Below are 117,500 nucleotides of genomic sequence, written 5' to 3'. Positions count from 1 at the left end.
TGCCACCACCAAAAAAAAAAAAAGCAGCTATAAGTATTGTTGTACAAGCAGGTCCTTTTCAATCCCTTAGTCCCCTTTTTTCAATGCTTGCTTTTTCTAGAAAACTTCCAGGGAATTAAAACCTACTGTCTTCTATCAAAGCCACTTTAAGGGAGCTTTAATCCCCCAGTCTTCTCCTTCCTCATTTCTGTCTGCATCCCAGCAACAAGCCCTAGTTAGTTGGCTAATATTTTAGAATTTAAATTTAAGACTCCATAAATCCCATTTACTTTCTCTGGATTACCAGGATTTGGGAAAAGTGCCTGGGGCACAGAGTGGATGTGAGAACATGATGCCATCTTGTGGCCAATGGTGGGAATAGCCCCATGGTAATCCCTTTTAATGTCCAAACCTCAATGGCCAATGAAGAGCTGAAGATGACCCAGGTCTGCAGCCTGGGAGGCTGGGAGGATTATGGTGCTTTTTGCAATAATGGGAAATCTGGGAACAGAAGAAATTTTATTTTGGGGGGAAGAGGAGCTCTGTTTTGGAGGTGATCTTGAACTGCCTTTTGGAAATATCCAATTTGAAATGTGATTCCAGCCTGGAGCTCAGGAGAGAAGCTAGGGCTGGATGTAAAGATCTGGAAATCATATTTATAGAGATGATCGTTGAACCCATGGGATCTGATGAGATCACCAAATGAGAGAGTTTCCTCATACAGCTCTAGCTAGCTTTAAGAACCCATTGTTCCGTTTTTATTTGAGCATTTATTCAGAAAATAGGGGTAGTTGTATAAATTTGATTTATTGTTTTGTTCATGGTCTAGGCTTAAACAGAAAAGCGTGTGTATACATTCTCCCTGCCAGCCATTTCCCACCACTGCCCCCGCCTTCATCTAAGTTGTTAAATTTTTACTAGAACACCCACATATTGCTCTAGAAACTTTGCTTGAATTCAACAGAAGAAGACCCAGAGAATGAAGTCATCACCAGGCTATGGCACCCCTACCCTTCTTCTCCTCTTCTTGCCCCAGGAGATTGAGAGTGAACTGGGCCATGCTCCCTTCCCTCTGTCTACCTCAAATTCCTTACACTTTGTGTTCTTTTCTTTTTTGCTGCAACCACAATTCTGCCTTCTATCATATGTAAAGTAGGGATAAAAACCAGCAACTGTCTCAAAGTGTTATGATGAAGATGAAATAAAATTATTTAAGAGCACTTGCAAACTTTTAAGTGCTACTCATTATCGTCATCATCATCATCATCATTATTATATTGACCTGACTTTTTGTTTCTTAGGAGACAAGTCAAGCATTTTTTATGATCCTCTTTCTGTGTTTAGGATAGAGGGGCACATGTGACTTAAAGAAAGAGGCTGACAAACCTGGAGTTAATCCCGAACCAACTGTCAACTGGTCCTCTTGCCTGCTAATTCAAGATTTTTTTTTTAACTCTTACCTTCAGTCTTAGAATCAAAACTGTATATTGGTTCTAAGGCAGAAGAGTAGTAAGGGCTAGTATAAGGAATTAAATTAAGGGTTTGACTAAATATGTGAGAATTCTTAAATTATATGTTGGTCACTAATATTTACTAGGTAATGGGGGGTTAAGTGACTTGGCCAGGGTCACCCAGCTAGGAAGTGTCTGAGGCCACATTTGAACCGAGGGCCTCCCATCTCTGGGCCCGACTCTCAATTCACTGAGCCACCATGTTGTAACTCTCATGTCCCTTTCCTATCTCTGCCCAGATCCTAAAATGACTTCCAATTGAGGATCCCAGACTTTTTCCTGCCCTGTTGTCCTACTATCAAGTTTAAATGTAGTCACCCTAAAGGCTATGTGAGTCACAGGCCTCATGATGATAACTGGAATGACTCTCATAATACATCATATCCTAGGAAGATTCCTTAGGGCAGTGACCAAAGAAATCTTCACAGGAAAAATGCCTGAAGATCCCAATAGGTGCCTGAGAACTGGGACTGTGGGTCCTCCATGGCTGTGGCCTTGAAGACCAGATTACTGGAGGATCTTAGAAAGCAAAAGAAGAGCCACATGTGTGTCTCCTACTTATTGCACAAAAGTGTGTAAAAATATGCTTAATCACAGACTTCTTTTTATCACGTGTTGTGGTAGGGGTTTGCAAATCTAAGTGGTTTATAAAGCAGCAGCTTTGGGGAAGTGGAATTGTCAAGAGAAGAAGTGGTCAAACTGACCCAGTGAATGCATCAATGAGAAGGGAGTGCTGAGTGATGACTCTGGGGGCAGTTGGCAGCTGGCTAGTCTGCCACAAATTTCCCTCCCTTTTGGGTTTTCAAGTGCCTTCTTCCCCGGGTTTATGCTACAGTAACCCACACCTTCAAATCTGTTGTCAGAGTTAGGAGGTCTGTGGGTACAGACAAAATAACATTCATAATAATAGCTAACAATTTATATAGCCCTTTAGTGCTTACAAAAGACTTTACAGATATGTTCTCATTTAATCTTTACAACAACCCTGAGAAGTTGCTACCCTTATTATACTCATTTTAAAGTTGGGAAACTGAGGCAGGTCAAGTGACTTGCCTGAGATCACACAGCTGGAAAGTAATTAAGGGCAAATTTTAACTTGGGTCTCCCTGACTTCTGGTCCAGCGCTCTATCCACTATGACACCTAGTTGCCTCTGTTCCATAGGTCTAGTTACATAGTTACTTAGATTCTGCTCTTCCCCATGTAAGATAAGCTCTATCCTGATACAATGCCTAGAATGCTCTCTCTCCTCTGACTCTTGGAAGCCCCTACCTCAGCGTCAAGAGCCTCTCCTTTATCCCCTTTTTACTCATTCCCCCAATCATGGGTGCCTGCCTGAACATTACTTTGCTTTTATTTTGTATATGTGTATACATATACATAGTATAGGGTCATATGTATACATGTACATATAGGCGTGTATATACACACACACACACATTTTAATTATCTGAAAGTACTTTATAACCCCACTTCCTCCTCCTCCCTGCCCCCAGAAGAATGTAAGCTTCTTGAGGCCAGGGAACTCCCTCATCTTTTGTTTGCATCCCCACATGATGCCTGGCAGAGAACAAGTGCTAAATAAAGCTGTTTTCTCACCTTCCTTTGATTTGGAGAATAGGAAATGGGAACTTTTCCATAGAACATAGACAGGCTTGCAGCCTTGCAGGCTGAGTGATTATTAGAACTGTCATTAGAACAGATTTTAGGAGGTCTCTAGGATGGATGATTATTAGGAACAAGTAAGTCTGACAAAACCAGGTAGGTTTTTCTTGGCTCCTTTCCTTCTCTGTGTAGTTCAACAGCTTTTTTAGTCCATTTGAGACCTCTGTTTTCCCTGCTTTGAGCCATAACCAACAAGTAACTGTCCTCTGGATTCACAGACTCTTTTTGTGCCCCCATCCATACCTTATGCCCTATCATAGTAGCAGTCTGGTTTGGTTTTTTCCCCTCTATCTCCCACGATTCCTGCCTTCTGCTACCACAGTTCCCTGTATTATCCTCCGGATCCAAGGCATGAGATTGGGGGAAAATTTCATCCAGTGCCAGTACCAACAGCTCCTGGCACTTCCTGCTGCCTCTCCTATGACCTCAGAGTTCTGTCTTTAGATTCCTTTGCTTCCCTCTTGCTGATTTTTTTTATCAGTTCTTGGAACAAACTGTACCCTCGATTTGCTCTAGAGACCAAGAGATAAGGCAACCTGGCATATCAGGGCTGTGTAGGTGGTAGAATTCTTGTATAGGAGTGAATGAAGCGACTTGTCTCCTTGATTCCTATTTCCATCTTTCTTCAGTGATATGTCTAGATATCTAGAGCTGTGCACTGACAAAATCATGGAGGGAGTTTGTCCTTAACAACCTAGAATCACTACCTCTCTTTCTTTTGACCCCCACACTGTCTAAGGTTTTCTTATTTGACTTGCTCTGTTTGTCTGAACTTTGAAACATGCAATGGACATGTCTTCTCCAACATGATCTTCTTCTGTCTTAGAATCAATACTGTATATTTGTTACAAGGTAGATGAGTAGTAAGGGCTAGGCAATGGGAGTTAAGTGATTTGCCCAGGGTCACACAGCTGGGAAGTGTTTGAGGCTAGATTTGAACTCAGGATTTTCCATCTCTAGACCTGACTCAGTGACCACTGAGCCACCCAGCTGCCCCCCAAACCAATCTTCTGTGTGACTTCTACCTTCATTGGACCTCAAGTCAGGAAAGATTCAGGTGTGAATCTTGCCTCTGACACTTGCCAGTTGTGTGGCCATGAACCAATTCCTTTAATTTCTCTTAACTTGAATTTCCCTATATGTAAAATGGGGAGAACAGTCCCTGTATGCCTTAAAGGGTGGTTGTGAAGATGAACTGCAATTGCTATACATGAAAAGTGACTTGTAAAAGTCAGCTATTATTATTGTCCATTCATTCGTACAACAAATCTCTACTAAGTGCCTAGTACACCCTAGGGATTATGCTAAGTGTTGTAGATACAAAGAGATATTACACAGATCTTCTTAAGGAATTTATACTCTAGTATGGGAAGAAAAAAGACCAAAATAACTGCAAATAACAGGAAGAAAGAGATAAGTATAAAAGGAAAGTGACCCTATTGCTTAACAAAGTACTTAGCACTTAATAAAGACTTTAATAAATGTTCTTTCATTCATTTTTGGTAAAAAAAAAAATTCCAGGTAGGAGAGAGCACATTTATTTAGGCAATGGAGTGGTTAGAGGGTGGGGAAATGGGAAATTCTAGGTATGTTGTATAGTCTCCTCAAAGACAGGAAGGAAAGGAGATAGAGTGATGAGTGTGGATAATGAGTAGTAGACCAGTGTAGTTGGAGTAGGGATATGTGGGATAACATAAACCACATCTGTGATAGGGGCAGCTACATGGATCAGTGGATAGAGGACCCTGCCTGGAGTTAGGAAGACCTGAGTTCAACTTTGGCTTCAGACACTAGCTCTGTGACCCTGGAAAAGTCATGTAACCCTCTTTGCCTCAGTTTCCTCGTCTTTAAAAAGAATTGGAGAAGGAAATGGCACACCACTCCAGTATCTTCCCCCAGAAAACTTCAGCGAGAGCATTAGTCTGTTATGATCTTTGGGGTCATGAAGAGTTAGACTCAAAGTCTAAGACAGAAAAAAGTCTAAGAGGGAGCCATTGAACATTTTGGAGCAGGACAGTGTGACATTTATATGTCAGTAAAAGATTCCTTTGACAATTGTGTGGAGGATAGATTTGTCAGGAGACAGAGGAGAAACAAAGTCAGTTAAGAGGTTTTTGTAATAATTTAGGTTAGAGGTGATGAGAGCCTGGTTTTGATATGAGTAGACAGCTGTTATAGAAGTGGAATCAACAAGTCTTGGCAATTAATTATACAGGGGGCACCAGGAGAGAATAAGGAGTCAAGATGACCCTGAGACTAAGAGACTATCTGACTGAAAATCAAGTCACATCAAATTAACAGATGCTATTATATGCCAGACACTGGGTTAAGATAAAACAGTCTTTGCCCTCAAAATGGTGGGCACAATAATTCTAATGGAGACAATAAGCAAGATACAGATAGAATAGATAAGTCACTTGGAGAGAAAAGGCACTAGTAGCTGAGGGAACCAGGGAAAATTTCCTGGAGTAGGTAGCATTTGGGCTGAATCCTAATGAAACTTAAAGGAATGTCAAACTTGGGGTGAAGAAGCTGAGCATCCCAGGCACGAAGACATAAAGCGCAAAGATGAAAGGTTATTTGTAAGGAACTGGATGTAGACCAATGTTGCTGCAATGTAGGGTGTTTCAAGGAGAAGAGATATTTAAAAGGTTGGAAGAGACCAGTTTATGATGCCAAACAAAGGTGTTTATATTAGATCTTGAAGATAATAAGCAGTCTTTGGAGCTTCCTGAAGAGTGGGGTGACATGTTCAAGACCTACACTTTATTTTATTTATTTTTAAGCCCTTACCTTCCACTTTAGAATTAAGGAAAGATATAGTGAGGGCTCTGAACTTGTATACTGGATGGGTAATGGGAAAGGAGACATACCTGACAGGTGTTGTGAAAGTAGAGACAAGAAGATTTGGTAGTGGGTTAGATATATGGGATGGATTCAAATGAGGGATTTGAGAATGACACCAAAGCTGACTCAGCAGATGGCTGATTAGTGCTTGTGGCAATAATGAGGTTGTACATGTCTTGTAGATATCTTGAGGGGAAAGATAATGAAACCTGCTTTGGATATGTTGAGTTTGATATGTCTCAGTTCAAGGCATCCAAAAGGCAGTTGATGATTTGAGAGCTCAAGCAAGAGAATAAGTATAGGTGTGTAGTTGGGAAGGATGACCTAATTCATATCTTGGGGGACACCTATAATTATTGGACATGATATGAATGAAGAACTGAGAAAGGAGACTGAGCAAGAGTAGTAGGGCAAATGGAAATGGAACCAAGAAAGAGTAGATCCATGAAAACCTTGTGAGGAGAATATATTCAGGAGAAGTGATCAATGGTTGCCAAATGCTGCAGGGAAGTCAAGAAGATGGAGATGTAAAAATTAAAATTAAACTCAAGCAATAAAAATGTTATATTTTAGGACATTTATTAATGATCATTAGAAGTAAAGGAATAAAAAGGTAACAAAATAAAAAAAAAAACACATGCCCATGGCTATTCAGCCTGTTCAAAATCTCCGCTTACCACCATAGTCGCCAACAGGAAGGAAAGAGGCTGGGACCAGCCACCCCACTGCCTAATATCCCCTGTCTACAGGAAGTATGTAATGACAGGAAATCAGTAGGCTCCTGGGAAATGTAGTTTTTAGGTAACAGATTTCCAATTAGACAGAGAATTGAGAAAAAAAACAGTTTGTGTTAAGATATAATTGGTAACTTTGGGGAGGGTAGTTTCAGGTGAATGATGACATCATAAGCCAGATGGCAGAAGGTTTAAAATAGGGTGAGATGACAGGAAATGGAGACATCTAAAATAGATATTTTTCTCAGGTAGTTGAGCCATGAAAGGGAGGAAAGATATAGGATTATTACTAATGGGGATGGCAAGATTGAGAGATTTTTTTTTAATGATAAAGGAATGGATATGTTTGGAAACATTAAGGAAGAAGTCAATAAACAGGGAGAGACTGAAGATAAGAGAGTGGGGAGCAATATGGCAATATGCTGGAGAATTCAAGAGAGAATGAGTTCAAGGGTATATGTCAAGTGATTGGCTTTGGCAAGGAGAAGAGGGCTTTCTGATAAATCCTATAATCACTTTGGAGGAAGAGATAGATGGTAAAGATGCATGAAAATAGGAGATGAGGAGGAAGGGACAAAGGGGGAATTCTTGGTGAATGACCTAAGGCATGGTCCTCAGCTGGGAAGGTAAGGGGAAAGGGGACTATGGAAATTTTGAAAAGAGAATTGGTTTTCCATGGGGTTGAAATAGAAAAAAGGAGCAGAATATACCCAGTAAAGGAGGGATGGTTTGGCGATGAGATGAATAGAGGGGAGTGGAAGTCATAGTGGGGACAAAGAATTAGATTAAGGATCATAAGACATGGGGAAATATGAAAAGATAAAATATTAACATGAAGATTTCAGAGGTCATGAAAAAGGAAATGGAATTATTTGTGGGTAATGACAGTATCAAAAGATATGGCCATCTCTGTAGGTAGAATGGAGGAGTAGGTCATGGGAATTGAGTTGATTGAAGAACTGAGAGGCTAGGGCATTTGAGGAAATCTCTATTATAAATGAGATGAAGAGAAAACAAAGATGACAAGCTGTAGGTGCTGAACCCATTGAGGAAAGAAGAATTAGAATGTCTTGAGAGCCCATAAACCATCCACCAGGCTGTGGACCAGGTGATAACTTTGGATAGTGTGAACTTAAACGAAAGAGAGGTTGTTTAGTACAAGGAGGTGGTAGAGGGTGAATCTGAAAGTGGAAATGGGGAGGATTCCATCTTCCCTGCCATGACCTATGAGATAGGGGATTATGAGTTAAAAGAGTAGCCAGTTCTGGAAAAGGACATGAAGTAGTATCTCACTGGGAAGGAGCCAGGTCTCAGTGAAGGTCAGAAGATAAAAACAATGAGAAAGGAAGAGCATGAAGTTTATTATTGAGCAACAAACAAAAGGATATCATAGTACTGATGGGCAGATCTGGATTAAGCAGGGATCAGGTGGAGGTATGGGAGCATAGTCAGAAGGCTGGGGTGCCTTTCTTGCCATGAAGAAGGCCTTGGAGGCCTGGAGGGAAATTAGAATTTATCCCAAAGGGTACTGGGGCTCTCTAGATGGTCCTGGGCAAAATTCCATTGAAGCAGGAGGCATACAGATAACCTCTGCATGTTGTGCTGGATTTCAGAGCACATAAAGAAATGAGGGGTTGGGAGTTCTTCCTCCTTGCATTTGGCTGGTCCTGAAGAGAAGGACCTGACAGGAAGTTTACAGTCATTAGAAGGATTATAGTTCCCTTGAAATAGGGAAGTTAGAAAAGGGGTGGATTGGGGGAGGTAGAAAAAATGAGTTCTGTTTGACAAATGTTGGATTTATGATGCCTATGGGGTATCTAATTGGCAGTTGTTGATACAGGACTGAAGTTCAGAAGAGAGCTGGATATATCTGTCTATATCTAGAAATAGATAGATAGATAGATAGATAGATAGATAGATAAACAGGCAGACAGACAGATAGGTAGATAGACAGAAAGACAGATAGACAGATACACAGATATAGACAGAAAGATAGATAGATAGATGATAGCTCTGAGACTCCTCAACATAGTGATAATAGGATCTGATAAGATCATCAACAGAGAGCATATAGAGGGAGAAGAGAAGTGGGCTAAAAGAGCCCCAGGGGATATTCATCCATAGTGGGTGAGGAACATGGCTGATGATCCAGTAAGAAACAGTTGCTTAGGTAGAGAAAAAAAATTCCTAAGAAAAACCAGGGAGGATCAAGTATCTAGAAAAAGGTGGTCAACAGTGTTGAATCTGCAAAGAGGTCCAGAGGATGCGTAATGAAACTTTACTGGTAACCTTGTCACTTGTAAGAATTACTGGCAGCCTTTAGCAATTCAGTTAAGTCATGAGGACAAAAGTCAAGTTGAAAGAGGGTGAAAAGAGAGGAAGTAGATATAATATGTAAAAGCATCTTTTTCTAGGAGTTTGTCTATGTCATATATGGGGCAATAGCTTAAGAGGATGGCAAGGTCAATACATTTTCTGATGGCACAAAACTGAGAGGGCCTATATGACACCTGGTGATGGAAATAGTCTAGAATGACAGGCTAGAATAGATTAGTCTAGAAAGATGAAATGCAACAGAAATAAAGTCTTGCACATGGGTTCAAGAAGTCAACTTTGCCAGCCTGAAGGAGGCATGGTTAGACAGTAGTTTGTCAGAACAGGATCTTGGGGTTTTAGTGGCTTGTAAGCTCAATTCATTAGTGGCCAAAATAATTGATGCAATCATCGGCTTCAATAAGAGTTGTAGTTTCTAGAAATGTGATAGCTCCTTTGTGATCTGCTCTGGTCAGAGCACATCAAAAGTACCCTATAGTCAGTTTTCTATATCAGGGTGTATTTGATAAACTTGAGTGTCCAGATGATCACAACCAAAAGAGTAAAAGGTGTCAAGCCTTGTTTGAGAACTGGTTGAAGAAATTGAGGATGCTTAGGCTGGAACAGGGGGGAGCTAGGTGGTGCCCTATTGCATAGAGTTCTGGGCCTGATCTCAGGAAGACTCATCTTCCTGTATTCAAATTTGGTCTCAGACACTTACTATCCATGTGACCCTGGGCAAGTAATTTCACTCTGTTTGCCTCAGTTTCTTCATTTATAAAATGAGTTGGAGAAGGAAATGGCAAACTGAAATGATTGAACAAGAGCAACAAGGACAACAAAAAGGTTGGAGTAGAAAAGACAAAATGGAAATGGGAGCTGAAAGGGATTGGACTTGTTTTTGTTTGGCCTTAAGGCATAGAACCAAGAGCAGTGGTTGGAATTTGTGAAGAGACAATTTTATTTTAGGTGTCAAGAAAAAATTTCTAATGGCTCAAGATGCTCAAAAGTAAAATGGATAGCTTCAGGAAGTAGTAAAGTCCCCCCTCATTGAAGGTCTTTGAGAAGAAGCTGGCTATTTACTTCTCAGGCAGCTATCATGGGGAATTCTTTGAGGTACAGGCCAGAACAGATGACTGCTAAAGCCTCTTTCAGTTCTCACATTCTGAATTTATGTGACCCTGAATTCAAGTCCCATGCCAGTAACTGGCCCCTGCTCGTCTCCTCCTTGATAGCCTACTGGCATCTGAAACTCAACTTCTTCAAAATAGAACTTATTATCTTCCAGTCTAAACCCACACTTCCTTCAAATGTTCCTATTTTTATAAAGGCACACTGCCACCATCCCTGCCAGTCTAGTTCCAGTCTCTGATGAAAATTTTGCCCTTCTCACCAAAGGCAACCCCTCTACTTGTGTCCTTGATCCCATCCCCTCCAATTATCTTGCCCCTATAGTCATCCCCCCTCTCTCTAAATTTCATTCTATCCTAATCTTTTGGGTCCTACGAACATGACCAAGTCTTCCCCACTTGTGTTTCTCCTTCTATTGATTTCCTAGACTAGAATTTGAAAACTGGAAAGGACCTCAACAACCATTTAAACTCTAGATGAAGTCAAACCCAGTAAGTGGTTGCCTAACCTCTGTTTGAAGGCTTCTGAGGAGGGCAAACCCATCATCTCTCAAATAAGACCATTCTACTTAGGGATAGTTCTAATTATTGGGAAGTTTTCCTGACATTAAACCTAAAGTTACCTCTTTACAACTTCTGGGACCAAATAGAACCATTCTAATCCCTTCTCCACAGGATAGCCTTTCAAATTCTTGAGCTTGGCTATCATGTCTCCCTGAATCCTCTTTTCTCTAGTCTAGTCTAGATAGGCTTCATTCTTTTCATCAATACTCGTATGTCATGAACTTGTTCTTTATCATTCTGGTTGCCCTCCTGTACCAAGGTACCCACAATATTGACTGAACTGAAAGCAATTTTCCAGATGAGGTTTCCTGGGTACAGCAGAATTAACACTTCCCCATTCCTGGAAGTTATAACCCTCCCTTCCCCCACCACCCTAAATCCAATCTGTGAAGATGTGCCTGGCAGATAAGAACAGTTTGTTCCAATGATCATGAAGGAGGCTGAAGCAGGAGCTGTGGAGTGCTTAGAGCTTGGTCAGACGTTGAAGATGCCACAGTCATCTATTGCAATCCAGGCCACTGCCAGCGGGCTTGACTTTTGTCTTGCCACTGGATTTCATTGACTTTGGAAGAGAGTAAGGTTGATGACTTTGAGCAGCTCTGCTTCACTTAAATCAAATTCATGCTTCCCATGATGTCATCGATCCTCTTCAAAAAGGACAGTGTTGAGTCCTCCAATATTGTTCAAGATTGAATGAACTTTCTGACTGCCACATCAGGCAGCTGATTCATTTAATTAAAAAAACAAACCCTTCTGTCTAAGACAGAAAAGCAGTAAAGGCTAGGCAACTGAGGTTAAATGACTTGCCCAGGTTCACATAGCTACAAGTGTTTGAGGTCACATTTGAACCCAGGATCTCCTGACTCCAGGCTGCAAAAATTGATCTTGCAATTCCTGAAAACTTCCAGTCTTTTCAGAATTGTACCTCCACTATCTTATATATGTAGAATTGGTTTTTTATCCTTAAGTGCAAAGTTTTTATGATGATCAAAAGGGATAGAATTTGTAAAGTGCTTAGCAAAGTGCCTGATGCATAGTGGGAATTTTAATGCCTTTTTCCTCCCTTTCTGTTTTGTCTTATCATTGTTCTTGCCTTGCTAAACCCTAATCTGAGGTTATCCTCATGATCTTCCTTCTACTCCTTGTGTGTTACTGGAGGAAATTGTGCAACTCTTCTCATTGAAGCCATTCTAAATTTAAGTTGTTTAATCTCAATTGAGTTATTAACTGCTGTGTGATAATTACTCTTTCTTCCCTGACTATTATATTCCCTATGATGGCTATTCTAAATTTTCTTCTTTCCACCCGGCTCCTACATGATCACCCTCTCTCTACAAAGAACCTCATCTCTTTCTTCATAAATTAGAGGGGAGACAACTAGATGGCTCCATGGTTGGAGAGCCAAGTGCAGAGATGGGAGGTCCTGGCTTCAAATTGGCCTCAGACACTTCTAGCTTTCTGACCCTGGGCAAGTCACTTAAGTCCCACTGCCTAGCCCTTACTGCTCTTTTGTCTTGGAACCAGAATCAATGTACACTGTATTGGTTCTAAGATGGAAGGTATAGCCCTTCTATATCATGTCCATTTACCCTCTCCCACTTTGCTCTGATCTTAGAGGTTCTTATTAAAAAATTCTTGCTAAGAAACAACCCCACTACTTGTGGTCTTTTACCAATTCTCTTCTGATTTATCTGAGGACCTTTTCCCTCACTTTTTAACCATTGTCATTTTCATTTCTATATCTTTTTATCCAAAAACTCCTTCCCTAATGCCTTCTTTTTTTTCCCATTTGAATTAGTTTATTTAGTCAATTTAGAACATTATTCCTTGGTTACAATAATCACATTATTTCCCTCCCTCCCCTCCCCCATCATTCTCGCAACTTCATTGGGTATTACTTGTGTCCTTGATCAGAACCTATTTCCATGTTGATGTTTGCACTAGGATGTTCATTTAGAGTCTTCATCCCCAACCATATCCCTTCAATTCATGTATTCAAGCAGTTGTTTTTCTTCAGTGTTTTTACTCCCACAGTGTTTCTTCTGGATGTGGCCTAATGCCTTCTAATATGCCTAGGTCTTCCCACTCACTAAAAAACCTTCACTCAACTTTACCATCCATCTCCTTTAGTTATCCTTCTCACATACAAACTCCCAGAAAGTGATAGAATTGTTGCCTCCATTCACTCAGCTCCAAGACTCTTCTCAAGGCTTTGAATCTCAGCATTTAATTGGAATTATTGTCTCCAACAGTAACCAAAAACCCTTTATAAGTTTTTCCTTTTACTTGCTCTTTCTGCAGTTTTTAACTTTTAATAACTGTCCATCTTTCCTTGGCTTCTGTGAAGCTGGACTCTCTTGGTTCTCATCCTATGGATCTGCCTGCTCCTTCTCATTTTCATTTACTAGACCATCATTTCATCCCGACCAGTAAATATGGCTGTTACCCAAGGCTGTGCCCTGGACCTCTTCCCTCTTTTTAGACATTCATCAACTATCCTTTTAATAATAAGTCATAAGATTTTTTCTGGAATTAGATTGAAGCTTGCTGACCTCTAATTTATAGCCTCTATTCTCTGTTCCTTTTTAAACATTGGGTGGGTGTTTGTCTTCCATTTTCTATAGTCTACAGGCTTTTTTTTTTTTAATTTTTAAACTCCTATCTTTAAAACTTAGAACTGATACTAAGATTGGTTTCCAAGGCAGAAGAGAAGTGTGAGGCAATTGGGGTTAAGTGACTTGCCCAGAATCACACAGCTAGGAAGTGTCTGAGGTCAGATTTGAACTCGGGACTTACCATCTCTTGTCTCGGCTCTCACTCTACACATAGCTGCTCAAGTCTTTTAAAGAGCATTGATAGTAGCTCTGATTCTTAAATGGTTGTATAACCAGGAATTTTGAACCAAAAGGAATTCTAGAGATTATTTGGTCCAATGACCTCAATTGAAGGACATTTATTTATAGATGAGGAATTTGTAGATTTAGGAATTTGTAGAAGGGATATGCTGGTAAATGTTTAAAAACCAATTCTCAGGGAAAAAAACCATTCTCATGGCATATTCTTTAAATATGCATTATTAATATTTCCACCATCACTTTTTAAAGTCTAGAAATTAACAAAATAATAAATCAAGTCCTGATTTGAAGAATTTGCTGATTTTCAGTATAAATTTCAGCTCACAGCATAATTTAACAATGGGTGCTTTTGCGGTTCAAACTGGCTCCAGAAAAACCCTTGGCCAAGGTCACACAGAAACAGGAGAGCTGGGATTTTAGCCAAGGTGCTATGTGTTTTCCTTCCTTCCTCTTCCCCTACAACCAACATTCTATGGTTTAGCCTCATATCGTCACTTGCTTGGGCACCAACAATAGTTTTCTGTGGCTTTTTTTCCTGCCTATACTTTCTTCCTCTGCCAAACTATCTTTTTATGCATTGCTCTAGTCCTTGTCTTAGGCACAGATCTGACTGTCACTCTTTTTCTTATGCACAGATCTGTCACTCTTTTTCTTTCACTGGTTCCCAATTGCTCACCAAATGAGATTGACATTCCTTTAGGCTGGAATTCAAGATCAATTGATTAATTAATCATCTAATAGATTTACATTATGCGCCTGCTATATGTCAAGGACTACACTAGGTCCTGGAGATACAAAGACAACTGTGTCTGTTTTAATTGGTCTTTTCCTTGAGATGTATCTTCCTTATGAGGCAACATAAACATGTATAAGCATATACAAAATAAGTATGTAGAAAATATATACAAATTAAGTAGAAGGTAACTTAAGTGAAGAGGCCCTAACAGTTGGAGGGGATGGGAGGGTTCTAGGGAGCTGAGCTTGGGAAGTGGGAGGGGGATAGAGCTTCTAAGAGGTAGCAATGAGTAGGGAATACATTCCAGGAATGAGGGACAGCCTGAAAAAAGCCATGGAGATGGGAGATGGAGAATCAAATGGAAGGAAAAACAAGACATTAGTTTGATGTGAAGGCAATTCATGTATAATAAGACTAGAAGGGCAGGTTGGAGATAGGTTGTGAAGGGCTTTAAATGCCAAACAGAGAAAGGGGTTTGTATCTGATCTGAAAGTTAATACAAACCCATTGGAGTTTATTGAACAGGGAATGACTTGATTTGACCTGTGCTATGACAGATATGTGAAGAATAGGTTGGAGGGGACAGCTGAGTGGCTCAATAGATTGAGAGCCAGGCCTAGAGATGGGAGATTCTAAATTCAGATGTGACCTCAGACACTTCCCAGCTGTGTGACCCTGGGCAAGTCACTTGACCCCCATTGCCTAGCCCTTACCACTCTTCTGCTTTAGAACAATACACAGTACTGATTCTAAAACAGAAGGTAAGGATCTAAAAAACAAATAATGGATTGGAGAGGGAAACTGATCAAGGAGATGATTAAAATCATCTTGCAAGAGATGATGAAAATCTAGATTAGAGACATGGCCATGTGAGTGGAGAGGAGGAGGCGAGGTGAGAAATGTAAGGGAGTTAAAAATCAATAAGCTTAGTAACTGATTGGCTATGTGGGTTAAGTGGAGAATGAAGAATTATGTATGAGTCCAAGGCTGTGAAGTGACTGGAGGAATGGTGGTATCCTTGACCCAGGGTAGTTAGCCACAGATGTTAGGAAAAGGGAGATTATGAGTTCTGTTTTGACCATGTTCAGTTTGAGATAATGCCTTTTGGGATATCTAGTTTGAGACAACCAATATAACCAGATGGTGATTTCCCTCAGCACCTGGACCTTCTTATCCTTGAAATTTACTCTTCCATGACAGTTCCCCAACATTGCCACCCAAGCTCCCATTGGTGTGTTCCTCTATTTTAGGCATGGATCTAGGGTGCCCATGCTTCAGATGTTTTGGACTTTGCCAAGATATCCTTGCACAGAATACCCTTTTTCTTCTCCTCCTCCTTTCTACCCTGCTTTTCAGTTCTCTTTTATAAGTTACTTCTCTGTCAGCATGTAAGTTCTTTGAAGACTCAGGCATTTAGGATGTATTGTAAACTCTCTCAACCAACCCTTGCATTCCCTCCAGGACTTGGCACCAGATTCTGCCCATGCACACGTGCCCCTTGTTCCCCAAATCTAGTCTCAGGAGTAGCTCCACCCTTCTCTGAAATCCCTGGTAGGGCCTCAGATAAACAATAATCTCTATATCAACCTCAGCTTTTTTCCTTTCCCTGAGTCTTCTCTCTTCCCTTTTAGTCTTCAGACAGATCTTTCTTGGCCCAAGACTTCCTCTTAACTGTCTCACTTCCTGAAACTCCCCCAGAGTGGAGCTTATCTTGATAGAGCTTAGAGAGGACACTGAGGATAGCAGTAAACAGGCAGCTTGATTCTGTCAGTTTGGGGACTCAACAGTAGTAATTCTTGGGAGCCACTCTTTGAAGACACCAGTCCACAAAGAACCTTCTACCAAGATTTTCAGGACCTAAGTGGTGATGCAAGCCCTAGGAAGGGTTATGTGTCTTTGCTCTTCAGTGGATACTACATGAGGGTCAAGGTATCTCCAAGAGTGCTCTCTACCAGCAAGAAAAAGAAATGGGTGAATCATGAGTTCTTACAATTGCTAATTTTGGGCTTCTGGCGAGGTCCTTTATAGAACTGATATCTTAGTGCCAGTCTCATTGCTTTCAACCGGTTCCTTGTCTGCACCCAATTGGGGGAAAAATGCCTGAAAACGGCACAATGGTTCTGAAGCCTGAGAGCATAGTATATATCATGGTAGAGGTTGTTATCGGACTTTGCTCCATCGTAGGCAATGTGCTGGTCATCTGGGTGGTAAAACTAAATCCAAGCCTGCAGAATACCACCTTCTATTTCATTGTCTCTCTGGCTGTGGCTGACATTGCTGTGGGTGTGCTGGTCATGCCTCTTGCCATTGTGGTTAGCTTGGGCCTCACCATTCACTTCTACAACTGCCTTTTTATGACCTGTTTGCTGTTGGTCTTTACCCATGCCTCTATCATGTCCTTGCTGGCCATTGCTGTGGACCGCTACCTGAGGGTCAAACTCACAATCAGGTATCGTACTCTTTGCTGGACTGTGGAGTTAGGGGAGAGAGTGGGGATTTAGGGGAGTGAGGTTGCTATGGGGAGTGAGGGTGACATCTGTAAAGCTCCACTATGGGACTAAGTAGGAAGAACAGTGGGAAATGGATTGATTTTTGAGTCAGAAGGTATCAATCCTGCCTTGGAAATGGACTGATTACCTGTTTGACTTTGGCAAAGCCAACCTCTCTAGCCCAAAGATTCCTTATCTATACAATGAGAGAGTTGGATTAGATGGCTTCTTGAGTCTTCTGTTGCTCTAAGTCTAGGCATCCCAGTATATGGGAAAAGAGCTGCCAAGTGACCCGACAGCTGGCAGGAGGGTAGAGAGAACTAGAAGCTCCCCCCACCCACCCACATTCCTAGTTCTGCTGCCCAAAGCAAAGGTGGGAAAAACTAAAGAAATGCAGGGCTCAGGGTCAGGAGTTCCCTATATTTAAGTGGGAGTGAATCCTTCGGGATACGTAGAAAATTGTCTATTTTGCTTTGAAAATTTGCCTCTGCTTTGCTCTCTTTGAAAGCTTTGAAACTTTGTCCCCCAAACAAGATTCCTTTTAAGTGGTATAAAAAACAGGATTCCAATTAGAAAAAGTCAAACTTCCTCAAGAGGTCTTTTTTCCCCCCCCAGTTTTTAGTCTATTTTTTTTGGAAGTGATCCAAATTCTTTTCTACCCCCTTCCTCCTCAGGCAGCAAACACTCTGATATAAATTATTCCAATGTTGTTGGGCAATGCATATTTCCTTTTTTCTCATTTTATGAAAGAATAGATATGTTGCACATGTAAGAAAAAACTCAAGAAGGAAATAAGGCAAAAAATGGTATGGCTCAATTTGCCTTCATTCATACTTTGACAGTTCCTTCTAGGACTGTGGATAGCAATTTTCATCATAAGAAGTTACTATGCTTTTTGAGAGAGTTGAGGCCAGACAAGGGATGGCACTTTCCTAAGGTTACAAAGGTTATTAACTGTCAGAGTCAACTTCAAATCCAAGCCTTCTGGCTACAAAACCAATGTTCTTTTCACAAAACCTGCTATATAAGTGTTCTTGTAAAGTCATGGGATGGTTTCTGCTCCATTCCAAATATGACTCTAACCTTAAGGAAATATTTCCAAAGAAGATTTGGATAATTTTATTCAAACCTCTCTTCCTCCTGCTCTCATATCCCAACAGAATTATCTGCCTGCTCTTGGGAAAAGGCCGAGGATAGAATATTTGCTCCCCTTTTCCCCCATCTTACCTTATTCCCTCTTGTAATGATTAAAAATTCTGAGAGTTTGGGTTCCAGGTAGGAAAATCAATTTATTGATCAGGTTAGCAATAACTAATAAATTAAGTGATCAAAGGCAAATTCATTCATTCAGCATCTTGAGTCATTAAATATAATTTTGGAAGCTCATTATTTAGCCTTCTCCAAAACATCTCTAATTGGTGGATACATAATAAGGAGGTGGTCTAATAATTTCTAATCCCTCACTGACCCTTCATGAAGATGGGGAAAATCACATGCCAGACCAGAAAATGCCAATATCTCTACTGATCTAGCTAAAAAATAAGGTTATAGCTAGTTTGGATTGACTTTTCCCCATTTGTCCCAATGGGGGACTTAAGGATGTTGATATGTTGCACCCCCTCCCATTTTTTTCTACAGGAGAAGAGGAGGTTTATATTCTCAACCTTAACTATCCCAATTTTAGAAGATCTTTGGGGTAGGGAATGTGAGAACATTCCTAGGATTGTCAGGACAAATGAATATGGAAAAAGGCTTGAAAAATATATTACTGGGCCCTATTAGAAATCAAATAATACAGCCAGGGCATTATTTAGAAATAAAAATAATACGGCATTAGGAATAAATCTTCTCATTCTTCTTTCCATTCTCTAGGAAGTTCTGCTTTAAAATTATAATTTCTGGGGGCAGTTGGGTGGCTCAGTGGATTGAGAGCTAAGCCTAGAGACAGAAGGTCCTAGGTTCAAATCTGGCCTCAGATACTTCCTAGTTGTGTGACCCTGGGCAAGTCACTTAACCCCCATTGCCTAGCCCTTACCACTCTTCTGCCTTGGAACCAATACACAATATTGATTCTAAGACAGAAAGCAAGGGTTTTAATACAAAAATAAATTAAAATGATCCGTTCTTTCACCTCCCAACAGATACAAGAGAGTGACCACTCAGAGAAGAATATGGATGGCCCTGGGGTTCTGCTGGTTGGTGTCAATTCTGGTGGGGCTGGTCCCCATGTTTGGTTGGAATCAGAGACTGAACCCAGAGTGTTCTGGGAATTCCAGCTTCCTCCCATGTCTCTTCCGTTCAGTCATGAGAATGGACTACATGGTTTATTTCAGCTTTTTCACATGGATCCTCATCCCTTTGGTCATCATGTGCGCCATCTATGTTGACATTTTCTATGTTATCCGGAACAAACTCAGACAGAACTTCTCTGGCTCAAGAGAGACAGGTGCATTCTATGGGAGAGAATTCAAGACAGCCAAGTCCCTCTTTCTCATCCTCTTCTTGTTTGCCATATCCTGGCTGCCTTTATCCATCATGAACTGTGTTTCTTATTTCTTCCCTAATGCTGAGGTACCTCCAACTTTGCTTAGCTTGGGCATCCTGCTATCCCATGCCAACTCAATGATGAATCCCATTGTGTATGCTTGCAAAATTAAAAAGTTCAAGGAAACCTATCTCCTGATCCTCAAATCCTATATCCTACACATACCTTCTTAACTCCTCAAGCCCTGAGCAGACTTCCGAATAGAAATCCTGAGGATACCAATCTAGACCTCATCACTTCCTTTGCTGGAGATTGAAGGGGTCCTTTGGCCCATCACCTCATTAACTGGATCTATACCTCTTCCTCTGTCTCTGCTCTGTAGAGGACTGGACTCCAGAGGGCAGCTATTGGAAAACCCCAGCTACCCATACTCTGCTTTCCTGTGAGCTTATGGGGAAGTCTGAGCAACGGGTGCTAAAGATTGCTCCATTTCTTTATCTGTAAAATAGGAACTACAAGACACAGAAGGTGGTAAACATGTTGGACAATGGTTGAGTTCTGTACTATTGTTTCCACCCTCCTGACAACAACAATTCTACTATTAATACCAACTGGGAAGGATGGGTGGGAAGTGGACTGAACATAATGATGGTTTGAACAATTGAGTTAATCGTGGGTGTATTTGGTCAAATAAAAGGTGATGCCTTAACAAACGGCAAAGCTACTTGCCTAGGAAAGAAGATGCTTGAGACACAGCAGCATAGCTGCTTGCAGCTAGCATGTGGCCAAGGTTCTACAGTGGAACCCTATGGATCTGACAAAAGAAAAGAAAAAGAAAAAGGGGAGGGGGAGAGAGAGAGAGACATGCAGAGAGACAGATGAGAGAGAGAGAGAGAGAGAGAGAGAGAGAAAGAGAGAGAGAGAGAGAGATCAGAGGTGGAGGAGAACAAAGATAGAGACAGACAAGAGAATAACAGAGAGCCAGGGAGAGAGACAGAGAGAGTCAAAGACAGAATCAGAGGTAGGGGAGGACAGAGACAGAGAAGAAAGTCAGAGAGGGGGGAGACAGGCAGACAGAGGAGAGAGACAGAGATAGAGACAGGGGAGAGAGAGAGTGAGAGACAGAGACAGATACAGATAGAAGAGAGGTAGAGAAGAGAGAGACAAAGAGGAGAGAAGAGACCCAGGAGAGAGAAAGAGAGAGGCATAGACAGACAGACAAGAGAGAGGAGAGAGACACAGAGAAGAGAAAGTCAGAGACAGGGAAAGAGAGGAAAAAAAAAAGAGAGAGAGAGAGTGAGAGAGAGAGAGAGAGAGAGAGAGAGAGAGAGAGAGAGAGAGAGAGAGAGAGAGAGAGAGAGGAAAGAGAGGAGAAAAGAGAGACAGAAACAGAGCCAGAGAGAGAGAGGGTTGTGGGGAAAACTTTTTGTCCTCCTCCCCATAACATCTAGATCCTTGTTCTTGGGCTAAAAGGAACACATTGCAATCCCATAAACCATTGATGAAACTTCTTTACTACAGGGTCCTGAGCCTTCCCCTCCTCAATTCCTCTCCTCCTTGGTTTCACTTCTCATGGAAGGAGCATAGACATGTCCCTACTACCCCATACCCCAGGTTCAACAGCAGTAAGTGCAATTAAGATTATTTTTTAAATCTTTACCTTCTGTCTTAGAATTGACAGTATCAACAGTAAGACAGAAGAGGAGTAAAGGCTAGGCAATTGAGATTAAGTGATTTCCCAAGGTTACACATCTAGGAACTATCTGAGGTCAAATTTGAACCCAAGTTCTCCTGACTCCAGGACACAATGTATTCATTGTGCTACTACCTAGCTGCCCCAAGTGCAATTAATGTTTAAGAAGAAGCATCCTCTCTTAAGGGGTGTGGTAGGGAGGGAGAATTAAGACAGATAGGATGTTACAAAGCTGTGACCTTTGCAATATAATGGAAAGTCCTAGACTTGAAGTCAGAAAATCTAAGGCTGATGACTCTGCTCTTTGGTACTTGCATGAATCCAGGCAAGCTATTTCTAGCCTTGAAATGCTAAAGGACCCTTTTATGGCTTCAGTCTCCCCAACTATAAAATGAGGTTGGACTCGGTGACTTTGCTTCTATTGCCCTGCTGGCACCTCAGCTGTAGTTTTTATTTCTACATACCTTCAGTCCTGAAATTCAAGATGGCAGCTTTCCACTGGAGACTGCTGATATCACAGGATTTACAGTTAGAAAAGACCTCAGAGATGATCTAATTCAAATTCCTCATTTTACCAATAAAGAAACTGAGGTCCTGGGAGGTGGGTGAATTGTCCAAGGCTACATGAATAATATGCAACACCATTGGGAGTTGAACCCAGTTCCTCTGACTCCACAGTCAGTGCTTCCCCTCCCATACCATGCATAGATTTTAACTTTCATATGAAAATTTTTACTTTATTGAAACGAGATCAAATATCTCTGAATTAAAAGTAACAGAAAGAAGACTATTCTTTAGAAACCAATACAATAAGTGTGAAAAGTGTACAAGGAAAAAAAAAGGAGGGGGGAAGCTAAGTGACTCAGTGGATAGAGAGCCAAACCTGAAGATGGGGAATCCTGGGTTCAAATTTGATCTCAGATACCTTCTAGCTGTGTGACCCTGGGAAAGTAATTTATTTATTTTCATTTTTTAATTAATTAACTAATTTAGAGTATTTTCCCATGGTTACATGATTCATGTTCTTTCCCTCCCCTCCTTTCTCCCCCTCCTCCTGGAGCAAATGAGTGATTCCACTGGGCTTGTTCAAAACCTATTTCCAAATCATTAATATTTGTAATAATGATCATTTAGAGTCAGCATTCCCAATCATATCATCATCAAACCATGTGATCAATCATATGTTTTTCTTCTCTGCTTCTACTCCCATATTTCTTTCTCTGAATGTGGATAGTGTTCTTTCTCATAAGTCCTTCAGAACTGTCCTGGATCATTGCATTGCTGCTAGTAGAGAAGTCCATTACATTCAATTGTACCACAGTGTATCAGTCTCTATGTACAGTGTTCTCCTGGTTCTGCTCCTCTCACTCTGCATCAATTCCTGGAGGTCATTCCAGTCCCCATGGAATTCCTCCACTTTATTATTCCTTTTAGCACAATAGTATTCCATCACCAACATATACCACAATTTGTTCAGCCATTCCCCAATTGAAGGGCATCCCCTCATTTTCCATTTTTTTTTGCCACCACAATGAGTGCGGCTATAAATATTTTTGTACAAGTATTTTTCCCTATGATCTCTTTGGGGTATAAACCCAGCAGTACTATGGCTCGATCAAAAGGCAGACAGTCTTTTAGTGCCCTTTGGGCATAATTCCAAATTGCCTTCCAGAATGGATCAGTTCACAACTCCACCAGCAATGAATTAATGTCCCTACTTTGCCACATCCCCTCCAGCATTCATTTGCTTTCCTCTGCTGTCATATTAGCCAATCTGCTAGGTGTGAGATGATACCTCAGAGTTGTTTTGATTTGCAACTCTCTGATTACTAGAGATTTAGAACACTTCTTCATGTGCTATTAATAGTTTTGATTTCTTTATCTGAAAACTGCCTATTCATGTCCCTTTAGGCAAGTCATTTAACCCCAATTCCCTAGCCCTTACTGCTCTTATGTCTTGGAACCAATGCTTAATATTGATTCTAAGACAGAAAATAAGGGTTCTTGTTTTTTTAAATGTGCAAGGCACTTTGAAAACAAAGATTAAAAAAAGATTTTACATTCTACTTTAAAGGCAAAGAAACCCGAAAACAGACCTAGCCTACTAATATTTAACCATAAGTTTATTTTAATTTTGATCTTATTCCCAACCAATTATTAGAATTTTAACTCACCCTGTAGTCTCATTTTGCATTACAATGCTCTGAGCTGCTTATCTGATAGCTTCCTGCTCCACTTTCTTTCTGGCTCAACAAAGAGAAATTATTTACCTCCTATGAGCTTTGTTGTTATTGTTCTGGCATTTCATTCATTTCCAACCCTATGACCTCATTTGGGATTTTTTTTTTTTTGAAGGATGAGGAAACTTGAGGGTTTAAAGACTTGCCCTGGGTCAGTAAATATCTGAGGAAAGATTTGAACTCAGATTTTCCTGACTAGACTCAGTGCTCTATTCACTGTGCTACCTAGCTGCCCATCCTATCAACTTTTTATCCTTTTTATCCTTTCAGTCAAAACTGTCTATTCCTTCCTCTCCAATTCCCCAAGGAAGGTGTAAAACTGTCTGGGAAGCATTAAAGAAACAAACTCCAAACCTAAGTCCTTCTTCAACATGGAATAGTGGAATGGATCCTGGAATAGAGAGTCAAAAGAGCTGGATTTGAATCCTAGTTTGATTACTAATTCTACTTCCCTTTTCTTAAATTCTGTTTCCTCAGCTGTAGATTATTGAGGGGGTTGAACTAGGTGTCTAGGTCCCTTCTAGCACTAAATTTTAAAGAGAAGAAAGGATTTTCTACCCTCAAATGTTCTTTAATCTGCCCATGCCCACAGTGGCGAGTTATTTAATACCCTCCTGGTAACTCATGCCAGCAACCCTTGAAGCAAGGCTTGCTCAGAAAATGGTTTCATTTCCAGAATATAGAAGAGGATGAATTAATTTTCAGAATGTAAGCTATTCCATTGGTCAAGGGTCTGGTTCTTTGAGTTTAGAGACAGTGTGCAGTGTGATCTGGGTGGACTGCTTTTTGTTATTGCTCAGTTGTTTCAATTATATCCAACTCTTCTTGATCCCATTTAGGGTTTTCTTGGCAATCATACTTGGAGTGGTTTGCCATTTCCTTCTCCAGAAATTTTACAGATGAGAAAACTGAGGAAAGCAGGGTTAAGAAATTTGTCCAGAGTCACACAGGGAATAATTATCTAAAGACAAATTGGTACTCACAAAGAGGAGTCTTCCTGACTCTAGACCTGGTGCTCTATTCCTAATATGTTTAGAGCTGAAAAGAGAAGCAAAGTTGTCTTAGAAGTCAAAGCAAAGAGGGAGAATGATCATTAAATTAGGAAGATCAATGGGAGATGAATTAGAGAAAGGGAGCCTGGAGGCAACTAGGTGGTTACTTCCCAGCTGTGACCCTGGGCAAATCACTTAACCCCAGTTGCCTAGTCCTTTCCACTCTCCTGCCTTGGAACCAATATTTAGTATTAATCTTAAACCAGAAGGTAAGAATTTTTTAAAAAGTTATTATAATAGTCTAGGCAAGAGGTGATGAGGGAATGGACATGAGAAACATGGAGGTAAAACTTGACCAGTAAGAAGTGGTCAACATGGAGGTGTAGATAGGGGACTAAAGGGGTTCAAATCCTGCCTCAGCTACTCATTAGTTATAAGATAACTGGGTAAGTCATCTTTACCTCTCAGAGTCTCAGTTTCCTTCTCTGTCAAATGAATGAACTCAATTTTCTTTAAGGTCCCTTCCAGCTCCGAATCTATGATTCCATGACTGTATTTTGGAACCAGTCAAAAAGCATTTGTTGGGGTGGTTGCTGGGTTGCTGGGTGGCTCAGTGGATTGAGAGCCAGATCTAGTGACAGGAGGTTCTGGGTTCAAATCTGCCCTCAGACACTTCCTAGCTGTGTGACCCTGGGAAAGTCACTTGACCCCCATTGCCTAGCCCTTACCACTCTTCTGCCATGTACCCAATACACAGTATTGATTCTAATGTGGAAGGTAAACAAAAAAGAAAACATTTGTTAACTGCCTGCTAAATACCAAGCACTGTGCTAAGCACTGAAGATACAAAACCAAAAAACAACATACCTCCCTCCCCCCCAGCTCCTGAAACAAACAAAAAATACCTAGTCCCTGCCCTCAAGGAGCTCACAGTCTAGTGGGGGAGAAAACATGCAAGCAACTATATCCAAATAAAAAATATAAATATATAAAAAGTAAATAATTATAATATAAATATGTAAATAATTATACATTATATAAATATATATATATAAAGATTAATAGATAGATGGTAGATAGATGGTAAATTAGGGATAATCAACAGAAGGAAGGCAAGGGGAATTGGGAAAAGCTTCCATAGAGAGTGTGACTTTAGCTGGGACTTAAGAAAACCAAGAAGGGCAGGAGGTAGAGGGGGGAAAGCATTCCACGTGGTGAAGACAGCCAGGGGAAATGCCTGGAGTTGGAAGATGGAGTGTTTTATTTCCATTATAGCCTCTAGGTGGATGGGTCCTGCCCATTAGAACAGAGGAAAGGAAGATTTATATATCAAAGGAACTTTTTCAGTTTTTTCCCCTTTAAATAATATTTTATTTGATCATTTCCAAGCATTATTCATTAGAGACAAAGATCATTTTCTTTTCCTCCCCCCCCATAGCCGACACGTGATTCCACTGGGTATCACATGTGTTCTTGATCTGAACCCATTGATTTAGCTCTTTATAAATTTGGGTAATTAAACCTTTGTCAGAGGTTTCTATGAAGATTTTTTCCCAATTTGTTGTTTTCCTTCTGATTTTAGTTACATTGGTTTTGTTTGTACAAAAGCTTTTTAATTTGATGTAGTCGAAATTATTTTACATTTTGTGATTCTTTCTATGCCTTGCTTGGTTTTAAAGCCTTTCCCCTCCCAAAGGTCTGACATGTATACTATTCTGTGTTTACCCAATTTACTTATGGTTTCCTTCTTTATGTTTAAGTCATTCACCCATTTTGAATTTATCTTGGTGTAGGGTGTGAGGTGTTGATCAATTCCTAATCTCTCCCACACTGTTTTCCAATTTTCCCAGCAGTTTTTATCGAATAGTGGATTTTTGTTCCAAAAGCTGGGATCTTTGGGTTTATCATATACTGTCTTGCTGAGGTCGCTTTCCCCCAGTCTATTCCACTGATCCTCCTTTCTGTCTCTTAGCCAGTACCAAATTGTTTTGATGACTGCTGCTTTGTAATATAGTTTGAGGTCTGGGACTACAAGGCCCCCATCATTTGTGTTTTTTTCATTATTTCTCTGGATATCCTTGATCCTTTGTTATTCCAAATGAACTTTGTTATGGTTTTTTCTAAGTTAGTAAAGAAATTTTTTGGGAGTTCAATGGGTATGGCATTAAATAGATAGATAAGTTTGGGTAGGATTGCTCTTTTTATTATAACTTTTTCAGTTTTAAGAGATACTTCAGACAAAAAAAAAAAACCCAAACCCTGACATTTTAACATTTCTAGAAGTTTGGCATGATGGTTGATAATTGCTATTTTCTGCTTCAAAGAATTAGTCATAGACAGAAAAAAGGTGACAAAAGAACTTACTCAGCCTGTAATTTTGCTAAGTATTTAAAGGAATTTTCAGAGGATTTAGAAGCAGTAGGAAGTGTGGAGATCCTCTGGTTAATCTCACCCTTTTACTGGGCAAATGAGGAAGCTCCAGCTCAGGTTATGAGGTTTGCCAAGGGTCACATAGTAAGTAACCTAGTTGTGATTCCAAACCAGGTCTTCTGACTCCACACATCCACCACTCTTTTCCTGAAATCATTCTACATCTTAAATTGATGCAAGGCAGGGATGGAAAATGTTTCCTTTCCCTTACTTTCCTGGGCTCTCTCCTTCTTCAAATTATCTTGTATTTATTTAACTGTTTACATGATATATCCTCAGAGGAATGTAAGCTTCTTGAGCTTGGGAAATTGAATCAACAATCTAATAGATATACAATAGTTAAATAAATATGCATGATTTAAGAAAAGTAACAGACTGCTTAGGGAGCTAGCCTTGGTACCAGGATGAACACCCTAGCTTTGTGACCTGGGGCAAATGGTTTAACTCTTCAGAGATTTAAGCAATTCTGTAAGCCTATCATGTGCAGGGAAGATGCTGACTGAATTCAGAGAGGGAGTTTCCTCACTGGGAAGTTTCCTATAGCAGTGAGATTACAAGTCAGGGATCTTATTCCTATTCTGTAAGGAAAAGGAAAACCCAAGCCAGAGTGGTCTGGGAAGATCAGAGGAGAGAGAGGTCACTTTCAGCTGTGAAGGATGGAGGGTGGAGGTAATGGAGTGAAGATCAGGGATCCAAGAAGAAGGTGGTACCTGGGGTGGGTCTTGAAGGAGAAGAATGAGTTCACGAGGTTGAGATGATGAAAAAGTATGTTCCAAATATTAAGGGCAGCTTGCCTAAATGTACAGAATCAGAAAAAGATCAGTGAATAGCTATGAGTCCAGTTTGGCTAGACTATAAAATATATAAAAGGGAGTAATCTAGACTAAAGGTAGATTGGAGTCCTCAAGAATGGCAAGGGCCTTAAAAGGCTCATCAAGAAGTTTCCTTTCTAACTTTTAGGCAATAGGAAAGTTCTTGAGCAGATGAAAAACATGGCTGGAACTGTGAATTAGGAAGATTCTCTTGGCAGCTGAATATGGGATTGTTGGGAGGTTAAGTGAGTCTGGAGACCAGGAGACCAATTAGGTGTTTATAGTCTTGGTTGAGAGGTTAAAAAAACAGCTTTAAAATAGCAGGGCCATGGGCAAACTGTCCAAGATACTCTCTCTGGTTTTGAGATGCTATCTTCCAAGATTTCATGGAAGAAAGAGACAGAACTTCACCTCAGATGTGTCTGTGTTCCCTTAAACAGATTCAGACGTCTGCAGAGGCCTGGAAGTCCCCAGAGACTGCTCTTCTATCTTTCTTTTCAGAGATTTGCTTCTTGGGCAATGCATCTCTTCTTAATGCTTCTGGGTGCTCTTTTTACAGGTAAGAGGTTGAAAGGACATTCCCAACACTGAAGCTGATAGCCAAGGGTTCAGAGACTGACAATTATGTCTGCAGATTATACCATCATGGGCTGGAAATCAAATCTGTTCACAATACTCCTTTTAAGAAAGAAACAAAAAACTTTGTCTTCCATCTACTATGTATTGGTTCTAAGACAGAAGAATGGTAAGGGCTAGACAGTGGCGGTTAAGTGTCGTGTCCAGGGTCTTACAGCTAGGTAGGATCTGAGGGCAGATTTGAATCCAGGACCTCCTGGCTCTCAATTCACTGAGCAATTTAGTTGTCACTCCTTACCCCATATTACTCTTCACTACTAGTTTTGACAAGAGGTTGAGTAAGGGAAGGAATTTGAGACCATTGGGCAAAATGTGGGTTGGAAGTCTCTCTTTTCCTGCTGTCTACACTTCCCCTGACTAATATAAGCATAGACATGAACAAAAAGTCAATGATTCTCAGTAGTGGAAACAGCATTGGACTTGGAGTCTAGAGACCTGGGTTCTAATTTTGACATTGAATCTTTCCAGATGTGTGTCCTTGGACTAGTCACACACTCTCAGAACCTCATCTTTAAAATGAAAAGATTGAATTAGATGATTTCTAATGCCTCTTTCAGTTCAAAATCCTCTAAATTCTAAACTCTGGTTGGGTGAGAAACAATGCCATTTTGCATGGCTCTTTCACTAGTTGATTATGCTGTAGAATAGAAACTCAAACTAGGGAAACAACTCAATGAAGGCTTCCCTATACATACTATTTTGAGCTTTTTGTAGTGACAGGGAAAAAAATCCCCAACCCTTCTCACTTCCCTTTTCTATGGCAGTATATGAAAGAAGCTTTATTTTTAAAATCCTTACCTTCTGTCCAAATATCAATTATAAGACAGAAGACCAGTAAGAGTTATGCAACTGGATTTAGGTGTCTTGCCCAGGATCATATAGCTAGGAACTGTCTGAAGCTGGCACTCTATCTACTGTGCTGCCTAGCTTCTCTAAGAAGCAATATTTTTTATATCTGTGAAATTAGAAACTTGGAAGATGGCAAGTACACGATGGATAGCAAATGCTTTTAATGACTCCCTATTAAGACATAATGTGGGAAGCAGCTAAGTGGCTCAGTAGAGAGAGAACCAAGCCTGGAGAAGAGTCCTAGATTCAGTTCTGGCCTTAAATACTTCTTATTGTGTGACCTTAGGCAAGTCACTTAAGTCCAGTTACCTAGCCCTTGCCACTCTTTTGCTTTGGAACCAGTGCTTAATATTGATTATAAGATAGAAGTTAAGGGTTAAAAAAAGAGCATAATATGAGTCCTTCCAAATTCATGGTGTGGAGAACCATATTCTAGATCCATGATGGCGAACCTATGGCACAGTTGCCAAAGATGGCACACAGAGCACTCTCTGTGGGCATGTGTTCACTTCCCCCCACCCCACAAGGCAGAGGGCCTTGGGCAGAACTGCCCCTTTCCCCCTCTCCAACATGCCTGATGACATTTTTTCATATCCCTTGCCCCTCTGTCTAATAGCCTAATGAGAGGGTAAGGTAGGCAGCTCACAGGTGGCAGAGCTAGAGGGGAATGGAGTGCTTGGGCCACTCTCTACACTTGCTGAGGACATTCCTCACTTTACCCACCCCTTTGATGATATTTTTTCACATCCCATGCCTCTCCAACCAGCAGCCCAATGAGAGTGCTTTCTCCCTCCCCTGTGTGGGGTAAGAGGGGGAGGGGGAGCATACGCAGCATGTACAATGGAGGGGAACTACACAGTCCCTGGAGGGGGGGGTGCATTGCACTTGGTCTGGGGAGTGGGGTATGAAAAGGCCTGGCACTCTGTCCCTAAAAGGTTTGCCATTACTGTTCTGGGTTACATTGATTCAAAGTCTGGAAAAGGGTTTTGCTTGAGACAGTTTCATAATAAAGGCAGAGATATAGTTGGGAAAGAAGACAATACCTTTGCCCCATGAGCTTACCTTTTCTTCTTTGTATGGAAGACCAAAAGAACCTTTAAATTGAGAAAATTTGGGGACCACAGATCCTGAGAATCCTTGGCAGGTTGCTGGCAAATTAAACTGATGGCACATAGGTGCACAGACATTAAGGAAAGAACAATAATGAATTTCTAATCATAAGTCAGAATGAGACATCTGACAGAGAACAAATACAGCTGGACAAACTGAGTCCCTATAGAAAATGGGCTTGGCTATAAGGTTAGAATAAAAAATCCTTGACAAAAGCAGCAAGATTTACTCCCTGGGAGGGCAGACTCTATTACTATGCTTGAATGGGTGACAGTTTGTTTTTTACCCTACAGATGCTATAGTCATGGATAGGAAATTCAAGGAAGCCTTTGTACAGGATACGGCTTCTGCCACCTGCAGCTATGACCCCTACTACAAAGACTATCCCAAGTATTGGTGCAAAGGCTATTATCGTAACTTCTGCAATGTCATTGCTGCCACACCTAACAGCACCAACCGAGTGTCCCTGAAGGACACAGGAATGCAATTCATCATTACTCTGACATGCCTTACCAAGGAGGATACAGGATGGTACTGGTGTGGCATACAGAGGGACCATGCCAGTGACTACATGGATTACACAGAATTGATTGTGTTTGATGGTGTGAAAGACACAACAGGTAGCCCTGGGCTGGAGATGAGGAAGAGTCAGGGGGAAAACCCATCACTGGAATGGAAAATGTACATTAGGGCCAGTAGTTGGTTGCACCACCTTTCAATTTCACTCATTCAATAAACAAGTGCTCTGCCATGCTCTGGGGATACAGAAAGAGGCAAAAGACAGTCCCTGCTCTCAAGGAGCCTCCAATCTAATGAGGGAGGCAACATGCAAACAAATACAAAGATAAGTAGGAAATAATGAAAAGAAAGAAAGCGCTGGACTTGAAGAGGTCTTGCTGTAGAAGGTGGGGTTTTAGTTGAGAACTTAAAGCTGGGGAGGCCCATAGTTGGAATGGAAAAGAGAGAGTATTCCAGGCATGGGAGAGAGGCAAAAAGAAGAACTGTAGCCAAGAGTGTCTTATTTATGGAATCTCTAGGAGACCAGTGCCAGGAAGATTAACTTTAAAACTGTAGCTTTGTGTAGAGAACCTTGAACCTCTTTCAGGGACCACTTACATTTGGGACAGCTCTTCTTGATGAGGCAGATTTCAAATCTGGCCTCAGACACTTGCTAGTGTGACCCTGGGCAAGTCACTAAACCTCAATTACCTAACCCTTCTTTCTCTTCTACTTTGGAACTGAGTGTATTGATTCTAAGATGGAAGGTAAAGGTTTAAAAAGAAAAACTACATGTTGGAGAGTAAAGTATAAGAAGACTTGAAAGGCAAGAAGGGGCTAGTTTGTGGAGGACTACAAATGCCAAACAGAGCATTATGTATTTGATCCTGAAGGCACTAGGGAACTACTGGAGTTTATTGAGTAGAGCGGTGACATGATCAGACCTGTGCTTTAGAAAAATCACTAATGTCTGAATGGATGGATTGAATGAGGGAGAATGAACCTTGAGGCAGGCAGACCCACCAGCCAGCTATTAGAGTAATCCAGGCATAAAGTCCTAGACCAGGAGGATGGCAGTGTCAGAGGAGAAAGGGAGACTTGTTTAAGAGAAAGGCCTTTGCAACTTCTTGAATATGGAGTATGGTGGGGTGAGAGGTAGTGAGGAATCCAGGAGGATTCCTATATTATGAGCCTGAGGGACTGGGAGCATAGTGTTGCTTTCAACAGTAATAGGGAAGGGTGGGGAGAGGATTTAGGAGAAAAGATTGTGGGTTTTGTTTTGGACACATTGGGTTTAAGATGTCTACTGGACATCCAGCTTGAGATGTATGAAAGGCAATTGGAGAAGTGAGATTGTGGGTTAGCAGGATGGGTAGATCTGAAAATCATCTAAGGACAGATGCTAATTAAATCCATGGGAGCTGATGAGATCACAAAGTGAAGTAATATAAAAGAAGAAGAGGACCCAGGACAGAATCCTGAGGGACACCTGGTGTTGGAGAGTATTATCTCCAGCAAAGGAAACAGAAGGCATGGTCAGGTAGGTAGGAGGAGATCCAGGAGAAAGTGGTGTCCTAAGATCTTAAGGGAAGAATATCAAAAAGAAGAGACTGACCAACAGTGTCAGAGGCTGCAGAGTCCAAGGAGAATGAGGATTGAGAAGAAGTCACTAAAGTTGGCCACTAAGAGATCATGAATAACTTTGGAGCAGTGGCTTCAGCAGAATGACAATGTTGGAAGCTAGGTTTCGAGGGGTTAAGAAGACAAGTGAGAGGAGAGAAAGTGAAGGCACCTATTTGAGACAATTTTTCTTTTCAAGGAAGCTATAGATGAGGATAGTTAGCAGGGATGGAAGGATCAAGTGAAGGGGTTTTTTCAATATGGGGGAGTCATGGGCATATTTGTAGGCAACAGGGAAGGAGCCAGTAGACAAGGAGATAGAAAATAAGTAAGAGTGGGAATGATCTTTACAAAGGGGTGGGGTTGGTAATCTGTTGGAGGAGACAGAATGGAATGGAATTACTTCAACAAGTAGAAAGGTTAACCTTACTAAGGAGTAGGGCCACTTCATCATGAGACAGGAGGAAGTGAAGAGAGAGTAGCAGAAGGCACTTGAGTGATAGATAGGAGATGAAGAAGGGAGATGAGGGAGTTTATGGGCAAATAGCTTCAATGTATCTGTATAAAGCAAGATTCTTAGCTGAGTAAAGGGAAGGAGAGCCATGGCAGGTTTGAGGAGGGATGAAAAGATTTGCAAGAGCTGTTGTGGAGAGTGGGATAGTGAGTTGAGAAAAAGGAGGCATGTTAGGATTGCCTGGCAGCAGTGAAGTCCCAGTTGAAGATGTGGAACCTAAATTTGTAGTAGACCTAGTCAGAATGGTGGAGTGATTTTCTCCACTTTTGTTCAGTAGCATGTATGAAGGAGCAAAGACCATAAACAGAAGGAGTGATCCAAGGCTGAGGCTTAGCTGGGCATAATTGGCTATCTGATGAAGAGGCAAGGGATTCAGGAGAGGAGGACAGAGTTGAATTGGTTCATCACTGAGTCAAGATGGGGAAAAGAGGATAGAGTGGCTGTTTCAGGGGAGATGGCCTGGGAGAGAACTAAAGGAATCAATCTCCAACCAAAGGACTGGAGATCATGGTGAGGAGGAAGAGTAGGGTTATGTAAGGGAAGACAGACAGAGGTGAAAACCAATAGATTCTACTCAGACTCAGACAATAGATTCTACTCAGGATTTCAGAATTCTTGAAGATGGAGGAGGTAAATTTGTTGTTGATAGCAAAATCAAGGGTATAACCATTTGTCTTTGTGTGTGGCTGAGGTGGGACAGAGAACTAGCTCACGGTGAGTGCATTGAAGAACTGAGTGGTTAGGGTATTTGAGGGAGAATTAATGTATGTGTTATAGTTCCCTAGAAGGAGGGAAGAAGTTAGGGAGGAGGGAAAAAATTGTAAGCCAGGCATTGAACTCATTGAGAAAGGAAGGGGAGTGACCTGGGAGACTGTAGACAACCACCAGGATTTTGATTGGGTGGTCGATAAGTATAACATGTACTACAGAGGAAGAGAAGTTATTGCCTTCAAAGGCAGCCTTGTCCTTCCCTCAGAGCTGGCAGCCTAACATTTGGCCAAGATTAGAGACCCTTGGAGGACAGCATTTGGCTCCTATGATTTGTGATTGTTTTTTTCTTCCCACTGCCCTGAGTCCAATGCCAATGCACCCAGGGTATTAGTTTGTGTATTAGCTAGCCTCAAGGTAAAAGGAGGGCCCTGGAGGGGAAGCAATACACACTAACATAAAATTTGCTTCAATGCAGGCTCACAGGGGAAGGAGAACAGAACCTGTAAGGAGAGTGGTATTGGCTATAGTGAAAACTACAACAGGTGAGTCAAGACTTTAGGGGAAAATTGAGTATAAAAAGATAAGATTTCCTTCAAGTTTAAGGTCATGAGCTCAGAAGATGGAAGAGACCTTAAAGCTAGATTGTTTAATCCAGGGTTCTTTAACCTGGAGTCTCAAAGGAATGGTGGCTAGATTTAAGGGGGTCTGTGAACTTGTACAGAAAAACTTTATATCCTTGTTTCAGTATAATTGTTTTCTTTTGTCATCTTATGTATTTCATATATTTTTAAAAAATTATTCTGAGCAAAGGTCTGTAGATTTCATCAGTGTCAGAGAGGTGGGGGTCTGTGGCACACAAAAAATGGTTAAGAAATCTTGAACTAATGCAAGGAGCTGCCCCCACCCTAGTTCCATTCTCTTTTCCCTGCTGGTTCCCCTGCTAGATAATAGCCTCAGAGAAGAAAGATGATTTGGTCACAGTCACACCAGTAGTAGTAGAACTTGGATCTGAACCAAACAGTGTGACATCAGATCCAATACATTTCTCTTAACACTACTTCCTCCTCCTTTTTTTTTTAAACCCTTACCTTCTGTTTTAGACTCAACACTGTGTATTGGTTCCAAGGCAGAAGAGAGGTAAGGGCTGGGCAATGGGGGTTGTGACTTGCCCAGGGTCACATAGTGTCTGAGGACAAATTTGAACCCAGGACCTCCTGTCTCCAGGCTTGGCTCTCTAACCACTGTGTCCTCTAGCTGCCTTTTTTTTTTTTTAAATCTGAGTGTTGATCACACCAGATTTTTTTTTTTAAGTACTCTACTCTCCAATCAGAGCTATGGCAGTACCAGCATAAATGACATTTTACATACAGCCGGAATTCTATGTACTTAATCATACCAATTTTTGCTTTCTTTTACATTTGAACTAGCACCAGGGCATACTGCTTAATCTCCAGTTTCCTGGAGTCCTCCACTCTAGAGGGAGAGCCAGGGGGCATCTGGGCACAGCTGGCACTGCCTTGTTGCTTTGGGACATGATTGATTTCCCCTGCCTAAACTGTAAATGCCTCAAGGATGGCCACTGAGTTTTCTCTTCTCCCAGCATCTCGTCAGCCTCTAATATGGTCCTCTGCACATAGGGGTAACTGGCGAGTCAGGATGGGGTTTTTTCCTTCCTTGAAGTCCTCATGATTTATGGGCAAGTGGCTTGGGCCTGGGGGAGGAGGGACAGGGTGAAAGTGAAGGTGGGGATGCCATGAAAAAGGGAAGCAGGGAATAAACGTAAGAGTGCATTGCCAAGAACATCTGAATGAGGCTTTTTCCTCCCCTTTAGAAGAACGTGTCATCAGCCCATGCTCCCTTTGAGGCTGTCTATCCTGTCCATCTGCATGCTGGTCATGGGGATCGGGGTCATCACTGTTGCAGTTATTTTGCTCAGGAGGAAGCGAAGTCAAAAGCATGTCCGGAGTAAGTGATGAAGAGTGGGGGCAGGAGGAAGAGAAAGCAGCAGAAATGGCCAGGGCAATCCCATTGAGGGCTCCCCCACGAAAGGTTTGGCTCTCGGACAGCTGGAAGGAAACCTTCCCTTTAGCATCCTGGTTCTTTCTGTAGACCTGAAACCAGCCCATGAGCTGAGGGAAATATGTCAAGTCCTGGGTATTTAGACGGCATAATAGCACATTAAAGTTGGCAGCTGGGTGGGGAAGTAGGCAGCGTGCTGGGCTTGGAGTCAAGAAAACTCATCTTCTGGAGTTCATATCCATCCTCAGGCACTTACTAGTTGTGTGACCCTGGGCAAGTCTCTTAACCTCTGTTTGCCTCAGTTGCCTCATCTGTAAAATAAGTAGGAAAAGGAAATGGCAAACCACTCAAAAGTATCATTGCCAAAAAAAACCTCAAATGGGGTCACAGAGGGACAGACACAAACGAGAACAACAACAAAAGCTTTTAAAGGGTTGAATTGATTTGATCATCACAAATTGACCAGGGGCCAGAAGAGCTGGGGGGAAGAGTTTCTACCTTTCTCTGGACAGAGCTGGCGTCCAGGCCCTGCCTAAGGGAGATGGGGCTAGTTATTCCTGGGGACATGGCAGGAGGGAAGATGGTCAGGATCCTTTTACACCTCTGGCAAACCAGATTGAAGTTGGGATGTTCTAAGGCTCCCCCTGCCCTTCTGTTCCCACAGATAAGATCCTAATTCGCCTGGGGGATCACAACTTCCGATCTTCTCCTATGATACCCACGCCCCTGGTAAGCTGCCAAGTTGGTCCCTTTTCCTAAGCCCTGGCCTGACCGTGGCTCTTTGCCTGGGCCTCAGTGGAGATTAGGCTGCCAGCAGCAAGGGGGCTTCTGCAGTGCCTGGGGGGGGGGTTTCCTTCTGGTTTCAGTTATTTACATTTTCATCTGCTTCAGAGCTATTTCTGGGCCTCCAGTTAGTACCGAATTCCTAGTGTGCAGCCCTGACGGGCACTTCATAGATTTCTCTCTTTTTTTCCCTATGAAATAGCAGAGACATAGAGGGAAGATGCAGGGATGGGGCTGGGGGGTGGGGGGGGCACCAAGAAGCAAGCAGTCACACAGGAATCCCCTGGAGGAAGGGCTGCTTGGTTGTTGAGCCATTCTTGTGGGCTCCCAGGGCCATGTTTTTCCTAATACTCCTGGTATTTACAGAGCAGAGGAACGACTTTAGACACAAGTGCTATTACTGCTTGGTAACTGGTGGCTGGTGGCTGACCCCAATATCCCAGAAATAGCTTGGCCTGGATGAAGAGGCTAGAGAGGTTTTTTCCAGTAATGAATGAGCCACCTAATCAGAAATCTGTATTTAGGCAGCCTACACGAATGTAATTTTAGAATTAATTCAATTCAGCTTCAAGGATAAATACTTTTTGGGGCAGCTGGATGGCTCAGTGGATTGAGAGCCTGGTCCAGAGACGGGAGCTCCTGGGTTCCTAGCTGTGTGACCCTGGGCAAGTCACTTAACCTCCATTGCTTAGCCTTTACTGCTCTTCTGTCTTGGAATCAATTGTTTGCTTGTTTATTTGCTTTTAACTTGGAATAAATTGATTCCAAAACGTAATGTAACAAACAATAAAAGATAAATGTTGATTATTGATTTAAATGTATAAGCATGACACTCCAAGTTATACATGACCATCCATCCTAGATGAGTTGTGAGGCCCTGATGGCCTGCTAAATCCTCTGGGTGAGCTTATTGGGTAAATAAAAAAGTCCTTGGTGACTTGCATGTGGGAAACCTAGTGTGTAGAAGCTGAGGATGTGAACAGAGGAGAGAGGCCAAGTAGACATCAGAAAAGGAAAAACAAACAAACAAAAACCTTCTAAGGTTTTAATTGCAGCCAAATGATAATAACCAACATTTACGTGGGGCTTTCAGATTTGCACAAGGGCTTTTGGTGACCGTTACTTCACTTGAGGGCCCACTGTGACCCTTGGGGGGGGGTTATCCCTATTTTGCAGATGAGGGAAATGGAGGTCAGAAGAGATGAAGTGATTTGGCTCTGGTCACTGAAGTAGGATGTGCGGAGGCATGATTTGGGGTTTGCTTCCCTCAACTCCAAGCCCAATACTCTCTCCACTATATTATTCTTCTGTAGCTCAGCCCTGACTACGGGCAGTATTGTAATTCATGCTTTCAAGTTGTTCTATACTTTGGGTTCAGAACCCCAAAACTAGATGGCTTAGTGGAAAGAGTGCCTTGAGTCAAATCTGTTCTCAGACACTTTCTAGCTGTGTGAACCTGGGCAAGTCACTTATCCCCAATTGCCTAACTCTTCTGCTTTGGAACCAAAACTTCATATAGGTGCTAAAACAGAAGGTAAGGGTTAAAAAAAACCCAAAGAACCCAACCTTCCAAAGCTATTGGTCAAACGAAGGGCCCCCCCTTTTTTTTCTCCTTATTCTGGAGAGGATACAAAGACATCACCTTTCTCTGTTTGGGTCAAAACTCCTGGTGATTGCTTAAGAGCATCAGTATAGTTTTGCAGAAACTTAAAATTGGTTTTTCCAGTGGCTAAGAGCTCTGAGTCCTAGCTGGCTCCATCGCTGATTTCTGTGGGATCTGGACAAGGTACAATCTCTCTGAGTCTGCTTGGAAAATGATGGCATCCATTCTAGTGTTCTCTGTTTTCTTTCCAGACTTGCTACCAGTATCTCCTAGGATCCTGGTCTTTCCTTTTGCCTGGGTTTCATTTTAAACATGTAGCAAAGATGAATGGCATAAATACCTAACAGGTGCATAACCCTGGGTTAGGTACTGAGTTTTAGATCAGACAGGATCTTTTCTTTCATGTAGCTTAAGTTATGGGGGAGTTGAGGGAGAATCAGGTGATATACTGAAGAGTCATGATAACAGCTGTGACTTGTTTCCCCAAATTCTGGCTATAAAACTCCTGAAGTTTTCTGGATGAATTCAGTTGAGAGCTTAGCAAAAGCAATGAACAATGATTAAGCTTTCATTTGAATCGATGGGGTTGGAAAAGGGGATTTTGACTAAAGCCCTGGGACATAGCTTTGTAAAGTCATTTCCCTTAGAAGGTATGTGTAAAGGGTTTGTAGCTCTTTCTTCCTCAACTCAACTATGTCTTTCTTTCCACCAAAAAGTAGATGACACTGTGAAGCCCTTCTTGGGCCAACCGATGATGCAAGAAAAGGCTCATAGGAACAGACATGCCTGAAGATTTCTCAAAATAATAAAATCAGAAATAAAATAATGCCATAGCAGAGACAAATGAAAACTGACTCAGTTCTCAGCCTTCCTAACAAACTCTTTAATTCATTTTGCAGATGATGGTTACGGGTAGGCAAAACATCCTTAAGCAGAACTAGCCAACGATGTCTCTACTTTGTTGCTTTCTATTAGTAGAAATGGTCTAGATGGGTGAAATCGGTTTATTGGACCCAGAAAATTGTCCCCATTTTCTGGTAGCCTTTAATCCCTAGATACGCATGATCTCCAGGGATCTCAGTAGGTCACAGGTATGAGGTCACAGAACCCTAAAATCTTAGAGGTGACTAGGAGTCAGCCCTATCTGAAGTTTAGGGGATGGCGTGGGTCAATTGTTCTCACACTTTTTTTGATGGGCAAACTACCTTAGCTGGGCACAAAGGCTACCAGCTTTCACCAGGATTAAATGGCATTGTGTTTGATGAGTGATATCTGTAAGGGAGATCTTGAGCAAATGATAAATTTATTCTAGAAACAGAAATATAAATCTGATCAGATTACACACATTAACACCAGGGGACACCAGCCTGCAGATGATCTGGAGAATTTGGCAATCGTAGTCCTCAAACCATCAGGCTAAACAATCTGTCAAAGTGCTCATAACCCTCAGATTCTCTTTGGCTCTCTTAGAGCCAAATAACAAAAAGTTAAGGGAAGCTGGACAAAGCCCTCATGCATCTGGGCTCAGCTTTGTGTTTACCTTCCATCTTAAAATGGATACTGTGGATTAGTTCTCAGGCAGAAGAGCAGTTAGGACTAGGTAATAGGGGTTAAGTGACTTGCCCAGGGTCATGTAGCTAGGAAGAACCTGACATTTGAACCTAGGGCTCTCAAGAATTATTTTTACTGAGTTTTTGAGCTAGAAACTTTCCACTCAGAGGGGTCAATTGGTCCCAAAACCATAGAAAAAAGAAAAATGGCTTTGATGACCTCATTTGGGCTTGCTGATTACATTACACAAGTGGAACCTCCAGCCCTCTTCAAGGAGTCATCTTTCAATTTAGAATTTTATTTATTATCAAAATATTTCTCTAATTAATCTAAATAATTATTTAGAATTTTAGAAATGGAGAATCACAGAATGGTCCTATTCTTTCGTATCTCTTTGTAAGGCATGTTCCCTCAACAGAGGAGGATGAGGAAGAGGACCCCTCCCAGCAGTCTGGGAAAGTCCCCAGCTTCCTTGTTTAGATGTCTAGCCCCAAAGAAAGTCTTATTCTCCACTGCCATCATGGGGCCAGTTGGATTAGCTTGTGTTTCACTTTCCTGCCTACCATTGACCACTTCCCCAACTTGGTTTCTCTCATGGTGGCCTCTTCTCTGCCTAAGAGTAAGGGCCTCATAGCTTTTTTTTTTTAATCCTTGCCTTCATTCTTACAGTTTACACTAAATATCAATTCTAAATCAGAAGAGCAGTAAGGGCTGGGCAACTGGGGTTAAGTGACTTGCCCAGGGTCATGCAGCTACAGAGTGTTTCAGGCCAAATTTGAATCCAGGATCTTGAATCTCCAAGCCTGACTCTCATTCCACTGACTTTCATGCCAATTCTTTCTCTTTTCTCCCCAGACTCCTACTCTCTTAGAAATGGCACATATCTGATTTCTGACTTCTATCTGTATTTTCTCTGCCTTTGTGATATCTGTCTCCTTTTCTCATGAGCTCTGGAGAAAGTTTTCAGTACTCAGGCAGGAGCTATCAAGAAAAATGCAAAGTTATATAAGGTTTCTTTATTGGGAATTCTCCAAAGTCATTTAATACCATTAATTGAGTAGTAACTGGCTCTCGGAGCTTTCTGTGCTATATACAACTAAAGTAGTCTACAAAAGGCATAGTTCCAACCTTTCATGATCTTAGACTAAGAGTCGAAGCCAATCCCTTCCGTGGCTAGAGAATATCATCCAATAACTTTGAAAATTACCAGATTAAATACTTAGGCATGTCACACCCATACAGTGATTGCTATGATACAGCTATGAAGGGGACCAAGGTCTGTAAGGGAGGAAATAACCCAGGGCTGGGAGCATCAGATCTAGGATGTCCCCCCACTTCCATCGGTGGCAAGGTTGGCATTGGTTTGTACTTTGATTTGTGCATAAACAATGCAGTCCAATTCTGCAGATTGATGTTGGGAAAAGTAGACTCCATTTTCTTCTGAGCCTTGGCAAGATGTGTTACCGGAGATAAAGACCTCCTCAGCATTGGAGCAACTCTGAACAGGAAGACATGGAACAGGAGAAATGAGTGAGATTAAGAATTTGGGGCAAGGCAGCTAGGTGGCTCAGTAGCTAAAGATCCAGGCTTAGAGATGAGAAGGCTTGGGTTCAAATCAGACCATAGACACTTCCTAGTTGTGTGAACCTGGACAAGTTACTTAACCCCCATTGCCTAACCCTTACCACTCTTCTGATTTGGGATGGATACATTGCCTAGCCCTTATTGCTCTTCTGCCTTTGAACCAAAACTTAATTTTGATAAGACAAAGTAAGGGTTTAAAAAAAAGTTTGGGACAGTTAAAAGCCAAACCTGCCCAAAGAAATAGGACCTTTGGTCACCAGGAACCAGACATCTGGAATGTTGGGACCAAAGAAGGCCACTCCAAGACATCAGAAAGAGCCCTCCAGGTCTTCCCCTTTACTTTCCACAAAGCCTAAGCTTGAGCTGTTTCTGCTGCTGGTGCTGAAAAGTCCAGAGGGAAGTTCCAGTGCTCAACTGGCCTTAAATATACCCATGCCAGGCAGTAAAAGAAGACATTTTGACTCAATGTCCTCCAAAAGTAGGATGCTCTTACCTTGTGAGGAGGGTCCAAGGGTTGGGAAATCTCCTGGGAGAGGCTGCTTGGATCTGTCAGATGATTAAAAAAGAGGGGTCAGACCTCACAAACTGGGCTTGGAGAAAGAAGAAACTAGCTTCCCTCCAGTGCACATTTGAGGGCTATGGTTGAGAGGTTGGGAATAAGAATCCTGGGATGGGAGGAGAGACAAAATAGTGTTTTTTTTCCCTGCAATCCACTTACACAAAAGAAAGTGCTGACTATATGCTAGGCACTATGATAAAATAATGGAGGCAAAAACAGTCTCTGTCCTCAAAAAGTTCCCTTTCTAATGGAGACTACATGCAAGCAACTCTATATACAGATAAATGCTGGGTAAATAGGAGGTACTCTCACAAAGGGGCAAAACTAGCAGTCAGGGCACAAATAAAAGTCTCTTGCAGAAGGTAAGATTTGAGTTGAATCTGGAAGGAAGCCATGGAAGCTAAAAGATAAGTGCAAGGTTGTGGAGCATCTCAGGCATGACTGACAACCAGAGACAAGGTACAGAGATGGGAGATGGAACGTTGTGTGCAAAGAATAATAGCATAAAGGCCAGTGTCATTGGATCAGAAAAGAAGACTGGAAAAGTAGGAAGCCAGATTGTGGAGGGATTTCAAAACCACACAGAGGAATTTGTTTGATCCTGGAAGTAATAGGGAGCTGTTGGGGTGGAGCCAGAGGGAGAGAGGGAGAGGGAGAGAGGAAGAGAGATGGAGGGAGAGACTATGAAGATCACTTTAAAACTGTTGCTTTGAATAAAGTTTGCATATAAAAATCCTTATGTAGTCATTTGAGATGTTCCCAGTTTGAAATTACTTGCTATCATTTGCAAATAATGGAGAGAGCTGGAGCTAGTGTTGCTTTTGTGAGACTTTTTTGGGGTGTGAAATAGATAAATTGCATTGTTACATAAAAAAAAAACTGTTGCTTTGAAAGGAGGATTCTTGAACCTCTTCTGGGGACCACTTACATTTGGGACAGCTCTTCTTGATGAGGCAGATGATTAGAGTGACCAGAAGCGTCAGAAGAACCCCAGCAACAAATGCCAGGGCTAAGTAGAGGAATTGTCTGTTTTGGCAAAGGGGGAAGAAATGAGTCCTTTGAAATCCACCCACATACAAACTCCAAGCCAGAATGTAGCCTTGTTTAACTAGCAAAACTGGCACAGAATATAAACGCTATTCATTGAATTCTTGGCTTGTCACCTTAATTTTCTCAATTCTACCCATCACCCTAACCCATCAAGTTCAAGTCAACCAGCATTATTAAGTACATTCCATTTACCACCGGTGTACTACTAAGCACTGGGGATACAGACACAATTAAGAGGAAGATGGTCCCTGTCCTCAAGGTGCTTGCAGTCTAAAGGGGGAAGGTCTAGAGAATGAAGTTCATGTAACTTGAAAGGTGTCCAATGTCCCTGTTCCTTCCTGAGCCACTACTAGCTCCCAACACAAAATTGAACACATACTTGACCCCAAGTCAAGAGGATCGAAGACCTACTTACTTATTCAGAAAAATACTTGGGCAATTTGTACTATGAATCTTTGGGGCTTCTGTTGATGGGATGTCTGGTTTCTCTACAAAGGAATACAAATATATGTCAGGGAACTTCTCATCCAGTGTGGTGCCCTGTTCTATCTAAGAAACTGACTGCAGGTGAAGACAATGACACTGAGGATTTAATCAGTAGGGATCAGAGATTCTCAAATTATAGGCCGGCAATTAAAAAAAAAAGGAAGCCCTTGGATTCCAGTTCTTCCCCTCAAAATAATTACATGGCAGGCCATCTAAACTCTTTCAGTCTCAATTTCCTTGTCTGTGAAATGGGAATAACATCTAGCTTACAGAGCTATTATGATGAAATGAGAAGTGGGTGAAGAGTTTGCCTCAAGGTGCTACTAAATATTTGACTAATTGTTTTGAAATGTACATTTATTGTGCTAAGCACTAAGGAGCTTACCTTCTACTTTCATACAAAATTACACAAATACATAAATAGCAGCTACTTCAGGTTTTGACTCATATTGCCCTTGGCTGACACGGGAAAAGGAGAAATAATGTCTGTGTATGTATACATATATACACGTGTGTATATATGTACATAGATGTGTGTTTGAGTATGTATATGCATAAAATAGACATTTATACACCTACAAACACATATCCACCAAAGACTATTATAAATCCTTAACTGCACCAATATATAACTCCTGCCTCTGAACTACTAGGCCAGCAATTCTGGTCCTAAATGGACAAAATAATGTAACATGGAGAATAACAAGACCCTTGTGATTGTATATTCCGAAGGGTTATTGCGTGCATCCTTGGTCCTATCCTCTCCTATCTCCAAGGGTTGGTTCCTTCCATCTCCTCTTCCCCAACTCTTTATAATTGTCAATCTATATTTTTTATCTTCTTCCTTCTTCCCTATTGTCTACAAACATGCCTATATCTCTCCAATCCTTAAAAAAAATTCATCCGGTCCTTTGCTCAAGCTGTCATCCTCTTTCTCTGCCAAAATCCTAGAAAAAAACATCTATCCTTGTTGCTACCAAAGTCACCTTCCACTCATTTCTCAGCTGTGATTCTAGCTTCCAAGGCTGCCAGGTGCTAAATCTAGTGACCTCTTCTCAATTCCCATCCCTCTTAATCTCCCTTCTGCTTTGGAAACTATTGAGCTGGGTTTCATTGTGCTGCCTTCTCATTCTTATCTCATTTTTGAGTTCTCTTTTCCTGAGTCATTGAGGCCTCATCCCTTAAACTGTAGGGACCAAAAAAGACCCCATTATCTCTTACTCCCATTTGTCATTCCAACTTCCCTGTTCAGGAATACACCATTGTTTCAATCATCCACGGCTGAGCTTAGTGTCATTCTTAACTGCTCTCACTCATCTTGTCCACTCCTCTGTAGTGCCTTCACAATGTCTTTTTTTTTGTGCTTCCATTCCTTTTCTGCTCTCATTGACTCCACCCTACCCATTTCCTCTCTTTCATAATAGTTCGAAAAACTGCCCATTTGTTCACCCTGCCTTAAGTCTCCAATCCACTGTCCATGCAGTCATCAAAGCGATTTTCCTGATCTGTACCTTTCCAATAAATTCAATAAATGTCATAAATTCCAATAAATACTTCTGACCTCCAGAATAAAATACAAAGTGTCCCAGCAGTCTTACAACTATTAAAGCTTAAAAGTGCACCAAGAGTTCTGAGGCACCCTGTATGCATTTAAAGCTTTTCATCACCTAGTCCCCTTCATGCCTTTGTATCTTAAATATGCTTACCTGTATATATGCTTTCTCTTCTGTTAGAATGTAAACTCTTTGAAGAGAAGGGCTGTTGTTGCTTTTGTATTTGTACCTCTACTGCGTAAAAGTAATTGGATGAGTGTACAGCTAGGTGACTCAGTGGATCGAGAGCCCAGTCCAGAGACAGGAGGTCCTGGTTTCAAATCTGGTCTCAGACGATTCTTAGTTGTGTGAACCTGAGCAAGTCACTTAACCCCCATTGCCAAGACTTTACCATTCGTCTGCCTTGGAACCAATACCCAGTATTCATTCTTAGATGGAAGGTAAGGGTTTAAAAAAAAGGTGATTGGGAACTGTGTTCTGGAGCACAGCAAGCATTTAATAAATAATGGATGGATGGATGGATGGATGGATGGATGGATGGATGGATGGATGGAAGGAAGGGCTCTGTCCTGTTCCCTCTTATCTATAAGCTAGCTCTCTTATGACTTCATCAACACTCGGTTATCTCCATGAAGATGACTCCTAAATCTATCCATCTTCCCTCATTTTATCTCTTAAGAATCTGGCATGCTGGACCTTTCTTCTTGACTTCCATAAGCATCTCAAATTCTCTGTCAAAAACGACTCTCTCCAAACTTCCCCATTTCCATCATGGAATCACTGTCCTTTCAATCGCTCAATTTTCTGATCTTAGAATCATCCTCAACTCTTCCCTCTTCCCCACCCTTCTAGATCTGCTTACCAAAGCCATCAAATTCTACTTCCACAGCTCTTTCCCATCTGCCCCTTTCTTTTGGTTCATAAGCCATCATGAGCACAGGCACTCATCCCTTGCCTGGACTATAGCCTCCCAAATGATCTTGTCTCCAGCCTCATTCTTTTCCAACCCATCTTCCACACAAGTGCCAAAATATATCTGAAAGAAAACATCTGATTGCCCTGCTCCCTGCTCAAGATGCTTCCCTGCATCCTGAGATAAAACAACTCATCTGTCATTCAGAGAGCTTCACAATCTAAATTGCACAAGATAACCCTTCTTGTACACTGCCTTCTACCTAAATAGAACCTACTTATCCATATGTTTGCAAAACACTGCTGTGAACCCTCCATTGGTCTCCACCCCAAGTAAATGATCTTATCTCAAAAACAAAACAAAACAAAAACCAACTGCCTAGAATGCTTTTCCTTCTCTACCTCCAGTCCCTTTTCTGATCTTCATGTTTATTAGTGCTCTCTCCCTCCCTCTTTTCCTCTCTCTGTCTCTTTTTCTTCTTTCTCTGTCTCTCTTCTTTATCTGTCTGTCTCTTCTTTCCCTGACTCTGTCTCTGTCTCCTCTCAGTCTCTGTCTGTCTCTGTCTCTCTCCCCTTGAATCTCTCTATCTCCATATCTCTTCACCCCTCTACCTCAATAATTACTTTATATTTACTCAGTGTATGTTCTGTATAGATTTCTCTAAGTACTTATTGTTTCTCCTCAGTAGACAATCATAGACTATTTCATTTTTATCTTTGTAGTATAATGTTTGTTCCAGAGGAGGTGCTCAAAAATGCTTGTTAAGTTGAATTGAATGTAGTCAGCTCTCAATTATCTGCAGTAACAGACTGGAATATGATTGGATAATCCAGAAAGAACACACACCATCAGTGAAATGCATTTTTTTTGGTTGTGGAAGACAATAGAGAAGCATTCCTTTAAAAAAATGTAATTTAATTTTCTCTCCAATTAGATGTAAAAACAGCTTCCAACATTTTGAAAAGAATTTGAAGTCTTGAATTCTCTTCCTTCTCTCCCTACCCCAACCCCCATATTGCCAGGCTGAGATGGGGAGCAATCTGACATAGTTTTATATTTGCTTTCATGTAAAACATTTTTCCATCTTAATCCTTTTATGGAAGTAAATTAAAACAAAAAAACTTAAGAAAGTGAAAAAAGTTTGCTTTAGTCTGGGTTCTAAGCTTTAGGTTCTTTGTGCAGCTGCCTTCAGAGCTAGCTCTGGGGATCTATCTGCTTTCAGTTCCTCCAAGATGGTATGATGGAAGGTGAGGTGTGTTTAATACTATCCTGGCCTGTGATCTGGTCTGTGAACAACCCACAAACACTCTTTTTCACTTTGGTTTATTTTCAAATATTTTTCCATGGTTACACAATTCATTTTTCTCTCCCTCCCCTCTTTGTTCTCCGCTCCCAAAGCTGACAAGCAATTCCACTGGGTTATAGATGTGTTATCATTTGATACCTATTTCCATATTATTCATTTTTGTAATAGACTAATCTTTTAAAAACCAAACTCCCATGCAGACTCTTAAGCGATCACCCTGGTGCAAATATCAATAATATGGAAATAGGTCTTGATCAATGACACATGTAAAACCCAGCTACAGGAGGGGTGGGAGGAGGGGAGGGAATCATGTAACCTTGGGAAAATATTCTAAGTAAATTAATTAAATAACATTTTTCAAATCACCAAAAAACAAAACAAAAACAAAAACAACCCCCATCTTTTCCACCTTGGAACTGTGACCAGGGTCCCTTGCTCACCTGTGGCCACAAGCACTGGTGGGCCTTAGTGTTCCTCTTTATCTTGAGATCCCAGCTCAGGACTGGAACCTGGATCTACACAGGGGCAATGTGACAAGGACTTCTGCACCCAGAGCCAGCAAAGGGACCCCTGTGATCTATTTCTGTGCAGTTGTTCAACACCCCCCCCCCACCCCCCATCATCTGTGATTGAGAACTTCAAAAGGCTTTGATTCTCATTCAGCCATCCCCAGGGACTGTTGCTGAGATGGGGCCGGCCGTGGTGTGCTACTTTGCTCTCTGCTTCTAATCTGCTACAATAGATCTTTCATGCTAGCCTTCTAAGTTGTTTTGGGCTAAAAAATGACTTCACTCCATCTTTTTGTGAGTTATGATGCTCCAGAATTCATTTTGAGGCATTATATCATAGATGTTTGGAGAGTAATTTATCAGAGAGCTGGTGAATCTGTATACCTTCTCCGCCATTTTGTCTCTGTACCCCACCATGTATATTCTTAATAAAGTTTTACTTAGGCTAATCATAAATATAATAGAATATAATGAAGAAGAAGAAAAAGAAGAAGAAGAAGAAGAAGAGAGGAGGAGGAGGAGGAGAAGAAAAAGGAGGAGAAGGAGAAGAAAAGAATAGAGGAGGAGGAGGAGACAAAAAGTGACTTTCCTAAATCTAGTAACAAAACCAGGACTGAGTTCAGATGTGAAAATCATGGGGATGGGGGGTAGCCAGGTGACTCAGTGGATTGAGAGTGGATTGAGGCGACAGGAGTTCCTGGGTTCAAATCTGGTCTCGGACACTTCCTAGCTGTGTGACCCTGGGCAAGTCATTTAACCCCTATTGCCTAGCCCTTAACCACTCTTCTGCCTTGAAACCAATAAACAATATTGATTCTAAGACAAAGTAAGGATTTTTAAAAAAATCATGGGAGATTAGAGATGGAAGCTAAAAATAAACAAACCTAGGTGGTCCAACACCTTCCTTTTATAGACAAGGAAATTGATGAGGTTGTGGGCTCACAAGATCATAGATTTGAATATGGAAGGGGCCTCAGAGGCCATCTAGTCCAACCCACTTGTTTTTATAGTCATGGAAACTGAGGAAACTCATGGAGACTCGGGAAACAAGAGACAGATGTGAAGTGATATGATGGAGTTTACACAACCAGTAAGTGATGGAGCCAAGATTCACACTGAGGTTGTCTGAGAAATAGAATAGTCTCTAAGCACCAAGGCTGGAGTTCTTGTCACCACATCCCACTTCAACTTCTAGCTTGTCTGAAGTTTCTACTAGACTAGGGAGTCCTTAAATTCTCACGGTCCACACAGAAATACTCAGGATAATGTATTTACATACATAAAAATACAGAGAATTGTAAAAGAAACCTTTTGAAATATAGTTAGCAAGATATTTTAAAAAACTAGACAGATTGCTTATTCCCATCATTTTCTATAACTTTTGTCCTTAACCTACTGAGAAATGAGGTCACAGGACACATCCTTTCCCAAAGATAAAGTTCCTGTTTAATAGACAAGGGAAGTCCCACACCATGAGAACTACTTGACAATAAGGGAAGAAAGAGCAGAGTGAAAGAGGGAAGATGCCAATCCTGAAAATATTCTAGTAAGGATTCACTAGAAAATCTGTGATGACTTTAGTCCCCAGAAATATACCAGATTCAAGGGCCAAAGACGACCATCCTTCCCATTTCCCTATTTTCCACCAAAATGAAACCCTATTTTCACATCTGCAGGAATGTGATGATTCATGGTTTCCCATTTTGTTCCATGAGCACCGTTTCCAGTGACCATAGCAATATAAGGCTCAGGCTAAGGGCTGGCAGAAGAGGGTAACTGGGCTTCACATCTGGATCTTACCAGTGCTCATCAGTTTCTGATTATCTGATCCCATTCTTTGTTCCTCTGAGGCAAAAAAGAAAAGGACAAGTTAGAAATGGGGCAAGTAGAGATTGTCTAAGTGTAAGAATCATAGAATCCAGGGGCAACTAGGTGACTCGTTGGATTGAGAGACAGGCCCAGAGATGGGAGGTCCTAGGTTCAAATATGATCCCAAACACTTCCTAAATTGTGTGACCCTGGGAAAGTCACTTAACCCCTATTACCTAGCTTTTATCACTCTTCTGTCTTGGAACCAATACACAGGACTGATTCTTAGATGGAAGATAAAGATTTTAAAAAATCATAGAATCAAATCTTTGAGAGTGAAAAGAAACCTTAAAGAACACAGAACCCAACTCCCTCCTTTTGCAGATGAGATATTGAAGAGCAGTGACTTATCCAAGATCATATAGCTGTTAAATGGATTTGCAACTTCAATATTATCCCAGAATACTTTCTCTTACTCACCCCACATATCCAAATCATTGCCAAATCTTGTCATTCCCCTCCACATTATAATGTATATATCTCCACCTCTCTCCACTTAGGTCTTTATCACCACTCACATAGACTTGTTTCTGTAGCCACTAATGGATTCCTTTCTCCATTCCAAATCTGTCCTCAACATAGCTACCAGTGATTTTCCCAAAGTACTGGTGTGATCATTTCACTACCTCCCCCAATTCCCTACTCAATAAATTTCAATGGCTCCCTATTACCTCTAGGATTAAAGATAAATTCCACTGTTTGGTATTTAAGACTTACAACCTGGCCCCTTCTTACTTTTCCAGATATTTAACACTTTATTCCCTACTGTGAACTCTGTGGCCCAGCCATACTGGATCATTGCTGTTTCCCCCAAACCACACTAAATCTCTGCAAAGGTGATCACCTTTCTTCCTTCCCTACAACTTTGAGAATCCTTGGCTTTCCTTCAAGACTCAGTCCAAGGGTTACCCTCTGTGGTGGACTTGCCAGCTGCAAGTGCCTCCCTGCTTGTGCCTTTCATTTACTCAATATCTTTTAGGTACAGATTTATGTGTCATCTCTCCTTTCAGAAGGCAAGCTCTGTAAAGGCAGGAGACGGGTTTTCCTATTGCTTTGTGTTCCTAGCACTTAGCCGAGTGTCTGGCACCTAGCAGGTGATTAATACATGCTTGTTGATTCATTGATTGGTTTAACATTATCCCTGGGAGATAATATTAAAGCCACTGAAGTAAATCATTCTCCAAACTCATAAAAAGGAAAAGCCATACGGAGCCCCAGGGAGCTTGTTTCTAATTTATGTACACACAGAGAAAAGGAGGAAACGATTAAAAATTAATCTAACAGCCCAAACATTTGGCAAAACCAAAGCTTGGATGAAGTGGACATAGATCTTAAAACAATTTTTGTTTGACTATTCTTGGAGTACTTCAGCCATACAAATTTCACCCTTAGGAAACCATTTAAAGATCACCTCTTCCTCAAAACCAAACCAAACCAAACCAAAAAGCACACATAATAAACAGGCAAGGCTTTACTACTTAAATGAACAAAGAATTACCTAGCCAATGGATGGATGGCTTCTTTTGGAGGACGATTTCTTTTAGACTAACAAAGAAGGTGAAAAAAGCATTTACCTTAGAAGCAAAACTCCAGTAAGATGATTGAGAGTCAGAATGCCTGTGGTGCGTGCTTCCTTTTTAGGCACTAGGCTCATTTGTTTAGCAGTGATGAAATACAGCCTCCTCTTCCCCCCAACTGCAAAGTCCTCACATATGTTCACTGTCACACTTCCTCTTAAACAAGTAACTGGGAGGGTGCTGTCAGAAAGCTTTGTTTCGTAAGCAGAGCTGGTCACTATACCATTTTGGTCCTTCAATGTCCAAATAGTCACAGGAATGGAAAAGAAGAATAGAAAAGGACCATTTTATTTTTGGGTCAAATATTCCTGGAATGACTAAGCATTGAGAAGACCACTGGAGTTTGGGGTCAAATGACTCTGGTTTTGATCCTATCTCCACCATTAATTCTTAGTATGACTTTGGGGAAATTGCTTCTTCTCTTAATGCCTTGAACTAGACAGTTTCTCTCTTTTTTTTTTAAACCCTTACTTTCTGTCTTAATATCAATTCTAAGACAGAAGAGCAATAAGAGCTAAGCAATCAGGTTTAAGTAACTTGCCCAGGAAATATCTGAGGTCAGATTTGAACCCAGGTCCTCCCGAATCCAAGCCTGGCTCTCTATCTACTGTGTCATCTAGCTGCCCCATATGAAGCAATTTCTAATGTGCCTTCTCCACCTCTAAGTCCACAAACTGAGGCCCCTGCTTTGTTTTCAGCATCTAACCAAGGGATACAGAAACAAGGCATAACCTCTGCTCTGAGGGTACTTAAGAGCTAATTCCATTTCATTCAACAAAGCATTCATTAAATACTTGTGCACAGGCACTGGTGATTCACAGACAAGGGTAAACCTAGTCCTTCAAGTCCACCAAAAGGAAGGAAAACACCATAGCCACAGATGAGTTAGTACAAAAGACACAAAAAGCAGAAAAATGTAAGGTTTCTGAGAATGGGAACTGTTTTTATTTTTGTCCCTATCCTTATGCTCTTTCCTAGTACCAAACACACATGTGCGCGCACATACATACACGGGCAGAATTAGAGGATCTCTACACAGTCTCTGGCACATAGTAATGGATTATCAAATTATTTGTTGATAGATGAAAACGTGAGGGTATGAGAAGTGTGAGCATGTAGAGATAGCCTCCTCAAGGGCATGGAGGAAGCAAGCAGGCTAGCTTTATTTTAAGCATTTTAAATTTTAAATTGACATTTTTATGTTCACTTTCCAATATATCCTGTTCCCCATTCTTTGGCAACAAGTCATCTCTTTTAATAAAGAATAAAAGCAAATAATAGAATTAAAAGCATTTAATCTGACAGTGTCAATGTCCTACATCAAGAGTCCCCCATTTATGTAAAGAAGAGAGGAAGGTATTTCTCATCTCTTTTTCCAGGCCATCCTTAGTCATTATAATGACAACATTCAAGGGTTTTGTTTATCATTCTTTCCATTTACAATGTTGTAGTCATGTCTATTATTTCCCTAGTTTTAATTATTTAATTCTGTATCAGTCCATATAACTCTCCCCATTCTTCTCTGAATTCCTCACCCTCATCATTCTTTATGATACAGTAATAATCCTTTGCATTTGTGTATAATTTGTTTATCCATTCTCTATATACTTTGTTTCCAGCTCTTTGCTATTGTAAAGATTAAAATTTAGGGGAGACTGAGGCAGGTAGAAATTAGTTTCTCTCTGCCAGGAGTATTATATTTTTTAGAGGTTTATTAGAGATTAAGGATTAAAGAAAATACAGGATAAGAAACACATACCTAGGCCAGAGGCCTAGACATGGAAGAGACACCTCTGCTCCAAAACGGAAGTCCAAAAAAGAGAGACAAAAGCCTTTGCAATCAGGTTAAATCCCTTCTCAATCTTGCCCCACCTCAGAATTTCCGTGAGATTACAAAGCATTTTGGGGAAGTGGAGCAAGGAATTGTGGGGATTGAAGTCCAGAGTTCAAGTCCATTTTTACACTATCATAAAATGTACTATTATGAATATGGGATATGGGACCTTCTTGTCTTTGCTGTCCCTCGGTTGAAGAATGCAGACGTTTTAGTCACTTTTTAGCATAATTTCAAATTGCTTTCCAGAACATGGTATATGTGAGGGAGAGAAATGTGGAATCAGTCTGGAAAGGCAGATGGGAATCAAATTATGAAGACCTGTTGTGGTGGGAGTAATGCCCTAAGCATTGTCTTTCCCCCAACCCACCCATCAAATATAAACTAGTTTTTCCTGAAAACAAATTTGCTCTTAAATTTAAAAAAAGTAATTTGCTCAATTTAAAGATTGGGCAACCAAACAAGATGGTGGACTAAACATTTTCTCCAAACTTCATTGTTTCCAAAACCCTCCAAAAAAGACTTATGCACATTTTTTTTAAACCCTTACTTCTTGGAGTCAGTACTATGTATTGGCTCCAAGGCAGAAGAGTGGTAAGGGCTAGGCAATAGGGGTCAAGTGACTTGCCCAGGATCACACAGCTGGGAAGTGTCTGAGGTCAGATTTGAACCTAGGACCTCCCGTCTCTAGGCCTGACTCTCAATCCACTGAGCTACCCAGCTGTCCCCACTTATGCACATTTTAAAAAATATTTAAATGTTTAAATATTTTTTCCATGGTTACATGATTTATGCTATCTCCTATCCCTCTTCCCTCCCCGCTCCCAGAGCTAACAAGTGATTTCACTGGATTATACATGTGTTACCACTTGATACCTATTTCCATATTATTAATTTTTCTAAGAATAATCTTTTAAAACCAAAACTCCAAATCCTACATCCATATAAAAAGTGATAAATCATATGTTTTCTTCTGCATTTCTACTCCCACAGTTCTTTCTCTCGATGTGGAGAGCGTTCTTTCTCATAAGTCCCTCAGGAGTGTCCTGCATCATCACATTGCTATTAGTAGCAAAGTCAATTATATTTGACTGTCCACAATGTTTCCATTTCTATGTAAAATGTTCTCCTAGTTCTGCTCATTCCGCTCTGCATCAGTTCATTGAGGTTCTTCCAGTTCATATAGAAATCCTCCATTTTATCATTCAGCATATTAGTATTCATCACCATCATATACCACAATTTGTTCAGCCTTTCCCCAATCAAAGGACGCCCCCTCATTTTCCAATTTTTTTGCCACCACAAAGAGCACTACTGTAAATATTTTTGTACAACCCTTTTTTATTGTCTCTTTGGGCTAGCGACCTAGTAGTGGTATAGCTGGATTAAAGGGCATGAATTTATGCACATTCAGAACACAGCTGAAACTACAAGAAAAGAAAACAAGAAACACAACTAGGTAGTAGCCTTATGAATTAACTTAGAAGAAAGCTAAGCTCACTTAGTTATCTGTCTTCTACCTGTTCAGATGGGGTCCTCAAACTGACCTACAGGCTTGTGTTTTGGGACCCACCCAGGGATGCTCTTCTCATTAAGGAGATTCTGCCAGAACATCCCAGCCCCAGTCCATCCCCATTGAGCTACAACTAGCAAAGGCTTTACTCTACCTTGCCACTAAAAGAGGATAGGGAATGGAGGTAGATGGGTATATACGACTTCCTTTTGCCTAGGTTGCTCCTAGATTAGGGATCTTCAAAACTCTACACATTGCCTGTTTGGAGTTCCATCCAGAATACCCAATGCTACAAAAAGTAGCAGAAACTTAATTCAGCCAAATAAGGAAAGGAACAAGAACCAGGAATGGGACTGGGAAGGGGGCCCACTGTGAGCTCTACATCAGGCCTGAAAGAAAGGGTACTGAAATCTAATTAGAGGTAAATCTAACATCCCAGAAGATGCTTAGGGCAGGTGCCCAAAATCCCCAAAATGAGAGCAGCCAAGGCCTGGAGATATACCTACTATCAATCAATAAATCAATTAATCAGACATTAAATGCCTGCTGGGTGCCAGGCATTGTGTTGAGTGTTGGGGATACTTTGAGGCAAAGGACAGTCTCTGCCCTTAAGAAACTTACAATAAATGTATACAAAGAAAGCTCTATACCGGATAAGTAGGAAAACACAGAAGGAAGGCACTGGAATTAACAGGGGCTGGGACTTAAAGGTAGCCAGAGTAGTCAGCAGACAGAGTGGAGGAGACGAGGAAGAATATTCCCAACATAAGGGACAGCCGGAGATAATGACCAGAGCAGAGAGAGTTGGGATGTCTTCTTCGTGGGATATCCAAGAGGCCAGTGTCAACTGCATCAACATATCCGGGAGGAAGGTATCAGAGGAAAGGTAGAAGGGGGCAGGTTATGAAGGACTAAATGCCAAACAACATTTTCTATTTTGTTGTAGAGGCAATAGGAAGCCACTGGAGTTTACTGACTAAGGGAGAGTGATATGGTGGTTCATGCACTTTAGGAAAATCATTTTAGTGAACAGAGTATAGATTAGAGTGGGAAGAGACTTGAGTAGAGAGACTTGGGTAGAGCCACCAGCAGGCTATTGCAGTAATCAAGAGGAGAAGTGATGAGGACTTGCACTATATAGGGGGGCAATGTTAGAGGAGAGATGTTGAAAAAATGAAATTGAGAAGTTGCGGCAATAGCTTGGATATGATAGTGTGGGTTTAGAGAGAGTGAGGAATCCAGTCTGCCTCCAAATTGTGAGACTGGGGGATGACAGGACAGTGGTGGGAGAAGATAGTGGGGGAAGGAATTCTTCTTTGGACTTGTATTTAAGATGTCTTCTTAACAGTTTGAGATGTCTGAAAGCAAATGAAGAGGTAAGATTGTAGGTCAGCGGAGAGATAGGTAAAGGAAAAGTAGATTTAAGAATTATCTGCATAGAGACGGTAATTAAATGCAATAAATGGGAAGGAGGCAGAAAGAAAAGGATAGCCATCACTGGGAGGAATTCTTTCTTACATCAAGTCTAGGTTTGCCTCTGCATTTTCCAACCAGTCATTTGTTCCTGGTTTTGCTCTCAGAGCTAAATAGCAAGTTTAATTCCCCTTCTAGCTAGGTAGGTAGCACAATAGAGAGCAGGACCTGGAGTCATGCAGACCTGGGTTCAAATTCAACCTTCCATACTAGCTGTGTAATATCAGGGAAGTCACTTAACCTCTGTTTGCCTCAACTTCCTTACCTTTAAAATGGATGGATAGTCCTGAAACACTATGGACTAAACCCCATAACCTTCTCCACCTCCCCATAGAAGAATCAATGTATTTTATGAAATTAAATTGTAAAAAAGAGGAGGTGGAATTTAGAGGGTAATGTGTGAAGTACTGTAATCAGTTTTATGGGTGAACCAAAAGAGGAAGATAAACAAACCCTCCAGTAACTGGACAAGAAGAGAGGCTAAAGACGGATGGAAGGAGTAGCAAAAGAAAGAGATTGGAACAGGGCATGAAGGTGGGGAGATTTCAAATCAGGTGGGAGAGCAGTTTCTATTCCAGAGCTTTCCCATTGGGAAAGAGGTACATGTCTGTAATGGAAGACAGCTACCTTACAATGGCGCTAGTCTGGGGGTAATTGATGTAAAAGGAGACTTCGTCCTTGGAGAGAGTGTGACATCTCTGTGAAAATTATCTTGTACCAGAAGAAGGGAAATTGGAGCTCCCATGGGGCAACTGGCCCTCAGAAGAGAGAGAAGACATGCCCCCAGAGAGGAGACTACAAGGTAAACGAGAAGGAGAATGAATATGAGGAGGCCAGGAGCTATAATTGAACCAAATAATTTGTGATTCAGGGTAGTTTCTACTATGAGACAATGTTCCTATCCTTATTATTTCCTCCTATGAGTGAAACAACAGAAAAAAAAAGGGACAATGGAAGAAGATCTACAAAGTCAAAAAGAGAAAAATTTTAAAAGATTGTTCAGACAGAGTGGCTCAGTGGATTGAAAGGCCTAGAGATGGGAGATCCTGAGTTTAAATCAGACCTCAGATACTTCCTACTTGTGTGACCCTGGGCAAGTCACTTAACCTCCATTACCTAGCCTTTACTACTCTTCTGCTTTGGAGCCAATACACAATATTGATTCTAAAATGGAAGGTAAGGTTTTTTTTTTTTTTAAGTAGCTCAGATTTGATACTTTAGAAATATTAATTACACGATGAACACAAAGATTAAAGAAAGAATAAATAAACTGTGAATCAAAGAATATAAGTTCAGGAAAGAAAGGAAAGGGAATGAAGAGAGCAAGGTAAAAATTCCTCCTTAGGAAAAAAAAGATCAGAAAAGGGAAAAAATACCTAGGAGAAGCAAAGGAAAGGAGCGGAGTGGAGGGGAGATTTTGAATTAATGACTAAATAAGGGAAAAGTATGTGGGGGAAGGATTAGATAACTAAAGATCAATATCAATAAGTAGATCTATGAAATAACAAATTGGATGAGGGTGGTGAATGGGGAAGAGATCCAATGGGAATGGGGTTACAGCAAAGCAGATTAGGCAAAACGAATCCAAGGGACAAAATGCTGACTCAAAAAAAGAGGAAGCAAAGAAAAAGTCCAATTTTTAAAAAAAACAAGCAATATTAGAGACACAAACAGAAAACCCCCCCATAAAACTTAACTCATAATTTTAACTATGAAAGTATCCAACAATCTAGTAAAAGGAAAATACGACAAATTGAATGGGAAAATAAAAACCCATGATCTGCTGTTTACAAGAAACATATCTGGGAAAACAAAAAGACATACATAGAATAAAAGAATAAAAGTTTGGAACAAAGTGGCCTCTATGTCAGATATAATAATAATAAAAAAAAAGCAGGAATAGCAATCATGCTCTAAAACAAAGCAAAAATGAAAATTCATGATCTATATAGAAATAGACATGGAAATTACATCATGGAACCATTGACAACTCATATCAATATTGAATGTATATGATGAGAACATCGAAATTCCTAAAAAAAATTAACTAAATTGTGAGATGTGACTTGATTGGTTCAGAGAAATGGAACCTCAGAACATTGATGTAGTTTTCTACTTCCCTGAGAACAAACCAGTCAGGAGGACATGAAGGGTTAGAGCTCCTCCCTATGGTTTATGATCACAGACCAAAGCCTGAGTCACCCTGGGAAACTGTGTTCAAGTGAATCTCAATGCTTTATCCTGGGTGAACTTCCCTCCCAAATTCTGACTATCTCCTTCCCTGTGATAGCTAAGTGAATTTGAATTTTATAAAAACTGTTCGATGAATCACAAGTGTCTAATTTCCAACCCATGACAGCTTTAAATGCCAGAGGACTTTGTATCCTAGAGGTAATACTTGAGAAGACAAGGTCTAGAAAAACAAAACAGTCATTGTTGAAACATTGGTATATATTAGATATGTTGTAGGAGTTCAGAGGAGGAGATACTCTGTTGAATCTCTCTGTAAGAAAAGCTTATTTGAGCTAATTCTTGGAGAACAGATAGGATTTAAATGAAAGGAGAGAGAAGTGACAATTAAATTTAATTTTTCTGTAGACTGCATCTTAATTTTATAATTATTTAGTAAATAGCAAAAAGGAGGCCAGAGAAAGAAAGAGTTTTAGAAAAGCACAAGCTGAGTGGCCAGCCACCTCCTCCTCCTCTAGCAGGCTGAGCTAGCCCAGAGCCAGCCCAAGCAGCCTTCTGAGTCTCTCTTTCCAGGAAAAAAGAGCAGCTTCCTATACCCTTTGTCAATTTATGCTCTTCATGATGGCCTTCTCCAGAGCCTCTCTGATTGAAGGACTCAGACCTCAATCAGGACAAGAGGAAGGTCTTCTGGAGGCCAGGAGTTTCTTTTTATCCCCTTGCTAAGTGATCCAACAAAACAGTAGCTTCATTACCTAAGAGAATCCTTATTTTATCTGTGTCTCCACCCTGCCAATCCTTACCAAAGACAAAAGGAGGGAAGGCTCCATCCATGGCCTCAGCCTGAGGGGAAAAGTCAGTTCTTAGCTTCCATCTTAAATTAAATCAAACCAGGGGGCAGCTGGGTAGCTCAGTGGATTGAGAGCTAGCCCTAGAGACGGGAGGTCCTAGGTTCAAATCTGAGCAAGTCACTTGACCCCCATTGCCTAGCCTTTACCACTCTTCTGCCTTGGAGTCAGTACAGAAGGTAAGGGTTTAAAAAAAAAGTCAGCAAACTCAACAAGACAGCAGTGTGATATAAGAGTCAAAAATGCAGAATTGTTTTGGGACAACATTAAGAAAGGCCTGATGAATGAATGAGAGGGGGGAACATTTATTAAGCTGTGTGCAAAGCACTGTGGCAAATACCAGAGATACACAAATAGAGAAGTTAGACAATTCCTGCACTTTAGCTGCCAGGAAGATGGCCCTTGGTCCGTGGTCCTTAGGATGGTTTAATAGAGCAGGTGATGATGCTTCTTCCCTAATGTAATTTCCACTGATAAAATATCAGATTCTAATGTTGAACCATTGGACAGGGCCAAGGATTTTGGAGATAAGACCATTCTTTTCTGGATCGCCAGTAACTGTGGGTGCCTGGCTACATCTCCACTGGCCTGGAAGTACTACTAGTCCTAGGCTCTTGGTTCCTGGGCTGTCTTCATCAGGGTCCTCAGAGGAGATGGTGGTGGTTCAACTTAGCTAACATATGTTGCCTCCCATCTTCCCCTGAAGGTGCTCTGCTCCTTCAGATAGTATGGCTTGTCTACCCTGTGAGTGGTAATTGGGTGGCAGTTAGTGGAGATGGCTAGCCCTTCTCCCTGGATGATCGCTGTGAAGGCTGAAACAGAAGTAGAATTAGTGATCTTGGCCAGGTACAGGTAGTCCCAAGGTACTTGTGCTTATCCATTGGTTGGTGGTGATTGGTTAGCAGCAGTTAGTGGTGGTAATGAAGAAGATAAAATGATCTACAGTGGTTTCTTCCCTTTATGATGGCTATAGAGTGTGGGCTAGTAGCAAGTCCAGTGGCCTAGGAGGACATTTCTATTCCCAAGGCTCTTGGGTATTGGACTATCTCCATTAGGGTTGGAGGGAAGATGGTGGTGATTGGATTCGCTCAGCACATACACTGACTCACTTCTGTTTCTTAGATCTTCTGTTACTTTAATGTGATAATCCTGCTGTATTCTGATCATTAAAGAAGACCTTTGATAAGCTAGAGAGTGTCCAGAAGAGGACAACTAGAATTGAGAAAGAACTTATGTCCAGAGGAATTGGAGAAGGGGACTTGGGAATGGGTGGTGGGGAGTAGGTGGGATGGGGAATGAAAACCATCAAGGATTTGAAAAGTTATGACATTGATCATTAATTGCTAAGTACCTACTATGTGCCAAGAACTGTACTAAGCTCTGGGAAGATAAAAAGAGGCAAAAAGCAATCCTTGTCCTCAAGGAACTTACAATCTAATAAGGGAGACAACATGAAAACAAATATATACAAAGTAATCTCTGCGCAGACAATGGGAAGACAAATGGGAAGCAGTTAACAGGGGGAAAACAATAATTAAGGATTGGACAAGTCTTTTAGTAAAAGATTGGATTTTAGTTGAAACTTAAAGAAAGCCAAGGAGGTCAATAGTCAGAGTGGAGGAAGGAAAGCCTTCCAGAGAAAATGCCCAGAGCTAAGAGATGGAATGTCTTATTTGTCAACTGTCTCCACACTGAGGATTTGGTGGCTTCTATATTAGAGCAGTGGAGTACTTGAAATATGATATTATATAAGGCAAAGGAACTTGGATTACAATAAAGAAAAACATCAGCGTATTTGGGGGGGGTATCATTTTTTAAGGCAGTTTGGAAGAATCCACATAGAGAAAAGATATCACTATGACTCAATTATGTTGGGAAGATCTCCAAAACCAACAAACCCCCAAGATTTGAAAAAGAGGGATGCACTGGGATAAGGGGGAAGGCAGAAGTATAATGGGGAAGATTTTTTCACATAAAAAAGGGACATAAGGAAGAGCTTTTGTAATGGAAGGGGAAGTGGGCAATACTTGAACCTCATTCTCATCAGAATTGGTTCAAAGAAGTAAAAACATATACACACTCAGGTGTGTATAGAAATTTATTTTCTCAAGCAGGGGAAAAGGGAAAGGGAATAAGGGATATGGAGTGGGGCAGGATATTGTTAAAAAGATAGATTAAGGGAGGCAGTGATCAGAAGAAAGACTTTTGAGGATTAATAGGATATAGAGAGAGAAAGAGAGAAGAAAATGAGATGGAGGGAAAGACAGGATTAGTAAACATAATTGTAAATGTGAATGAGACGAACTCACCCATAAAATGGAAGCAAGTAGCAGAATGGATTAGAAATTAGAATCCAAAAGTATGTAGTTTATAAGAGACACATTTAAAACAGAAAGACACATGGAATTAAAATGAAAAGCTGGAGCAGAATCTAATATACTTCAGCTGAAGTAAAAAAGGCAGCCATAGCAAGCATGATCTCAGACAAAACAAGGACAAAAATAGTTGTAATAAAGAGATAATCAGGGAAACTATATTTTGCTAAAGGGTATCATAGACCATGAAGTAATAGCTAATTTTTACAGTAAGTTTATCTGTTTATGTATTCTCAAATACGTTGGGAACTGAGTCAAATTTATTTAAAAAAAAGATCTAATGTGGTTGTACAAGTAGGAAAGAATGAGAAATGATGCTTTTAAGTAGAGTTTTGAAATCTTCTTTTAAGGAGTACTTTGAAATTTTTTTAAAAAGGTACTTTGAAATCTTATGTTTTTTTACTACTTAGCAGATATTGATAAGTAGAATGTAGACTTCAACCCTGTGTCCTTCTCCCAGTTGATAAGGGTTTGCTTGACACTCCAAGCCTGAAGGGAGTGGGGAGCACTCAAACTAACTTAAAGGATGTTATGACTTTTTCCCCTTTGAAAAGAACTTGCAAGAATGAGAAAGGATGACCAAATACACAAGCAACCTTGAAGGTCTGACAAATCATGGGAAGGAACATCATACATGTGGATTGGGGATTGTGACATTTAAAAGAGTGGGAGCCATAAACTGTAATAGTTAAAATAGGTTGAAGGCATAAACTGTAGTGATTAAAATAGTGGAAGACTTAATTTGTAGTAGATATAAGAGTGGGTGAGTAAATTGTGACCGCAAGAAATATGTTTCACTACAATGTTTGGATTTAAATCAAATATAAGGTGGTTGCCAGGGAAATATTCCCAATTATGAAAATATACCCAAGTCAATTGAGTTTTATAGAGAATTTAATTAATAATACAATGAGGAGAGAGAGAGAGAGAGAGAGAGAGAGAGAGAGAGAGAGAGAGAGAGAGAGAGAGAGAGAGAGAGAGAGAGAGAGAGAGAGAGAGAGAGAGAGAGAGAGAGAGAGAGAGAGAGAGAGAGAGAGAGAGAGAGAGAGAGAGAGAGAGAGAGAGAGAGAGAGAGAGAGAGAGAGAGAGAGAGAGAGAGAGAGAGAGAGAGGATTCAGGGGGACAGAGTCTCCCCAGAGGGAGTTCCAGCCAGTCAGCCTCCCTTGAGAGACCTCCTTAGAGATTGTCCTTCTTTCAACAACCTCCTTAGAGGCTGTCTCTCAAGAGACTCTATCTTCCAACAGCCTGTCCTTTTCTTATATAGGAGGTTTTCTCCTATGTCACCTCCCCTAAGTTCTTCCATCTACCAATCACAGTAGATGTTTTCCAAAGGACAGCCCATTCTGAATTCACACCTGAGTAGACTAATCCTTTTAGTAATCCACACCTGAGTAGGCTAGAATCTCTGAGTAAGTTTTTTTCCTCTTTGCTCCTTGCAACTTGTGAATTGTAAGTTCACAAGTTGCCTGACCTTTATAGGTACTTAGCACCCCTTTGTATTAATTCTAAAAATAGGCATGGCTTAAATATAGGTGTAAGTATTTTTCATTGTTCAGCAAGGAGTTTTCTACCCTAAAGTAGTCTTAAGTATGGGTGGAGTAGAGGTCTTCACATTTTTGATCTAAGTAGAGTTCTCACATTTTAGATCTAAGTAGCTTCACTGTTTAAAATGGGGAATAGTCCCAATAGGGAATTGTCCCAATGAAAAATTCCCCAATGGGGAATTTTTTAACATTCACAAGTCTGAGAAATTTCAAGATTCACAGGATTTTTACAATTAAGGGAAGATCTTTTTGATTAGGACAAATCCCCAAAGCCTTGGGCATGCCTCCTTCCTCTTTTCATGCTAAGATTCAAATAATCACACTCCCTTCTGGAGATGTTCATGTCCTTTCCTCCCTTGCCCTGCTCTTCAGCCAGGAATGCCTCCTAGATCACGTATGGGAGGAATAATCTGAGAGGGTATAGAACTCCCAAGGATGGGAGGAGGCAATTCCCAGACTCTTAATAAAATCTAGCAACCTGAAATCCCAGATCAGGTAAGGAGGGATCTTGTGATAGAGGCTGGCATTAGAAAAAGTGCCAGACTGAAATGTATATGAAATTGATCACCTTGATGGGGGAGGGGTTCTAGGAGTGGAATCCTGAGAAGACTTTGGCTTGGAGAGCAGTGAGGGTCTCTCCGTCTTATGATGTCGAAGAGAGGTGGATAATTTACCTATTTTTCCTGCTGGTGACTGGAAATCTTTCCCCGACACTTCCCGACTGAAGGGACTTTCTGAAGAGAAACTTGAACAGACTTTACCTCAGCTCCTGTTGCCCAGGGGTGAGTCAACCTGACTTTCTCTGGGGTGGGGAGGGGGCCTCAGGCTGCCAAGGACTGAGTTCCCCCCAAACTCAAGGAGGAAAAGGGGTTTAGAGACAGGGACCCCTTCTCCCCACTTTCCTTTTCCCATTCTTCCCTGCCCATTATTCCTTTTGTATTATCTGATTGAGTTTAATGTTAACTGTTAATTATGTTAATCTGTTCCCCAAGCTAAGTGTGAGTGAACGGGATCTAGGGGAGATCTTTCAGTCTCAGATGGTGGAGGGGGGAAAAGAGCGAATTTGGGGAGAGCAGCTTTAGCTAAGGAGGGAAGGCAGAAGGGGGGAAAATCTTCAAACCCCCTCTCCAACCCATTCACATCTGCTGTCTCCCCTATACCCCGCTTTGTGGAAGGGGGTTCTCCTCTTTTCCCCTCTCTCCATACTGAAAGTCCAAGCTCCCCTAGGGGCACCAAAACTCCCCCACTCTTTTTGTATTTTTTTAAAGACAATCTGCAATTCCATCCTTGCAGTGACCATTACAACCTTTGGCTTTTTCCACTCCCTTGGCCACACTATCTGTAACATCCTTAAATAAACATTTTCCTACCTTTAGATGAATGGGTCTGAGCTGCAATTCTCAAGGCAAGAACCAGCATTTGCTCTCCCACAACAGAGCCATTCCCCAAATGATAAATGATCAAAGAATATGAACAGTTTTCAAAATAAATCAAAGCTATCTATAGTCAGAAAAAATGTTCCAAATCACTGCTGAACAGAGAAAGGCAAATTAAAATAACTCTTGAGATACCACCTCATTCCTATCAGAAATGACAAATGCTAAAGGGGAGAGAAATCAGTGCCAGAAATTAGTGTAGTCTGTGAAAAACAGGAGAAGCCGGGAGTTTTCTTTGGTGGAGTTAGAAATCTTTTTATCCTTATATATTTCAGTAAGTATTTTGTTTTTAAAACAAAAGTTTCTTTAGCATCCTTGTGCCTGGCCTTGAAGAGAAGTTCACTTATGAGCTTCATTTCACTACTTTGTAAGCACAGCAAGCAGAGTATCTAAATCAGTTTGTAACCCATAATCAATTCATTGCTTTATTATTTTTACAGTTTGCCTTTTATTTTTACAAGGGAAGATAGATAACTGTGGAAATTAAGTTCATCAGATGAGATAAATTACACACCTGGAATAGCCTCAGGGAAACCATCAGGAGTTTAAGCAAACAATTTGGGGAATTTAATCTGGGATCTCCAGTCTACCAGTCCAAAGGTTTTAATATTAGCTGAAGTAAAAGTTAAGATTATATCCAAAGAGATATCCCTAGTAATTACATTTTTGAGCAAATGGGAGATTTTAGAAACTCTTTAATAGTATTAGTTATCAGGGTCAACTTTTGACAACTTGGGTGCTCAATTCAAGTAAAAGTGAAGTCATGGTGATTGCTGAAGTACCAAGTCCCATGAAATGAATGAAAATACCCAGGGAATCTAGAATTAATTATGCGGTCTATTTTATAATATCCTTTTAAGTGTGACTACAAAGTTAAGTGATTAAGTCATATAACTATAGTACTATCTTACAGGGGTTGAGTAGAATTAAATACATGATTTCTGATATTGACTACTGAGGATTTTAGTGTGATTTTATGACATACCAAAGCGTTCTCTATGGGGTGATTACAATGGAAGTCAGTGGGAAAACATGTGACATATAAATCATACACTTTTCTGAAACGACTGTTAAAACAATATTTAGCACCATAACCTATTCATCAAATAGTAAGCTATTAGTTCAAAGAATTCTAGAGGCTCAGATGCAAATTATATCCTTAGAATCATACACTAAATTTTAAAGAAATCTGTTAAAAAATTTCAAAAGGTATGAATGTTTTAAAAGTTATCAGTTATTTTATTTTAAGATGGCAGATTGAGTCAAAATTAAAATTTAAGATATATTTTTAAAACGTTTGGTAGTGTTTTAAGTTTCATTAATGTTTTTCAAATATTACACCAAAAGAGAAGTTGAACAGACACTAATTATAAACCTCATATCTATAAGGAAGATTTAAGATCGGCCTTAGGAGGGATGGCAATACAATATTCAGAGGAATATTTTTATTGAGGGTCACAGAGAATACATCTTTTACATTGCTAGTAAAAACTGCCTTTGACACTGTCTTAATTATGACAAAATAGTCTACATAAGGGCCTGTGATTGCATTTGTGCCTTCTTTGCTAGCACCTTCAGATCTGCAATGCACTTGGCAATGGTTTCCTTTTCCTGTGACAAGGAGAGAGAAAATGGGTTAGTTTTTATGAAATACTCAAATTTTACCAACATTCTTAATTTATATAGTAAGGAAGATAGATTTGACAGTTCTAAGTTGCCTTTTTATTCTGAAATTCTATAACTCTACAAGAGCTACAAAGTCTAACATCTCAACATAGATTCAGCATTATAGCTTCACAACTAAGGAAATAGAAGAAGAAGAGAGGCAGTAAGTTATCCTGGGAAGGGAGATGAAGAGTGGGGAAATAAACTTGAGAGCATGTGTAAACCTACCTAGCACTTGGCTTTTAGGAGTACTGCCTGTACATATGTATTTACATATGATCACTGGTTCCTAGAACCTGCAGCCATATTCTTGTGTCTTTTCCCCCCTGCTCCCCAACACACCTCACACAAATACAAATGCTTGCTACATAGCTAACCTCTTCATGTAAACAACCATAGAAATAATCAAACTATGTGTACCCAAGACCTGCATGGCTATTAGGAAAGTAATCACTGATTAGAGAGTGTCTGAACAGTGGCATATGAATGTTAACAGAATATTGTGTTGCAAGAAATAGTGAGCAAAAAGAATTTTTAAAAATAATTTAATAAGATTTATATGAACTAATTCAGAATCCAGCTCAAGGAGAGCCTTTTAGAGAGCAACCATGATAGTGTGAAGGAAAAAAGTACATGTAAAACAAATGAATAGATTGGCCATATCAGATCATTTTTGCACTTATTCTGCATCTGTATTCCACTTTCTGACTAAAATATGAAACATGTTTCACATAAGTTTCTGAAATTTTCTGAGTTGTTTTTCTTAACATTATAATGGTTACTGAATAAATGACTCTCCTTGTTCTGCTTAATTCTGAATCAGTTTATACAAATCTACTAAGTTTTATATATTTGCTATGAAGGAGAGCCTTTTTGTTGTGGAGAGAGGGAAGAGAAATCATTGGGGAGTAAGGGGAATGTCAAAAAAAAAAGCTTTAAAAAAAATTAAAATAAAAGAAATGAATCCTTTGTAGTTTTAGCAGCCAGGTAGGTGACTAGGGAGACCTATTGTACCTACAAGAGAGATGAAAGATCTCTTTGGTAGATCAGATTTTGAAAGAGGAAGGATTCTACATAGGTATGCACTAACTCCTTCTGATTACAACACTAGGGCAGCTTTACTTTCTTCACCCCATAGCCTGCTGGCCAGCTCCAAGACCCATATTCATTAGAAATGCCAATAATTTAATACCTGCTGAGCAGAGATGCTCTTCACCACATGGTTCTCCACCCATGTGATCATGTGTTCTTGCTCTTTGCGTCGCATCATGTTCTGCTTTGCAATGTGATAATCCAGGCGATTCTTCACCTCTGTGTACACTTTGTGCAGTCTCTCTCGGTAGAAGAGTTCTATTGTCATGGCAATGTTGTTCTAAAGAAGGTGAGAAATCCCACTTGTGTTGGTAAAGAGCCATAAGGATTGTGCCAGAACACTACAAGTATTGGATTTCTTTCCTATTCTATATAAAAGATGAGAAGATTTAGAGGTAGGTTGTTTTCCTTAAAATTTAATATGATTTAAAAAATGAAAGTCTAACCAAATTGGGCAAAAAAAATAAAGATGATTGCACAAATTAGCCACCTATCAAGTAACAAATAATCCTTGATTTGTAAATAAATGATAAACCAAACATAACAAAGAACTGTGCTCTTGAAACACTGAGTGATCAATGATGGCAAACCTATGATACAGGTGCCAAAGATGGCACGCAGAATGCTCTATGGGCACTTAGCCATGGTCAGAACTGCTCCCTTCCCCCTCTCCATCACATCTGATGACATTTTCACATCATCTACCCCTCTGCCCAGCAGCCCAACGGAAGCACTTTCTCCTTCCCCTGTGTGGGGTAAGGGGGAGGTGGGCGAATGGCACATGGTCTCTGGTGGGGGTGGGGGAGGGGACATAGTACTCAGTCTAAGGGGTGGGGGTGAGGTCCAGCACTCCCATCTCTAAAAGGTTTACCATCACTGCACTAGATTAAGGCTACTTGAGCATCTAATTTCTGATTTGTCCATGTTCTAAGAACCTGCTTTTATAATCTCAATATAGGCATGACATACTTCAGTCAATACTTTTGTTAGTAGTTATTAGTACAGGGTAGAAGTAAATGAAATATGTAATAAATTAAATATAATTCTTTCAAGCTATATGTGAATTAAATCCTCTAAAAATAAATTAGCATAGTTTCTATATACCAGGCACATATAATGGGATTTTATCTAGTTATTATTTTGTTTTTCCTGAATCTAGTATATTGAATTCCTAGGAGATATGATTTCCTGATGTGGGAAAAGTAATTTTTAATTCCTAAAAAATACTTACCCTCTGGACATCAAAAAGGTAGTGACGTTTGCCAACCAGATCCTGCTGTTGCTTTTCCAGGTCAATTGCATCTTGGATATTTTTCATAGAAGTCTGTTTCAGTCCTTCTGCCTCAGCCAGCTGATCCTGCAATTAGGATATTTATAAAAAGAATGGTGAGAAGTAACTGATAATAAGCACTGAACCATTTCCCTCCTTTAAACTCAGGGCTTATTAGTGTGGTTAGGACTCACTAGTGTTAAAGTGAAAGAAAAATGAACACAACTTTCATGGAAGTCAGATAAAGAGATAATTCAAAACCAACCTAAAACTAAAAAGTAGCCAAGAATTTTAGTAAAACATGGAAAATATGACTCCATAGGATTCCATATGTCATTCAAATTACAAATGCTTAACAATACTACTATGAAGCTGGTAATCAAATATGGGAATCTTTGGAGAAAGTTGGTAATTTAAAAAAAGTCTTTTTTAAAGCTAAATACATTTAAAATCCAATCAGTTGAAGACCCTACTCCTAATTACAAAATATCAGTCCAAAACTAAAATGGGGGAAAAAAAATCAAATTCCTGTTCATACCTCTCTGAGTTTATCAGCAAAAGCTGCGACAGAGGCACCATATTTTTTAACTATATAGACAAAGAGCCCCAATGTTGACATGGCAGCAAAAGTATCAGCAGTAATAACATAGATTTCTTTGGAGAGAAGATACAGGGCAAGTCCTGTGCCCAATACATAAGGACCTGAAAGAAAAAGAATATTTATGAGAAGTCCTATATGGTTTTTAAAAATCTGATTGAAAGACAACGCAAGCTAATTTTTAAAAATTAGTTCACTCTAGTGCACAAAAAACCTATTATTTAGAAAAATTACAAATCAAGGATATTCAATAATCATTGTTATCAAAGTGATTTTTATTTGGTCATTTCAAACATTATTCATTGTATACAAAAATCTTTTTCTTTCCTCCCACCCCTCCCATAGCCAACACGTGATTCCACTGGGTTATCACACGTGTCCTTGATCCGAACCCATTTCCTTGTTGTTGGTATTTGCATTAGGATGTTCATTTAGAGTCTATCCTCAATCATATCCCCTCCACCCCTGTAGTCAAGCAGTTGCTTTTCCTTGGTGTTTTTACTCCCTCAGTTTGTCCTCTGCTTGAGGATAGTTTTTTTTTTCCTCATAGATCCCTGCAGATTGTTCAGGGACATTACACCGCCACTAATGGAGAAGTCCATTACATTCGATTATATCACAGTGTATTAGTCTCTGTGTACAATGTTTTCCCGGTTCTGCTCCTTTCGCTCTGCATCACTTCCTGGAGGGTGTTCCAGTCTCCATGGAATTCCTCCACTTTATTATTCCTTTTAGCACAATAGTATTCCATCACCAACATATACCATAATTTGTTCAGCCATTCCCCAATTGAAGGGCATCCCCTCATTTTCCGATTTTTTTTGCTACCACAAAGAGTGCAGCTATAAATATTCTCATACAAGTCTTTTTCCTTATTATCTCTTTAGGGTACAAACTCAGTGGTGCTATGGCTGGCTCAAAAGGTAGGCAGTCTTTTAGTGCCCTTTGGGCATAGTTCCAAATTGCCCTCCAGAATGGTTGGATCAATTCACAACCCCACCAGAAATGAATTAGTGTCCCCACTTTGCCATATCCCCTCCAGCATTCATTACTTTCCATAGCTGTCATATTAGCCAATCTGCCAGGTGTGAGGTGATACCTCAGAGTTGTTTTGATTTGCATCTCTGATTATAAGAGATTTAGAATACTTTTTCATGTGCTTATTAATCGTTTTGATTTCTTTAACTGAAAATTGCCTATTCATGTCCCTTGTCCATTTATCAATTGGAGAATGGCTTGATTTTTTGTACAATTGATTTAGCTCTTTGTAAATTTGAGTAATTAAACCTTTGTCAGAGGTTTTTGTTATGAAGATTGTTTCCCAATTTGTTGCTTCCCTTCTGATTTTAGTTACATTGGTTTTGTTTGTAAAAAACTTTTTAATTTGATGTAGTCAAAATTATTTATTTTACATTTTGTGACTCTTTCTAAGTCTTGCTTGGTTTTAAAATCTTTCCCTTCCCAAAGGTCTGACATGTATACTATTCTATGTTCACCTAATTTACTTATTTATAGTTTCCTTCTTTATATTCAAGTCAGTCACCCATTCTGAGTTTATCTTGGTGTAGGGAGTGAGGTGTTGATCCAAACCTAATCTCTCCCACACTGTCTTCCAATTTTCCCAGCAGTTGGTTTGTCATGGACTGTCTTGCTGAGGTCACTTACCCCAAGTCTATACCACTGATCCTCATTCCTGTCTCTTAGCCAGTACCAAATTGTCTTGATGACCACTGCTTTATAATATAGTTTGAGATCTGGGACTGTAAGGCCACCTTCCTTTGTATTTTTTTCATTATTTCCCTGGATATCCTTGATCTTTTGTTCTTCCAAATGAACTTTGTTATGGTTTTTTCTAATTCAGTAAAAAAGTTTTTTGGAAGTTCAATGGGTATGGCACTAAATAGATAGATAAGTTTGGGTAGGATGGTCATTTTTATTATATTAGTTCATTCTACCCATGAGCAGTTAATGTTTTTCCAGTTGTTTAGATCTAGTTTTAATTGTGTGGAAAGTGTTTTGTAGTTGTGTTCATAGAATTTCTGTGTTTGTCTTGGCAGGTAGATTCCCAAGTATTTTATATTGTCTAAGGTGATTTTGAATGGAATTTCTCTTTCTAATTTCTGCTGCTGAGATATGTTGGAGATATATAGAAATGCTGATGACTTATGTGGGTTTATTTTGTATCCTGCTACTTTACTAAAGTTGTTGATTATTTCCCTTAGCTTTTTAGTTGATTCTTTAGGATTCTTTAAGTAGACCATCATATCATCCGCAAAGAGTGATAGCTTGGTCTCCTCATTGCCAATTTTAATACCTTCAATTTCTTTTTCTTCTCTAATCGCTACTGCTAGTGTTTCTTATACAATGTTAAATAATAGAGGTGATAATGGGCATCCTTGTTTCACTCCTGATCTTATTGGGAATGTATCTAGTTTATCCCCATTGCAGATGATGTTGGCTGATGGTTTTAGATAGATACTGTTTATTATTTTTAAGAAAGGCCCTTCTAGTCCTATGCTTTCTAGTGTTTTCAATAGGAATGGGTATTGTATTTTATCAAAGGTCTTTTCTGCGTCTATTGAGGTAATCATGTGATTTTTGTTGATTTGCATGTTGATATGGTCAATTATGTGGATGGTTTTCCTAATATTGAACCATCCTTTCATTCCTGGTATAAATCCTACCTGATCACAGTGAATAACCCTCCTAATCACTTGCTGGAATCTTTTTTGCTAGTATCCTATTTAAGATTTTTGCATCTATGTTCATTAGGGGAGATTGGTCTGTAGTTTTCTTTCTCCATTTTTAACCTGCCTGGCTTTGGAATCAGTACCATATTTGTGTCATAAAAGGAATTTGTTAGAACTCCCTCTTTGCTTATTATGTCAAATAGTTTGTGTAGCATTGGGATTAGCTGTTCTTTGAAAGTTTGATAGAATTCACTAGTGAATCCATCAGGCCCTGGGGATTTTTTCTTAGGGAGTTCTTTGATGGCCTGTTCGATTTCTTTTTCTGATATGGGATTATTTAAGAATATATTTTTTCTTCTGTTAGTCTAGGCAATTTATATTTTTGTAAATATTCATCCAAATCGCCTAGATTGGCATATTTATTGCCATATAATTGGGCAAAATAGTTTTTAATGATTGTCTTAATTTCCTCTTCATTGGAGATGAGGTCCCCCTTTTCATCTATGATACTGTTAATTTGCTTTTCTTCTTTCCTTTTTTTTAACAAAGTGATTTTTTAAAAGCCTCAAAACCAAAGTAGTGGCTATGTATGAAATCTATCCACTCCTATTTAGTATTTCATTTTCATAGTATCTTTGCCCTAAAAATACCTGGAAAAAAGTCTACGATCTTATCAGAGGGCAACAATGCAGACTGTAACTCTAAAGTGTCTTAATAGACAGTTTCTCAAATTGTTCTGATAAAAATAAATAAATCATCAGGTAGTCTACCTTCTATACTTAGGTAGGTTAGTGTTTACAACTGCCAGTTTCTCCATCTTGGCAGGACCTGCTAGAGATGCTGCTGCCTACTGATATGTGTTTTAAGCCACTTATTTTGTTATACACTTCATAATTGCTTAATTTCTAAGTATATCTCATTTTTCTCAAATAGCTATTAAGTTCTGACTTTATCATCCCTGCATCAAAGAAGTTATGCATAAGGCATGCTCTTAAATAGTTTAATGAATGAAGAAACAATGTCAGGGGGCAGTTAGTGGATACTTTTTAGCTCTGTGACTCTGGGAAAGTAACCTCAACAGACTAGCCTCACCACTCTTCTAGGTTCCTAGGTTCCAAGGTTCCAAGACAGAGAGAGAGAGAGAGAGAGAGAGAAAGAGTGAGAGTGAGAGTGAGAGAGAGAGAGAGAGAGAGAGTGAGAGTGAGAGTGTGAGTGTGTGTGTGTGTGTGAGAGAGAGAGAGTGAGTGAGAATGAGAGAGAGAGAGAGAGAGAGAGAGAGAGAGAGAGAGAGAGAGAGAGAGAGAAACAATGTCAGGCTTCTAAGTATCGGCTTTATAAAGTTCAGAAACATTTAGTTTCCAAAAGTCAATGGCCATAGCAACAAGTTTTGGTTAGAATAAGTCAACAATAAACAGGAGAGTATAAAATACAAAGAGTCCAATTTTTGTTTTTTGTTATCCACACAAATTAACAAGGTACAACGAAAAGGCAGAAACAATACCAAAGCCATAAAGCACCCAAAGCTTTGCTTACCTGTAACTCCAGTTTTAGGATACATAAACTCAAAGAATTCCTCAGGAATCAACCCATGCCGAACTTTCCCTCCATGCTCAGGAAGAGGAGGCAAAGGAGCCAGGCGGGGGGATGCTGTGTGAAAAATTCTGGTTGTCTGAAGCACCCTACAGAGAGTAAAAGTGTTATATAGATAGTTCTCGATTTTAGTTAAGTGGACTGTCAGTAGACTTCTGTGTAAAGCAATTTTACATAATTCGAATTTGTCTGTGGCCCTGGGAAAGAGAAGGAAGAAGGCAGGAACAGGGCTTTTCTGTGGAGGAAGGGGGCCAGCAAATGATTCAGGACAAAAAGGGGTTAGGGACAGAGAAGTGAAAGCAGGATGAGCTCCAGGACTAGTCACACTGTGGTCTGGCCAGAGCCAAGAGGAAGAAAATGTGGCAGGAAGCCATTGAGGAGGATGAGCAACATGCTTGGGCTGGGGACAGAAATGTAGTAACCAAGCTCAGACATATTAAAACTAAGACACATGGAGGCCAGATACAAGTTCTCAAGCCATGTTTGATCTGATTCTGGTGAAGTGGTGGTTTCTCCACATCTGTATTTTTTTTGGTGAGGAGTTGGGGGGGGGGGGCAGGAATGGAGAGAGCACAGTAAAATAAAGGTAAGATAGCTGATTTTTTGGAATTCAGCAAAGTTGAATTTGCATAATGTGAAAAGTGCCTATATTTCTAAATAAGAAATAGCATGGTGCATGAAACATCAGAACAAACTCTAGATACTAAAGAGGAAGGGCTGCCTTAGTTACATTTTCCAACAGATATGGAAATTGTACTGGGTAGGGAGTAGGAAATCTGGCTTATTATATACTAACTTGTGTAATGTCTGCTTTACAGATGCTATTTAATCTAACTTGCTTACCAATAGAAGGCTCTTTTCTTCAACATATAAATAGCCTGCTTTGAATACTTTCAACCAGAGGTCAGTAATCTTTCTGGGTAACCTAAATTCCATGTAAGACATCTCTAATTGTTAAAAAAGTTCTTTATATTGCAGGAAAATCTGACTTCTACTAACTTCTACCTATTGGTCCTAGTTCATTCATTCAAATACAAGAACAAGTTTAATAACTCCTCTTCCAGAGGATTCTTAAAGATACCTGAAGAAAACTATTCTATTCTCCCTGTGTAACCTTCCCTTTTCCTGACTAAACACCCTTGATTTCTTTAACTGCTTCTTCCCTGTGCAAAGCCTTCTAGATCTCTTTTCAGTCTGGTTCCCCTCACTATCCAGAGATTAGGTTGTCAATATCCTCAAGGGGCAGCAATTGGAACTCAACATACTACTCAATTGTGGACTCACCAGTGCTGAGTAAAGATGATTACTTTCCCAGACTGGGATACACAAAATATAAATGCATACTAAGATTGCATTATCTTTTTATTTTTTTATGAGTTTGGTAGCATTGTCAGTTATATGATACACAATCTCCCGGTTAGTTTTTTCCCTCATGAATGATAACAAACCATGTCTCTTCCATTCTGAGCTTGTGATGATCTTCATTTAAAATCTTGGGGTTCAGACTATCTGGATCTTTCTGAGACCTTATCCTGTCATCCTAAATGCTCTATTAACCCAAAGGAGGGCTTTACTTTTTCTCCAAACCTAGCTTGTATAAAATCTGAGTGCTTAAGTTCTTGTCTATTTGACATAAACAGCTGAAGAAGTTGGTGCCATGACAACATAAGACATACAGATTTCTCCACCCACTTTCATGTCAGAGCCTACAAACATCCTGCTACTCTTAATTCTCCCTCCTCTTCATATTCAAAAGAATCAAGAGGAGCAAGGGGGCAGAATGACTCTATTCTCAATGTGCTACTAGATTGTCCTACATAGCTCAGGTTGTTTCCCTGACCTTGAGGTAGTTTCTCCTCAAAGTGACATCACAGAGCAGGGGGTAAGCACAGAAAGGGTGAATCCAAAAGAGTAATAGTGTTTCTAAGTTTTTGATTAATGAGAAGTCGCCCAAAAAGTAAAATGAGAGAAGCAGGAAAGGGAGAGCAAGTGAAAATGACCTGTCTGTAATTACCCTGCTCAGTTATAAAATATTTACAGAAGCTCTGGAATAAAAATTTTTTGTCTCAAAAACATGATGGAGGGTGGGGTGGAATAATAAATTTTCCAATTTACATATTTCTTTTCTTTCAATAAGTTTTCCTCTTAGAGAAATTTATATTAGGACCAACATTAGTCGTCTGCCAGTTGACTCAATAAACATCCTTTCCATATCTTTTATCTACAGTACTAAGAAAAAATTAAATTAAACCTGATGAAAACACTTTATGTATTTGAACCTAAGAAAATGCTTTATGTATTTATACATATATAGGATTAAACAACAATCCTAAGGAGGTATTGAGGCTCTTTCATTTTACAAATGAGGCAACTGAGGCTCAGTGAAGGTAAGGAGTGTGCCAGGGGTTACAGAGCTTCTAAATGTCAGAAACAAGACACTCCAAATCAATGTTATGCTGGGTTAGGGCAGACTTGGCTTTGAATACTACCTCTAGAAGCATGCAAAAAAAAGAAAAAGAAAAAGAAAAAAAGAAAGAAAGAAAAAAGAGACTGGGAGGGCTAATGATCACATGCTATTTCTCTAAAAGTGGCTTTAATTAGCCTTGGGACAGAAGAAATTGGTAGGTTTTATTAGAACAGGGCCAAGGGCAGTCCTGCTGCACACCAACCACTATGGTCTCCATCCAAATGAACATATATATATTTATCTATACTCTCTGGGAATAACTGTACATAAAAGATTCACTAACTATATGACTGAACTACACTTTTCTGTCTTTTCTGCCAATTTATTATGATGAACAGTTAAGATGCTTGACTAAAATCAAGATGCAAAATGCCCTTCAGAATACCCACAAAAAACATACACACACATATAAAACAGTCTGATTTTAAATAAGAATTTACTTCTTTGTTTGTTATCAATTACATTTGTTAACAACATCAACAACAACAACAAAAAAAAACACCAAACAAAAATAGGGTCAGACAACAAATTTGTCAGTCTTATTGGTGCCAGGCTTATTCTCTGTAAGTAACACTTTTCCAAATATCATAGATCTGTTACCATTAATATCTTCTATGTGTCACTTAATACCATCCTCTTTCAGCCCTAAAACCATACCATCTGGGGAAGGTAGGTGACTCAGGAGATTGAGATTTAGGCCTACAGGAGGTCTTGGGTTCAAACATTTCCTAGCTGTGTGACCCTGAGCAAGTCACTTAACTCCCAAGTGCTACTCCTCTGCCTTGGAACCAATACACAGTATTGATTATAAGATGGAAGGTAAGGGTTAAGAAAACAAAACCATACCACTATAATCTTTAATTGGAGAAATAACCACTGGAAGTTACATAAAAAAGGGGGGGGGGCAAATTAGCAACATCCTTGGTATAAGGAACTTAATGCAATCAAATAATGCATATTGGTACCTTCTCTACAATTTATGGTCCAGCATAGAAAAATTAAATTATTTTTCCAGCCACAGAGTCAGTACCTGTCAAAGATGGGACCCGAACCCAAGTATTCCTATCTTCAAGAACAGCTAACCACTAAGTCATATTGCTTCTCTTAAAAAATAAACAAACACATAAAAACAACGTTTCATTACACATAAACACTAAATTCCTATATAAAGTCTGCGAACCTCAAGAATCCAACCCTTGGAATCCTGACTTAGCCAAACCTGCTCTCCGAGGTTTTGCTGAGGACTCTGACCTGGAGGAGGGAGGGACGGACAGAAAAGCCTAGTACAAGGTCATAAGGCGGGGGAGAATAATGAGGATCGCTAAGTCTCAAGCACTAACCTTTCCCAAACCGGGGCTACAAGACCGTGATAGGGCACCTGCCTGAGGTCCTAGGGCCCAGTCCCCTCTTTTGACAGATAAGGAAACTGAACCTCAGGCAAGTAGTTCTGCGTTTTGCCTGTGCAAAAGGCTAGAACTGAGCCGATCCTAGGCCCGGCCCAGACGTGGGGAGGGAATAGAGGGGGGACAGTGCGGCGGGTGGTACTTACCCTGGAGCCAGTGGGGCCGCGTTCTTGAGCGCCGGAGCTGAGGGGACACAGACCTCGAGTCAGCTGTGGGTCACTGTCCCAGGCCTCCCTGCCCGCACCCTTCCCGAGGCTCCCCGCGACCCCTACGGGACCCTCCCCCCAAACCTGCTGTGATTGCTGCTCCTCCCCAGCTGAGTCCCCATGCGCTCCGGCCTGGGATCCTCACCTAAGGCTCCAGCAGCGTGCAGTGCCAGCCGGGACAGCATTGTGGGAACGGATCCGTTTAGCCGCCTCAAGTGTCCCAGTGACCCTGGCGGAGAGAACTTGTCAGCCTCCGCACTAAGATGGAGGAGAGCAAACCTCGCGAGAGGAGGCGGGCTCTTGCTCTACTGATTAGTCCAATCTGCGCCTTTCCCGGCTCGAACCCTAATTGTCGCGAGAGCAAACAGGCCACCCAAAAACCGAGGTGAGGAGTAGGAATGAGAGGACCTGTAAAGTACCTAAGCTAGAGCTCGGAGGCTACCGGCAAACAGAGGAGGGCGGGGCGAACAGGCAGGTCTCGCGAGAAGTAGGGGCTTCGGCCTCTCGGCCGGAGAGGGGCGGGGAACCCAAGTGGACACCACGTGGGTAGCGGAGGCCGGGATTGCGAGCGGACTAGAACCGGATCCGGAGCCACGGACATGCGGCAGGAGGAGTCGTCGCCGTCAATATCGTCCCTTCCTCGTCCCGTTCCAGAATGGAACCTACCGCCCAACGCGCCGGCATGTATGGAGCGGCAGCTGGAGGCAGCGCGCTACCGGTCTGGTGAGCTCGACCCCGGCCCCAGGCCCGGCCTGCTCCCGTCCCCGTGTCCCCTTCTCCTCCGCTGACGGCTTGCCTGGTCTTCCCGCAGATGGCTCCCTGCTTCTGGGCGCGTCCAGCCTCAGCGGCCGTAGCTGGGCCGGCTCTCTGTGGCTCTTCAAGGACCCCCTCGCGGCCCCCAATGAGGGCTTCTGTTCAGCTGGAGTCCAGACCGAAGCCGGGCTGTCCGACCTGACTTGGGTAGGGGATCGGGGCATCCTTGTGGCCTCCGACTCGGGTGAGTTCCCCGTGGGGGTGGGGATGGCCCCATGGCTTTGGACTGGGGGGGGCAGAGTCACCCCAGAAGGGACAGGGGCTGGGGTTTGAACCTGGAGCATCTCGGCGGAAGGATGAGACGGAAAGTTTATTAAATTGAATCCCCCCACCCCCACCCTCACCCCACCTGCGGGTAAGCTCTGTGCTAGGTTTGCTCTGGGACTAGAAAGAGGAAAACCCCAGCTCCTTCCCTCCAGGAGCTCCTTGTCCTTCAGGGCCTTCTGCTCCTAGTCTTAACGAACAAGCCCTGTTGCCTGCACTTTCTAAGTGGATTTTGCTTTCTGGCTGAGATTTTGAACAAATGTTTTATTGATGCATTTTGGCTGCTTCCTACACCACAAATCACTTCACTGTGACTTCCCCTCCCACATAGAATTCTCCCTTATAACAGGGGAAAACAGTTAAGTGAAACCAACTGACAAAGCAATAACAGCTCGTGTAACATTCTATAGGCCTGACCCCCTGGTTCTAAATAGAGGAGTGAAGTGGGTTTGCTTCCTCTGACCTCTAGCAGTATGGTCATTTTTGGCTGAGATTTTCGCACTTGGATAGATAGAAATGGGGCTTCAAAGACAATTCACAATAAGTATTCTTGTTTGAATACTTCTGACATATTTGGTGTGCATGATTCATCCTCCCTGGTACCCTAGACAAATGCTTTCAAGGTTTGGGCAGGTGAAATTGAATAACAACCACTGGCCAAGTTATCTGCACTTAAAAACCCTAGCAAACCTGATTCCTTTCCCCTTTTGGCATCTGATTCTTTTCATTTTTTAATTCTGAAAATTGGTAACCATCTTCTATCCTTTTATTAAAGAAAAAGTTAAATTATTACATTAAAGTTCCCTGATATCTCCCTCTGGCCCTCTCCAGTCACACTAGAGAAGGCTTCATTGGACAAATATGTAAATACATTTATGCATGTATATGTTATGTATATTTATGTCATTAATATTTCTGTTTATCAGTTCTTTTTCTGGAGGTGGACATTTATAGTTATTTTCCAAACTATTTTTGTTGCTGTTCCCTTGGTTCATTTTGCACTTCATAATTTCATATAGGTCTTTCTAGATTTAAAAAAAATTAACCTCATCATTACTTTTTTTCAAAATAGTAGTTCATCACAATCATATGCCACAACTTGTTTAACTATTCCCCAATTGAAGGACACCCCCTCAATTTCTATCCCCCCCTTTTTTTATCATATTGTTATTTTAGGGAAAAAAGAGGTATAGTTTATAAAGTCATAGGATAGGAGAAACAGTTTCAGCCTCAGGTGATGGGAATTGTGGTTATCCTCCTGCAGTTTCACTACTGAAGAATAATTCACTTTGTTGTTGTGTAGGACAAAGGCTAATGGAGGGTCTCCAGAGTCCTAGAAATGAATTTTGCTGTTCTGTGAATTATAGACCTTATATAATCCTAGCCCCCCACATCTTCTAGGTGCTGTGGAACTATGGGAACTGGATGATTCTGAAACACTCATCGTCAGCAAGTTCTGCAAATATGAGCATGATGACATAGTGACCAGTGTCAGTGCCCTACTCCCTGGCACACAGGCTGTCAGTGGCAGCAAAGACTTCTGGTGGGTGCCTCCTATTTTTTTCACCTGTTGTCTTTGCTGGTGCCTTTTGGCCCTAGTAAATAATGTAAGTTTTAAGTTTGTTCATTAAAGAACCTGGGGTAATAGTTAATACTTTCAAAACACAGGGATTGCTTATAAATTAATGGCCTATAGTTCTGTAGGTCATCATAATAGACTTTAGCATGAATGTTTCAGGTGAAGAATTGAGTCAAGTGGAAACCTTGGATTTTTCTAAACTATATTTTAGTGTCTATACTTGAGTGTGTGCTTTTTGAACTTATGTTTAGGAATGAATGCAGATTTTTTTTCTCTCCTTAGCATAAAACTTTGGGACCTTGGCCAAGAGAAAGTGCTAAGCTCCTATAGAGGTGAGTTTTACCTCCCCTTCCATCTTTGGCATGTTGGTTCTTTTAAATTTCCAGATGAGATTTGCATGCTAAAAGCGGTGTATGTTCATGGTTAAAGCCAGAGTCTATTGGACCATTAGGAAATCACATATACCTCCTTCAAGGAAAAGAATGTTTTCTCTATTCTCAGCCTCTGGATCATGCTTCTAGTGCCCTTCACATCCTAAAGCTTGGGTCTTCTGTCTGAAGCCTTGCCAAAGTTTTCATCATTTTCCACTTCCTTCAGGGGAGCCACTGAGGATCCTAGAGAGATCTGAAGTTGGATAAAATCTCTGAGACCATGCAATCTAATCTTCATTTCACAGAGGGGAGTAAAATTCCAAGGTTTTTATAATCCCAAAGATATTATGCCTTGCCCAGGTTCATATAGTAGGCAGGACTTGAGGAGAGCTTGTAGCTCATGTTCTCTGGTTCCAAAACCAAGGCTTCCTTCCCATCTGATGGACAATCATCCTTGTTCAGTAGCTCTCTTATTAATCCCAGTTCTACTTGTATCTTATTCACATTTTTAAGCCATGATTATTGAGAATTCCATCTTGGGGCCAAGAAGTTTTTTTCTGATCATCGAGTTTGGTCTGATCTTTCTGCTAATGCCTGGTTGTGATGGTGCTATCTACTCTTTCTAGAGTGTTTCTTTCCTTCCTAGCTCACTCTGGCCAAGTCTCCTGTGTTGCTGCTTCTCCCCTTAAGGAGTCTTTGTTCCTGTCATGCAGCGAGGTGAGATGACTCCCTCCCCTTGGCCACTTCTAAAATATTTAGCAGAATCAGTACAGTTTGAACCTAGGGTGGTAAATTTTGAGATTTGGAACTGGGTGAGACTTTATTTTACCATTGAAGAAACATAGGCTAAAGGAAGGAGAAAATGCTTATCGTCACCCTAGGTAGTGTCAGAGTTGGGACATGAACTCAGGACTTCTCATTTCAAATGCATTGTTCTTTCCATTACACTGGGCTGATCATGAAGCACTTTATTCTGTTGTTATTTCTAGGACAATAGAATTTTACTTTGGGATATCCGGTTACCCAAGCCAGCCACACATATTGGTGAGTCTGAATGTTAGGAGAAGCCTGATGAGTTTGGCTGTCAAAGATCAGGTCTTTTATACTGACAGCCTTTCTCCACAGTTTACTACAGGGTAAACTATGGCAGCTACTTGTTTTTGTATGACCCTGGGAATTAAGGATATTTTTAACATTTTAAAATGTAATAGAATTATTCAAAAATGCAATAATCATTCTTAACTCAAGAAGACTATATAAAAATTGGATGCTGGGGATTAGTCCTGTAGTTTTCCGGATCTCTGCTCTAGGTTTCTGTTAATACAGTCCCTCTAGGTGCCAGAGAAAGAGAATTGCCACGTTCCTGGATAGGTCCATCTCATTTACCACAAATAAGTAGGTGGATAAGAGTTTGGACTAAGACATATTAGAGTAGAAGGGAAGGAGATTCATGTACAAATTAACCTCACTTCGCTGATATCTTAGAAGTATAGGATCAGAGGAGAATGGATATTTTTTGGTTATATTTAAAGTTGTGAATTATCTCCCCTTCTCTCCCTCTTAACCCTACATAAAAGACCAACATTTGAGATTTTATATGTGTGTGTTTGGGTATACACATACATACATATATATGACTACAACTAGATAGATAGATAGATAGCTATAACCATATAGTATGTACTTCCATATATCAGTTTTTTCTCTGGAGGGTAGATAGTATTTTCTTTTATAAATTCTTTGCAGTTGAATTGAATGTTCATATTACTCAGAATAGCCTAGTCATTCGTTATCCTTTGAACAGTATTGCTGTTACCAAATACATTTTTCTCTTGGTTTTGCTCACTTTACTCTGCTGTTCTCACTTTCTCAGGCCAAAGTGTCCCCCATCACCTTCCTACCTCACTGGCCTGGCATACTAAGAAGAGCAAAATTTTTGCTTTTGGTAAGGAAATTTAGTGCTTGTTCCTTGAGGATATCGGGCTCTGGTGCAGAGTTGTCATTCTCTTATGGTCTTTGGCTGTAGCCATCCTCACTTCTTATACTTTTGTATCGGAATAGGAGGGAGTTTATGATAGGTTCTGGACCTGTGAAGGGAAACAAACATGGGATGGATTTGGGCTGGGCATTGGGAAAAAGCACTCTAACTTCTTTCCACAATAATCTCTCCTTCATGATTGTTTGCTCTCTTTTATGTTATTGCCTCTTCTGACCACATGGAAGCTCTTGACATACAAAGGGTCTTATGTGAGGTGGGCAGAAGTTGGTTGAGTGGCTATTTTGGATTTGAAATGGGACATGGGACCTACAAAGCTGAAAAGGGGTAGTTTAATACTGATTCTAGGTTAGGAATAAAACTGAGGTCCTTTACACACATGACATCTTGGTTTGTTCCCTGTAGGTGATGAGAATGGCTCTGTCTTTCTTGTGGACCTCAAGAACCCTGACAATATCCGTTCCTTAACTATACACTCCCAGAGTGTCACAAGGCTGGTGTTCTCATCAGACAGGTACTAGTCTATTTGCCCTGATGGCCACATATGTGGCTTGTGTATTGTTAGGGGCAATGGGGTAGATGTTCACAGGCAGAACTCTCGAAACAAGGTTTGTCTTTTGACTGTTCAGGTGGTCACTGAGGCCCAAACTTCTCTGACTATGAAAACTAAACAGAGCCCTCCCAGGACCAGTTATTTGGGGTGTAGGTGTTTCGTTAAGGGTGGCTGGGAAGTCTGCTCCATCTCTCCCTGGGTAGCCATTTGTATTTGGGTCAGCAGGGGAAACTTTGGTGCAGCTGAAGCTTCAAGCAGGGTGCTGGGCCTAGAGATCTAGCCTCAGTCCTCCTACTTCCCTCCCTTCCCCAGCTTTTCTGATGCCTTGTTGAAGGCTGGGAACAGAGTCCAAGCACCTCATCTGGGATAGTGGGGGGAGGTCAAGAGGATAAGGGTTTTGTTTGGGGAACTGCTAGCTCTTTTGTTCTTGCTTTTTCTCTCAACAGTTGTCCCCTCCTGGCATCCCTCAGTGAAGATTGTTCTGTAGTTGTGCTTGACACTTGCCTTGTAGAAGTGTAAGTAGAAAATGGGATCATTGGCCTGATGCAGGGGTTCCTGTTAGGATATGGGTTAGCCAGCATGACTGCTTAGGTCTTTCTCATCCTTAGAAGCATCTCAGAAAGCAGAGGTTTAGGTGTTCTTTAAAAAAAGCCCATTGTCAATTGGGAGGCCTCTCCTCGTCATCTGTGTCAGATAGGATTAAGAAAGGAGCCTCTTGGTACCAGGGCCAGCTTCAAACCAACATTTTTTTTAATGAGAGTGAGGATTGACTCCTAGAGCTTTCCCAGCATGTCTTAGCAAGAGTTTCAGAGGTTCTTCTTTTCAAAGAGATAAATGTATGCATACATATACACTTTCACGTGCTGCGCGCACACACACAAACACACACACAAACACACACACACACACACACACACACACACAGCAGCAGTTTGGTATTGAGGCAGGATCCATTGTGACATTAGACAAATTACTTTCCCCTTCTAGACCTCACTTTTCCTCTTTTCTAAAATAATGAAGTTAGAGAAGATAATCTAAATACACTTCCAACTTTAAAATTCTTTGATTTTATGGCCAGTAGATGTTATACGGTGATATAATATGCCCTCTTCAAATAATGTATTCCAGATCCATCTAAATTATGCTTCTCTCTTTTAACCCTTTCACATAATGCCCTGGCTCTACATTCTCTTTTCTTTTCCAGGTTCAAAAGCGAAGCCCACAGAGATTTTGTGAGAGATGCTACGTGGTCTCCCCTCAATCAGTATCTGCTCACGACTGTGGGCTGGGACCATCAGGTCATCCACCACACTGTGTCCTCAGAGCCAATTACAGTTCCTGCTTCCCACAAAGCCATATAGAATAGATTGGATTTGAGACAAAAAAGGCAAAACTGCTACAAATCCAAATCCACCTACCCCTTGGTTTATGAGAAGATAAGTCCTGTTTGTAGCAGGTTTGATCTATTAGAACTGAGCAGTTGAGGCACCAACTTCTCTGCCTGGGATCCTGTAGAGTCGTAGGGAGACAGTTGTTTATTTTTTTAGATTCTATTTAAATTTCTTTTTAAATGATAATTTGGACCATCTCTTCCCACATCTAGTGACCTCCCCTTGTTCCTCCTCACTCTTAAAAAGTACATAAAGGGGTAGGAAAGTGTCTCTTCATTTCTTTTTCTTCAGGTTATAAGGAATTTGCAAAATCCTGGGAATCACCTGAGATTTGGGCATCCCCATGTCCTAGGAATGAGGTTTCTCATTTACCCTTTGAGGTTTTTGGTTATTCTAATTACAGATCTGAGACAGACATGGGAAATTTTTTTAACAGCAGGACAGCCTCTTGCCTCAGTTGCCTAGGGTAATTTCTTTCCCTTAATACGAATCCTTCCTTGGCTGAGCAGGAAGGAGAACGGCCTGTTTTTCGTAGGTCATTGGGAACCTCTCTAGTAAAGTCATGATACTCTGGGAGAGGCTTACTACCTTCTCCTAATGATGAGAGACCAATTCCAGAGTTTGTTTCCTTTGGTTAGATGCCAAAGGGTATGGCTGGACTTGGTTTAGAGGGAATCCAGAGGGATTTGAGGAGAGGATGGGAAGTTGTGGGCAAGGGACACTTGAACATAAGCCAGAAAACTGACAGACTCCAGCGAGGGCTTTGGGAGCTGCTCCTCCAGTACTAAACTGCCCTGACCACCGCCTCCTGAGGCTGCTCTGCTTTCAGGAGGTGGGTTGCTTTGCCATGTCAGGAGAAGACATTTTATTGCCAAGCGTCATCCCAATGGAGAATCTGATATGACTTAGTGAAATAAAATTCTCCATTTCGGGTTCTGTTTTTCATGGTGTGTGTATGTATGTGTTTTAAAGCTTGTGTGTGTTGTAGTAGTGGGATAGAGGACATGCATTCTCTGTTGATGTGACTCTCCGGAAAGGCACTGGAGAGACAAATCTAGTTTGACTTCTCCCAGTGTGCCTTAGCTACAGGTCATGTCTCCTCAGGTACATCAGTTAACCTTGTTAAGTTTTCCTTGATAAAATTCACAGTAGCTGAGTTGGAAAAGGGGCTTAGTGACTATGTAGGCTAAATGATAACTGAATAAGAATCCTCTTGACAGAATAGCTGATGAGGCCTTTTAGCCTCTTTACTTGATGACCACTTGACCTTGACTGGCAGTTGATTTGTGCTGATTAAACCTTTTTAGGAAATTGATCTCAATATCTGTTTCTCTGTCCATCTTTCAGCTTTAATAGCTTGTTTTTTAAAGGTCAGGATGGAATTATTTTGCAGAACAATTTTTTTAAAAATTTTTCTTGCTTTGTATTGATTTTTTTTTTAATCTTTGCCTTCTTAGAATTGATAATAAATATTGGTTCCAAGATAGAAAGAAAATTGGTGAGGGCTGGACCATTGGGGTCTCACAGCTAGGAAGTGGCCTGAGGCCAGATTTGAACCAGACCTTCTGTCTCCAGGCCTGGCTCTCTATCTAGTAAACCATCTGGTCACCCCTTTTGTATTTTTAGTTTTTGCCCCAAGAAGTTGATGTTCTCTGCCAACACACAACTGATTCAGGGATGCCTCCCACACCAGTAATGCTTTGTTAACTATTTTTTTAAAATATTAAATTGTAAGGGCTAGGCATTTGGGCTTAAGTGACTTGCCACAGTTCACATAACTAGGAAGTGTCTGAGGACAAATTTGAACCTGGCTTCCCCCTCTCTTTAAATTTTAACCAATTTCATTTTTGTTATTAGTGGTTACGCCTCTTTCCTTATCCTTCTTTTACCTGATGAAATCTTTGAGGGCAAGACTGGCTTTTCATTTTCTTTGTATCCCCAATACTGAACAAATAGTCAGCATTTAATGCTTGTTGAATTGGAATGGGGATGGTAAAGTGGTTAGGTAGCACAGAGGGTTAAGAGCTGAATCTGGAATTTGACTGACCTAAATGGAAATCCAGCCTCAGATACCCACGGGTTGTGTGATTTTGGACAAGTCACTTCTATTTTCCTTAGTTGTAAAATGGGGGTAATGATAGCACTTACCTCAGGTTTTTTTTGAGGATTGGATGAGATATCAAGTGTTTAGCACAGTGCCTGACACAGTAGGTACTATATTAATGTTGGCTATTAAGCGATTTATGAGTTTGCAATAATGCACATTAATGGTGTTTTGCAAACAAATTACACAGGTAACATTAATAAGGAAAAATTCTAGTGTAAGAGTTTTCTAGACTTCTTTTCATAAAATTCTATAAATGCAGAGAATCAAAAAAGTGCATCTTGCTACCACTTCAGAGAGAGCCACAAACAGTGGAAGAGAACATAAATGTAAATCCTGATGTAATAATTGTTATCCTGGGCAAATCACTGAACTTCCCAGTCCCCTCCCTAAGCAACTTAAATATTGCAAAAATGGTTGCCAATCTACATTGGTGGAGGGTGTTTTCTTAGTATACCAATAGTCAAAGATCTGTTTAGGAAAATCTGGCTTGATCTCACCACTAGGCCTAGGGAGATAAACCAAGTTTACATAAGTGTCCTTTTGGATATCAAAATGGATTAGCAGAATGGGATGCCACTGAAACTTGGACTCATTTGGGGCTTTTGTAGTGGTTTGGAGTGAATCACCCACCAAGGAGCAGAGTCTGGGGCTGAATCTAGTTGGGGAAGAATATATGAATACAGGCCTAGAAGTTCACAGGAATGCAGGTGAAGAAACAATGAGTTATGCAAGTGACTTGTCCAAGGCTACCTAAAGGTTAAGCTGGGATTTGAAACCATTTTGTCTGCACGCCCAACAGTACTGATGCTCTGGTCCTCTTGGAGCAAGGGTTTCTTAATCATTTTTTGTGTTACACACCCCATGGCATTGGACCTCAAAATAACCTGGTATAAAGAAAACCAGTCATGCAGAAATGATGTTATTTTCTTTTCCCATCCAAGTTGACAGGTTAAGAATCCCTTAAAAAGGGATAGGAATCTCAGGCTAACCAGCCTTTGAGGGTCCCTTCTCAAGGTCAGGTTTATCTCTTCATCCTAAACAAAGTGACCACTAAGTCATCTCATTAACTGGTTGGGTGTCCTTGGACAAGTCACTTCTCTCTAGGACTTTTCTCACATAAAATGAAGAGAGGGCGGAGGGGCAGCTAGGTAGGTGGCTCCATGGATAGAGTGTCAAGCTTGAAGTTGGGAGGTTCTGGGCTCAAATTTGTTCTCAGACACTACCTAGGTATGGGATCCTGGTTAAGTCGCTTAACCCCCGTTGTCTAGCCCTTGCCCTTCTATCTTGGAGTTGTTACTAAGACAGAAAGTAAGGGTTCTTTAAAAAAGAGGGGGTGGTTGTAGATTAGGTGAACTAGTGTGACAGCGTGATTGATGCACTTTCTGCTCTGCTACCTAGACCTTGATGTCTAACATGAGTTTAGACTGGATAAGCTGGTGCCATCCCAGTTCTAACTGATGCTACAATTCTCTTCAGCTGTTCTTTACCATTGGTCCATGATGTAATCTGTTCTTGTCTTACAAAGGAGGAGACTGAGGCACTGAGTCAGTGGCTGGCTGAAGTTCATCGAATGATCTTTGGTAATGGAATGACCAGAACAGCATCCTTAAGGAGACAAATTTTTTTCTTTTTTTTTCAGGAATGGAGTTTGACTTAATACACATTATGTGCCTGGCACTGTTAAGCTTTAGGCATACAAAAAAGAGGGAGCAGACAATTCCTGAGCTCAAAAGCCTTGTGAACTAACGGGAGGCAAATTTATGCAAAAGCCTACATACAGGAAAAAGAGAAAATAGCCCTAGCCCTGAAGGTACTACTAAAAACCGCTGGAGGCCTTCTCCCTGGCACTAACTCCATTTTGACAAGAGGCCAGGACTAGCTTCTCCCCACCCCCAACTTCTCCAACACACCTGCATATATCACAGTTTCAGGGAAAAGTCAAACAATGACCCATATATAGAGAGCCCTGCATTCAGCTGTTTGAAAACAATGGATTTGATCCCTTTTGTTCTAGGTCTTCATGAGCTCTTGGGTATGAACAGGAGGGTCATGCCCTTAGCTTTCTTGTATATATGTGACATTTGGAACTTCCCCTTGTCCATCACAGCTGCCCTGGGTCTGGGCCCCAGCCCTAGACCAAGTTGAAATCGTTTCTCTTGAATGCCTGTGAAGTCTCCTTGCACCATAAGCCTGTGGTGGTCTCACAGATGCTGTCGCTAGAGGTGTTCCCTCTCCCAGTGTAGATGGACCATAGCACTGCATAGGAGGTTACAAGGTATATCCACCAGGAGCCAGAGTTTGGATTTCAAAAAAAGCCTGTCTTATAAATCAGTACCTGAGTCTGTCTGCCAGGACACTGTCAAAACCCCCATCCATGTTGCCCTCATGTAATTTTTTTGTCTTTTTCAAGGAGGACCTTTATTTTCAGCATAAAGGCTGGTAAGAATGTTTTTGCCTTGTGTCTTAGAAATCTAATTGAAAAATATTTTAAGTGAGAAGCTCAGGGCAGGAAGTGGCTTCAGGGTAAAAGGAGAGACAAAAGCTAATAGACAAAATCCAAGAAATGAACCAGCAGGAAAACAAATATCTTTAAATGAATTTGCAGTGTGGTGAATTTGCAGTGTAGACAAATGAAGTCCTTGACTTCATAGGTATTATGGAGGCAGAGGAAACCTTTGATTGGAATGTGGTTCTGGGTAGCAGGAAAGAGTGCCAGAGAGGCACTGTGCTAAGTGCTTTGCAAATAACCCATTTGGTCCTCATAGCAACCATGGCAAGCAGATACTAATATGATGCCTATTTCACAGTTGGGGAAACTGAGGCAAATAGGTTAATTGACTTGCCCAGGAGCACACAGCTGGTAGGTGTTTGAGGTCAGATTCAAACTCAGGACTTCCTCGCTCTAGGCCCAGTGCTTTACCACCTAGCTACCTTTACAAGTATACATTGTACAAAAGAAATCACATGGGTAAAAGATAGGTTAAAGAAGCAGTGTATAAAGAAATTCACAAAGAATTCTAGGAGCTGGAGGAGGGAAAGCATGAAGATTTGCTTAGATGAAGGTCAATGCAGAGATATTTTGTCATCCAAACATACTATAGGCCACCTAGACAGGAAGAAGTAGATGAATTTGGGAAACATTACACACCTGGCACAAAGGTAATATATAAATGGCACTGTGGATAGAGCACCAGGAGATGAGGGGTCCTGGGTTAAAATATAGCCTCACTAGTTGTGTGATTTTGAGCAAGTCACTTAATCCCTATTGCCTACTTATTGATTCTAAGACAGAAGGTAAGTCCTAAAAAGAAAAATGTTATACAATTGTGGGAGTCACTCCAATTATCTAGGCATAACTGGCAGTTTGGGGATAGTGCAGAAATAAATGACCATTGCCCCCTTGAATTTTAGGTAGAGGGGAGGAAAACTTATGTGATCTTTCATTCTTGTTTTTGGGAAAACATTACAAAATCTTTTCTAGAAAGATTAGTGAGGGTTCCTTTGAGGAAGAATAGCAAGAGATTTTGTGAGAATAATATCTGGAAGGCTAAAGCGGGGCATGGACTTTAATTTTGTGACAAATGCTCATGCAATGAAAAGTGGGCAATGGGAAGAGCCAGGCAGGGATTAAAAGTAGTGGTTGGCATGGATGGAAGATGATTGGATGGATAGAAGACATATTTTCTTGGCCAAGGAAAATGATCTTCAGGCACAGAAAGACAGGGTAAAAGTGGACCCAGAATGGGAACATGGGCAAAGATATGCTAAGTGATTCTTCATTGAGTTCGTTGTTAAGCCCAGAGGCACATCAGAATACTTAGGAGAGAATTTGAAAAATCAGTGATCACTGAAGGCTTGTGAATAAGGGAAGAAGTGCTGATGGTGAAAATGGGCAACTATCTGCTATCAGAGATGAGGTCAGAAAAGAGGGTACTGTAATAGTCCAGACAAGCAGTGATATAGATAGCCAAGGGATGGGGAGAGGTGGTTCTAAAAGGAAGAAATTCAACCTGTTTATGGTTATAGAAAAAAAATGCCACAGATCACTCATTATTGGAGAAATGAAATTAAAGCAACTCTGAAGTTCCTTCCACCTTACACCCATCAGATTAGCAAAGTTAATTTGCCACAAAATGTTAAATGTAGAAGGAGCTCAAGGAAAATATGTATATTAAGGGACTGTTGGTCTGTGAATTGGTTTGGCTTTTCTGGAAAATCATTTGGAACGATGCCCAAAGATATTAGACTACATACCCGTTGAACCAACCAGCAATAATTTAACTAGGTTTATAACCCAAAAAGATCAAGGATCAAGGAAAGAAAAGATCTTAAACATAAAAAATTAATAACAGCTTTTTTTTTTGTAGTAGCAAAAAAAAAAAAAGAATCCCAAAGACAAAAACCATCCAGGAAACTAGGGACCTATCAACTGGGGAATGAGCTGAACAAATTATGGTATATGAATAAAATGGAATGTTATTGCACTGTAAAAAATGAAAACAGGGCAGCTGGGTAGCTTAGTGGATTGAGAGCCAGACCTAGAGATGGGAAGTCCTAGGTTCAAATCTGACCTAAGACAATTCCCAGCTGTGTGACTCTGGGCAAGTCACTTGACCCCATAGCCTAGCCCTTACCACTCTTCTGCCTTGGAACCAATACACAGTATTGATTCCAAGATGGAAGGTAAGGGTTAAAAAAAATTGATAACAGTTTCAAAAGAACCTGAGAAGCTAGTGTGAATCGATGCACAATGAAGTATATATATCCAGGTTAACAGTTTGTTTTACAGCCACATCATGGTAAAAATGAACAATTCTGAAAGAATTAGGAGCCCTCATTGATGGCATGATCAAGAGTACTTCCAGAGGACCAGTGGTGAAGAATGCAACCCCTCTTCTAACATAGATATGACTGACTCATGGTGCAGAATAAGACACATTTGGGAACATAATTGGTGTGGGAATTTTGGTTTCACTATGCTTGTTTGTTACAAGGACAGAAGGAGGTGATAAGGAAGTGAGGGAGGAAAAAAATGCTTGTTAATTGGAAAAAAAATTTAAAGTGTTTCATGAATTTGGGAAACAAATATATTTAATAGCAAATGTCAGAGGTGTGATGTTAAAGTATTTTAAAATGTGTAGGGATTTCTTCAGAGCTTCTCGTTGCTAAGCAGTTTTGAAATTTCTCAATCTTTGTGTAGAGTCAAAGCATGAGGAACAACCCTAGGAGGGGGGTATCAGAGGGAGGAAGGAGAAGAAACTGAGTACTAGTAAGAGGGGGGAAGAGTATCCAAAAAGGGTCCTAAGTACCAATGAGGAACACTAAATAGGAATGAAAAAGTCTGTCTAGGTATCTTCAGTGCCTTGCTTTTTAAGTTAGATTTTTACCAGGGAGGGGAGGATGGGTACTAGGGATACAGACAAAGTACCAGATATTGGAACTGATTCCCAGTTAGTCAATCAATGAACAGCCAATTTATTAAAGGCTTATATGCCATCATTGTGCCAATAATAATAATTAGCATTTACATAACACATGAAGGTTTGCAGTGCTCTCTACATAGATAGATTGCTAATCTATTCTTACAACCCTGTGAAAATTAGGTGCTCTTATCTCCATTTTTACAGATGGGAAAATAGAGTTAACTTACCGAGGTCACATAGCTAATAAGTATCTGGATTCAAACTCTGGTCTTCCTGACTGGAGGGCCACTGTACCTCTTCTGCTTCAGTTGCTACCCTGAGGATACAAAGACAAAAACAGTCACTACTCTCAGAGTTCACATTCTACCCAAGAGAGAAAGTCTGAGAAGGAAAAGAAAAACAGAGAAGGGAGGAAGAGTGCCAAGGATGGGGGGTGGATGTGACCTTGGGCAAGTCTCTTAGCTTTCCCTGGCTTTGACATCCTGTTATCTGTAAAAAAGAGGGGTTATATGAGACGGTCACTAAGGTCCCTTCTCACTTTAGATCTGTGACATGGGGCAGCTGGGTGGTTCAGTGGAGAGAGTGCTCAGACCTGTAGTCTGGAGGTCCTGGGTTCAAAATAGGTCTCAAATCTAGCTCGCTGACCCTGTGGGTAAGACACAACTCCCATTGCTGAGCCCTTACTGCTCTTCTGCCTTAGAACCAATATTGATTCTATAAGATAAGGGTTAAAAAAAAAAAGATCTGTGACAGGATCCGGGTGGTCGAAGTGGGGGTGGGCTCTGCGTCACAGGCGGGGGGCGTGTGCTGGGCTTCTCAGCCCGGTGACACTCCGTCTGCTAGAGGGCGGGCAGGTGGGCTCTGGGGACTCCGCGATTGCCGGGCGATGCATTTCTGAACCCGATGACTGGGGCCAGAGGACCGGCAGCAGGTGGTCTCTGAGGGGAGGGCGGGCAGGTGGGCTCTGCGGGGGCGCCGTGACTCCGGGGCGATGCGTTCCTGCCCCCGATGACAGGGGCCCATGAATCACGCGGGGCTGGCACGGGACCCTGCCTGGCCCGTCCTTTGAAGGGACGTCCCCGTGGCCATAAAAGTGGCCTCCATCCTGTGGCTTCACGGCTAGAGGACTGTGGAGATGACGAGACTTGTGCTCCGGGTCGGTAAGTGTGTCCAGATCCCGCGATGCTTCCTCGCTCCCAGCCCCAGTCTCTTTCAGACAGGTGTGCCGAGTCCCCCGCTCTGCCCCGCCGACGCTCCTCACCTCAGCGACGAGAAGGGGCTGCGGGGAGCCTCGGGAAGGACGGACTCGAATGCTCGCGGCTCTCCTGCAGAGCTTCTCTGCCTCTGAAAGGCTGGGCACCTCTCCGGGTGGCTGTGAGGGGTCGGGGCGGGGGGAGGGGGCTGCTCCCGTGGGAGTTTGGGCAAATCTCGTCACTTCCTCGGGACTCCGGCTCTTCTGCCAAAGGGGAATACAAACATTGGCACTCGGACCCTGGTAAGTGTTCATGTTAGGAGGCTCAAATGAGACAATATGCATTTGATTAATGGGCAAATAAAGCGCTTAATCCCGTCTGCCTCAGTTTCCTCATCTATTAAATGAGCTGGAGAAGGAAATGGCAAAGACTAGCTGTGTGACCCTGGGGAAGCCGCTTAACCCTGTCTGCCTCAATCTTTTTCTCTGTAAAATGGATTGGAGCAGGAAATGGCAAATATTAGTTGTGTGACCTTGGGCAAGTCATTTAGACCCTACTTACCTCAATTTCTTCATCTGTAAAATGGGCTGGAGAAGGAAATGGCAAAGATCCTGGGAAAGCCACTTAACCCTGTCTGCCTCAATCTTTTTATCTGTAAAATGGGCTGGAGAAGGAAATGGCCAACCACTCCAAGTATCATTGCCAAGAAAACCCCAAATGAGGTCATTGAAAAATCAAAGAAAGAGCTGGCTGAAAGGGCTTGCACAACAAGGATGACTACCTTAGCTATTCTCTGTGGATGGTCATTGTTAGCCAGTCCAGCCCTCTTGTTTTAGAAGGGAGGCTGCTGGGCCCCAGAGGTAAAGGCTAGCAACAAAGCAGGGGCTCCCAGCCCAGTCTTCTGCCTCCCTAGCCCCTGTGTTGCCTGTGTAATATTTTCCTGTTTCTCCTGCAGGTTTAACCCTCATGCTCCAGCTCCAGCTGGGTAAGGATCCTGGACCGGCTCTCACCCCCCTCCATCCTCCCTGTACCCCCCTACACCCCTCCCCTACCCCTATGACAGCCTCTCTTAGATGGCTCAGGGCCTGCTGGGAAATATAACCCACTGGGAGGTCATCAAGTCCTGGTTTGGTCATTCAAGTCCTAGCTGTGTGGATTAAGCCTTTTGGCCTCTCTTAGTTCCTGCCTTCCCCCCCACCCCCCACCCCCTGCCCTCCCCAACCAGGTAGCTTTTATCTATTTTTTCCCACTTTAAACATTTTTCAAATTACACGTAGAAGAATTTTTTGACAATTTTGAGGTTTTTTTTGACATTTTAAAATTCAGATTTTCCCCCTTTCCTTCCTGAGGCAGTTCCACCTCCCTTGGACTTAATTTCCTTAATTATAAAATGAGGGGATAGGCTAATTAGTCTCTAAATATTGGTTCCAAGGCAATGGGGGTTCAGTGACTTGCCCAGGGTCACATAGCTAAGTATCTGAGAACATATTTGAACCCAGTGCCTCCTGCCTCCAGATCTGGCTCTTAAGCCATTGAGCCACCTAGCTGCCCCTAATTAGTAATTAAAACCCCAAAATCCTTACCTTCTGTCCAAGAATCAATACTAAGAATGAGTTCTAAGGCAGAAGAGTGGTAAGGGCTGGGCAATGAGGGAGAAGTGACTTGCCCAGGGTCACACAGCTAGGAAGTCTGTGAGGCCACATTTGAGCCCAGGCCTGGCTCTCGGTCCACCTCACCACCTCGCTGCCCTTCTCCCATTTCTAAAAGCCATCTCAGTAGCACAGCTCCTCCGGGCTGTGTCCGGCCTGCTGTGGGGAGTCCATCCCGTTGTGCCTCCTCCAGTAATGCCTGCTCTCCTGTGCCAGGTGCCTCCTTCAAACTGGTGTGCTACTTCACCAGCTGGGCCCAGTACCGCCCGGGGCCTGCCTTAGTCTTCCCCAAGGACCTGGACCCCCATCTCTGCACCCACCTGGTGTACGCCTTTGCTTCGATGCACAACAACAGGATTATCCCGGGAGAGAAGGATGATGAAAAGGAGATCTATCCACAGCTTATCAAGCTCAAGGAAAGGTCTTGTGTGGGGAGAGGGCCAGACGGAACCCTAATTAGCAGTATGAATCGAGTGACTTTTCTCTAGACTCCAGTTTCCCCATCTGTAAAATGACAGGCTTGGCCTAGATGGTCTCTCAGGCCCCTGTTGGGCCTGGCCTTCTAGGATTCTAGAAGGTGTGAGCCCTTCTCTCCTGTTTTAGCATCAATTCTAAGAAGAGCAGTAGAGGATAGAAAATCAGGGGTAAGTGACTTTTCTAGGGTCACACAACTGGGAAGTATCTGAGGCCAGATTTGAACCTAGGACCTCCTGGCTCTCCATCCACTGAGCCACCCAGCTGCCCTGAGAGATATTGGGGAAGTTGGGTCCCCCTAACACTGCTGCCCCTGTATCTTTCCCTTTCTACAGAAGGGAAATGTATAAATAGAGGTAGAAAAAAATGGAAAAGCCAATCGATTCTCAGGAAAGCAGCAGTCTTGGGATTTGCCCATTTTCTAAGTCTGACCAGAAATGAACAAAACAATCTGGAGTTAGGAGAATAGGATTCAAACCTTGTTTCTGCCTCTTATTTGCTCCTGAGGGCAGAGAGCCCTCTGAGATTCCTCCTATCTCTTCTTCCCCATCACAGAAACAAGGAACTCCGAACGCTGCTGTCCATCGGGGGCTGGAACTTTGGCACGAGCAGGTGAGGACTCTCCATTGTCACCCCTTTGGTTTGGGGAATCCCTTGTTTATTGAGTTTATTGAGGACCACCTTTGCCCCCAAGCCTTTGCCTGTGCCAGTTGGTACGTCAGCCTGGTACTTCTTTGGAGTTCAGCCCAGGAGACCCTGTGGGACCCTCCTGATTCCCAGATCTTCCCCACAGATTTACCACAATGCTCTCCACGCGTGAGAACCGGAAAAGCTTCATCTCCTCAGTCATTGACTTCTTGCGGAAGCACTCCTTTGATGGGCTTGATCTTTTCTTCCAGTACCCGACATTTAGGGGAAGTCCTTTCCAGGACCGGGACCGGTTCTCCTTCCTGATCCGAGTAAAGTCTCTCTCCTGGGGTTAGAAGGGAGAGGGAGACTCTGGGTCAGGAGTGGAGATGCTTTGGGGGAGTCCCCTGAGTCTGTACATCTTTCTCATAGCCAGGGAAGGTGGGAATGGTGGTTTTTATGACAATAAACAAAATACTCCCAACCCCAAAGAAGTTTATGAGAATGGGCAAGAGTCCTGGCTGCTTTCCCTTTGGCCCCTTCTCTCCATCCCTGTCTGCCTCCATTGCCTTTTCCTTGGAGTCTTTAACCCTGCTTGCCCCACTCTGTCCATCCCTCCTTCCCTGGTCTCCATCTATGCCTTTCCTGGCCTCCTCTTCATGGTCTGCCTTCTGTGCTTGCTTCTCTCCATCTGCCTCCTTCTCTACTGGTCTCCCTTACGGTTCATGTCTTTTCCCCTTCCTCTCTCTGCTTGCTTCTCTCTCCATCTCCTTTCTCTAGGAACTCCTGCTTGCATTCCGTAAAGAGTCCAAGGCCACTAGGAAACGCAGGCTGCTGGTCACTGCGGCTGTGTCTGGTGACTATCACATCATCAACCTTGCCTATGACGTGGCCTACATTGGCAGGTGAGGAAGCGGGGATCCTGGCTACTTCTGGAAGCACAGAATCTAAGAAGTACACTCTAGTGCAAATGGATGATGGACCAAAAATAGAAAATAAAAAGAAATGGGTGCTTATGTTGGTTACCCAACAAGAGAATGCATTTCAAGGTGGAGCGTAATGGGAGAGACATGGGAGCTCCATAGCCAGGCAGCCATTGGTCCAGAAAGACTTCATTGGAAGGAGAAGAATTTTAAGAACTGTTGGAATGATAGGGAGAAAAAGTATGGCAGAAAACTCAGGCCCCCAGGATGGACTGGTAGAAAACAGCAAAGGAACAACTTTGGGATAAAAAGCTTCTGCCTTTTTTCGGAATGAGTACTGCCTGTTCATGTTCTTCCACAACTTTCCTTTCTAGTATTCTGGATTATATCAGTGTCTTGACTTTTGACTTCCACGGAAGTTGGGATATGGTCACTGGGCACAATAGCCCCCTGTATGGATCAAGTTGGAAAAGGAAGCAAGGAGACTACTTAAATTGTGTAAGAAGTCGGACATGGGCTGGTTTCTACTCCTGGGTCTAGGGGAATTGGTGGCACTCCCACCAAGAAAGAATAGACAGGAACCCATTCTCACCTCTGCAGGAATTTGCCATGAAGCTGTGGGAAGAGAAGGGAGCTCCCCGAGAGAAGCTCATCATGGGGTTTCCTACCTATGGACGTACCTTTGACATTCTGAGCTCTAACAAGGGAGTAGGGGCTCCTGCTTTTGGACCAGCATCCCCTGGGAATTATACTCAGGAATCTGGGTTATGGGCTTATTATGAGGTAATTAGGGGAGATCTTTCAGGGAGGGCAAAGGGCACCTTTGGAAAAATCCTACAAGCCAGATATTTTTGTGTAGTTGGGAGAGGGGTGGCTGGGGAAAGAAGTTGAGGTGGTAAAGTATGGTCTGAGACCTTGGAAATGCTGGGGATAATCTCAGTGTGTGTGCAGAGGGTAAGGAGGATGTATTCTTCCCTATGATCAGTGCAATGAGGGGAAGAAACAGAAAAAGGTGCTTCTAAATCCATCCTTTCGTATCTCACAGAAGTAGAGAGGATCAGAGATAGGCTATGTGTCCTTTAAAGAGCTATCTTAATTCGAGTGACCATTGTACATACTGGATGTGCATAATAACTGGTGAAGCTCCACCTCCTGGGAAGAAGGGAGAGTCTGGGGTCCTTTGGTCTTCCACCTCCCTGGCATGCCAACACATGTGCTTTTCTCTCCCTTCACCATACATATACCATATATGCCTAGTTAGTCTTCAGCTCTCAGGGAGGATGGTGACCCCATAGACCACCCCTCCCTCCATACTCATCACCTCTGCTCATGTCTCTCATTCACCCCACTCTTATCTGTGCTTGGTCAACAGATCTGTCCCTTCCTCAAGAAGGCCACTGTGAAATGGGTTGATCAGCAAAGAGTCCCCTATGCTTATAAGAAGAATGACTGGCTCAGTTATGATGATACCCACAGCTTTGCTTATAAAGTAAGGATCTGACTCTTCCTTCCTCAAGGTTCTATGGGGCTCCAATTCTTGGGGACACCTAACAGGGCCCAATGTAAGAGTGGTTCTAAAGAGTGTGTGTGTGTGTGAGAGAAAGAGAGACAGAGAGAGAAAGAGAGACAGAGACAGAGAGAGGAAGGGAGGGAGGAAGGGAGAGGGAGAAAAAGAGAGAGACAGAGAAAGAGACAGAGAGAGAGAAGAGAGAGAGGAGAGAGAGACAGAGACAGAGAGACAGAGACAGAGAGAGGAGAGACAGACAGAGACAGAGAGAGGAAGGGAGGGAGGGAGAGGGAGAAAAAGAGACAGAGAGAGAGACAGAGAGGGAGGGAGAGGGAGAAAAAGAGAGAGACAGTGAGAGAGATAGAGGGAGGGAGAGGGAGAAAAAGAGAGACAGAGACAGAGAGAGAAGAGAGAGAGAGGGAGAGGGAGAAAAAGAGAGAGGGAGAGTCAGAGACCAAGACAGAAAGACAGAGACAGAGACAGACCCATACACAAAATCCAAGTGAGATGGGGAGGTCAAGAACGAGGGAGACTAGAAGTAAAATGAATCCTCAATGGGAGCCTTTTGTGTGACTCTACAAGATGGCTCACCGAGCCTCTGTCTTTGAGAGAGAAAACACTCTAGGGATGAAGAAAAGGCCTGCTTGTTTGTTGGGAATTTTCCCACCATCCAAAGTGAACTCTCTCTCTCTCTCTCTCTCTCTCTCTCTCTCTCTCTCTCTCTCTCTCTCTCTCTCTCTCTCTCTCTCTCTCTCTCTCTCTCTCTCTGTTTCTCTCTGTCTCTCTCTCTCCCTCTCTTCTTCCCAATCTCTGTCTCTCTCCCTGTCTCTGTCTCTCTGTTTCTCTCTGTCTCTTTCTCTTTCTCTGACTCTCTCTCTCTCTCACTCACACACACACACACATACACACATGCGCATGCACAGAGAGAGAGAGAGAAACAGAGAGAGAGAGAGAGAGAGAGAGAGATGGAGAAGGAGGGAGGGAGAGAGAGAAAAGGGGGGAGAGAGAAGAGAAAAGGGGGAGAGGGAGAAAGAGAGAGATGGACACACAGAGACACACAGACAGGCAGGACAGAGAGAAAGTTGGCGTGTTAGAGTTACTTTGGGAAGTAAGCAGCTGTCTTTTTCATGGGATTTGGTTGGGGGCATACAGGAAAGCCTCTGCTCTCAACCTTTGACACAATACCGATGTCTAACCTTCCTCTTTTTCCTCAATTCAAGTTTCATTCCTTTGGGTTGAGATGCTAGTTGTGAGTAAAAGCATTATAAATACCCACAGCACAGCACATTAAACCTTGATTAGATATTTACACCTTAGCGTGGGTTAGTGGATCCACTCCTTTCCCAGAGTTAGATAGATGGGAGAGCAGATTTGGCAGAAGTGGGGAAAGAGAGACATCAGGACACAGAGTCCTGAGTAGCTGGGGAGCCCTGGGCAGTTAGGAGGCTGCTCAAGAACCCTGGCAACTGAGGGGACGTGAAAGAGGGGAGTACCTAGTATTTGTAGCTGGGAGGGCATAAAAATACACTTTCCAGACTTCACGTATTTTATGTATTACTGGCCTTAGGCTAAGAATACTTTAAGAACAAAGATGGTCTCTTTCCTCTAACTTCAAGAAACATTTTCCCATTGTGACCATCCAGTACTTTCTGCACCCTGGGATGACTGATGCCGCTTGAGCACCGCAGTATTCTTTAGGTCAATGGGAGAGTCTTTGGTGATATTCAGAGAGCATCCATGCCACAGGCTGGCCAGCCTGACATTCCGTGACTCGGCCTTTGGTCCTCTTTACGGATTTCCACTTACCTTCTCCAGTCTCCAGCATCTTCTCCTGTCTCCCATCTTGGCCCAAGTACATCAACAGCCTTTTTTGTCATAAAGGAAAGTGAACTGTGGTGTTTATAGTCAAGCAGGCAGGGGGTAGGAGCAAAGGCTAAGAGGGAGGCAGGCAAATGGAGTAATGTGTACACCAGGATGTCTGGAGCAGAGGGCTGGTGTAAGGGAGTAGGATTTGAGAAGTAGGTTTGGGCTGTTATGGAGGGCTAAAATGCCAGGCTTCGGTGTTTCAGCTTTGTAGGCAGTGGGAGGCACTGAAGGTTTTTGAGCTCCTGTTTCCTACCTATCTAGCCTTGGGAAAGGATCAGACCCGCTAATTCATGGTAAGGTATCTTAAATACTAATGATTAAAACACGTCCAGTCCTCCTTAAAAGCCTAAATCAGTCCTTCATTGTGTGACATAGATCCTACATTATCCAAAGCCATGACAGCAGAGCTTGGGCTGAGAACCCAGGGACATACACAGGAAGGTCAACTGCATGACATGATGAGGCATTAGAATGGATGTTGTAAAGATTAACCTTTGTAAGCCATCTTTTTGCATGCCTTTCTCCCCCTGCTGTTAACATCAATAATAGCTAGTACTTAAATGGAACTTTTAAGGGTTGTAAAATATTTTGCACATTTCATCTCATTTAGTCCTTTTAATAATCCTATGTGGTAGCACTATTATTGTTCCCACTTTACAGATGAGAAAATTGAGGCTAAGAGATGTCAAGTGACTTGCCCAGGGTGTCACAGCTAGGAAGTATCTGAATCAGGATCTGAACTCAGGTCTTCCTGACTCTAAGTTCAACACTCTATCCCCTCTGCCACCTAGCTTCCCCCTGGTTGTCTATGGGATCAAATCTAAACACTTAAGCTTTGCTAGTTTCTATGAAACTGGAAAGATTTAAAATATAATCCTGGCAACAGAACTAACCTAAGAAATACAGCAGAAGCCCTTCACTGGTGGGTTGGACCTTAGACATTTCATATTTCATGATCACTCATGAAACCGAGAAAAATACAGATGGCTCTTGGTCCCATAAGGTCTCCTTCTTCTACTATGGTGATAGTCTTGTGGTGGCAGAAAAGAGAGTGAAGGGTTCTAAGGATTACATAGGAATTTCTCTTTAAGTACTATTGCATATAAGACCGTGACTTCCCTTCCTCCCTTCCTTCCTTCCTTCCTCCCTTCCTCCCTTCCTCCCTTCCTCCCTTCCTCCCTTCCTCCCTTCCTCCCTTCCTTCCTTCCTTCCTTCCTTCCTTCCTTCCTTCCTTCCTTCCTTCCTTCCTTCCTTCCTTCCTTCCTTCCTTCCTTCCTTCCTTCCTTCCTTCCTTCCTTCCTTCCTTCCTTCCTTCCTTCCTTCCTTCCTTTCTCTTCCTCCCTCCCTCCCTCTCTCCCTTCCTTCGTCTCTCTCTCTCTCTCTCTCTCTCTCTCTCTCTCTCTCTCTCTCTCTCTCTCTCTCTCTCTCTCTCTCTCTCTCTCTCTCTCTCTCCAATGAAATAAACCTAGTTATTACTTTTGGATAAACTAAAGAAAAACATCCTTCATTTAGATTATGACACATAGTTATCTGGCCTTTCTAATTAATTCATCCATCAGTTCTCTCTGGAACAGACTGTGCAGATGACCCAGGTCAGAAACGAACTAGAAAAAAAGAGAATATATTGGGACGAGTCTGGAGATTTGCACAGTGCTATTTAGTAACAGTAATCTCCTCCCTGTTGCAGAGGCCCATCTGTTTTGAGGGAAGAAAGAAGGATTTATAGGTCATAGATGAGAATGATCATATTATTGAAAGAATATTGAGTTTGAGGTGGAGTATTTATGAGGAAATGTTCAGGAGACAGTTGGAGGTAAAGAACTGTAAAAGAGTTGAGGACAGACATGACAATCTGGGAGTCATCTATGTGGCAGGCATAGCTGAAGCTATGAAAAGGGAGAAAGTGTAGAATGAGAAGATCAAAGGGTTTTGGAGTATGTCTGCATTTCACAGACAAAAGTTTCCTAGAGTTAGAAGGAATCTTAGTGATCACAGATCAAAGAGTCATAGACTGAGCGCTGGGTTGAACCTCAGAGGCCATCTAGTTCAACCCTCTCATTTTACTGAGAAGAAAACTGATGCTTATAAAGGTTAAGTGACTTACCCAAGATAACCCAAATGGTAAGTGGCAAAATTGGAATTTAAACCTAGTTTGACTCCAGTCCAGTGGATCCCCCCTCCATTGTGTCATTTTGTACCAAAATAACTTACCATCCAGGGAAGTGACACTCAGAGAGGTTAATTTGTCCAAGTCATATTGCTAATGAATTCTAGGACCAAGATTAGAACTTGATTAGGTCTTCTGACTAGTCTAGCATTTTATTTTGTACTGAACCTGTGATTTCATTGCTTTAAGAAGTTCTCAGCAAGGAAGTCCCTCTACCAAAATATAGAGGCACCCTCTCACCTTCTCATCTTAGAGAGTTATGTGATCTATTCAGGGTCCCACAACCAAAATGTGTGTCCTAGGTAGAATTTGAACCCAAATCTTCCTGATTTAGTGTGGTGATGGGGTTTAGAATGCTTTAGAAATTAATCTTCAGAAGACTGAGACAAGGAAAAGAAACTGTGACTCATCCTTGGCAGTTTTTTTGAGTATCAAACTTTCCTTCAAGATCATATTCACTATTCCACCTGACCACAAGAGGAGAGGGTGGCTTACTGGCTGCCCTCTTTGTGTTCTCATGGGTTGGTAGTCTCCTCAGCAGACTGAGGGCTCCCAAAAGTCAGAAACTGTGTCTCCTCCTTCCTTGTCTCTCCCATAGCACCCAATCTGTATGGTGCTTGGAACAGTGAGCCAACTAACAGTTATTTTCTTTCACAGGCATGGTTCATAAGGGAAAAACAATATGGAGGAGCCATGGTATGGTCCTTGGATCTGGATGACTTCAGGGGCTCTTTCTGTGGGCAGGGTCGTTTCCCTCTTGTTAATACGTTAAAGGACCTCTTGACTGAGAGTAGTAAGTTAAATGACATCTAGCAGGAAAGGGAACCTGGATCAAGTCCTGTTCAGGCTCTAGGGTGCAAGAACCCCAGGCCTCTTCACCTGAGCCTTGCAGCAGACATGTAATGGGTCTTGGGTTTGCTCTCATATCTTTGACTAGGGGTTAGAGTTGGGATTGAGAGTTGGCGCTGCTGGAAAGAAGCTTGGAGGTCAATCTAATCTACTTGCTGCATTTTATAGACGAGGAGACTAAGACCCAGGGGAGTCAAGCACTAACCTAAATTCATACAGTCAGGGGAAGGCCTGGAACTAGAATCCAGACCTTTTGACTCTTAGGCTATGGCTTTTTCCATTCTGACAGGAAATTTCATTTATCCAGTGCCCTGCAAAACATGAATACTCAGGAAGTATCTATTCAGGGCTCAGAGGTTGCTCCTTCAGAATACTTTGAGGAAGGGCCCAATTCACTCATGAGGACAAAGAGAACCTCATTGAGGTTATGGTCAGATTGGCAATAGCTTTTAGTTAAGTACAAAGGATAGAAGTACAGCTGGACAGTTGGGAGCTTTTAAAAGTGAGAAGATGTCCTCTAAGTCATGTGTAGCTCAGTGAGAGCCATTTTCAAATGCCCCTGGGGTAAGAGAATGTAGACTAGCAAGAGGAAGGGCAAATTCCTTAAAAGCTATGAAATACAATCCCAAGTAGACTTGGTGGGAGTTTGGGGAAGGGGGGGAGATCAGAAACAGGATTCCAACCAACTCTTTATGCCCTAACTCTAGAGTTCCACTCAACTCTTCCACCTCCAACGAACCTCCAGATTCCTCTTGATGTTTCTACTTTGACCCCTCAAAGGAAGACTTCTCCCCATCAAGAAATGCCAGGACCTCTTAATACCACCCCTTACAATTTGGAGGTGACTCCAACATCTTACCGTAATTCCAGCACTCAGAATGTACACAAGCTGAACTTTATTACTCAGTGGCTGAAGAAGACCTCCTCTGCTCCTAGATATACTACTGTTCCACCTGTTGGTAGCACCCCATCTCAGAGCATCCACACCTTGAAAGCAAGCACCCAGGTTCCACTGAAGAAGACCTCCTCTGCTCCTAGATATACTTCTGTTCCACCTGTTGGTAGCACCCCTCCTCAGGGCACCCACACCTTGAAAGCAAGCACCCAGGTTCCACTGAAGAAGACCTCCTCTGCTCCTAGATATACTTCTGTTCCACCTGTTGGTAGCACCCCTCCTCAGGACACCCACACCTTGAAAGCAAGCACCCAGGTTCCTGGTAACCCCACCATTCTCCATGTAGATAGGAAAAGCCCCCCTACTGGCTCCACTGTCCCTTCTCACAATTTTCCCATCTCCAAACCAGTACCCCCCACTACAAACCGGAATACTTCTCTGTAGATATAGAAAAAGAACCTGTGGTACCCAGAAAGAGAAGGGAAAACTCTGGGCCTTCTGAAGCTGCAAGTGTTGGACAAGTCTCATTTGTTAGAATAGAGACATGAGGCACCTGAGCTCATCTTTTTAAAACATGTTGTTTTTTTTAATGAATAAAACAGATGAATTTAAGAATTCTGTCTCTGTCTTCCTATTGTCACAACATAATAGCAAATCACTTATGTAATGATTACTGTATTCCAGGCATCTATGCTATGCTATTTATAATTATTATCTCATTTTTTCCCTCATAACAATCCTGGAAGATAGGTGCTGCTATTATCCCCTTTTTACACATGAGGAAACTGAGGTAAACAAGTGGCATGCCTAGGGTCACACAGTTAGAAAGTGTCTGAGGCCAGATTTGAACTCTGGTCTACCTTCCTTTACCCCAAATTTCACATTTCATGCTTTTGTAAAGGCCGTCTTCCCTGCCTGGAATGCATTCTCTCCTTGTCTCTGATGCTTAAAATCCTTCGTTCCCTTCAAGAGTCAGGTACCAGCCGCGATAAGAATCTTTACTTGCTGTTTCTTGCTAGTATGGTCTCTTTCCTCTTCAAATGATTATGCAGAAATATTCCTGTTTTTAGACAGCTTCTCAGGTGTCTTATATCTGAAATATATTGAGAACTTTGTCAAATTGCTAAGAATGAGAGACATTCCCCAATTGGTAAATGAGTAAAAGATATGAACAGACACTTTTCAGCTGAAGAAATCAAGGCCACATAGAGGTACATTAAAAAAATGCTCTACATCACTAAAGCCCTGCAAACACTGTTTTCCAAGGAGATCAGGGAAAGAGGAAAAGGACTCACATATTCCAAGATATCGGTAGCTGTTCTCTTTGTGGTGGCAAGGAATTGGAAATGGAGGGATGCTCACCGATTGGGGAATGGCTGAAGAAATTGATGTGGGAGAAACACACACAAGTTTGTAGCAGGGTCTTGCCCCAAGAATGGAAAACTCAAACTCCATTCAATCCAGAGAATTTTTTTGTAAGTAGAGATGCTTCTGCGCAGTATGATACCCTCATAGTTGGGGGAATAGTCTGGGGGCTAATGAGGTAGTCCTAGCCTCTTTGGAGCTTGATAGCATGGAGCAGCAGCTCTGCTATAGGGTGGCAGCTTCCTCTGAGGAGTGGAGCTACCACTCCCTATGGCTCAGGGGTGGCCTATTTCCTGGGGTCTGGTGGCTTAGCATCTCCCTTTCCAAACTCAGATGGAGGTATGTTTTGGGGTTTGTTGCCAGAGGGAATAAGGAGCATGCTTAGGATTGGGGGATTCTTCTGGAATGCCAGAATTCCCAGTGAGCAAGTTCCATGTTCCTCCATTGTCCAATTTTGACAGGGAGAGGTCTTGCTGCCCTTCCAGAGTGGGAACATGGGGAGGGGATGCAGTACATTGGAGGACCACTATAGGTAATTAATTATTTTTAGAACAATATAAGCAATTAATAAAACAGTAGGTACAAAGCTGATGCCTAGTGTAGAATGTGACAGATCTAGTACACAGAGTGGATAATTGAACAATTTACAATTCTTGTGTGAATAATGCTGAAATTACAGGTTTTGCAGTTGATGTTTAACTAGTGATAACTTGTGAGAAATGCAAGATTTCCAAACATGTTCCTATTACCACCCCTTACAGCCCACTGTCAGCCCATATCAAAATTGTGGTACACGATGGCGATGGAATACTATTCCACCATAAGAAACGAAGGACAAGCTAAAAGTTTGTAAAAGTAGAAAGAACCACACTAGAAATGAACAAGGAGGTGAGTAGAACCAAGAGAACATTATGCCCAGCTTCAGAATCAATCCTGGAAGAATAAATTGTGAACGTTACCCCCAAACAGTGATCTGAGAGGGGAAAACAAGAAAGACTTAATTTGTATGAACATGTTGGTCTCTCAGACAATATCTTCTGTGATGCAGGGAGGGGACACTTGTGGATGGGATTTATTATGTAGATAGGAAGAAAAATAAGCTTAACATATAAAAGATTTGTTATTTCATTTATGTACAGCCTTCTTTTCCTTTGTATATGGATGTGCTTGCTTTATTTGGTTTTATAAAAAAAAATTCTCCCCCCTTCCAAAAAAAAAAAATCTACCAAAAAAAGACATCTGTTTACATGCTATATCCCTACTGTTAAAATGTAAATTTCCTGAAGCCAGAGATTTTTTTGATTATCATCTATCTGTTTTGCCTCCTTACCCAAAGCAGGACGTTTGATGGATTAGATCTGAATGAACTCAACTCTCCCTTTGCTTTGCTGCTTTCCACAATTTAGTTCTTCCCCAAGTGATGATGGCATGGCTGTCCATCTGCAGTTCAACCCTCCCCCAGGAGATGGTGCTTGTCCCTTTTCCCAGAAGAATTGTTCTCTAACCAGATCTGTATGGAACAAGGCTCTGAGAATGCTATTTTCCATAGGTGGTGAAAACACATTCCTTTTATTCATACTATGACCCATGACCCAACTAAATATATAGTTTATATATTTAGATACCAAATCTTTATCAGAGAAATTTGATAGAAAGATTTCATCTCATTCGACCATTTCCTTTCTTAGGTGTATTTTTTTTTCCTGTGCAGGAGCTTTTTAGTTTCAAGTAATCAAAGTTATCTATTTTGTCTTTTTCTCTTGTTTGGTTAAGATTCCATCTCCTACCCGTAGCTGTGAGTGGTATATGTATGATCCACTTCTCTTCTATTTTTTAATAGTCTGAATTTTAATATTAAGATAACTTATCTATTTAGAATGTACCGTGGAACGTGTTATAATGTTATAATGCCTATGCCTAATTTCTTCCAGGCTGCTCTCCAGTTTTCCCAGCAGTTTTTTATTAAAGCTTTTCCCTAGATGACATGTTTTCTGTTTTATCAATCATTGGGTCATTGAGTTCCATTGTTTCTGAATCTACTTTGTTGAATCTGTTAGTTGATCTTTCTATTCTTTAACCAATGTCAGATAGATTTTGAACTGATAATTAGTTTATGAAATTATGAAACAGGGAGAGGCAAACTCAATTCTTTGGGTATTCACCAGGAAAGGTCATGATAGAAGCGGGAAATGAGACTAGTTACACTCTAATGATAACTACAGAGGGCGAGAGACAAAAAGTACAGTACCAGCAGTGGAAGGGGCATGGAAGCAGATGTTGTTGGGGCAGGGATGGGTTGGTGAGGGAAGGTAGATAGCAGAAGAAAGAGAATGGGGAGAGGAGAGGAAGAGAGTATCACTCCTATAACCATAGATTAGAATTGAGAGTACAAGGCATGATGGACCTGTAAAGAGCTTGGAGGACAGGGGAAGGAGTCTCATTTTTATAGGGCTTTGGGAGTAACAGATCAATTCTTATTTGTGCCACCTTGAAGTTAATGTTCATGAACATATGTAAGTCATTTCATAGCTGTCAGTAAATTTTTTTCCCCTAACCTTTACTTTCCATCCTAGAATCAATACTGTGTATTGAGGCAGAAGAGAGGTAATGGCTAGGCAATGAGGGTTAAGTACCATGGCCAGGGTCACACTGCTAGGAAGTATCTGAAGCTAGATTTGAACCCAGGACCTCCCATCTCTGATCCTGGCTCTCAATCCATTGAGCCACCTAGCTGCCCCCTCAAAATAACATTTTTAATATAGTTTTGAGGACTGCTGCTTTATAATATGGTTTGAGGTCTGAAAGTGCTAGTTCCCCTTTATCCCAACTTCTTTTCATCATTTCTATTGATATTCTAGACCATTTGTTTCTCCAAATGAATTTTGCTATTATTTTAGCAAGTTCTATAAAATATCTCCTTAATAATTTGATTTGCATAGCATTAAAAGTGTAAATTAATTTTCATAGTTTTGCCATTTTTATTACATCAGCAGGACCTAGCCATGAGCACTGAGTATCTCTCCAATTGCTTAAGTTGTTCTCTATATCTTTAAGGTCCTTTTAGCAATTTGAATCTCCACAAGTCTTTTGTGTGCTTTGATAGGTTAATTTCCAAATATTTTGTACATTTCATAATTATTTGGAATGGTATTTCCTTCCTATTATTTCTTCTTTTATTTTATTATTGCCATTAGAAATGCAGTTGACTTGAGGGCTTATTTTGTAACCTGCGCCTTTGCTGAAACTTTTGTCCCAATTAGTATGCTGATTCTCTAAAAATTTTCAAGTATACCATTGTGCCATCAATAAACAGGGATGGTTTTATCTCTGCATATTTTCATATCTCAATTCTTTCTCTTGTCTTATTTCTGTTCTTTGAATTTCCGGAACTATATAAAATAGAGAGAGTGAGCATCTTTGCTTCATTCTTGTGTTTATTGGAAAAGGTTGTAGGGCATCCCCATTTCATATAACCCTTGTTTTTTTTTATAGGTGCTTTTTATTATATTAAAGATTATTCTATGTCTATTTTGGGTAAAGTTTTTAGCATAAAAGAGTTTTCTGTTTTTCTATATTTCTTTTTTTTCTATTTTCCTAATGTATGCTTGTATAAACATAATTTTACCCAGAGGGGTGAAATTTAGCTCTCTCAGAAATGTTGTTTTGGTATTATAATTTTCTTTTACATAATTATTAATTATTTTTATGATTTATATTTTGACTTGCTCATCATTTAGGATTTTATTGTTAAATCACCAATTTTATCTGTTGTTCCTGTAAAGATTAAAATTAATATTCAGTACTCTTAGTATTATTTTAATACTATTTATTAAAATCCACTTAAAGCTAAGTGAGCACCCAAAAAACTCCCTCCTTCCCCCTAGTCCAAGCTGGAGAGACCCCCCATGTGGATGGAAATGGAAACTCCAAAAACCATCCATGTAAGGAGACACACAAAGAGGAAAAGGAAAAGGGAATTGTGGGAAATGTAGTCTCTAGGGTTCAAGATTCTAAATCAATACTTCCCTCTGTGATCCTTTGGGAGGCCATTCTCCCCAATGGATCATGAAAACATAACTAACTTATAACTTGAACTAGAGGTATATACAGTTTTTAAAGGGAAATTACAATAATTTGGGGACAAGAGGAAAATAAAAGGGAACAGGAACAAAACCAATAATAGGTGCATTGACAAAAAAGCCAATTAGGGGGCAGTCCCCCTTGGTATAAGAGTGTACATTCAAAACAAAAGCATTTCAATCCCCCCAAAGTTCAAATTTGCCATATCTCAAAGTTCACTCTGGATCTTCTGGTATAGCGTGTAGTATCTGCAGGCACCTTCACGGTGCCTTTCAGATTCTGGGAGGTAGTCTCTAGAATTAATATTTAATACTGCAAGTATTATTTTAATACTATTTATTAAAATCCACTTAGAGCTAAGCAAGCACCCAAAAAACTCTTTCCTTCCCACTAGTACAAGCCAGAGAGACCCCCGTGTGGGCAGAAATGGAAACTCTAAAAACCATCTACGTAAGGAGATGCACAAACAGGAAAAGGAAAAGGGGATCGTGGAAAATGTAGTCTCTAGGATTCAAGATTCTAAATCAATACATTCCCAAACCTATTACTATTTTCATTGTGTTGTGGTTTGTAAGGTACATATTAAGTATTTTATATTTGTTTGCAATATCTTTGTGCCTTAGTACATGAGCAGTTTTTGTAAAACCTCCATGTGGTGCTGAGAAATAGGTGAATACTTTTCAAGTATTATTTAGATTTGTTGTTTTTCAGTCATTTTAGTCATGTTAGAGTCTCTGTGATCCAATTTGGGATTTAAAAAAATGTTTTTATTTTCCTGCAAAACACACTTTCATCTTGGTCATTGTTGTAAGAGCACTCTCATATATAACCAGAACCCCCAAATAAAGACATAAATACACTGATGTCAAAGACATTGTGCTTTGATTCGCATCCATCTGACTCCAACAGTTTTTCCTCTAGAGGTGAATTGTATTCCCCATCTCTCTCTCTCTCTCTCTCTCTCTCTCTCTCTCTCTCTCTCTCTCTCTCTCTCTCTCTCTCTCTCTCTCTCTCTGTCTCTTCTCTCTCTCTCTCTCTCTCTCTCTGTCTCTCCTCTCTCTCTCTCTGTCTCTCTCTCTGTCTCTCTCTCTCTCTCTGTCTCTCTCTCTCTCTCTCTGTCTCTCTCTCTCTCTCTCTCTGTCTCTGTCTCTGTCTCTATCTCTCTCTCTCTCTCTCTCTCTCTCTCTCTGTCTCTCTCTCTCTCTCTCTCTTTCTCTCTCTCTGTGTGTCTCTGTGTGTCTCTCTCTGTCTCTCTCGATTATCCCAGAGCATCGCACTGCTGAGAGTAGTCAAATTTTCAGTTGATCATCACACAATATTGCTGTTACCATGTACAATGTTCTCCTAGTTCTGCTTATTTAGCTCTACATTAATTTACGTAGATCTTTCCAGCTTTTTCTGAAATCTTGCTTATCATTTTTATAGTAAAATAGTATTCAATCTCCAACATGTACCACAATTCACCCTGCCATTCCCCAATTGATGGACATCTCCTCAATTTCCAAATTCTTTGCCATTACAAAAAGCTACTATATATATATTTTTGTAGATGTAGGTCCCTTCCCCATTTTTTATGATCTCTTTGGGATGAAGACCCAATAGTGGTATGACAGGATCAAAGGATATGAACAGTTTTATAGCCCTTTGGGTATAATTCCATCCAGTTGGGATTTTCTTGGCAAAGATGCCAGAGTGCTTCCACTCTCCTTGAATCTTTCAGGTTACACCTAGCCTATGCCCTTAAAAATTTTTCTAACTTGCATAATAGTGATTGTTCAGTCATTTCCAATTTTTTGTGACCCCTTTCAGGGTCACAGAGATCTTGGCATGGGGTTTTCCATTTCCTTCCCTAGCTCATTTTACAGATGAGAAAACTGAGGCAAATAGGATGAAGTGACTTGCCCAGGGTCATACAGTTAGTAAGTGTCTGAGGCCAGGTTTGAACTTAGAAGATGAATCTTCATGATTCCATGTCTAGTCCTCTACCTATAATGGCACCTAGCTGCCCTAGGTCCTAGAAATCTTTTAACTTGTTCAGTTTTTATTTTGTTTGATTCTCTTTCTGTTAGACTTGAAGACTCCTGTCATATTATATCTTCTTGTAGATATCTCATATTCTTGTCAGACGAGTCTCCATTATAATTTAGATGATAAGGCATTTTGAACATATAAATTTATCATCCATATTGGTTTATTGTCTGTGGTTCCTTTTAAAATAATGTGGTTTCCTTTTTTATCCCTATTCTGTTTTTGAACGTTTGTTTTTGCTTTGTCAGTTATCATGATTGCAACATCTGCTTTTTTGGATTCACTTGATGTAAGCATATCCTCTCATCCCCCACCATCTAGATCACCTTCATTTTGAATCATTCACAAAGAGTTTATTGTAGTTTCATGTTCTTTTCACATTTTTTTTAAGCCCTTACCTTCCGTCTTAGAGTCAATACTATGTATTGGCTCCAAGGCAGAAGAGTGGTAAGGGCTAGGCAATGGGGGTCAAGTGACTTGCCCAGGGTCACACAGCTGGGAAGTGTCTGAGGCCAGATTTGAACCTAGGACCTCCCATCTCTAGGCCTGGCTGTCAATGCACTGAGCTACCCAGCTGCCCCCCTCTTCACATTTTACAAGGCCTTCTATCTCATTAAGTATTGAATAGTTTTCATTTGTTTCTCAGTATTTATTCATAGATGCCTACACTCATTTATTAGACCTGGAAGCCATATCTTCTTCTATTGCTAATGTTTTCCCCTTTCTTATGCTTCCTGAGATCTTTGGTAATTTCAGTCTTTCCTCCTCCTTCCTCAACTTATTTTCCCCTGTTACACACTTTCTGACTCCCTCCTCTTGGATGATGATTTCCTTTGGGGCTGGATCTCAGAGCATCTCAGCATCCTCTAACACTTCAACCTACAATTCAACAGCTTTGGTCTGTGTCCCAGTGGACTTTTGGGTGGGCAGAAATAGTTTCAGCTTGACGCTGAGCTCTTTCCCTCAGGTTGAAGGTAGTACTGCACCCCCTTTCCTCCTACTATCTGTGGCTTATTCTCTGGTCCTCCTTTCTCTGATGATGCCAGTAGTTCAGAGTGTTGAAGCATTGGTGCTTTGTAGTCTGGGTCTCCAACATTTTGGGAAGAAGGGTATGTGGAGTGTGATATTGAGTTCTATTTTGAGCCCAGGCATGTGTCCTGCTCTTTTACCTCCGTTCTTCTGCAGTCCTGCAAAGATATTTGCAGTACAAATCATTGCTGACCGTGGCACTGTCTGTCTCTTGCAATCCTCTTGAGTTTTTCTACCTGGAGAGCTGGTGTGGTACTGTGTCCTCTGTGCTTGGGATCCTTGCTCAGCGCTGGCTATCTGTCATGGTCTGAGCAAACTTCTACAGCTTTGGGGCAGGATGGGACAGGGTGGTGGGTTTGGTTTTTGTGACAAGCTTATATTTTGGGTCCTTGGGTTAGCTTGTGCAGTATCACTGCCAGTAATGTTAGGAGGTGGGGCAGGGCTATTAATAAGTTTAGGATTAGCATCGGTTCATAGTATTTTTATTATTATTTTTTTCTTTCTAGATCATCACAGCTGAAACTGCTTTATCTTTGATACATACTTTCTGTTTTGGAGAGGTTTGAAATGTTGTAGGGCTCAGAAAAAAATGTTTATTCCTCCATCTTATTGCTCCCATGACCCAGACTACCCATTTCTTTAAAGGTTGATTGTAGGATTTTCTTTTTTATGCTTCAGAAACACTCCAAACTGCTAGCCTAGCCTGGGGACTGAATCTAAGATAATTCTGGGAATTTCAGCATTGGTGGCTTAGCTCAAAGCCCTGCACACTGAGTCTAAATTCTTGGTTCTTTTGGAAGACCCTCTTTTCCAACCCCCATAATGTACACCTGGGATTTGACCTAGAGCTGAGTTTGTGATTGTGATTTACCTGTGTTCCATAGTTCCTTCCTTGATCACTTGTGTATAGGCCGAATGTGTGATCTTGAGCTTGAAAGATGATGCACTGTAGTTTCTTTTTTTTTTAAAAATTTTTAAAATTTGGTCAATTTCAAACATTATTCCTTGGTTACAAAAATCATATTCTATTCCTCCCTCCCCTCCCCCTATCCCTCCCATAGCCGATGCACAATTTATCAACTGGAGAATGGCTTGATTTTTTGTACAATTGATTTAGCTCTTTGTAAATTGGAGTAATTAGACCTTTGTCAGAGGTTTTTGTAATGAAAATTGTTTCTCAATTTGTTTCTTCCCTTCTGATTTTAGTTAAATTGACTTTGTTTTGTAATAATTAAAATAGTTGAGGCCATAAACTGTAGTGATTAAAAGAGTGGAAGATATAAATTATAGTACATATAAGAGTGGATGTAAATTGTGACCACAGAAAATATGTTTTCACTACAGTGTCTTGTTTTTAAAATCAATATAAGGTGGTCGCCAGGGAAATATTCCCAATTATGAAATATACCCAAGTCAACTGGGTTTTATAGAGATTTTAATTAATACAATGAGGAATTAAGAAAGAGAGAAAGAGTAAGAAAGGAATAAGTATGAAGGGCTTTAAGCCAACATGGCCTAGACCTGAGTCTTAAGAGAGAGATCAGTCAGTCCTTAATCACTCACTACAAGATCTGTCCAAGCAAGGATTCAGAGGGACAGAGTCTCCTCAGAGGGAGTTCCAGCCAGAGTCAGCCTCCTTCAGACTGTCTTCAGAGCCTCCTTGGAGACTCTTCTTTTCAAGAGACTGTTATCTCCTTATATAGGGAATTTTCTCTTATGTCACCTCCCCTAAGTTCTTATATCTACCAATCACAGTAGACGTTTTTCAAAGGACAGACCATTCTTAGTTCACACCTGAGTAGACTAATCTTTTGAGTAATTCACACCTGAGTAGACTAGGATCTCTGAGTAAGTTTTCACCTCTTTGTTCCTTGTAAGTTCACAAGTTGCCTTTTTTTTAGCACCCTTTTGTCCCAATTATTCAATAAACCCAAAATAGGCATAGCTTAAGAACTTTTGTCCTACTATAGGTATGGGTTTAAGTATCTTTCATTGTTCAGCAAGGAGTTTACAACTTTATCTTCCCCTAGGGCAGACTTAAGTAGGGGTGGAGTAGAGTTCTCACATTCCTGATCTAAGTACCTTCACTGCCCAAATGCGGAATGGTCTTAATCCAACCTTATGAAGTAGGGTCTGGGAATTTTTAAGGTTCACAGTTTGTACATAAATTTTTAATTTGGTGTAGTCAAAATTATTTATTTTACCTTTTGTGACTTTCTAAGTCTTGCTTGGTTTTAAAATCTTTCCTTTCCCAGAGGTCTGACATGTATACTATTCTGTGTTCACCTAATTTACTTATAGTTTCCTTCCTTATGTTCAAGTCATTCACCCATTCTGAGTTTATCTTGGTGTAGGATGTGAGGTGTTGATCCAAACCTAATCTCTCCCACAGTCTTCCAATTTTCCCAGCAGTTTTTATCAAATAATGGATTTTTGTCCCAAAAGCTGGGATCTTTGAGCTTGTCATAGACTGTCTTGCTGAGGTCACTTACCCCAAGTCTATTCCACTGATCCTCCTTCCTGTTTCTTAGCCAGTACCAAATTGTTTTGATGACCACTGCTTTATAGTATAGTTTGAGATCTGGGATTGCAAGGCCATCTTCCTTCACATTTTTTTCATTGTTTCCCTGGATATACTTGATCTTTTGTTCTTCCAAATGAACTTTGTTATGATTTTTTCGAATTCAGTAAAAAAGTTTTTTGGTAGTTCAATGGGTATGGCACTAAATAAGTAAATAAGTTTGGGTAGGATTGTAATTTTTATTATGTTAACTCATCCTACCCACAAACAGTTAATGTTTTTCCAATTGTTTAGATCTAGTTTTAATTGTGTGGAAAGTGTTTTGTAGTTGTGTTCATATAGTTCCTGTGTTTGTTTTGGCAGATAGATTCCTAAGTATTTTATATTGTCTAGGGTGATTTTGAATGGAATTCCTCCTTCTAATTCCTGATTTTGAGATATGTTAAAGATATATAGAAATGCTGATGACTTATGTGGATTTATTTTTTATCCTGCAACTTTGTTAAAGTTGTTGATTATTTCGATTAGCTTTTTAGTTGATTCTCTAGGATTCTTTAAGTAGACCATCATATCATCCCCAAAGAGTGATAGCTTGGTCTCTTCATTGCCAATTTTAATACCTTCAATTTCTTTTTCTTCTCTAATTGCTTCTGCTAGTGTTTCTAGTACAATGTTAAATAGTAACGGTGATAATGGGCATCCTTGTTTCACTCATGATCTTATTGGGAATGCATCTAGTTTATCTCCATTGCAGATGATGTTGGCTGATGGTTTTAGATAGATACTGTTTATTATTTTAAGGAAAGACCCTTGCATTCCTATACTTTCTAGTGTTTTCAATAGGAATAAGTGTTGTGTTTTGTCAAAGGCTTTTTCTGCGTCTGTTGAGATGATCATGAGATTTTTTGTTGATTTGTTTGTTGATATGGTCAATTATGTGGATGGTTTTCCTGATATTGAACCATCCTTGCATTCTTGGTATAAATCCCACTTGATCATAGTGAATAACCCTCCTGATGACTTGCTGGAGTCTTTTTGCAAGTATCCTATTTAAGATTTTTGCATCTATGTTCATTAAAAAGATTGGTCTGTAGTTTTCTTTCTCCATTTTTAACCTGCTTGCCTTTGGGATCAGTACCATATTTGTGTCATAAAAGGAATTTGTTAGAACTCCCTCTTTGCTTATTATGTCAAATAGTTTGTAGAGTATTGGGATTAGCTTTTCTTTGAATGTCTGATAGAATTCACTTGTGAATCCATCAGGCCCTGGGGATTTTTTCTTAGGGAGTTCTTTGATGGCTTGTTCAATTTCTTTTTCTGATATGGGACTATTTAAGATTTCCATTTCTTCTTCTGTTAATACAGGCAATTTATATTTTTGTAAATATTCATCCAAATCGCCTAGATTGGCATATTTATTGCCATATAATTGGGCAAAATAGTTTTTAATGATTGCCTTAATTTCCTCTTCATTGGAGGTGAGGTCTCCCTTTTCATCTATGATACTGTTAATTTGGTTTTCTTCTTTCCTTTTTTAAATTAGATTGACCAGTACTTTGTCTATTTTGTTTGTTTTTTCAAAATACCAGCTTCTAGTCTTATTTCTTAGTTCAATAGTTCTTTCACTTTCAATTTTATTAATTTCTCTCTTAATTTTTAGGATCTCTAATTTAGTTTTATTCTGGGGATTTTTAATTTGTTCACTTTCAAGTTTTTTGATTTGCATGTCCAATTCATTGACCTCTGCCCTCCCTAATTTGTTAATATATGAACTCAAGGTTATAAATTTTCCCCTGAGTACTGCTTTGGCTGCATTCCATAGATTTTGAAAGGATGTCTTATAATTGTCATTTTCTTCAATGAAATTATTGTTTCTATGATTTGTTCTCTAACTGATTTTTGAGAATCATATTATTTAATTTCCAATTAGTTTTTGATTTGGCTCTCCCTTTTACCTCTTTCTTATTTATTTTTTGATTTGATTCATCTAAATTTGATAGTGGAAGTTCAGGTTTCCCACTAGTATAGTTTTACTATCTATTTCCTCCTTCAATTCCACTAGTTTCTCCTTTAGAAATTTGGATGCTATACCATTTGGTGCATACATGTTGATTACTGATATTTCCTCATTGTCTATACTCCCTTTTATCAGGATGTATTTACCTTCCCTGTCCCTTTTAATCAGATCTATTTTTACTTTGGCTTTGTCAGATATCATGATTGCAAGTCCTGCCTTCTTTCTATCAGTTGAGGCCCAATAGGTTTTGCTCCAACCTTTAATTCTAATCTTGGGAGTATCTGCCTGCCTCAGGTGTGTTTCTTGTAGACAACATATGGTAGGATTTTGGATTCTAATCCATTCTCCTATTTGTTTTCATTTTATGGGTGAGCTCCTCCCATTCACATTCAAAGTTATGATTGTCACTTGTGTATTCCCTAGCATTTTGATATTCCCTCCTAGTTCTCTCTTTTTTTCTTTTGCTATATCCTTTTAAACCAGTGGTTTACTATCAATACCCCTAATCCCCTCCCTTAATATGCTTCCCTTTCTGGCCCCTCCATTTTTGTTCCCTTCTTGTTTTTTTAGGGTCTGTTAAGTTCCCACCCCCTTTTTTGTACTCCCTTCCCCATGCCCCCCTTAGTTTTCCCCTTTCACTTATCCTGTAGGATAAGATAGAATTCAAGACCCCAAAGGATCTGGATGCTCTTCTCTCTCAGAATTGATTTCATTGAGAGTAAGGTTTAAGTATTACCTATTAGCACTCTCTTCCTCTCCTTCTTATAAGAGTATTCTTCCCCTCCCCTTCCCATGTGTATCTTTGTGTGATAAGGATTATCCTATTTATTTTATTTCTTCAAGTATCT

The 117,500-nt window shown here is 41.0% G+C and overlaps 5 protein-coding genes across 8 annotated transcripts; 3 read left to right on the top strand and 2 right to left on the bottom strand.

Moving 5' to 3' along the window:
- Nucleotides 1–16,073: 16,073 nt before the first annotated feature.
- On the top strand, nucleotides 16,074–38,667 carry ADORA3 (adenosine A3 receptor). Its single transcript, XM_056814751.1, has 9 exons — nucleotides 16,074–16,782; nucleotides 18,964–19,536; nucleotides 27,915–28,033; nucleotides 30,363–30,689; nucleotides 33,888–33,954; nucleotides 35,244–35,377; nucleotides 36,096–36,160; nucleotides 38,069–38,164; nucleotides 38,537–38,667. Exons 1-8 carry the CDS (start codon nucleotides 16,430–16,432, stop codon nucleotides 38,159–38,161), a joined length of 1,731 nt encoding a protein of 576 aa, XP_056670729.1. The 5' UTR covers nucleotides 16,074–16,429; the 3' UTR covers nucleotides 38,162–38,164; nucleotides 38,537–38,667.
- Nucleotides 38,668–39,729: 1,062 nt separating this feature from the next.
- On the bottom strand, nucleotides 39,730–50,909 carry C2H1orf162 (chromosome 2 C1orf162 homolog). 2 transcript variants are annotated; one of them, XM_007485140.3, is made up of 6 exons: nucleotides 50,772–50,909; nucleotides 49,129–49,173; nucleotides 42,977–43,049; nucleotides 42,440–42,537; nucleotides 41,446–41,498; nucleotides 39,730–40,866 (listed from the first exon to the last, which is right to left on the bottom strand). In XM_007485140.3, exons 2-6 carry the CDS (start codon nucleotides 49,160–49,162, stop codon nucleotides 40,687–40,689), a joined length of 438 nt encoding a protein of 145 aa, XP_007485202.2. In that variant the 5' UTR covers nucleotides 49,163–49,173; nucleotides 50,772–50,909; the 3' UTR covers nucleotides 39,730–40,686. The 2 variants fall into 2 exon arrangements, with proteins under 2 accessions (XP_007485202.2, XP_056675183.1); XM_056819205.1 differs by lacking the exon at nucleotides 50,772–50,909 and having other exon boundaries at nucleotides 49,129–49,294.
- A 14,505-nt stretch (nucleotides 50,910–65,414) lies between these two features.
- Nucleotides 65,415–77,246, bottom strand: ATP5PB (ATP synthase peripheral stalk-membrane subunit b). Its single transcript, XM_001381965.5, has 7 exons — nucleotides 77,111–77,246; nucleotides 76,906–76,942; nucleotides 72,833–72,978; nucleotides 68,550–68,713; nucleotides 67,973–68,098; nucleotides 66,842–67,021; nucleotides 65,415–65,595 (listed from the first exon to the last, which is right to left on the bottom strand). Exons 1-7 carry the CDS (start codon nucleotides 77,148–77,150, stop codon nucleotides 65,512–65,514), a joined length of 777 nt encoding a protein of 258 aa, XP_001382002.1. The 5' UTR covers nucleotides 77,151–77,246; the 3' UTR covers nucleotides 65,415–65,511.
- Nucleotides 77,247–77,555: 309 nt separating this feature from the next.
- On the top strand, nucleotides 77,556–84,877 carry WDR77 (WD repeat domain 77). Its single transcript, XM_001381964.5, has 10 exons — nucleotides 77,556–77,688; nucleotides 77,777–77,962; nucleotides 79,444–79,585; nucleotides 79,904–79,953; nucleotides 80,639–80,709; nucleotides 80,982–81,036; nucleotides 81,866–81,937; nucleotides 82,394–82,502; nucleotides 82,988–83,056; nucleotides 83,746–84,877. The coding sequence occupies exons 1-10, from the start codon at nucleotides 77,565–77,567 to the stop codon at nucleotides 83,900–83,902; spliced, it is 1,035 nt and encodes a 344-aa protein (XP_001382001.2). The 5' UTR covers nucleotides 77,556–77,564; the 3' UTR covers nucleotides 83,903–84,877.
- Nucleotides 84,878–85,252: 375 nt separating this feature from the next.
- Nucleotides 85,253–104,227, top strand: LOC100033120 (oviduct-specific glycoprotein). 3 transcript variants are annotated; one of them, XM_056819204.1, is made up of 11 exons: nucleotides 85,253–92,622; nucleotides 93,611–93,640; nucleotides 94,521–94,725; nucleotides 95,334–95,390; nucleotides 95,572–95,737; nucleotides 96,186–96,310; nucleotides 96,703–96,826; nucleotides 96,929–97,111; nucleotides 97,701–97,817; nucleotides 102,526–102,661; nucleotides 103,425–104,227. In XM_056819204.1, exons 1-11 carry the CDS (start codon nucleotides 92,598–92,600, stop codon nucleotides 104,054–104,056), a joined length of 1,800 nt encoding a protein of 599 aa, XP_056675182.1. In that variant the 5' UTR covers nucleotides 85,253–92,597; the 3' UTR covers nucleotides 104,057–104,227. The 3 variants fall into 3 exon arrangements, with proteins under 3 accessions (XP_056675182.1, XP_007485198.2, XP_007485200.1); XM_007485136.3 differs by having other exon boundaries at nucleotides 85,253–92,957; XM_007485138.3 differs by having other exon boundaries at nucleotides 85,253–92,957; nucleotides 102,526–102,564; nucleotides 103,425–103,621.
- Nucleotides 104,228–117,500: the final 13,273 nt, after the last annotated feature.

This window comes from Monodelphis domestica, chromosome 2 (genome assembly GCF_027887165.1).
Source record: "Monodelphis domestica isolate mMonDom1 chromosome 2, mMonDom1.pri, whole genome shotgun sequence".
NCBI classification, from domain to species: domain Eukaryota; kingdom Metazoa; phylum Chordata; class Mammalia; order Didelphimorphia; family Didelphidae; genus Monodelphis; species Monodelphis domestica.
The sequence above is the reverse complement of the archived record's forward strand: the minus strand, read 5'-3'. Positions and strand labels throughout refer to the sequence as shown.

Excerpts from the sequence above, each read along its gene's own strand:
- WDR77 (XM_001381964.5), top strand. The coding sequence starts at position 77,565 with ATGCGGCAGGAGGAGTCGTCGCCGTCAATATCGTCCCTTCCTCGTCCC. Across the intron at positions 80,710-80,981 it reads TGTTCCTGTCATGCAGCGAG|GACAATAGAATTTTACTTTG; the intron begins GTGAGATGACTC and ends TGTTATTTCTAG. Across the intron at positions 82,503-82,987 it reads CTGGTGTTCTCATCAGACAG|TTGTCCCCTCCTGGCATCCC; the intron begins GTACTAGTCTAT and ends TTCTCTCAACAG.
- C2H1orf162 (XM_007485140.3), bottom strand. The coding sequence starts at position 49,162 with ATGGGATCAGATAATCAGAAACTGATGAGCACTG. Across the intron at positions 41,499-42,439 it reads CAAGAAGAGCTGTCCCAAAT|ATCCAAGCAGCCTCTCCCAG; the intron begins GTAAGTGGTCCC and ends ATCATCTGACAG. Across the intron at positions 40,867-41,445 it reads CCTTGGACCCTCCTCACAAG|AGTTGCTCCAATGCTGAGGA; the intron begins GTAAGAGCATCC and ends CTTCCTGTTCAG.
- LOC100033120 (XM_007485136.3), top strand. The coding sequence starts at position 92,645 with ATGCTTCCTCGCTCCCAGCCCCAGTCTCTTTCAGACAGGTGTGCCGAG. Across the intron at positions 94,726-95,333 it reads CTTATCAAGCTCAAGGAAAG|AAACAAGGAACTCCGAACGC; the intron begins GTCTTGTGTGGG and ends TCCCCATCACAG. Across the intron at positions 97,818-102,525 it reads CCCACAGCTTTGCTTATAAA|GCATGGTTCATAAGGGAAAA; the intron begins GTAAGGATCTGA and ends TTTCTTTCACAG.
- ATP5PB (XM_001381965.5), bottom strand. The coding sequence starts at position 77,150 with ATGCTGTCCCGGCTGGCACTGCACGCTGCTGGAGCCTTAG. Across the intron at positions 76,943-77,110 it reads GCACGCTGCTGGAGCCTTAG|CTCCGGCGCTCAAGAACGCG; the intron begins GTGAGGATCCCA and ends GTGTCCCCTCAG. Across the intron at positions 72,979-76,905 it reads GCGGCCCCACTGGCTCCAGG|GGTGCTTCAGACAACCAGAA; the intron begins GTAAGTACCACC and ends TACTCTCTGTAG.
- ADORA3 (XM_056814751.1), top strand. The coding sequence starts at position 16,430 with ATGCCTGAAAACGGCACAATGGTTCTGAAGCCTGAGAGCATAGTATAT. Across the intron at positions 19,537-27,914 it reads TATATCCTACACATACCTTC|ATTCAGACGTCTGCAGAGGC; the intron begins TTAACTCCTCAA and ends TCCCTTAAACAG. Across the intron at positions 30,690-33,887 it reads TGGTGTGAAAGACACAACAG|GCTCACAGGGGAAGGAGAAC; the intron begins GTAGCCCTGGGC and ends GCTTCAATGCAG.